Below are 131823 nucleotides of genomic sequence, written 5' to 3' on the forward strand. Positions count from 1 at the left end.
GGTCTATTTCTTGCCGAAAGAAATACTACTGAAAATTGGGACAATGACAATCTACACACCCAATCCACAATCCAACGATAGTGCATCCTAATCCAGCACCTCGGCTAGCTGCGACGTCATCGATAATGACTTATTTCAATTCAACTGATAATATGGCTATTGACTTTCAGAAATCAGATGAATTATTGATGGATTTTATTGTAATTTAAAGTCATATATGTTGCTTGTTAGTCTTCAGGGAATAAAATTCAACATTCCAAATTTTACTAAAACTCACTTATAATCCTACACACAAAAAAGGGGTTTAAAACCTACAATGTGGGTTATAGGTTAGCAGTTCAAAATCTAGTCATCTTTTGCGTATAAAAGCTTATTTCTGAAGGTCATCTAGCCTATTTTCTTCAGAGGTTCTTGGCAACACTGTTGGTCACCGTATCTTTGATAGGTCGTCATTTTAAAGTCTCTCCGTATTTTGGATCAAACAATTATGGCAACCCTACAATAATGTTAGTCACAGCTAAACCTTACTTTAAACTTAAATTTGGAATATTTCCGCTTTTATTTAAAAGAACAATATTTACAACGAAAAGATCGGTATTGTTGAGAGTGGTTCACACTATAAGGTCTTGGCTTTCAATTACAATACCGATCAGAGTTAAAAATAACTTTACACAAACACAATTCGAACTCTGTGCTCACAAGTGTTAACTATCAAAATTAATTATAGATGTCAGCTGTGAAAAAAAAGGGTTAAGTCACAGAAAATGTTGCTTAACACACTCTATCCTGCCGTCTTGGAATTCAAAGAAGTTCGTGTAGAGCGGAAGCCCGTAGATAGCCCGAAAATGTAAGGGGGCTCGGTAGAAGTTAGGGGGTCCTATTCAACCATATTATAGTTCATTTGCAAGCCTATCCTGAAAAATTTAGGGAGCAGTCAAAATTTAGGGGAACCTAGCCTCCCTAGACTCCCCGTGGATAAGGCCCTGGTACAGCAGGATAAGTACCAATGAAGGACGTAACACATTTTATCCTGCAGACTAAGGACCAATACCTGGAGACATAATGTTATAACTTGGCTTAGAGATGGAATGTGACTTACCCTCTTAAAGTCACACGTAGCTCTTTGAATTTTCAACCTGGTTACAATGGTAACTCATTTTGCCACTTTTTGAACTTAACACACTGTACGCAGCAAACACATATATGTTTCCAATTTCCACGAAAATTCCCTGTTACTCATTCCGAATAATTAATGTCAAAAAAATCCCACAAAATGGGATTTTCCCCACAGGTTGGCATAACTGAGTTTAGATTCACAGTGTTATTTTGCTGATTTTTGTTTTCCATTATCATCAAGTTTTCTTTCTTTCCTTCTTTCTGTATCACTTTTTCTTCCTGTAATGAAACTATTGTTTCAACCGTACAAATAGATAAAAGTTTAGTAATCTATAAACATACTTTATCATATATCAGAAGATTATATGTAGTTTGTCACGGTGAAGTTTGCCATGAATTCATTTTGGTGTTGTTTGCCACGGTATTGTTCTCTTTGATTTATCTTATAATCGTGAAGATTTATACAAAATCAATCCATAACCTGAGGGTTGCCAGATGATTATATTATAACAATGAAATCTGTTATATTTATAAACAGAATACATACAATACAATGATCTCAAGCACATTATTGCGTTATTGCACTTTCGACTGTTAACGCCACAGTTAAATTTATCCAGTCACTCGAGGTAATAATTTGTGTGCTTAAAAACTCGTCAAATGCATTTTCAAAATTAATATGACAGGTACAATTTGTGTATGTTCGAATGTGTAGAGTCGTTTTGACGTATGACTAGCGTCACACTAAAAGCCTGACTACTGCAGGAAACATGTTAGTCGAGCTCTTAAGTATGGCACTAATCATTCGTCAAAACGACTTTACATAAGGTCCATTGAATCTAGGCCTATCATCAGAACCACCCATTAAGTATGGGGTTGCAATCTCGACAAATAGGGGCCCTGACCTTTGAGAGGGGGCGTGATTAAGTTTTTTTGTTCCCTTAATATTGCATAACTTTCCTAGAGATTAAATTAAACAAAATTAGATTTAAATATATGTGTGGATTTAGCAATCTTTTAAACACCTTTGGTGAGAGGAAGGAATTTAGTCTATCGGTAATATAAGACTTTTGTATTCTTACTTGGCTATTTTCTAGCCCACAGAGATTATTACCAATATAATTAAAATACACGGGAGACCAATCCCTTCATAGATTTCCTGAAACAAGACAGAGCGTGCACGAATTGGAGTGGATTTGAGTTAAATGTGCCGTTCAGCAGTAGACTATATCGTCACATGAGAACCAGAGCAGCGTAACTCCAAAAATGCGGTTTTCGTTTTTCTTTATGTTTGAACATAATTTTGAAAGCCCCACTTGGTGTAAATGGAACGTAACGCCATCTATTTTCCTTGTCTATCATCTGTTGTAATGTTGCTCAATTACCATCTTATTAAAAACATATCTTTCTAAGAAAATAGTATTATTGTCCTTTCCCCTGTAAACCTACGAAAATGGAGTTACGCTCCTCTGGATCTCATGCAACGATATGATACTTGAACTTACAGCTTAACATGGAATACGAACCTTATGAGTTTCCGTCGTTAATCGAACTCGGGCCTCCCATTCCTACGTTATCCACATAACCACAAGAGAGCTCACGTACGAATTGAGAAAATGAAACCTATAGCAAAAGTAAGCGGGCAGATTATATTTCTACTTTGAACCATTAATTCTTTCGGATGTTTGAAGAGAAAATTTAGACCATATAAAGGTAAGAAGTTTCGAAAGATAACTCATTTTCAAGAAGTAACCAAAGAAGAAGAATTTAAAAATTGCTTTTGGATGTAATCGTACACAGAATCATATCTCGGGCAGACTCTCGGTGTGCACAGGGCCGGCGCTAGCAATTTTGCAGCCCTGGGCGGTACTATCACATGCCGCCCCTTTAATTCGCAAACCTTATTTTGACAGAAGACGTTCAAGTGTCACAAAAAAAGATACCCCGTTTAAAAGCATGTATGAAATGGAAAAGTAAACAAAAAAGTGAACTACTTCTCTCGAATGCTTACGTAATATTTGAGGGGCCACGGTGGCTCAGTGGAAGAGTGTTCAGATGTGGTCCGTGGTTCGATCTCAGCTCGCGCCAAGTGAATTTTGTGATGGACAAACATCGTGTGCATGGGTCCTCGGGGTTCTCCCGTTTCCTACCACTTTCTTCATCCCACCATTTTCATAATTTCTCATCACTGTCTGCTTTAACCTAGTCGGCATAATCGTGGGACGTAAAACTCAAAGATTTTTTTTTTTTTAAATTTTGCTTACATACTCCATACATAACACAATATTTAGTATGCTCGATTTCGCTGTTTACCTGTGATGTACAGCAGCGCATACAGAAAGTAAAATAAAAATTCTTTAGTCACGGCTAAGAATTTTAATTTTTAAGCTTATTTTATATCAAAAGGTGTTTCCAATAGAGTATATTTCTAGAGCATAAAGATAATTGAGTGAATCAGATATTACGGCAAAACTAAGTGATTATACTTTAATTGAAAGAAATTTCTTGCTTTGATACGAACAAATTCCATGATCACATTCGCTTAGTCCAATGTTTCAGCCAATTCGTGTTCTATTGATATCGCTAGACCACACAAGCGTGTTTTAAACGTGCAAGAACGTAGATAGTTTTTAATAAACTTAAGTTTCGAGAAACTTCCTTCTCCACTTGCCACTGTTACCGATAAGGTTAACAGAATTTTAAGTCATGGGAGCAAAGTCATGTTCCTTAATTAATTTTAGAGTCTCTTTTGGTGACCTTTCAGGCTTAATTATAGTGGATAACCCTTTCAGTTGGTCTTTCAAATCATTGAGATTAATATCTTTCGATTAGGAGGTGTGTTAAAATGCTGGCAAGTTTAGTCATTTTTAAGACAAAAGTTCAGGTGCATATCTTTTAAGATTACTTATATCGTAAAGAAAGTCGAAATACTCGCTGTGATGTTTAAGTTGCTCAAACCTTTCTCTTAAAGCTGACATAATCACGTCTAGAACTTTGTAATAAAAATCGATCTTGTATCTTGTTTGTGGATCTTCAATAGCTTCATCCTCTGCCTCCGTATTGAAACTATCTCTTCTTTCGACTTCGAGCTTGCATTGTATTATCTATCCGTGGATCATCCCAGTTTAATACTGATGCCAACTCTATCGCATCAACTATGTAAGATTGAAACTTTGCATCATTTCTTCTCCTCTCAAAGTACTCAAATACATTTTCAAGAAACCCGACTACATCCAGCACATGACAATAAATGCTTTGGAGACTTTTGCTTACTGTGTTTATGTGCAGTAAAAAGTCATACCAGATAACGAGTGAGCAAAGGAAAGTAGCCACGCAGCTGGTTTGCTATTCACAGAGCATCGTGGGTGACCATTCTATTTAAACTATTGTAGTTACTTACTTGAAGTAAGGCATCAGAAACCTCCCCTATTTGATATCTAACACGTAAGTTGAGTCAGAGCATCAATTCGGCTCTCCCTCCTTGTGGTGCTTAATGGTTTTAAAATGAGACTGCTAATGTGTTCCTTTAGTATGGCCCAACATTGAACTATACAAAAACTGAAACGGTGTACTGAGGTGCTGTGGCTGCATCGTTAACGACAAGGTTTAATGAATGACTACTGCAAGGAACATAGAAGGCTCGGGAATATATTTCTAAAATTCTCTTCTGAATACTTGAATGTTTGCCTTTCATATTGGAACCGTTGTCATATCCTTGGTCCCTCATGTCTTCGATAGGAATATTCATTTCCTTTAGATGTTTATTATTAGTACTTCTGTCAGTCCTAGGCCAGCAGTCTGTTACCGGTACGAAACCAACGGGTTTTCAATCAATTTGTAAATTAGTTAAAAACTCGCTACTAGAACCTAAATGTCTCTAGATGCTGTAGGCTAAACGCCCTGTCTCAAGTGGAAGTGTGCCTTTTGCATTTTTAGAGTGGAGCGTTAGAACATTGCTGAACAGAAAAAATATAAAAGACACCTTGAAAATCTTACCCACCCTAGCTGAAAATCTTCGCCGCTGCAAGGGAAGTATTGATACCTGTGGCTAGTAGTTCGATAATTGAAAATGAGGGGAATGCTGTGAATTTCCTGAGTAAGTAATTTCCTGAATGTGAGTGAAGTAAGTTCAATTACATTCTTAGGTGAATATAGTTTTATGTTCCATTTGTGGGCCTATTACGAAGTTATGTTTTGATAGTATTCTTTTATTTTTCAAATTTTGCTGCCCTGGGCAGTGTCACGGCTCGACCCCCCTCGCGCCGGCCCTAGGTGTGCAGAAATGAGAAATATTTGCGCAACTTTTCAAACATTTCAGAGTTAACATTTTAAATGACAGTGATCCAATTAAGAAATTAATTACAGTCTATTCTGATGACATGAGTTATAATTCTTCAAATAGAAACAAACGCTTAACTCAGTGTTTGTGTGAAGCTACTTTCTCGGACCTTCTCAATGAAATGTATAAATTAGAGTTACAACATTTGTGTTTCCTGAACTTTGCAAAGCGCTCAAAATTTTCCTTACCCTGCTAATGACTGTTATTTTAAATGAGAGTAAATTATCTTTACATCATTTGAGATCACATACCATTTGAGATCAAAGAGTTCAACCTTAAAGGTCTTTTTTCTCGTGACCTCATGCAAGGATATACCGTATTTAGAAATATTTTCATTCAATTCAGCGTCGTCCAATTAATTTTAAAAGCGTAATTAGACATTTATCCAAGTGTAGGCATTTCTTACTTGTGGCATTACCGTTAGTTCTTTAGGGCAAAAGAAACTAAATCATCTCTCTCTCTCTCTCTCTCTCTCTCTATATATATATATATATATATATATATATATATATATATATATATATATATATATATAATCATCATGGATGACGTGCAAATTACATAAAGGCAGAAGACAATGTATAGGAGATGGGAGTCGCTTAGCAGTATGAACCAAATGTGATCTGGTATTATAATCATTACTTTATTCCATGCTTCTGGATACATAAATTCTACTTCGTGTATGTTATTTCTAAAGAAAGCGGGATATTAGAAACGAATTAGAAACAGCAGAAGACTTAAGTTAACATATATATTTGTGTTACAGTTGTACATTTTGTAACTTTTCCTATTCTTGTGACTGCCTGTATTTATAGCTGTATACATTTCTTAAGTGTATAAGAGCAAATTTGGCTCAGTGGTAAAGTGTGCGTCTCGCGTGAAATGGGCTTTGTGCTAGGCAAACCGTGAGCGTCAGTTTTCTCAGGGTTCTGCTGTTTTCTCCCACTTTCTTCATCACATTATATTTTCACTCTCATCATCATCATATCCTTTAGCTTACGCAACATAACCGTGGAACGTAAAACTGAAATATTTAATTTCACTAGTTGAACCTGCGATCTTTACACAGCGCATCATTCATATATGAGCAAGAATCTCCTTGTTATTCCTCACATCTGTACATGTCCCTTTGCAGACACAAGTGAAAGAAGTCTTGGTAAAAATCGGCAAGAGATACCCTAAGGGGGAGATTTTTTCGTTTCCTTTTTAATATCTCGTACCGTTTGCAAGATTTGAGCCTACTTCCGGTTACAGTTTTTAATTCATGTATGATCTGTGTTTTCTTTCTTCTTGCATGTAGTATGTAATAAGCAAATGCATAAACTAAGTAACTCTATGGCCTATGGAACCCGGAGGTTTAATGCCGCGTTCACAAAAGTTCTCCTCTGACTTCTATCCTTAGCCAGTCGGATCCAGTTTCTACTTTGTATTTCTATTTCTGCGAAATTTATCTTAATATTGTCCTCCCATCTGCACCTAGGTCTTCCTAATGGTCGTTTTTCGGTTGGTCTTCCAGTTAAGATTTTGGAAGCGTTCGTTTATTCTTCCATCCTGGCTACATGACCTGCCCACCTGAGCCTCCTAGATTTGATGACCCTAACAGTGTTGGATAAACCGTATAAATTATGCAGTTCCTCGTTATGAAGATTCCGCCATTACCTATTCCCGTTTTTCTTGGGTCCGAATATTTGTCTCGGGATCTTGTTCTCAAATACTTTCAATCTATGTTCTTCGTTCCGAGTAAAGACCATATTTCGCAACCATACAGAACAACAGGCATGATTATCGTTTTCTACATTTTAAAATAAGCTAATACATTACATCTATAATCAATTATAATGTCAGTGATATATGGTGTTCATTGGGCAAAACACTCCAAACAATAAATATTCAACTTAGATTGGAGAAATGGTTATCCTTCGTTTTTCAATATAATTTGGCCATGAAACAAACGCCTGAGATATATGCAACCCCTATATACAATTATATGGTGTTGGAATGTGTAATAGGTAGGATATGATGCTTTATTTTTTTCTTTTTTAATTTCAACGCTTCCAATGTACCCGTAAAAATGTAATAAATAAATAATGGCCATGTTTTTTTTTGTTTTTTTTTTTAATATTGAGTTAGAACTGGACAATCTACGCAAAATTTGCAATCGATCAGTGAAAACATCATCTTTCTAGAGCCTGTAGTTTCCGAGATCTCGCTGTCGAAAGGATTTGCCACCAACATATAAACGTCCACAAAGGTATAGTTTAAAAAACTCCAGAGATGGAAGAACAATTCATTTGCATTTATTTCGAAGAAGGTTTAATAAAATGCAACGGTTTTGAACAATAATTTAAAAGGATTAACTTTGTGGAAAAGATTTCTTTAAGTAATTTATTAAAGTACACCTTTTTTAAAAATATTTGTCTTTGTTATAAACGTGAAATCATAAATAAACGTAAATCAAAGGTTTGAAAGCTGAAGTTATAAGTTGGAACTCTGTCGCTCTTAATTATATACTGAGATACGAAGCTGTAGTGCGCGTCACGCGAGTGCCTGTGCTCCTGACATCTTTTCGTGTTTTCGTGAAAATATAAACTGTTATTCCCCACATCTTAAATAAACATTGAAATAAACATTTATTACAGTGTTTGCGAACATTTAAGTGCTGTGACGAACTCTAGTGACTGTGAAAGGGCGGTGCAGTGTGCATGTTGCATGCGTAGCTAGCAGTAGAGTTGGTAGTTAGCAACAAAGCACGGCAGCACTATAACCGCCATTTCGACGAACAAGAACAGTTTTGTTCAGCAAGTTGCGTGGCCCCGAGACGACAGAAACCAAGAACCTGCTTCTGATTGGTCGGAGAGACGCAGGTGCGAGAGCCAATCAGAAGCCAGCATTCGCTAGCAGCACACAAAAGAGCAGGACCATCGTCAACTAGCTCAGTTGCCCGCTGGAGCGGGAGCCCGGCTCATAGGCTGGGGAAAAATAAAAATTAGGTCCTGTTCCCATAAATAATAAAAGATCCCAGCAATACGGCTAAAAGAAAAACTGGCCGCTGGGAGCTCGTCCAATACGTTCCTAGACAGCGTTTAGACGTCAGCCAAGAAATGAAACAAAACACTCAGGTCGCCCCCCCCCCCCAAGAAGCAGTGATCTACATACCAACCAAGTGCCTCCCGTCAGGAAACCACCCGCAGGACCGGAAACAAGCCTTGCGAAACAACTAAAAGCTATGAGTTTTAGTAACTTAGGCTCTGTTCAACGCCGCAGAACAACCCGTCAGGCTAAATTGGTTCCTATGAGTCTCGAGGAACTCCACGCCCTCACGGCTCAAACCACTTCTACCCCTCACATGAACGAAACAGCTGACAGTGCAACCATCCACGCGGATGCCCCCCAGATCCAAGATCAGTCCATCGAGATGGCAGGGTCCAGTGATGAAGAATACGACCCTACCGATAGCGCAGGAGAGTTCCAACACCCCAAGAAGAAAGCGAAAAGAAGACCAGAAAGTAGCATTACGCCACCTGTTGAATTCAGGAACTCTTTCTCGGCGCTGGACACCACCAACGACCCATCCAACGCTGGGGGTGGTCAAACACCCACCGAATATGAAGAAGAAAATCCGGAGGACACCGTCCGCAGCAGGAAGATACCCCCCCTCTTCATATATGACGTCCAGAAAAGACATACTTTCATAAAAACGCTAACCGCAAACTGCAAGGATCCCTACAAAATTCTGCAACCGAGTGCATACATAAAAATCCACTGCACCACCTGGCGCGACTTTGAAATGATGGAAGCCTTCTGCATCCAGACCGGACAATCATTTGCCACAGAACTTCCGAAACAAACACGCCCAATCAAAGTAGTCATCCGGAAGATGCCACTCGACACTCCAACGGCTGACATACTACAGGACTTGAAGGACCAGGGGTTCACCCCAACCAATGTGGTCCAGATGAGGGGACGCAGTGACCCGTCTGGCAACAGGCCCCTGTTTCCGCTATTCCTTGTTACTTTACCCAAGGACCCAACGAACAACAAGATTTACGATCTCAAGTACCTTCTTAGTTACAGAGTGGCAGTGGAACCCTACAAGGGTCAGTCAATTCTCCAATGCTACCGATGCCAACGAGTAGGGCACACCACGCAAACATGCAGGGCGACCCCTCGCTGCATCAAATGCGAAGAATCCCATCTCTCCACGGAATGTCCGAAGAAAACGAGGGACACTCCGGCAAAATGTTGTAACTGCGGAGGCGAACACCCCGCCAACTACATGGGCTGTCCCATGCTCAAGGCGGCCAAAGCCAAGAGGAAACAGCCAACCCAACCACCAGCTAAGTCGGACCCTCCCTCAAAATCTGATACCAGCCGCAGAAGAAACAACGCTACATCTTACGCAGGAGCAGTCACGCCGGAAGACAAGAACAACACCAACAAGAAAACCAGGAGGCCCCCCAACCAAGAAACAAAGAAAAATCAAACAACCCAGGACAACTCCCAATCCAGAGAAGAAGACACCGAGGACAAACGCACTGAACCATCATTGGCAGACACATTCAAAGAGATCCGAGAACTCTTCTCGGGCCTCAATCTTCGTTCAATGCTAGAAAAGCTGCGAGTAGGACTCCGGAAGGTGAAAGAAACGACAGACCCACTAAGCAAAATCACCATCATGTTTGAGGTAGTCGCGTCCATCCTTGACGATGGCACCGACTAAAAGAAGAATCAACAGACAAGTCAAAGTGCTGCACTGGAACGCAGAAGGAATCCAAAAGAAGAAGAACAACCTGGAGGACTTTCTCCGCAGAGAAGAAGTGGACATAGCCCTATTGTCAGAGACCCACCTAAAACCACACCTTACCCTAAAAATCCGCAACTACTCCACCATCCGTACCGACCGTCCCGACCGACCCCTTGGAGGAACAGCAATTCTAATCAAAGACAGTATCCCGTACGACCCTCTCCCTCTACCACCTCTACAATCCCTGGAAGCTACAGGGATCACTCTCCACTCAGCTAATGGACCGATAATAATAATAGCAGCCTACAAGCCTCACAACAACAACCTCAACGCAACAGATCTGCAAGCCCTGCGACAGCTAGGACACCGGATTCTACTAGGGGGAGACCTCAACAGTAAACATCCGGCGTGGAACTCCAATGTGTCAAACGCAAACGGAAGGATCCTCCACCACGCTCTCACCACCATAGACTTCACTCCCACGGCTCCAACGGAACCCACGCATTATCCCAGAAACGGCGGGATGCCTGATGTACTGGACATGGTACTGACAGCGAACCTGGCAATCCTAGGTGTACCTCAGGTTATCCACGGCCTCGACTCGGATCATCTACCCGTTCTACAAACGATCGCAATCAGCTACCACTTCACAACTCGAACCCTTCCAACTCTGCGCACAACAGACTGGGACCACTACAGATCCTTGCTCAGCGACATGTTAGATCCACGCCGGATAATTGAAACAACGGAAGACATAGAGGCCACCACTGCGTCCCTGACCGCAGCCATCAACTCAGCCATAGCCATCGCCTCAACCACCTCAACAACGACTCATCCATCACACCAGACCACTCCAGAAGAACGACGCACCTCAGCCTTGATCCACTTGAAGCGTTGGGCCCGGAAGCAGTGGCAACGTACCAGAATTCCCCAGTTCAAAACACTTTGGAACCACCTAGTATCCAGAGTCAGGAAAAGGCTCCTTCGAATCAAAATCAGAAACTGGAACCTCCACCTCCAGGAGCTAGATGCACCCAGCAGGCAATTCTGGAAGTTAGTGAAAAACATCACAAGACCAGAAGCAAACTCCAGAACACTCACACTTCAAACTCCACAAGGAACAATACACGAACCGGAAGAACAGGCAGAACTTTTCGCCCAGACCCTGGAAACCACCTTCCAGATCAACGCTACCAACACGCCAGCAACCACCACTGCAGCAGTACATAGATCCTACCACCTCTCCCGAATAGAAGACCCACCTCCTCCAGAAGCCCTCACAACACCGCGGGAGATACAAGCAATCATCAAGAGGATCAATGCACACCGGGCTCCAGGTCAAGACCGAGTGACGCCGCAAGCACTGAAGCACCTCCCGAGAAAGGCCCTGGTCCTACTCTGTAAGTTGTGCAACGCCATTATGAGAACCGGACACTACCCAGAAGCCTGGAAAGAAGCAAAAGTCATAATGCTGGCCAAACCAGGAAAGAAAAGATCAAACCCGGCCAACTACCGCCCTATCAGCCTGCTCTCGCATACCAGCAAGGTGTTTGAAAGAGTACTGCAGAGCAGACTTCAGCAATTCATAGAAGATCATGACATCATCCCGGACCACCAGTTCGGCTTCAGGAAAGGACACTGCGCGGATCAGCAGCTGGTACGGGTGGTAGAGAAGATATGTGACAGATTCAACGAGGGAGGCCACACCTTGGGGCTTTTTCTCGACATAGAAAAAGCATTCGACAAGGTGTGGCACGAAGGCCTCTTTCACAAGATGATGCTCCAGGGCACTCCGCACTACCTTCTGAGAATCATCAAATCCTTTCTTCAAGGAAGAACCTTTCGTGTTGCCCATGGAGGACACCTAACACCCTCCAGACCTATCCTAGCAGGAGTCCCCCAAGGATCCTGCCTATCCCCAACCCTCTACGCCATGTACACGGCGGACATTCCCACAACCCCCAACACAGCGGTAGCAACATTCGCAGACGACACGGCAATCTTTGCCAGCCATGGAAACATCAGATACGCTGAACTATACCTCAGACGACACGCCGAACTTCTCCACCGATGGTCTGAAGAGTGGAAGATCAAAGTCAGCGAACAGAAGACCTCAGTAGTAAACTTCACAAGAAACAGAAGAAGGGTTCACGTCAGGATCACCATGGCTGGAACACCCCTCCAGAACCGAGATGATGCCAAATACCTCGGAATAATACTGGACAGGAAACTTACATTTGCTCACCACATACATTCCATCGCCAAGAAAGCCAGTCAACGCCATCAAGCCTTGCTACCGCTACTCCTCTCCCCATCCCTCACCCTGAAAACCAAACGCCATATATATCAGATGAGCATTCGTCCCATCCTGATGTATGCCCACCCTGCATGGCAACACGCAGCAAAAACGCACCTCAGCCAACTACAAGTCATCCAGAACAGAGTAGCCAGGGCTATCACTGGACACTCGAGAGACACTCGCCTCGAGCAAATACATGAAGATTTGGAACTCCCATTTCTACATGACTACAGAATTCACAGATCAGCCAACTTCTGGAGGACAATCAGAGCCTCACCACACCAACACATAGCCACCATAGGAACGGCCAACCCAAGAAGACGAACTTACAAGATGCCGCACCCCTAAAACGCACAACCACTAAACTGACATAGGAACAGCAAAAGAGGAGCGCGACAGTTGCGTCCTCTCTCACAACAAATACGCACGCAAAACAAACGACAGTCAACAACACAAATGGAAGGCAAGGGCCCAAGCCCGGTACTTAAATCAACCACAAAAACCGCCAAGAAATCTCTGCTCTGCTCTGCTCTGCTCTGCTCTGCTCTTAATTGCTATTGTAACATTTTAATAACATTTTAAGTATATTAAATCCAGTTCTTTAGTTGCGTAGCATAACGGAAAACAGAACATTATATAATAAGTTAGAAGGTGATAATAAGAACTCCGTTAAAAGAGAAAATATAGTTATATCAATTTACTAAGCTATTATGATATTTTATTTTTTTTATTTTTTTATTTACTTATTTATTTATTTATTTATTTTTATTTTTTTGAGCGTAATGTTCTCTATCAGCAGTGAGTTTAATGAGACCTCTCTCGTCCCAAAGGGAGGAAAGACCCAATGAGACCTCGAAAACACTTACCATTTATTCCAGGGAATCAAAAACAGAGGTGCCTGGCAATCCTTCCTTTTACTCCAGTTGTGTGTGAATCTTCGGAATAATGAGATTGATAAGATCGGAATGCAAATATTGTGTCAAACGACACCGTGGCAAACAACACACCACCCATTTAGAATTGGTTTGTGATCGCAAAGCCAATGGTTTTAGCGTGTTATAAAGGAAATGTTTCCGCATGCGGCCCTGCAATTGTTTGTTACTGCAAGCGTACATATGCTTTAACTATTCAACACATGCCATATAATATAATACTACAAACTTGTCCTATTTCTGTGGCGTCTTATGTGAAAGATCCTAGACGTCAGGTCAGAAAACGTCATGGTATTGCATAAACCCGTGAATACATAATTCGCGTGTTATATTCCAACAATATACATATATTCTTTATGATTACGGACAGTTCTAAGAATCTCAACAAGTTTTGTGAAACAAAACAGAAGAAAAAAAGCTAACAAACAAACACACTTTAGCACTCGTCTCTAAAGTTAAATAAATAGAAAGCGGCATCCGACACTCGGCACTTTCACTTCTCGCAGCTTAAGTTTAAGGAAGTTACAGTCAGTTACCAATGATTCAGCCACTTAAGAATTACAAGCAACATTGTTATGTAGCATCGTTTTTCTATATTTTTTTTCTTCTTGCAGCGCCTGCTTCCAGGCAAATATTTATTATTATTCTTTTTTTCCTTTCTTTTTACAAGAAAATAAAACAATTACTCTGTAAGAAAATCTGTACATGGTCTCTTGGTGGGAGGGAAATATCATGTAACTGTCTTAATAACGTCATTTTCTTGATATTATGGATGCTCAAGGTCATCCAAAAGAGTTCTTTTTTTCTCTTTCTTTCTCTATGTTGGTTTCTCTCGGCCACGGATCCTTCTCGCATTGCACAAACTAGTTGCTTGGTTTCCATGACTCTCAAAGGATACTTCCAGTAGTCTGATCGTGTTACAAGGTGAAACCATTGCAAAGCTGTACGACAAGTGGAACAGGTCTACCTCGTGAGATCATAGTGAGATCTACTTATATTTGTTTGCGTATTATTATTATTTTTTTATTGTGTGCAATATTGACACACTAGAACAAACGTTTATCTTAAGTGGTTCCGTTCGTATCTTTTTAGAAAGGACAGGATGCTGTTCAATGGAGTATTTCTTTCGATAATTCTAGCGTTTCTTCAGATTGTCATAGCTGACGATCCGAAAGCCTGTAAGTAAACAACATTCTCCATAAGATTATAGTTGTTTATGTTTATTTGTCAGTGGCGTATTTACGATTTTGTTTCGGGGGTGCATTGCTAACTTTATTCCTGGAAATGTTAAAATTATGCAAGGTATTTCTTTTACTTTAAAATAGTAAATAAATTTTCATCGGTGGGAAAGTGAATGATTGTCAAATTATTATTTTTTGTAATCTTCTGCTGGGAATCGAACCCGGGAAGCGGTATCCACTAAACCAGCGGGGGAGGAAGGTAATAGTGTGTTAGTATGATAGATAAACAAAACGAGAATTATTCATAATTCACATTTTAATATTCACTAAAGATGAACAGTAGTTGTTACTTAAATATTTTCCTGATCTGGTAACCTGGCTAGTATAGTCGGGTAATCTAAAACAGTGATGCCCAAATGATGGTCCGCAGGCCAAACCCGACCCGTGAATAAGAATTTAAAGATATTTTTAAATCAATGGATAACAACAATAAAGTAGCTGGCTATTATACGTATCTAAATTCGGAACTTGAAACTTTAAATTTTGAAGATAGTTCTTTAGTTTTTGAGTTACCAAGAACATTCTGCAAGATAAAGTCATTGCAGTGGGCCGATTTTTTTTAGAAATATGCAACTTTGTTGAGTTGCCTTGAAACTTTCGTAGCACATGGTATATTTGGTGTAGAAATATGAAACAAAAGCAGGATTCACAGAATAGTGTAAAGATTCAGAACTTTATGACTTATTTATATTACATTCACCAAACCGTCGCCTTAATGGGTGGGGCACAGGGAAATGGAAAATACCCCGAAGTAGGGTTAATATTTTCTCCTGGTTCGGAGTGTATTATTAATTCGCCAGTTAGATGGCAGTATCAAGACGGGTTTGTCTCGTGTTTAAATTCAGATTGGGATATGTTTTTTTGTGTTTGCTTGCCCTCTCACCAATCAGTTCATCGGAATCATCTATTCCTTTAGCGTAAGGTATATTTACGAGAGGAAGGCAACCAAAGTCCAAAGTTGTGGATCTAGTCTGGAACCGGGGAGCTAGGTCACCTCGGTTTTTCAGTGATAAAATAATTTAAGATATTACTAATAAATCTTTTGAAAGTTTATAGTAAATCCATGATGTGCCTATCATAGTCTGAGTTCTGGTTCCCTCCTCCACAAAGATTTAATATCTAGAACCACCACTGCAAGCCGAGGCAGAGGGCGGCAGGAGAGGATCAGGAATGAAAGGCTTTTTTCTAGCACATGTGGTATGAGACATTGCTGCATCGTTCACATTACTGATCCTCAGTTTTTGCCGTCTTCTAGTCAATATATGGCCGTCCTAAATGTCAGAAATGTGAGTTGGTCAGACAGACTCATAGCTACGGGGTCGTTGGAGGAAACTGACACCACCTGCGATCAGATTCATAAATAAACAGTCAAGAAATGTTAGGTGAACTTAAAAAATTATCTTGATTCCATATCTTAATATTATATCTACGGGTCTGTGGTTAGAGTGACGGTAGTTCATAACACGTTGACACGTGTCAGTGGATGGTGAGGTTAAATTTACATTGAAGTTGTACCACCCGATCGTGACGTAATGTCACATGGCATTTAGTCCACTTTGACACACAATTTATTGATAAAAAAAGTTATTTACTTACGCTACGAAATATCGCTGAACGAGTGAAGGGGGTTAGAAGCCCCGCAGAACAAGTTTTATTCCACCTTTATCACAATTCACAGAACCATGGGGCATTACGTCATGATCGCGTAGTGCAACTTCAATGTAAATCTAATCGCACCCTGTCTGTAGGAGTAACCAATTGATTTGAGCCATGGGTTTGAGTCTAATTTCGAGTTCAGGCCCGCAACCAGAGGGGGGCTGGGAGGCCAGACCCCCCTAAACTTTTCGTTTCCCCTTTAGACCTCAATACCAAATGGTATTATTCATACAAAAAACAATTTGTAGGAGAATTTTTAATGACTGGGCCCCCCTAACATATTCATGGTCCCCCAAAACCTCTGAGACTGGTTGCAGGCCTGTTCGAGGGTGAACGTTTTCTGACATCTTCAGAGACTCTGCGTTCACGTCCCTGTAGTTCAAAAGACCAGGAATATTAACTTAATGAAATCAATCAACTTAGCTCTTTTTAGAGCTGATTATTTTTTTTATGATTAAAAGAAATCTTCGTATTTCGAAAAATCAAAAAATAAATCGGCTGATGGTAAGATATCCGATTAATATAACTTAGTATCGATCTAAGGTACCAAATGTTCTAAACTGCAGCATTCAATCATAAAGTAACACGATAAACCACATGCTCATTGAAATGGATGTTGGGACTGAGCTGCTCTTGACTCTGCTGCAATTAGTTCCTGCTTCGATCTCAGGTAATATGTGGGAAACATATCAGTGAGTTGTAAAGGAGTTTTCCCAGTTTCCCTCCACTTTCTCATTCTATCCTTTTTCCATTGTCACTATTAGCACTTCTGTTCGTTTGTTTTAGTTTAGTGAACATTATCGTGAAACATTAAAATTATGGACTCCGTTTCATTTTTAAAAGAAAGCAGTGTTCCTGTTCGTAAGAAACTTATGAATGAACTAACAAGTAAATGTTAGAGTAGGGGAGGAAATGACAGAGGAGACTTTAAGTGGAAGGGAAGTTCGACAGGAATGCTGTCTCTCGCCAACATTATTTAATATCTATCTAAAGGGATACTGTATCTCGCCGACGTTATTCAATATCTATCTAAAGGGATACTGTATCTCGCGAACGTTATTCAATATCTATCTAAAGGGATACTGTATCTCGCCAACGTTATTCAATATCTATCTAAAGGGATACTGTATCTCGCCAACGTTTTTCAATATCTATCTAAAGGGATACTGTATCTCGCCAACGTTATTCAATATCTATCTAAAGGGATACTGTATCTCGCCAACGTTATTCAATATCTATTTAAAGGGTTACTGTATCTCGCCAACGTTATTCAATATCTATCTAAAGGGATACTGTCTCTCGCCAACATTATTTAATATCTATCTAGAAGAGATAGTGAAAAAGAGCCTACATAATGAAGACAGCATTTCGATAGAAGATAGAATAATTAGTTGTATTCGGTTTGCAGATGACATGGCGCCTGTTGCAGAATCTGAAAAGAAAATCAATAGGATGTTAGAAAACTTGACGAAGGGGTGTGAAGAATATGGGATGAAAATAAACTTTAAAAAACAAAAGCCATGGTAATTGGAACGAAGCGGTCAGTGTTAAATAGACCTATAGAAGTAGAAGGGAAGAAAATAGAAAAGGTGTCTAGTATACCTGGGTAGTATTATTAGTGATGATATGAAGTGCGAAAGTGATTAAAAGGAAGCAAGGGAATGGCGAAAGAAGTGTGTAGGAAAAAGAAAAGTCTATTTTGTAGGACCTTGAATAAAGAGTTGAGAAAATGACTTACTAAATACTTGGAGTAGAATATTACACTGAATGGATCAGAAACACGGACATTATGTAAAAATGGTGAAAAACGAATGGGAGTTTTTGAAATGTAGGGTATGGACAAGAATGGAGAGAATTAGCTGGGTTGTGCGGAAAACGAATGAGAGGATGTTAGAAAGGGGGGAGGAGAAAAACGCAATTTTAAATCTTAAGAAGAGGAAGAGAAATTGGTTGAAACATTGGCTAAGAACAAACTGTATCATGTGGGACGTGTTAGATGGTATGATGGGAGGAATAAGAGGGAGAGGACAAAAAGGCTACAATTGATGGACGGTATCGAAATAAAAAATAAATCGTAATTGAAGACGAAGAGGATAGCAGAAGAGCCTGGAGCTTCTCAAGCGAGGGAAATGACCTACCAATAATGGCAGAATACCTACGATGATGACTATTATAGTTCCTGTAGCAAAATTCTATTAACTTCACTAATATTCTTTATGAACTGCTAAATGTAACATATCCCTAGCTAGTCTGTTTATACTACCACTTCTATTTATTTGCTTACTATTTCAGTTTCACATGCTACGATTACCCACTTGGGACTAAATAATGGTGGCTATACCAGTTGAACGATGAACGATGATAATAAAATGGAAAATGAAACAATAATCAATAATTCTTAGCAGGATTCGAAATCACGACAGTTCGCCAGCCTAACCTCTTAGGTGCCTAGTAATTATAGCCTGTATGCTGCTATTCACGTAACACAATGAAAGAGGCAGATTAAGTACCCTGTTTATAGCATATACCATCTTAGGATATGTATGTAATGATTCTACAATGTATTTTGTTATAGCATTTATAATGCGTACGTATATTTTACGAGGGGCGAACAAAAAGTAAGGTTACAAAACCTGCAGTGAAACGTGTAGGTATTATTTCATACAGCCACTAGATACTGCATATATTAGGTTGTTTCGACATCGAATAACTGAGCAAACTTTTTCGTGAGACCAGTTTGCCAAACGAGTCGGTATTTGTGTTTACTTACAACTAGCACCGTAGGTGAATTGTGGCTGAAACTCTGCACAGTTGCCAACTCCATGTATTAAAAGTACTGCACAGTCCTTATTTCTCTATAACAGACGAAATTCCAGAAATATCAGCCTTGTAATCTTAGTTTCTGATTCTCCCTTAGGAATACCTTTGAACTTCATAAATGCAAAAGATATAGAAATGGTTCCTAACTATCCAGCACCGATAATTTAATCTTACTGGCAGTGTATGAGATGTTTTACGGTCACGATTGCGTAGATGGTAAAGCATATAACTTCCACCTGTGCAACTCGGGTTCGGTAACCGGTGACAATTATTTCTTGTTCCAATTTTGTTCAAGAAATTTTTTCCAGGGCGACAGGGGGACAAGGTCGTAGGTGCTGCCCACTACCTAATTTATATGTCTAAATCTAATTACTGTGAAATCTGACTTTTGCCTTAGTCCTTGCATCTCATATGACTTCTGTCGTATAAAAGGGAACTCAGGCATTACCTTAACGTTATCTTATATTAGCTGAAATATACGTTTTTCTCATGGGAAAAGTAGATTTATAGAAAATATTTGAGTCTCTTCCCCCAATGTGACACACATTTCAACGAAATTGCACTGATGGGACCCATAAAAGTGATCCCCTTATCATACCACTCCTCTACCCTTCTCACTTTATGATGATGGGGACAAAACTTAAACTTAAACGGCATCTGGAGTGTCATTATTCTTCTAAGCGACCAGGAAAACTATGGATTGGATACTAATATCAGTCGTTTAGGATTAATTTTGTATGTCATTCTCTTTCCGTCTCCTACCCTTCTCATCCCATGGAATGTGAATTTGGATTTAAATGGCAACGGAAGTGTCACTATTTCTCTCAGTGACACTGAAACCTGTGGATTCTACATGAATATTGGTCGTTTTGTTTATTATTTTTGCATATCATCCTCTCACGTTTTTCCTTCGTTACGAACATGTAAGTAACAAAAATCTAAGGACATGATCCAGTTATGTAACAAACTAATAAACATCGGCACAGTGGTCTAGGAGAAGCTAGTCGTGAAACATCGTTGCACTAATTTTGTTTATATAAAAGATATGTTCTACAGCAGTCAGTTCTCCTTAAGCATTTTTTCTGACTTTCTAATATAATGGAGTAGGTATAAGAAATATTAGTTGACATATGCAAATACTGTATCAATCTATGTTTTATTCCTACAATAATACTAGTTCTTCATCTATCCCTCAATTATAGCCCCTTTTTCGGTTCTTTTTTAACCGTAGAAAGGAATTGAACTAAAACTTCCGTTTTGTTTACTTAGCTATATTAAGGTTGTTTTAAAGGGACAAGTTTCACAATGAGCCCTTTCTCATTCCCTAATTCATCCATCATCATCCACTTGCCTTAATCATCGTCTCCTTTAGCCTATTCATAGGACTTTAAACTGCGATATTTAAAAAAAAAATCATTTTTTTTTTACAGGTTCTCTTACTATTTAACGGTTTTATTACACGAATTCCCAAGTATCCATGGGAACTTTAAAATAAACTTACACTATGTATCGTGATATCATTGAAAACGCAAACCTTTAAAACAGTCGTTTTCAACTAAAAGCTTTGTGTTGTTACAGTTTATTGCTTTTTTTTTTTTTTTTTTTTTTTTAGTAAATCACACAAAAAGTAGAAGAGGCAGGAAGTCTGTCGTTGTATTGTAAAAAGACAGTGGTAATAGGTAAAACAATAATATCGATAGTCTACTATCGATGGTTTTGTAGGCTTACTATTCATGGATCAAGGATTACACGTACAATGCTAAGAAATTTGCTTGTTTCATTCGCCTACCTCGCTCCGTTCCTCCTTTGCTCATTGTGTATTCTTATCTTCTCACACATATTTTCTACTTTCAGCGTTTTTATTATTTTCTACTTTTTAGCGCTTTTACTATTTTCTACTTTTTAGAGCTTTTATTATTTTCTGCTTTTAGTGCTTTTATTATTTTCTACTTCCTAGCGCTTTTATTATTTTCTAAATTTAAGCACTTTTGTTGAAGTCAGCTAATATAGTTTTTTTCTTTTTAAGATTATATTAGAACTCTAAACTATTACTATTTTTCTAAAATCGTATTCCTGAAAATCTACGCATGAGGATTTCCTCTTAATTATGACATTTTGTTTAGCTCGATTGAATCTATTGATCGTTATAACTCACATTTTGGACACTTTTTCCCACTATTATCATATTAAGAACACTTGATTGCAATATTGAAGGCGCTATATGCTCATTTTTGATGTGTGGGCTTCGGTGGTTCGATTCTAGCTCGTGTCAAGTAAACTTTGTGGTGGACAAACACCGAATGTGGGTTTTTTTCGTGGTTCTTTCCCTTTTTCTTCCTTACTTTCTTAATTCCACCATTTCATTTATTATTATCATCATCATCGCCGATTACCCTCGCCTCGGATCATATTCGTGATACGTTAAATTAAAATACAAGGTGATCGCAGTGTTACTTTACGTTTCTGTTCTTATAGGTTTACTGAGGAAGACACTGAAAAGAGTTTTACTGGAAGAACACGAAGAAAAATCTTGTGAGTTTATCACTGACAAGGTTTGATTCTCATCAGTAAAATGAGGTTAAAAATTACAGGAAAAGTGAATTTGGATGACCGTTTCAGGGTTTGACCTTCTTCAAAGTTGTACAATATGCGAATGACAGAAATTATGGGGTAATAAATATTTTCAGACTTTGAATAGTGTCATCCGGAAAGTGGTACCCGTTTGTGCAATAAAGACACAGTAGTACATATTAACAAATATACACATTTTTAATGGAAAGAGCATACCTTACACTACTTCTCCACATAATCACCAAGCAAATTGAGGCATTTGTCATACCGTGTGACGAGTTTTTGTATTCCAGCTTCATAGTCCTCCGCCGCCAGCGTATTGAAATACGTAGTCACGCCTCGTTTAAGTTCTTCATCGCTGTCAAATCTATTTTCCGTCAGAAAGTCTTTAAGCTTCGTAAAGAGATGAAAATCCGAAGGGGCCAAGTCCGGGCTATACGGTGGATGGTAGGATTCCCACTTGAATTGCTGCAGAAATTGTTGTGTTTTCGCAGTTGCATGGGACCTGGCATTGTCATGAAGGAGAATGACGCCTGTACACAACAGACCTCGCCGTCGATTTTGTATTGCCCGCCGTAATTTCTTTAATGTTTCACAATACACATTAGCATTAATTGTGTCTCCACGGGCCATAAAATCAATGAGCAGTTCAACTCGTCGATCCCAGAATATGATTGCCATGAGTTTCCTGGTGGACGGAACTGTCTTGAATTTTTTTTTTTTTTTTTTTTTTTTGGTTGGTGAATGAGCGTGATGCCACTCCATGGAATGTCGTTTACTCTCAGGTGATGCCAGAGAACCCATGTTTCGTCCCCTGTAATGATGCGATTCAGGAAAGAGTCACCTTCATCGGAATAACGTCTCAGAAACCGTCAGTGCTGCAGCCATACGCTTGGTTTTGTGCTCATCTGTAAGCATGCGAGGGACCCGCCATGCACAGATTTTTGAATAATGCAGATGGTCTTTGACAATTTCATGAACAATTGTTCGAGACACATTAGGAAAATGTTCACAGAGTTCATCAATTGTGACGCGCCGATCGTTTCTCAAGCATTCGTCTACTGACCTCAACAGTTCGTCTGTAATGACAGATGGTCTCCCTGAACGCTCCTCGTCGTGTATACTCCCCCTCCCCAGGTTGGAGTTGTAACACCAGCGCCGAACAGACGAGTCGTCCATCACAATGTCTCCATACACCTCCTTTAATTGGCGATGAATTTCAGAAGGTCGAACGTTTCGTGCATTAAGAAATTTAATCACGGCCCTCACTTCACAACTGGCTTGGTTCTCAATTCGTTTAATTATTATAAACGAGCACAGACACAACACAGGTACTGCTAGCGTCACGCAACTTCGCACAGAGCAGGCAGACAAGCCACTGACGCGGTCTGATCTTGCCCAGCGGCTCCCCGAGTCGTCAGCGCTTCATGCGGCGCAAATGGGTACCACTTTCCGGATAGCCCTCGTAGATAATGATAAAATGTAAAGATAAATCCAAATAATTTCATATACAAGTAAGCAATAAGTAAGGAAATTTGATACCATACTATATACTATGCAAGATATTAGCAAACATTGCTACAACTTTAGAACAACTTACATTTTTAAGAGATCTACGAATCTAGTATTTAGGCTTTCTAAATTTGTTTTACAGTTATGCAGTATTATTGGACTGGATTGATATTAGTTATTGGATTAGTTGCTGGAAATTAGTTATTACTGGATTGATACTGTACCATTTCAGTTCAAACATGTTATTTAATCCTTGTATACTTAACGTTTTTAAATTTGGAGTTTAGTGTCCTTTACCGTACCGCAATAAATAAGAATGTGAAAGCAAACACCTGTATCATGATAGAAACGATTTACGGATGCTAGTTGGGAAAGAGCAAGGGAAAAAAATGAAATCTTTGAGTTTTACGTCCCACGGTTATGCCGGTTAGGCTAAAGGAGACGGCGATGATGAGTAATGAATGAAATGGTGGAATGAAGAAAGTGGGAGGAAACGGGAGAGCCCCGAGAAAACCCACGCACACGGTGTAAAGAGCAAGGGAATTACCAAGACATTCCAAAGACATCATTGATCTTCAGTATACACTTTTCGTGTTATCGTTCTCACAAAGAAACACTACACCATTTGTTAAACAAAATTAGGCTACAGCAGTCGGTGGTGTAGTGGTAACTTGCCAGACTTCCAAATGGAAAATCTTGGTTCAATTCCCCATCAGGTAGTATGATTTTTTTCGGAGTAAATAATGGCTGCAAACACAGATTCATCTTTTGATGCAGAACTTACAAGGCAATACTTGCGATAGTTCGAGTAAACATTGTGTGCGCTCTACATTATAAACTGCAATGATAAGTATGTTTCATATCTAAATTCGTCCCGCCTCTCTCTCTTTCTTGACGTTTCCTTATCCTGTCTTTGCATCTTTCACTTTTCTCTCTCTCCCTCACACACACACACTCACTTCATGTTCCAAATTTAAAACGGAGCAAGAGCCCGATATAACTGGTCTGGAGAATCTAATTAACTGGAAACTTCGGCATCGTGTTTTTCGTGCTCTGGGGATAACATCTCCAGTCCTGGTCATCTCTGACAGAAATACTGGTTAAACGCAAGGTAACAAGTAAAATCTCTTTTTTTATTCTCTGGGTTACCGAGTCTGAGTCATATTACCGGGTCACTACGGATTCGAATCCTCGACTCAGTGGTGGTCTATAACCTAACCAACATCATCCGACTGACACGATGATCCGTTTGAGCTCTTAGCGTGTTCATTCTTTCTGTGAAAATTACGTTATATCCGGAAGAGATAAAATCAATGCTGGATGTTCGGAACAGATAAATCTTCGGAGAGGACTAGAAAATGGTAACCTCTTTGGTTAATTGAAAACAAAATTTTATTTATACTAGTTAGATACAAAATTTGTTCCCATCCTATAACTCAATGTGTTTTATTCATGTTGAAATTTGAAACATCTGTGACGAACATAAACTTTTCCTTTCGAGCATTTGTAACTTTTCATTACGATACAGTTTGGACTTTTAATATAGGGTATTTCTGATAGAAATTTAGCAGTGAAATAGCACTGTTCATTATCTCTTTCTTTTTTTCTTTTCGCTTCGGTTTTTCTTTTTTCTTTCTTTCTTTCTTTCTTTTTTTTGATCAGTTTGCATTAGTAGTCTGAAATGGAGGATATGACTACTGGGTATATTAGGATGTATTTTGGATCAGTAAGTCCTATGAACACTACCGAATCTGCAATCAAACCAAGCGGAAACAAAGCATGTGTGTTAAAGTTTTGACATTATCCTAGATGTGTCTCGGAGATCTACAGTTCTACTTCAAATTGAGTATGCTATCCATTATGAAAGTGACATAGTGAATGTTTAAAGCATCCTCAATATATTCGAATAGTTCTGAAAAATTTGTAGAAACAAACGTTATTTCTATATTACTGTTGGATTTCTGGAAACGGAACTTTATAATGTTAGGTTCTTTTCATACTACGTTTGAATTCCACAGTTTTATCTTTTCTTCCTTTACTTCTTTTTCTTCTCTCTCTTTCTCTTTCTCTCTCTCTCTCTCTCTCTCTCTGCCTCATTTCTGAATCTCTGTGTAATAGACATTCATTAGTTTCAATTTTTCATTGTGAATGTTTCAGTTTATCCCTATATCAACTTATGAATCTAGTTTTGTCTCGGTTTTGCTATTTAATTTTATAGAAACTAATACATGTATAGTTTGAAATAAGAATTGCTCTCATGTTGTTAGCTAATTTTAGTATGGGAAAAAGAAAGGATGAGAGAGAGGGGGTCTCTTTACCTGACACGATTATGGGATAAGAAGGTGAATATTGAAGGTGAATATTGGGTGGCCTAACTGCACGGCGTTAGCTGTCGCAATTTTTTTGATGCGCAGTGTACCATGATTATGACCTTTAGACTAAAGGAGATGATGACTAAGGCAAGTGAATGGTGATGGAGAAATTTGTAGAATAAGAATGCGGAAGGAATCGGAACTAACCCGAGAAAACTTACAGACACTATGTTGTCTTCCACAAAAGAAAACTTGAGGAGCATATAATCTACCTCATTACATTTGACTGTAGTCCCTGCTCCAAAGGTTAAAAAGTTAAGAAAAACATCGTTGGCTGGCGAACTTAAAAAGAGAGGTTTTAGTTAGAAACTGCAGAAACTGAGGTAGATAGTCGCCTTCTCTATTGGTGATATTCCACGGCCAATGACACAATACTGCACTGATGTAGCGTTATTCTAGCATGGCGTCAAGAGGAGCAAAAGTTCACACACGGAAGTCATAATTTTTTTAAAAATGGATTTTCATTATTACTTCCTTTCCTTGTAACACGTTCGCGTGTATTATAAGAAACAAACAGTATTTAAGGTTTATGTAATACATGTTTTATGTATAATTAATGTTCTTTCTACTAATGAGATGGTATTGCAGAATAGTTAGACAACATAATTTCGTTCTATCAGCGTCTAAAATTAGCAATGTTAGTAACGTTCAACGAAAATAAAAACTCCAAAGATAACACATATACCAATGTATAGATCTAATTGGACTGAACAAAATCTTATGGGTGAATGTAAATCATTATAAGTAATTAATGAGGACATCGAAAAAAAGACTTTAAAAAAAGTTTACGTTGATATTGTGCGATAACTAACGATAGAGCGAAAGCAGTAAAAGAGTAGAGAGAAGTAACTTTCTGTAATCGATTAAGAACACATTTCATTTCTATTCTCAAGTCTCTATTAAACCCGAAAGTCATAGAGATCCACTACAACCTTCGGTTTTAATAGTGATCTCTCTCTCTCTGCATATATATATATATATATATATATATATATATATATATATATATATATATATATATAAAGAGATACTGAGAAGCTGTTTTTTGGAACCAAATTGGCGTATTTAATGATAGATACCCTCCACTCTCTTAAACCTATATTCAAACCGAAAGTGCAAAGAATCAACTTCTTCCGTTTTTAATATTATTTGCAATAGAGGAAAATGGTAATATACATATCGGAAAGCTGTTCTCTCCAGTCAATTACGCGCCCCAACAATATTCCACTCTAGTCTCTCTGAAACCGATTGCGGCAGAAATCTACTACCATTTTGGGTTTCAATATTGGCAAAATAGTATCAAGCCATGCAAGCCAAACTCATTCACGTGCTGTACACGTGGCACTGCTACTTGATAATGGGAAAAGGATTGGAATATGGCATTATATTATTTGATTGAATATGGCATAACACAGTTTGAGATTACTCAAGCTCTCGGGAGAAGATAAGCTCTAGACTTTTACGCGACTTCGACACCTGCGGAAGTGATTTAGTCAGCATAAAGCTTCAGCCACTTTTATCTCCTTTCCGAAAACCATTTCAAAACTTCAAAAACGTATTGGGATTAGGGAAGAAAAAGAAAAATTTCACGCAATTACTGGAATCGAATACGGGCTAACCAGTCTGGTAGGCAGATCTTTTATGACTATACCAACACGGATATATGATTTCTTAATGCTTACTATTAAGTAATCCACCACATGGTTCGCTATTTTACAAACAAACAATAGTAAAAGGTGTCCAGAACATTTAACGATTCTAACGTAAGCACTGAAAGTAACACCATTTTGAAATGATTTGTACTAGAGTTGAAAATAAAACGAGAGCCCTTCGGACGTAGAAATATGTCTGTTTGTGTACGTTAGTTCTAATTAGTGGTCTAGCGGCAAAAGCTTGCGCCTCTGATGCACTCCCGGATCTATTTTCCGTGGAAGAGTATTGAACACACTACAGTTTAGGTTCCACCTTAAAGAGCAGATCCACGTCCCAAATATCCTCGTAGCTGAAAAGTGTTGGTAAATTTCAACAGATAAAAAAAAACTTTCCGGCGAAATTAAAATACCGCTAATTTTACAGTAATTATGTGATATCTTCAAATAGATAAAAGATAATCGAAATGTAGAACAAAAGCGCCCTAGACAATATCATTTCACGTGAGATACCATTATCACGACTCACATATCTGCTTTCGATTTCCAGCCATTTAGAAAATTGGCATTTATTTTCGCGTTTCTAAACGGTTGAAAGCGGAAAGCCAGTAGGTGACTTGTGATAACGGTACCTCACGCAAAATAATATTGAATAAGGCGCTCTTGTTCCACATTTCAATTATCTTTTATCTATTTGAAGATATCACATTATTACTGTAAAATTAGCTGTATTTTAATTTCGCCGGGATGAGGCCTCTTAATGTTGCGATCGCTTGGAATATCTTCATATGTATATATGCCGTATCTGTTAAGTCGTGAACTACAGTATGCCATAACTTTGCTCTGTACTATGATTGATACGTCCATATAATTCATGTATGGCCTGTTAACAAATTTGCATATTATATAATATAATACATTAACTATATGGACATATCAATCATAGTGCATAGCAAAGTTAGGGCATACTGTAATTCACGACTTAACAGAAACGGCATAAGATATCTTTTTCACTGAATGAAGTATGAAATATTTGGGAGGGGAGCATGAAAAGAAATAGTTTGTACGACGCTAGTAAATAATAATAACTGTAAACTAGCTCATGTTTCAGAAGCATTGTGCTTTCCGTATGAATTCTTTCTATTTACTTGAAGTATTAAAACTTGATTTTAGCAATTTTGTTTTTACAACGCTAAAATTTAAGCAGAATCAATGTGTAGGACTACCTCTTGAAACAGTTACATAATAATAACGAATTTAAACAACAAATTATGCAATTAAAGAATCTGCTGGAAAAGCTAAGAAATTGACTTAGCATACGGAATTGTAACATCGAATAATTATATGTGTAAACTAGTTATTAATTTATATACATTTAATATGGAGTGTGACTATTAAGAATTTTAGTGACATCACAGCTTGTTATTAATAAAATGATCTGATTCTTTTTTGTTGACTTGTCATTCATTCTAGAAGTTTGCGTCATTCAATGTAATTCTTCAATTCATTGAGGGTGAAATTGTGGCTCAATGGTAAAGCGCTTATCTCTGGTGTGTGTGGTTCCTAGTTCGATCCCGGGCCAAGTAGGTTTGAGGTGAACAACATTGTCAGAACCTTTTCCTCTTATCCTCCCACATTCTCATTCCATTAATTCGTCCATCATCATTCACTTGCCTTAGTCACCCGTTTTCTTTAGGCTGAAGGGCATAATCGTGGGACGTTACACTGAAAGATTTCAAAGTCGTTGAAATAACATATTACCTAATTAAAAAAAATTGAACTCAATAAAAAGTTTTTATTTTATAGGTTTTTATTAAAAACCTTAAAATTATTCATGTTCAACAGGAAAGAAATGCCCAAAAGGTGAAACGTATACGTTGATAAATTTCGTTAAGCTGAACAAAATGATCTGTGTGAATGTAAATTCTCATGCGCGGTTTTCGAAAGAACTTGAGAATAAACAATACAATTTGTAAAACTAAAAATTGATGCTGTACGAGACACCATGCTACTTATTGAGATGAAACTGATATTGAATAATACAGTCACAAAGTTCTTCATTATGGTACTACCAACACGTAGTATGGTTAACGAGATGTAGGCTAAATTTTTTTATTAACTTTTTAAAAATTTTTTGTTTGACTAAAATATCTTCCAAATATAACGTATACAACTTTAGTCGGTAGATTTTATCGAAGCGAACTTAGAAAATACTACTGAGAGTAAATTATGGTGTGTAGTTTTCGAGGAAATTAGAAAAACTAATTGTTACGCTATCGGCTGGAAGGACATTGCTATTTATTTATGTTTGAATATGTATATTGAGAAAAGCTGAAATATCGAAGCTGGAAGATATTTGAAGTGTGGTGTTGGCGCAGAATACTGCGCATATCATGCACCGAAAGGAAAAGGAATTAAGACTACTACAGGAAGCTACGACAAATCATGAAGATAATAGGAAAAAGAAGAAACAGCATTTTTGGCCATCTTATTCGACACTCCGATTGGATCACTGTGCTAATAGAGTTAAAGGCAGAGGGAAAATCAGGAAGAAGAAGAACAAGGATCAAATATCTAGATGCAGTTACGAAGAAGAAGCCTTATCGAAGTGTAAAACAGCTCTACCAAGGGAGAGAAAAGTTTTAAAATTTCCATGTTGCCCACCAACCTATGGTTGAGGTGAACAACAAGAAGAATATGTAACAAAATACACTAACTCATTCCTTTTTGCTTTGCGCACACCTGTATGAAAAGCTCTGATTTTGTTACATTCACGTACACTCATGTGACTTTATTACCTTTGCGCACATCCACATACAAAGTTCTGATTTTATTACCTAGGGGTACATTCACATGAAAAGTTCTGATTTTATTATCTTAACAACATCCATATCAAATTCTGTTATTATATTATGTTTGTGCACACTCATACGTAAAATTCTTATTTTATTATCTTTGCGCACATCCATAGTATACAAAAAGTTCGGATTTTATTACCTTTGCGGACATCCGTATGAAAAGTTCTCATTTTATTACTTTTGCGCACATCCATATGGAAAATTCTGATTGTGTTACCTTTGCGCACACTCTTAGAGAAGTTCTGGCTACGCCTATGAGTAACATTAATAACTTATCTAGGTTTCTCTAAAAATGATAACAAAATAACAAATATAAAATGCAATTACAACGGCTTTAACAAGTTTAGTTTAGAAATCAGATTAGATTGACAATTTAAATAGACATTTATTACCTAATAACAATGATAGTGGCGAAACGATTAATGTTTGTACTGTACGATGAAAATAAACACCTTAAAAGTATAGAAATATAGAATAATATATAGGCTAGAGGTCAGTGCTATCAGTTATATTTTATGTGAATTAAAAAAGAGTATAATCACAAGCAAATAAACCCGATTTCTATGAAATATTTAAAATTTAAAATTATACTACATATCAAGTGGAGTTTGTTCAAAGCCAGTTATATAAAATTAGTTTTATCATGAGAACAACAGTACCTATCCGCCATGTCAAGTTGAAAATTCAAAGTACAGGATAGATGGGTTTGAGATACTTAATTCTATTTATAATTCTTGTGAGTACTTGCTTATTGTAATTCTTCTGAAAGTGATTTGACAATTCTCGAAACATAGTATTATTTAACAGACTATGTCTAAACAGAATACCAAGTGAATAAATTACGTGGGATTTTTGAACTAATTATTTGAGATGAGAGAAAAGGGGAATTTTCACCGAAATTGACAGCATATATGGGACTTTTCAGTATATTTATAATCCACGTCCCCAAAAATTCTCTACGACTGAGAAGTAGACATAATGAGTCATCCATATGTGACAGTGTTGTCAACTTTTTCTAAGTCTGAAGTCTTTTCTTTGTTATCAGCAAAGTCCATGCTAGTAAAGAATGACTTAATCATGTGTGATTCTTAAACACTAAGTAGGAAGAAACAAAATTTGTACTCTGGTATTTGAAGAAAGAAGAAAACAAAATAATGAACGAATGAAAGAAAGCAAAATATCGGTAGCGTGTTGTTTGCCACGGTGTTGTTTGCCGTGACTCGATTTTGGTATAGTTTGCTACGATTTTGCCACAGTCTTTGCATTGGAATCTTATCAGATCTGATTATCGTAAAGATACACACACTTGGAGTGAAAGGAAGGTTTGCCAGACACTTCCAGGCACGAGAGAGGTCTCATTAACTCGCTGCTGAAAGCAAATATTAAGCCCCAAACAAATGAACACATAACAATATTAATATCACAATAGCTTACTAAATTGATAACCCTATAATTGCATTTTCTCTTTTAACGGATTTCTTAATATCATCTCCTGTTACATAATATTATGTTTTTTCGTTATGTTACGCGACTAAAGAACTGAATTTTATATATTTAAGAAGAATAAAATGAAATAGGCCTATTCCAGTTTTACGTCCCCGATTATACCGTGTAACCTAAAGGATATGGTGATGAAAATCAATTTAAAAATTGGTGTATTAAGAAAGTGGGAGGAAACAGAAGAACCTAGAGAAAATTAACACACACGCTGTTCGCCTACCATAAAACCACTTCGTGCGAGCTGGAATCTAACCAGAGACCCCAAGCACCAGAGATAAATGGTTTACCACTGAGTCACCTTTGCCCCTACATGCTGAAGAAATGTCCCAAACAAAAATCGGAAACTGAGTTCGTAAATTTTTCTTTTGCTTTCTTATTCTTTAGGAAGACTATTATGTGGAATGTTACTTTCGGCTTCTGTATTTGACTTCTAGAGTTTGTAGCCTCAGAAGTGTTGTTCGGTTCGGATATGGCATCTAGTAGAAGAAATGAGGTCCACCACATATTTATGTTTACTACTACTACCACTACTACTACTACTACTACTACTACTACTAATAATAATAATAATAATAATAATAATAATAATAATAATAATAATAATAATAATAATAATAATAATAATAATAATAATAATAATAATAATGTTTGAAATATGTTTCTTGGGAACAAACAGCATTACAGCCACAAGTGCCCCCCCTTCCCAAAAAAAGGGTTTTACAAGCATAGGACGCATGCAAGTAGAATTAACAAAATACAACTGATCATACAATAATAAGTGAAATGGCTAAAACATGCAGTATCTAGGGGAGAGTAGCCAAAATCACGCCACTTTTTATATTTAAATGGTTTTAATTCGAAACTTTTGAAGAAATTTAAAATGATTTTTTGATCGTATTGAACTCTTTCATAGTTTTCCAATTCTTTTGCAGTGATTTCATAACGATATATTATCATTCTCATGATAAAAATAATGATAGTTTAGAAGCCTGCGATTGGTGTGATTTACGCAACAGGTTTCCCAAATCGCACTATGTGAAGCCAAAATCGCACCGCCATTTGAATATATACAAATTTAACAGTAATGCATATGGGTAAAACAAATTATCATTTCCATGGAATATCGCATTATTTTATTTCTGTTATATTAAGATGAGGTATAATACATCTTCAAAGAGAAAAAGTACTGCAATGTAAATAACCGAACACAGAAATAACACCTTAGAAATAGGCTAAGTAGAAATGCAACCAACAAGCAAAACAAATTAATATTTCTATGATTGTTCACATTCTTTTATCCGTGTTATTAATACGAGGAAGAACATATCTATCTATATATATAAAAGAGAACGCACAAAATCCTTTGTCCGCTCATCACGCTAATACGGCTGAACCGATTTCTTTCATTTTTGGGGGGTTGTTAGGATTTGGACCCTAGATGGTTTTTATCATATCACTTTAATTTTCAATTACCAGTGTCTTGAGATAATTGACCAATCAGGTGTCAATACGTACAAAAAATCCTTTGTCCGCTCATCACGCTAATACGGCTGAACCGATTTCTTTCATTTTTGGGGGGTTGTTAGGATGTGGACCCTAGATGGTTTTTATCATATCACTTTAATTTTCAATTACCAGTGTCTTCAGATAATTGACCATTCAGGTGTCCATACGTACAAATCCTTTGTTATTAGTTCATCATAGGTATAAAAATAAACGTATTTATATGCAACCCGCATGACCCTGTGACTCGGCGGGTTAACATAACTGACAGGCGCTATAAATCACTTGAAAGCGAAAAAGTAAAAATTATCTAAGTAACAAAGTTTATTGCGTTCCGGGGTGACCGCAGCGAAGCGGGGTGAACGCTGCTAGTCATTAATGAAAAAAATATCCATATTGTTTATCCAATGTTGTTCATAATCCTATGAAACATAAAGTATCTACATTTATGGAAAACAGGCAGCTAGACCTTATGTACACAAAAATCACATTGGGATGCACGTCATCTCCTGAAACACCCGCACAAGACTCATGTATCCAGACTTTACACAAAACAGTCTGTGCCATATCTTCCGCAGTGGCTCAGTGGTAGAGCGTTCACCTCTGCTGCATGGGGTCTCTTGTTCAAACCATACTCCCGCGAAGTGAACTTTGTGGTGGACAAACACCGTGTGCGTGGGTTTTCTCGGGGTTCTCCCGTTTCTTCCCACTTTTTTCATTCCGCCATTTCATTCATTTCTCATAATCACCGTTTCCTTTAGCCTAACCGGCATAACCGTGGGACATAAAAAATCAAAGATTTTAAATAAAGATAAATGTGATTTTCTTCGAATTTTACATACATTTTCAAATTTCGAAAAAATATATTCATCTTTACTAAAGTACCGTAGATGTGAATAATACTGCTAATAACAAAACTGTATCCTAGTCATTTTTCCGAGAAGAACAAGTAGAATAACATCTAAATTTATGATAAAACTTCAAGATAGACAAAATGGACGAAATTCAGGGAACAGAATCTTAGGTACAGCCTAATAAAAGGTAATTTTGTTTCTTTAACTGTCAGGCATTTAAAATATTATCTGTAATTCTTCACTTTATTGAAATAGCAATTCTTTCTAAATACTAAAAACCCAATAAAACATATAAGATTGTTATAGTACGTGCGTAAGTATATATTTCACATTTTGATCTTTACTAAAGAAAATCTTGATCAATTTTTCACAACTAAATTTAATAAATATTTATTCAACAATCAAAATAAAAGACTGCTATATGCTACATCATGAAGACGAACATTAAAAAAAAATCAAATAACATTACAGTTATTTTTCGTAATTAAAATGAATGGTCTTACAGTAATATGCTAAATATATTAAAAATGTTTTAAATGTATAATAAATAGGAGTACCCGGAACTTTTCATACAGATGGGTGGGTGTGAAAGAAATCAAAGCCAACCTGCTCTTTTATTTAATTTTTTTTTCTATTGGGTTTTCAGTATTAAAAAAAAACTTATTTCAGCAAACTGAAAAATTACAGACAAGATTTTAGAACATATGACAATTGAAGGGAAAAAATAATTATATAGTGTGTGCACTGGTACATCCAATATATACTCCTATGATTCTATATCTTGGATTTTGTGCGTCTCGTTAGAATTTTCCTGGATTTCAATAGCTTGGGTTTTGTCCTGGCATTCGTTATTACAGTCATTTACATGAGTTTCGATATACATAAAAATATGCTAGCAATGCTGCATATTTTCGGTGCTGCATTTCCTTTAAAAACTCCTCCTGGCATAAAATTCGCTGTCTCCAATATTATGCAAAATGGGAATTAGGTAAAACGGTAGGTTATTATTATTATTATTATTATTATTATTATTAATTATTATTATTATTAATTATTATTATATACACTTTATTAAATGGAAAATAAAACTCCTATTATTATTTCTAACAATTGTTGTTTTCAATGCAAGAACGTATATAATATATTAAATATGTTATTAAAACAAAACTATACTTCCACAGATTAAAAAAAAAGTTCTTATTTCACGAAAACCATTTATTTATCTCAGATTTATAGACACCATATTTTAAAATATTTCCTAAGAGTATGAAACAACAGCAACCAAATACGGTATAGAAAACCTCAATAAAAACAAATGTAAACAGAAGATTACATTTCAAACTCATGAAATGGAGATGACATTTTCTCTCATGACTACAAACGCGTAGCAGTATCATTCTAAATTTTTAAAAACTATGCTTAAATATGAATATATCTCAATAGAATCAGCCTATACAAACACATTAAAACATAAATTAATAAGCAATCGAGTGCTCACTAATGTCGAACGACCAAAAGTATAAATCCACTAAAATGGTTTATGGTCAGTCAGAAATTGAAAATTCAAATATATGATAATTTATATTTTGAGAATAAACAAAAACACACCTAAAATTCCCTTGGAGAGAAATGGTTAATGAATATTCTGAATCAGTGTTTCTTCCAGACATGTTTTTAGAGGGGCACTGCCTCTCAGGAGCTCTAAGAATGCCCCAAGGAGGAGACCAAAATAATACGTCTATAATATAATAATAAACAGAATAATACCAGCAGTGCGCCCCCTGGAACATTTTTCTGAAAGAAACACTGTTTGGAACTAGGTTTACGGAATAGGAACAGTAACCCAATAACGTGTTTGGGACTGTTTGTATTGTATGTATTCTGTTTATAAATGTAATAGATTTGATTGTTACCTAGGTATAATATAGTCATCTGGCAACCCTCAACTTATCAATCGATTTTGTATAAATCTTCACGATTATAATATAAGATAAATCAGAGAAAACAATACCGTGGCAAACAACACCAAAATCGAGTCGGGGTAAACTACATCGTGGCAAACAACACCTAATCCAAATATCAGAGAAAGAAACAATTAATTTTCAAACGTTCCGCAAGAAATGTATGGAGAACAAAGCTTTTGTAGCATCATTGGGCTCAGTTTAAGGTGACGGTACAAAGGTCTGATTAAGTCACTGCATTTCTGACAACAAAATAAAATATTTTTGTTTTCGATCAAGGAAAATAGTTATTCACGAACTATTTTATAAATGTAGGAGATCGAAATTTATTGATAATTCATCCTGAAATTGAAAAAAAGAACAATAATACACATCATAACAAGATTTATTTCTATATATTATTATTATTATTATTATTATTATTATTATTATTATTATTATTATTATTATTATTATTATTATTATTATCATCAGTAGTAGTAGTAGTAGTAGTAGTAGCAGCAGCAGCAGCAGTAGTAACAATAATAATAGTACAACGTGGGAAATTCAGATGCAAAATGGATTTTTTTGCCTTTAGAGATGGGATTTTATAGGATTTCACGTTGGCTTCACTGGTAGTATTCATGAAGTAGCAGTGTCGTGGGCACACCTGCAAAAAGTGTTTAGTTAAAATATTGAAAGTCGGTGAATAGGGATGCGCTCGAGTCGAGTGGAGACAGAATTTTCCTGACAAAATTCGAGTTGAGACACAGCTCTTCCAATAGAAAAATATATATTTTTCGAGTCGAGACATCACTTTTACAGCACATTTTCGAGACGAGACAGTCTCAAATCTTGTCTCGTGCGCATCCCTATAGGTGAATAGTTCGCAACCAGCAAGACATTTTAATTATAGTTTGGTTGCATATTAGCTAGGGGAAATTACTCTATAAGAAAACCCTATAGGAATTCATGGAGGAATATCTTCGGACAAACTGTATGAATTCCTTCCATCAACCAAATCCATTTCTGACATTTTTCCCTCTACGTCTTGGCCAAAATTGGTGATGATCCATGAAGTAGTTCCTGAGGTTTTTTTTTGTCTCGCTGACTGACAGACGGAGTAATAAAAAGGCCCTATACAGGGTGTTTCAAAACAACACCTACTACGTTTGGGAGGTGATTCCTGACACCAAGATAAGACAAAAAGTATAGACCAACCTGGGTGCACAAATGCTTCCTTTCGGAGTTATAAGCTGCCGAAAAAATGAGAAAATGTACTTTGAAGGTCCATAGCTCAAGTACTATGGGACCTACCGTAATCGAGTCAAAACTTCAGTTAGAAACTAGTATGTGCCCTATGCAAATATCCATGTTTCAGAATCCTGCAGTATTTCCGAAACAACTTTCATAGAGGTAGTTGGCGAGTACTTCAAATTATATGCCCGAGCCAAGCTTCTTCTACAAAAATTCCTGCGTGCGTACCTCAGGATTCTGAAACATGGATTTTTGGGTAGGGCCCATATTAGCTCCTAAGTGAAGTCTTGATCCGACTACGGTAGTTCCCATAGTTTTGGAGCTACGGAGCTTTTAAAGTACATTTTTTCATGTTTTCGGCAGCCTGTAACTCCGAAAGGAAGCATTTGTGCACCCAGGTTGGTCTATACTTTTTGTCTTATCTTGGTGTCAGGAATCACCTCCCAAACGTTGTTGGTGTTGTTTTGAAACACCCTCTATATAAAGAAATTTCCAGTAAACTGTACTTTTTAAAAAATCATTCCATTCGTGGTTTGTATTCGGGATAGTTCGATGTGGCCCCGTGTCATACGGAGGTTCTATGAAGTAGCAGCACGTTCCAGGTACCTATTTTATTAGACAAGATGCTGTTTCGCCTCGAAAAGATGATGTAAAAATGACATTTCCCACTTCGAGAAATATATCTGTTTGTGTTGGATGATCTCTGTCTTGTATTTCGTCATGAAAATTATGTTGGGGAATACTACATCTTATAAAGGCTGAATGCAGGCCCATATTTACGCACGAGCCATCACCGCCTGGACCCAATGCAAAAATTTTCCTTAGCGGCATATTGTGAAAAGTTGATATTGAAGAATGGTATGCGTAGAAAAGAGGCTGTCCATGAGAGAACTCTAAGGAAAATTTGTACCTTGTGAGAACTGTTGATATCACAGCGCAACACACTTGTATCGTCTTGCTTAAACGTAACTGAGTACGAATAAATAAATGGAAATGCAAAACTTTCTCTAATCCTGGGGCTTAAAATACTTAAATTCAGGCCTGGCTGAATGAAACTCACAGTTGCTTTAGAGCGAGGATAGAGCAAACAATAAATATCAGGTTCACTAGCCATTGGGACTACATGACAATGACTCATCAAATTATACTATATTACTGCTATAAAATTCTATAGTGCTGCCAAAATGTCTTGAGCCGTGGCAAAAATGCAAACTAAAGCTCACACCCACGACTTGACCCAATAAGAGTTCAGCTGTTGCTAAGCGAGAGAGCCTTATCGAAAGGGAGTAGAAATCCTTCAGCCGATAGCAGCGCTTGGAACGGAAGACTAGGTGTCAAGTCAATGTGGTATATTCATAGTTTGTGGATCCTTGAATAAAGAGTTGAGATAAAGGCTAATAAAAATGTTCCGTCTGGAGTAAGTTACTCTAGGGAGCAGGTACGTGGAGATTATACAGAAGTGATGAAAGAAGGCTGCAGGCTTTCGAAATGTGTGTGTGTGTGAAGAAGAAAAGGATTAGGATTTAGATTTCAGTGCTTTCCGCACCGACGGCCCTCGTCACGTAAAAGGGGTGGAGTCTCTCGACCATCACACTACCCGGGGAAGTGGGAAAGAAAGCAAGGAATGGATAAGGTAGGAAGTAGCCTGACCTTGAGGTGAGATACAATCCCAGCATTTGCTTGAAGTGAATGAGAAAAATCTAAGAAAAACTTTACTCAGGATGCCTTGGCTAAAAGCGCTTTTACATCTTTCTGTCCGAGTGCCCCCATCTGGACTCTAGCCTGGGACCGTTTGCACCAAAGGCGAGACTGTTAGTAACTACGCTACGCAGGATCACCTGTGGAGAAGAATAGAGCGACTTAGCTGGGAAGAAGGAAAAATGAACGAGGAAGTGTAACGAATAGTAGAAGAGAAAAGAACAACTTAAATATAAATAAGGGGAGGAAATGCTTGGGGCATTGGTTGGAAAGAAATTGCATCATGAGCGATTTGATAGAAGGCATGGTGGCAGGAAAAAGAGGGAGGAGCAAAAGAGTTTACAGTTGATGGACGATATTAAAATAAAATAATTCCTATGATTAGACAAAGATGTTAACTGAAGACTGTGGTGCATGGAAGTTCCTCCGTATGCTGCAAGTGGCTTATCAACAATGGCAGAATATTTATTATTATGATGAGTGCTGGTAAAATTATTCCAATATTTTTTTTTACTGTTATTTGAACATTAGTTTATCCAAATATTCGTTTTCTATATTCCAATAATATTTTTTCAATAACGAAATTTTATTCCAACATTCGAATATTTGAAATATTCATTATTCGAATTTTAACATCACTATATATATTATACCTATAAAACAAAACTGAATTTGCGAGCCGTGGTTATTCTTTTGCAATGCAAGAAAAAATCTCTTCCCCAAAAGCTGCACACAGTACTGTTCAGTGGTCGTATATCGTTTTGGTACAGAGTCAGCTAGAATGCCCTTTATCCCAAAATATGGCCTAGAGAACTTTTTTCGTTTGAAGGAACCGTGGGAATTTTTTGGGTTGAGGTGAAAAGGAATTTTTCCACTGTTCCGTTTCGTTTTGGGATTGAAATAAACAATAAACATTTTCATAATGATTACGGAGTCAAACAATTTTTCCTTGCCATCACTGTTTCTTGAAAGCAGGCCGCTTGCAATTGTCTTGTGGGACGTCATCTTCATCTCGTCCAACTGTCTACAAACGGAACATGAACAGATCGTCCTCAGCTTCCATTGGTGAGTCAGTATGCCTTCCATGACGCCATAACCAGAACCTTATTTTGTTGCAAATGTTTCCTACGGTTCGCTGCCTTTCCTCCATTGTTAGGTTCTTAACACGACCAATATTTTCAGAGGTTGTCACACAAATTGGGCGTCCAGTCCTTGAAAAAATTATAATACCTAGAAGTGCATTGTTCCCATACACATCCTTCAGCTGCCATTGGTAATCCATAATCTTTTCAATGATGTAGACAACAAATTATGACAACTCGTTGCTCCTTTAGAGTAAAATCCATATCACACCAGTATTAAAAAACTGCTTCAACGACGCATCTGAAAAAAATACTGATTTGAAATTTTAAATTTGGTACAGTTATACGTTAAAGTCCCTTGCAGTTATACTAAAATCCTCTCACGCGTTTCAGACCTAAATTAAAATTGCACGTACTTGTGATACGTACCTCGTATATCTAGCACGAAAAAAAATATTCTGCTAATACTTACAAACTCGATTACAAAATTAGATCTAAATTCCTACAGTAGATGATAACTTATGTATTATCAAGCTTTACAAGCAAAGAAGGATGTGTCCGTAGGCGGGAAGCAGCATTTCCCTCGGATATAAAATTAAATTTAATTAATGGTTTCCATTGTCTGAAGGATAATGATATCAATTAATAGATAAAGTATATCTGTAGGACACCTAAATGTGATACTTGTTTAAGTGGTTCTAAGTGCTGAAAACATAATACTAAAATTATTCTTTATAAATATAATGTTTTTGTTCGTGTGAAATTTATCCATCAGCATGTCGCCTAGGTTTCTCCTCCACAGAAATTTTGTGGTAATCTACAATTCTTGGAACACAATGTCTTTAATTGAAATGAAATCCGTATGTCCCACTGTTATCCGGCTAGGTTAAAGGAGAGAATGAATATGGGAAATGACTCAAGTGGTGGAATGAAGAAAGTGGATGGAAACGGAACCCCCAGAAAACCCACGGATACGGTGTTTGTCCTCCACAAAGTTCACTTGACGCGAGGTGGGATCGAACCAAGAGAACCCCATGCACCAGAGATGAACGTTCTACCACTGATCCACCGAGGCTCCACGCCATGTCTTAGGCATTGCTTTTTCCTTACCACTACGGACATCAACACAAGAAATCTACCGTCTCACATCTATACCAATACGTTTACTACATGTGTACAGTCTTCGCTCTCGTTACATTCAAAGCCCTATAGCACATTCTCTTCATTCTCTTCTCCATGAACTCTTATAAGGTAGATTCACGAAGTGTCCCCTCAGGATTCATGTAAAATTGATTCAAATGCAAAGTTCTCCGTGGCCCAATGTGTGTTGCAGTAATTTTAGTGGCTCAAACTGGTAATTTGCATATTTATGAACCTTCATGTATACGGAATTCTAAAATATTGGTCTAAACAAATCGGAGAGGCGACATTTAAGACGATTCCGTATCAGACACAAGTTTTTCTACCAAGCTACACACAGGCTTGTTGCTTAGTTAGGACCAATCTGTACGGCCGCATATAGACTATAATCATGCGTGTCCTCCGTCGACACTACGGGATACAGAAAATCACGTTTATATACTTTGATAAACATTAATGGTGTGGTTGTCTACGGATACTACACTGTTCAGAAAATGTGCACGGCAACACTAATTTTCTATGGTTGCCCTTCACCTTCTGTGGCAGAAACAGTGGCGTATTTTGTGGGCCAGCGGATTTCCTGGTGGTAGACCTAGAACAAGGTTTCTCAACCTGGGATCGCGACCCCTATGGGGGTCGCGAAGATAAACGGAAGACATAAATATATTTAGAAGCTATATTTAGAAGAAGAACAACAAAAAATAGGTCTACTAAACATTTTCAACAGATGCAGAGTTGTTTAAAAATCAGTTTAAATGAAAGAGGTACGATATGAAACTAATGAGAATTGCATATTGAACTACCAGAAAAATACAAATGCAGCAAAACCTGCATATTGAAATACAATTAAAATTGAAAGCTAATGAGATACCTGAGGATGGTTTGATTTTACTAGTGCTATAAGGGCCTGGTTCGTATTTTAGGTTAATCTTCTAAATAACTCAACGCGTTTTATCACTTTCTTAATTGACTTTCAATATTTGACCATGATGAGTATATATAATTAAATTTTCTGCACATATAATAAAATATATATAGACTTTCATACACACTTCTTTACTCGTTAAGATGTTTACGTATATGTACAATTATTTATATCGTTGCTATAGTAACAACAACTCATATTTTTGCTACCGATTACAAAATAATAATCTCGAAATCTCTACGTGTCTTTCTTTTTCGTTATACATTATATTGCTCATATAATTCGCCTCTGATCCCTTTCTGTAAAATAGGCACAGATTGCCAATGATACATACAACGTTATCGTTGTAGTGCGGCAATATCCGGTTTAATTTTCTTCAGACATTATCAAGTCATTTAAAATATTCAATAACTTTTTTTTAGCAGGTGTCCAAGTTTTCTAACCAAAATTAGAAATTATTTTATTTTTTTAATATATATCCAAAATTAAGGGAGTTATAAAGTTTTTTAAAATTTTCAAACGGCCTTCAATTTTCAAACAGTATAATGGATCGGATTCGATATTTGTAATAACAATGAACTAACCAAATTTGGTTTTAATCCATTCACTTTTAGTGAAATTACTGTATCCACTACATACGAGAAATGGATTCTACTATTATAGAAATGGATGGATATCGTGAGATCTCCGCAATAGGTATATTAAAAATCCCACACAAGTTTATTACAAACCAGAAATTATAAGGGGTCGCTGGCAAGAGGATGTGATAAAATGGGGATCGTGATAGGAATTAGGTTGAGAACCACTGCCCTAGAATATTACAAAATAAAGTATGCTTTAGTATCATCTATCAAGGATACAAGTTTCTGAGAATTTTATATCCACCAACTTCTTTGCACGCAGTCTGTCTCGCTTCTTAAAAAAATCATTGATTTCGCAACGTAGCACATTCTTCTTTGCTCCACCTCGAACCACAACGTACGATCGGGCTGTCAGGTAGCACCAGTTGCCTATAGAGCAATCGGTTTCTTGGACGTGCCCGAAGGGTAAAGGAAAATTATACGAGTAATGACCGCACTCTTAAAGGGGTCGCTGAGAATTGTCTCGAACATCTTGAGCCTCGTTCCGTAGCGATTTGCGTCAACGCAAAGCAAATTTTGTTTAACAGTATTTTGCGATAATAGGCATAGCTGTTATAATTACCTATTGTATTATTTGCCAAGGCTCTTATAGATTTAGGCTCCTTCGTTGGCTAATCACCTATTTTAGGGTTCTTTATTACTCTTACAACTTCCATTTACCCTGATGAGTAGAGTTACAACGTATTCAAAGCAAAATGTAGGAACATTTCACGCAGCACATGAAGGTAGAAATGTACGATCCTTTCTTCATAATAACTAATGCGATAAAAGTGTTTCTACGCGTAATTAAGAGCCAATCATATTTACGTACTTGATAGGAAGAAAGTATTTTCCAAGGATTTCTCTTATTTTGAAGACTGTATAATAACATTAAAACTAAACACTAATAATAATAATAATAATAATAATAATAATAATAATAATAATAATAATAATAATAATAATAATAATAAGTAGTAGTAGTAGTAGTAATAGTAGTCGTAGTAGTATTTTATAGTAATCAACATAATCTTTATTACTTCTTCTTTACATCTCATTTATCTCACTCAAATAAAAAAATAAACATTAAGAAAGTTTTCCGTTCAACTCTGGATTTATTTTCTTTTTTCTTTTTTCTTTTTTCTTTTAATACCAACTAGCAATCTCGCACGTCCTACGCAAGCGCAGGACACTAATGTTCTTTGAATGATTCAATTTTTATAAATTAATCTCCCCTTTCCCTACGTTCTACCGACAAAGTGAAAAAATTTTTAAAAAAACTTCCAGGCTCGAACGTCATGTATGTTGAAAATTTGATCGACATCTGTCAGGTGACTCAAGAGTTATTAAGTTATTTTTATATATCTCTCCTCTCCCCTCTTCCTACCCTAAGTTCTACGGTCAAAGGGATATGACAAAACGATCCCAGGTCCGAACTTCATCTATGTTGATAATTTGATTAAGATCGGTTCGGTAGTTTAAGCGTGATGAAGTCACAGAGACAGTCACTTTTTTTTTTTTTTTTACATATATGTATGCCCCCTTCCCCTCCCCTACATTGTGCCGTCAAAGTAAAATGACGAAAACATCCCAGGTCCGAATCTTGTCTATGTTGAAAGTTTGATCGAGATGGGCCGGGTGGTTCAAGAGTTATTAGGTTTTATTCATTTTCGTATATTTACCCTCCTCCCCTTCCATAAGTTCTACCATCTAAATGAAATAATAATAAAATTTCCATTTTCAAACTTCATCTATGTTGAAAATTTGATTGAGATCGATCGGGTGGTTCAAGAGTTATTAACTCACGAACATGGTCACTTCTATTTTTATATTTATTGATTTTTGTATATCTAGCCCTCCTCCCCAAACCCCTATGTTATTCCGTCAAAGTGAAATGGTAAAATCCATCCCAGGCACGAACGTCATCTATGCTTGAAAATTTGATCGAGATTGGTCGTTTGGTTCAAGAGTTATTAAGTTTTATTTTTTATAATTCCCCCTGCCTCCCCCACCCCTAAGTTCTACTGTCAAAGTGAACAGCTAAAACCATTCCCAGGCCAGAATTACATTTACGTCAAAAATTTGATCGAGATCGGTCGGGTGGTTCAAGAGATTAAGAGTCACAAACATGGTCACTTTCAATTTGGATCTGAAGTTTTTGTTCACAGACACCGCTATTAATATATAGATTCTGTACAAGTGAAAGAAGATAATAATTCATGGGAAAAACATGGTGGGAATTCTTTCAACATGTTTAAGGTCAAAAGAAAACTATACTTCACTTAATGATGTTTACTTTATTGTTTCATATACTATCATTAACATAACAATAACGAGGAAAATGGGTTATAGTCGTATGAATTGTATTCTCATGAGTACAGAAAAAAATAAGACAGTAAATCAATTACGCAAGACATCATTGTGGCATCTTTGGTTGTTAAAAAAAAAAAAAAAAAAAAAAAAGTGGTCAATTGTGTTATGTGAGAAGTGGATCTATAACTTAACGTAGAATTCGAACAACATGAGCTTCCACCGGGAATCAAACCGAGGTCTCTCGTGCCGAAAACACATTAACCATGGGCATGAGAGAGCTCATAAAACGTTTGAGCTCATAAACTCTGAAGACACGTGTAGATGCTCATAAAATCTTTTGACTCTGAAGGCATGTGTAGATGCTTTTTGAAAAATGAAATGAAATCTTTAAGTTTTACGTCCAACACTTATGCCGACTGGGCTAATGGAGACAGTGATAATGAGAAATGAATGAAATGGTGGAATGAAGAAAGTGGGAGCAAACGGAAGAACCCCGAGAAAACCCACGCATACTTTTTAGATGCTTAAAGTAACAAATTTATTCTAGAGACCTTTCATACAAACAGTGGTCTACACGAAGAGGAGGTTCCAAACTTTAATTCCCCCTCCAACGAAATATGAAAAAAAAAAAAAAAAAACAATATGTATACAAAAATGGCACGGGTCTTGAAGCGCGTATTTAGTTGTATTGAGTTCGTAATAAGCAAAGTAGTTTTAACATGCAGTTATTAAAATTAAATAATAATGTTATTTAAAAAGTAGTTCACAGAATACGGTACCAAAACATGATACATAATCAAATGCAGTTGAGTTCATTTCCCTAGTCGCTGCCTTAACTTAAATTTTGGGGAAAATCTTATTCTGGAAACACTGCAATTTATATGAATGCCAACATTGACAATTCTTCAGGTTTATATTTTATGTTGTAAAATAACCTTATCTATGATTGTGATAAGCTGCATTTGATTATCTCCTTTCACTTACGAAAAACAAGCAAAAGAAAAATGGTAAATTTTGTATTATTTTTAGTATGATTGGCTCACGTTTAAAATTTTGGTATTGATAATGGTATGGCTTCTGGGCGAAGTGAACATATTTACATATTGAAATAAACGAACAGACGGACAGAGGGACAAGCATTTAAAAGTCCATTTGGGGCGAGGACATGTAGATACCATGAAGCGTGTAAATCCGTAGAAATTTCTAATTTGATTTTTATTTTCACGATCAACTATACTTTCTTTTTTATCATCGCTAGAAGTAGTAAAACGAATGCTTTTCCAGGTAAACTTAACTGGATGACAAACCTAGATGGTGCGTAGATTCAGCTGCCATAATGAGTGCACCTGGTATTCCCATAGCTTATTTTAGAGTACACTGTAGCAAAGAGCAAAATCAAATATTTTCTCTGGCGATAGTGCTATGTTTGATTCCCGCAGAGAGTACACAGGACATAAACCCAAATGGTGCTTAGGATACCATCTTAAGACGAAAAGTTTCGTCTTTTATAATATCAGCACTAAAGCACCTTTTCAAGACATTATTGCTATGATCATATCGAGAACTGAGCGTTCACTATCAAGCAATATTGAAGTCAGTGATGCCAATTGAAGGGAAATTTCCCTTGGCGCAGGGAAATTTTGAGTAAATTTTGGAGAAAAGGGAAAAAGGGAAATTTCTTGTAATCTCTCAATATTGCAGGGAAATTTGAACCTCTCTTCAATCATTTATAGATTAAATGTATTTACGTATCTGATTAATCTCATTAAAATTCAGTATAAATTCAACGTCGTATTTGTTCCAAACATAATCAGTTGCACATATTTCATATAAATTCTCACAAGTTATCTTGCTTTGCATTCGTTAATATTTATCAACATTATACATCGATCAACATATTCAGTTAAATTCGAAACATTACAACAATGTTTATTTAAAATCTTTTATCAAAATTCATCTTCCCATTGTTGAATTAAATGCAATGCAATAAGATGAAATATTTCTCAATGAAATTATCACTCCAACTATTATAACAGTTTGGTTTTCCCAATCAGAAGATGTTTTTCCCAACCAGAAAATTGATTGTGAAGAGGATTAATCGATATAAGGGAAGAAAATCTGCGTGTCGTGAATATAAATATGTATATATGGGCGAATACTGGGTCATCAATGAGGTGTGTTTGTGTAAGTTTACAAATTTTCTGGTAACTGTGCGCACAGATTTATAAATTCTTAAGAATTACGCATCTCTAAACTTTGATTTAGTTTGTATTGTGCTTACGAACATCCCTCGTGTACAGCCAAAGAGTTTTCTTTGTAACTGTTCGTATACATTTCAGTAAATATGGGAGTGCTTTTCTTAAGTAAGTACATACCAAATATATACTTAATATTTTCTTTGTACCTTAGGTTACATTAATATTAAAATCTATCATAATATCTAGGATAAAAATTAAATTTACATAACATTTATTTTATATTTTTATGATTTATTTAGGTCGTCCGTCCTGACCGAGGTATTAATAGGGTTTTTCCTCAGTCATACCAGGCAAATGCAGATATTGCACCTTTAACATAGATCCTAGCCTACACCTTTCCATATTCTTCCCCCTCCTCTATCGCGACGCCTTAGATACCTAAACAACAAATCAAGTTCAAATTCTGCGTAAGCTCAAAGGAAGACTGTCAGGTATCTGCTTGTGTGGCGTTATAAGATTGGGGTGAGGGGGTGGAAGCGAAAACGATTAAAAATACATTTACTAAATACAGTGCTTGAACGGTTTGGATGAAGGGAAATTTTGTCCGGAAAAGGGAAATTCTGAAGCTTGTGAAGGGAAAACGGCTCTGAAGGAATTGGCATCACTGATTGAAGTTCCAACACCGAAGACGTCCCCAAATAATAATTCGTCCTCTGAATGCATCTTACAAACTTATCAAAGATCTTCAATTTCTGAAGGATTTAAACCTTACGAAGAGAGTACACACGCGACGCACCTAGATGCAAAAGCTGAAAGCCGCCCCCAGATGTGTTCAACAAATTCACCATTCTCACGGATTTCTTCTCTGAACTATTACCAAGGAGTCAAGAAATCTTTTCAGCATTCCATCACTTCACTCCTTGTTATAAGATGCATTTTTCTTAATTGTTCTGAAATTTTGTAATTTTATATTGTACGCAGCCAAATAAATAAATAAATAAATCCTGTTACCCATCTCAAAATGAAACTAAAAATGAATAGATATGGCCCAAGAGAAGGTATCACCTTCTGCGGTCCGCCCATCTTCAAATGAGAATGAAATTGCACATTTTAAAAAATAAAAAAGCCCAATGTTAGCAAAAAGTTCAATCAAGCAAAAGAACTTTTGCCCAACGTTAGCAAAAAATTCAATGTTAGCCAATGTTAGCAAAAGCCCAATGTTAGCAAAAATTCAATGTTAGCAAAAGCCCAATGTTAGCAAAAAAAATAAAAAATAAAAAAAAAGCCCAATGTCATCAAAAAGTTCAATCAAGCAAAAGAACTATTTGATTTTCTTTTGGAAGCTTTTTCTTTCAAATTTAATTTTATTTAAAGTTCTCAATGAATTGACATTTTGACATATTTGAAGTCAGTTGTGTTACTGTTCAAATATTATTAAGTAAATTCTCCAATATGTTGTACTCAGTACGATCTGCATTTGTCTATTTTTTTTTTTTTTTCAGTACGTGTCTGTTTGTTTCACAATAACTTTCGTAACATTTATAAAATATGTTAATGAAAATTCAAATGCACTTTCTTTAAAAGATTTTTCAAATATATCTTCTTGCTACTTGGGGCTGAAAGTGATTAAGAATAAAGGGATAATTCTAACTCTACCTTGAAAGTTTAGCTACGAAATATTTCACGTGATAAATAACTTTTGTAAACATAAATTGATTTGAATGTGAGTTATATTTTCTATGAAGTTTAACAGTTATACCTACAGTTTTCGAAGAAGCATATGCATGTGATATACGGAAAACTGTTAGATGTCAGACATCCTGCAACAGCATGATGCAACACCTAAGGGCAGTGCCTATGTAGCATACGGATAACGTATGCTCCGTACCAGTCTTGGGAAGTAACGTAACGCAAGTAAGCGTTACTTGTAACGCATTACTTTTTAAGTAACATTTCCTAGTAACGCGTTACATTTTTTCAAAGTAACTGTAACGGTAACGCGTTACAAATTTTTAAGTAACGTACCTAGTTTGCGTTACTGTTTTCGCGTTACATTTCGGATGAATAACTACAATATGACTCAGCCTCAGTCAAATCACGTGCAAGCACCTGGAACATTTTGTCGTAAATTTTGGCAGCTCCAAATCAATACATTAAGCTGAAGATGATGGTGGACAGGATTTAAAAGTAAAGTGGTGCCCAGGCGGGAAATATTTATCAACAACTAGGGTGTCATAATTAGCGACATACAGTAACGAGTTAATACGAATAAACTGTGTTCTGATGAGCAGATATTGGAGTTCTTTCAGATCAGTTTGCGTATCTTAAGAGTCACGTTGATTATAGAGTTTGGAACAACTAGCTTTAAAAAGCATGTATCGATTTTAGTTACTGGCAAGTTTTGATTTACCCCCAGTTCATGTGTTCTCATTTTATTAGTTGTAGTGTAATGTTTCTGTATATTCTGTATTTGTAATTTTACATAACAACATTATTGTTATTATATAATTAGTTTAGCAGAATAATAATAAGCAACTATTTTTTCTAACGTATAGTTATGGGCACAAGTCAAGCTAAAACTCAAGTAGAATTCAAGTCGAGTTTCGAGTCGATCAAAGGTAATATTCTCGAGTCGAGTTCCGAGCCGATTCACTATTTTTGGCATCGAGTTTGAAAAATGGCTCGCTCGTTTTAACTCGCTTTGAAATCATGGCCTGATTAAACTGGAAGCGAAAGCCATAAGAAATGTAAGCTAAGCAGTAATATGGGATACTTTTAGTGTTGCTCACGAGAGGGCACACTGCTCGCATCTCGTCTCGTCTTGATAGCGAGATACCAAGATATTTTCTATAGCAAGTTCAGCTTGGCTCGGCTCGACTAAGCCGATATGGCTCAAGCCGGCTCGCTTGGAGTGAATCATCGGCTCGAGCTGGCTTGGTTGCGATGAGCCATCTGCTCGGTTCGGCTCAACTGAGCAAAAGGCTCTAGCCGACTCAGTTGGGTGAGCTGTTGGCTCCGTGGCTCGTCTCACTTCTCGGTTTGGGTCGATAGTGAATGAGCTGTGAGCCGAGCTGCTCGAGTCGTTGATTATTCTAAACCCGGGCCGAGCAGTTTTGAAGATATTTGACCAGTACCCTATAACTTTTAACAATGTTTGGCTCGACCTGGCTCGACCTAGACCCTCAACCCAAATTCAGAAGCTCGTGAAGAGTGTCCTTGATTCCTAGACTTCATGACTACCGTGGTTGGCAATCAACTACTTTTTTATTTAGTTTTTAAATACAAACCGCGTATCTTTCATGTTTATACACAGTGTTGTTATAATAAATAATAATAATAATAATAATAATAATAATAATAATAATAATAATAATAATAATAATAATAATAATAATAATTCACACCGGATTTTGCTCGACTAGATTCGAAACTCGATCCGAATTCGAATTGACTTGGAGGAAATTTTTCGAGCCGAGTTCTCGGGTGAAGCTCAAAGATGTCTGTTCTTAGTCGAATCGAGTTTCAAAGAAAATTCTCTCGAACTCGCTCGTGCCCATCCTTACGAGTAATGCAGTATGGCATTTTAGTCTATGTTACACATTATATGGAAATGTTCATATAGCTGTCAAGTAAACGTTTGTCCTTGCATTTACAAAAAGCGATTCAGAACGTGCAATAATAATAATAATAATAATAATAATAATAATAATAATAATAATAATAATAATAATAATAATAATAATAATAATAATAATAATAATAATAATAATAATAGGGTATAATAATAATAACAGCGGCAGTAATAGTAGTACGGAAAATTGAAGTAATAAGATTTTTGACATATTCAAAGTTTCGGACCTAAAAGTAACGCGTTACTTTCGAAGTAAAGTAACAGTTACTTTTTTGGGGCAAGTAACGCGTTAGTAACGCGTTACATTTTAAGAGAAAGTAAAGTAACTTGTAACGCGTTACATTTTTACAAGTAACTTACCCAACACTGCTCCGTACTGTTTTCTATAGTAGGCAAGAGGATACCGTATATTTGTACAATATACCGCTGTCCGGAGAACGGATTTTTCTCTGTACATAGTAGGGATTAGAAAGAAACTCAGTGTACATACACAACAAGCAAAACAACTACCCATTTTCTTCCGTTCCTTGGATATTCAATGAGTCTCAAAATACAAAGTAGATTTTTCGTGTTTTATCTAGTCTACAGAGCAATTTTTGATGTAAAGAATAGACATAAATTTGAGATTAGAATAGAGACAAGCCAAGACGAGAATTCTTTTATAATACCTCTCATCTCGTCTCGAATTAGAAAATGTTCTCGTCTCGTGGACACTACTAATCACATTTGAGTAAATTTGAAGAAAAATTGCAGTTGAATCCAAGGGCGCCGATTTCACTGTAACTTTGGGGGGAAGGCCCATTTAGATGTGTGTTTGGTTGCAGACAAGGGTCAAATAAGGGATATATGAGGATTTTAAGACTAATTGAATTCAAGTTATGCCAAATATTGTATATTCATAAGAAATACATATAACAATAAAAAGCATATAAAATTACATATTCATAAAAATACATAGGAGCCCACATGAGGATTAGGGGGGCCCGAGTCCCCTTCGCTCCAACGGCGCCGATTTTTTGGAAATTTAGGGGGCCCCATTCAGATACAGAAAGCATATATGAGGATTTTAAGACAAATTGCATTCAAATTATGCAAAATATTGTATATTCATAAATAAAATGCGGAGGCCCACTTAAGCTTTGGGGGGTCCCGGGACCCCAGGATCGGCGCCCTTGCTTGGCTCCCCCAGGATGCTCGACCTAAGTTGAATCAAACTGTTAAAATATCCGTTCATTAAAACAAAAATGCTTTACCATATAAATCAATCAAATGAGAAACCTAGATGGCACATATATTCAAGTGCAGGTAGGTTTATTCTGGTGACTTCCAAATCTTATTTTGAATTTCTTGTAGCTAAGGCGTAAAAACAAATATTTTTCCTAAGGTTGGAACTATTTGTTTAGTATAAGGATGATATCTAGGATGTAAACCCGAATTAATGGTTGAATACACATATTTTGTTAACAAGTATGATCATGCAAACACGACTACCTGAATTGTCAAATATTTTGTATTTATCATGTACATTGACAAGCTTTTAGCAATCAATACATTTTTTTAAACATTCGTGTCTGTTTGTTTAGCAATAACTCGTAAAATTTATCAAATATTAAAGAAAATTTGAGTGTGCTTTCTTTGAAGGCGTTCCAAACAGTTCAGCTTCTTGGGATTGAAAGTAATAAGGGAGTAATTTTAACCACCACTTTCAAGCTTACGAAAACTTGATATAATAATAATAATAATAATAATAATAATAATAATAATAATAATAATAATAATAATAATAATAATAATAATAATAATAATAATAATAATAATAATAATAATAATAATAGCATTTCTAAGAATTATTCTATTTTGACAAAATGTAACAAAATATTGCAGTATGTGTCAGGTTTGATAGTCATTCCAATTATTTTCGGGAAAAGGGGTGGAGAGTGTAATAGGCCAAAATTACAAGAGTAAAATTTCTTCCCACCTTAAAAATGAAGTTGAGAGGCCGCGGTGGCTCAGTGGTAAAGCGTTCACTTCTGGTGCATGGGGTCCTTGGTTTGATCCTAGTTCGCGCTAAGTGAGGTTTGTGGTGGACAAACACCGTGTCCATGGGTTTTCTCGGGATTCTCCCGTTTTCTCTCACTTTCTTCATTCCACCATTTCATTCATTTATCATCATCACTGTCTCCAGTAGCCTGACCAGCATAACCCTGAGATGTAGAACTTAAATATTTGATTTCATTTCATTTTTAAAAATGCGGTTGACAATAAATATCCTAAATTACGCCTGTTGCTTGCCTTCAAGGTAAGAGCAAACGGATAAATTCACACTTTTAGAAAAAAAATCGGATTATCTTTTTAAAAAGTAGCAGTACCACGTGTACCATGCGAAGAAGTTTGGTTTGTGTAGTGTGATATCTTCTCAATTAATACTGGAACCGGAAATAATAGTATATTTCTACCATTTCCGGTTTCAGTAGAGAGATTGGAGTGGAGATAAGATATATTCTTGGGAGGTTTAACTGTTTGCAGGAAACTGTTTCTCGCTATTTGTTGTATTTTTTTAACTAATCATGATCAACGTTAAAACCGGAAACTGTTGAATTTTTTACCACTTCCGGTTTGAATACACAGTTGAGATAAAATATAGTATATATTCCTATAACAATAAATCGATTCCAAAATCAATATTAAAACCGGAAATTGTAGTGGATTTGTATCATTTTCGGTTTTTAGTAAAGAGTTAAGGATAGAGCGAAGTACATTTTTGAAACACTATATTAATTACAGGAAACCACTTCTCGTTATCAATTCCCGTTTTCTTTCATCGCGAAAATCGAAAATAGTTGAATAATCTCTATAAACAAACTGGATTTCTAATTTTTGATGCTCTACACCCTGGGAAAAATTGTGATTCATCGAATAGTTCTTAAAATTTTGTGTCTCATGGACGGACACACGGAAAGACATAAAAAGTATATAAAGGAATTTTCTGTAAACTCTTTAAAAATGTAGAAGATTGAATACTGAATAAAATATAATAATACGAATTTTACTAGCTATTTCCACTATGCTTTGAAATAAGTAAACCCAGTATTAGCTATGCACTGCAAGGGTACCCTGAGAGGGTCATGACTTAAACTGTTATGTTGAAATATTAGGAGGGAAAGAAAATTTAGATTTGAAAGTGGTGGCAACTTAAAAAAAAAGTCCGTAAACACACAACACTGAAGCAGGTGCTTTTCATTATTTATATAATGAGTTTCAACACTCGTTTGTAAACAAAAAAAATTCTCACATTTTAAAATGCTGAAAGGTTAGTCTAATTAGTACACATTTTCAAAAAGTAAAACATAAACTAAACTTTGAAACAAGAATAAATAACATTTTCATTAGTTAAAATTCTTTGGAAGAAAACGAAGTGCCTTTATCATTTTCAAGCTCTTTTTAGTTCCAGTTCTACATTTTCCAATTTAGAAATAATACCAGTAATAGGGTAGTAACCCTTTATTTAAAAATGATATTCTATTTACTTCCACTTAGAAAACTTATACTAGTACCCTAATAACAGTAGATTTATGATTTGTACTTCATTATATTTTAATGATTCGTGGGTTCGCATAGAATCACTCAATGTTTCATCACGATACATTAATTTGGAGAAATCCGGGAAAATGCGAAAAATGTCCTAGATTGTGTTTAATTTTATTTATTTATTTATTTTTGGCAGCAATCTAGACGATTCTGAGAAGCCCCAATGTGAAATGTATCCAAACATAACAGTATTATAGTTTTGACTATGGTTCTGCTAAGTTTTGGTTGGTAGGTGTGAAGCTTGGAAAAATGTTTAAAATATATTGCGACACCATAGATTCATGGTTTGAACGTTACTGTGTTTACAATTTTACCGGTTTTGGAACTGTATCGTATGTGTATATAAACCGATCCATAAGTTTTGGGAAAATTCGGAAAAAATTCCGAAATTGAGGAGTATGATGCAATAAGGGCATAAGTCTGAAACATGCAGTTGGAGAAAAACGATTTGAGTAGTGTTTTTTTTTTTTTTTCTTACATAAAACAATGTAATATGCAGCATTTTATTCCGATATTGAATTGAAATGTTACCAGGAGGCTAAACAAGCATGGCAAAAGCCACAAATGCGTTTGAAGCAAAAAGGAGATAAACTCGCTTATGCCCTTAGTACACCAAACTCCTCAATTTTTTTCTTTTAAAAGCTATAAAAAAAATTATGTCGGAACTCCAGTTACAGGTACCCATATGAAAAGTACTCGGAAATATTATGCATGTTCTAAATTAGGATATTTATTTTTTTTTAAATCGGGAATTTTCCCGGTCTTCTCCTGGATTCATGGATCATGCGTAGGGTGCTTTTCGAAAATATACATCATTGTGATAATGACGTACAGAACATTATCTGTGTATATAACTTAACTAGGATGCGACTAGGAGGTTATTAAGTGCACTTTTTATATTTCAAAATATCGCTTCTCAAAAAAAAAAAAAAAAAACTATCTTCACAGCTATTAATTATCCTTCAATTAAACTTGACAGAAATATAGACAAAAACATGTAGTTTATTTTATATAGCCTCTTCACACTGGAAACCGGATAGGGAAGCTCATATAATTAAAAGATATATTTTTCTGGGGAATTTCTAGAATTTTTCCAAATTGCTCCAGAATCATGGATCATTATGTATCATTATGGAGTGATTATATCGAAACCACTATTTATTGCAATCATAATGATCTACTAACCTTGAATTAAAAAAATGAAAATGAAATCTTTGAGTTTTACGTCCCACGGTTATGCCGGTTAGGTTAAAGGAGACGGTGATGATGAGTAATGAATTAAAATGGTGGAATGAAGAAAGTGGGAGAAAACGGGAGAACCCCGAGAAAACCCATGCACACGGTGTTTGTCCACCACAAAGTTCACTTTGTGGGAGCAGGGTTTGAACCCGAGACCCCTAGCACCAGAGGTGAACGCTCTACCAATGAGCCACCGCGGCCCCAACCTTGAATTAAGTTAATTAGAGCGAAAGTCTAAAATTTCCTTTTGAGAGTACGTGATTTTCGAAGGCTTAATACTATTATTAACAGTATTTTTAAATTGGAGGATGCAGGACAAAAATTAAGTTCAAATTCATTTTTAGGAGCTCAAAAATTGTAAGGAACACTTAGTTTCATGCACAAGATTTTTCAAAATTGAATTTATGGACAATTGTAATTACAAGACTTAGAGTAATATTTTTTCTATCTTCGTAGATCAGATTATATTTTAAGTTTGCTTCTGTGGCACAAAACCTTGCAATGTTCGTGTTACCGATCGTCTATTAAACCTTTTGATGTCGATAGACATGAGGAAGAAAATGTTCGTTTTTAAAATGTTATTTTATTTTATTTTATTTTATTTTATTTTATTTTATTTTATCTCAGAAGTCAATGAGATGTAAGTTAGCTAGAAATATTTCTCATGCTATTCTAGTCTCTAAGAGTTAATGGGGCCCACCTCTACGTCGTTGGAGTGGAGCTACCCTGCATTTGCAAGTTAGCAGCCTGGACCAATGTGATTGTATCGAAGGCCAATGACTCCCCTCCTGACATCGAAGTTGGGACCATGAAGTTCAGAAAGCGCACGTATTATCGACTTAGGTACTAAGGGATACTCGAAAAACAAAAACACAAACAAACAATGAAATGAAAAAGGAAAATCCTTCTAAAAGTTCAGAAAAAGTGAGCTTCCTTTCATAGTTTGCAATTATGGTACACTTTTAAATTATGTCAACTCAGATCTGGAACTCGAAGTAGTACATCAAATAACCTTTGATTACAATAGACAGACAGGATCAAAGATCGAACCTGTACTTCGGACGCTGATTCCATATCAAAAAGCCATTACTTGCTGTTTCTTATTATGTTTGCTTCATGGAGAGCAACATTGAAATTAGCAACGTAGTTGTTAATTTCTACCATTTCTGGTTTTGGTAGAGAAATGTGTATGAAGATAGTATCTCTAGGAAAAGGAAAAAAGAATTAGACTCTATTAATGTTTTATGTGGATCTATTGTTTGAAGTGAGAATGGTAGTTGAATCTGTACTTTACGTAAAAATGGTACCTGTTTGAACTAATTTTGATTATGAAATAATTTATCAGTATGATGTGAAAGTCGATTACACTATTTTTGCTATACAAGTATCTTCATCTTGTAGTTTGTATTAGGTTAGCTCTTCTGTTACCTTGTTATATTGTACATGTAATCTCTTGGATACAGTTCGGTCAGGTCTATTTACGTAAAGGAGAGGGGGGAGTGTTGGAATGAGGCTACAAACCTACGGACACACAACGTTACGGAATGCTGAGCTGACACATGCCTCTATATAAAATATTTTTGCTAGGATAGATACTGAGTAAACACATGGAGAATCGGAATCAGGTCAGGATGGATTACTACTCATGGAATCTTGCATGTTTTCTCATGTAGTGGAGTCATATGTTAATATGATTATATGGGAATTAGTTGGAGCACGATTAGAATCAAATACGCATATAGGGTCTATGGAATGTAGAAGCAGGCCCGTAACCAGCCACAAAGGTTTGGGAGGCCAAGTCATCAAAAATTCTCTTACAAATATCTAAATTGTGTTTTTTTGTATTAATAACAGAATTTTGTATTGAGGTCTGGAGGGGCCACGAAAAGTTTAGGGGGGAAGGCCCCTCCTAGCCCCCCTCTAATTGTGGGCCTGGGTGGAAGTAGAGAATAATAAATTATCTTTTCAGTAAATGCTGTGTTGATGTTTAGTTCTGTACAGATGCTTAAGCCTAACTCAGAGCTTAGAAGCGTATTCTTATGAATGTGGAGGTACTCAATTGTGAATAATAGGAGTAATTTGTGGCACAGTTGCAGATTATGTAATCCCTCTCCAAACCTAAGAGTAGCTTAGGCTTAGTCTAACTTTAAGGTGAAATTTCAACAGATCTTTTTTTCAAGATGGTCAATCGATTCAAAAAAGAAAAAAACTGTTTGGTGCCATCTATTACCGTATTTTCTTTGACCAGCGTTGAAACCGGAAATGGTTTATTTATTCCATTTCTATAAGACTGGTTCTCGTGTCTCTTACTATTTTAGCTCTATGGCGATCAGCGTTGAAACGCGAAATGGTTGATTTGTATGACTGTTCGTTTTAGTAGAGAAACGTATAAGAAGTTGATATGTACACATTTTTTCGGATGCTGAATCAATTCCAAACAATCGCGGCCAGTGGCGTAGGGAAGGGGGGAGGAGGGGCTGCCCCCCCAAAGAGATCCGACGATGTACTTTGGTACTTTGATGTTTGTATTTTTTTTTTTTTACATATTTTTATGTTTATATATTTTTTGTTTGCAATTTTTCTATATGTACCTATAACAACACTTGTCCCCCCCCCCCCAAACACACATCCTGGCTTCGCTACTGATCGCGGCGTTTTATGACGATCAACCATGGTTCTAAAAGTGGTTAATTTGTACCATTTGCAGTTTGAATAGAGGTTTAACGAACGAAATAAATTCTTTTCTGTGACGCTGAATCGATTACACGGAACCTTTTCAAATTTTACCATTTTTGCTGATGTCTGTCAAGGAGACAGACATAATAGCTTTATAAGACTTCCGATACTTATGCGTAACATAGTGTAAAAGTGTAAAAATGTTTCTAGCTTTATCATTATTGTTCTGTAGTATTTCATCTTGTTGTTCTAGGTGCGTTTAATACAGTATCTCAATGTATATAAGCCCTAATAGCACGTAGGAGATGTGTAAGACCTGATTAAGCTTATCAGAATGGTTAAATATCACAATCATGTTTAGGGTAATGTTTTCGTTCGCACATGTAGCACGTCAATTAAGAGTTAGTTTGTTAATTGAGCACATTTTTCATGATAATGTCACATTAGGCACATTACATGTCTCAACGTATGTTAAATAACAGTCTTAACAGTTGTGCTTGCCAATTATATTTAAATTCTATATGTTATGAATTACGAAATCAATTTGTTCTGTTTGTGTCAACGTCCAGTTTCATAACTGCGTTTAATTTGTAGCTTCCAGCTTAGAAGGAGAGATGTATTTTTCTAACCTGAATATGATTATCAAGATGTCAAGGCTGACCAGAAGACTGACCTGTAACATAATATACTAGCAATTATGTATATTCGAAGTCGTTACTGTAATAGTTCCTGATGTGCAGGATGTGAAAGTGTAAACAAACATTAGGGTCTGTAGGCCTGTGGGTTAACTTCAGAGTAATGATATAGCAGTTTGCAAATATATGATGCTTTAGTTGCGGTTACTACTGGTTTTATCTGCACAGAATACATTGTAGAACTGCAACCAATGGAGTACATAACGGGGCTGGGTTTGAACTATATATAGGATGTGGCGGGTATTTGGGAACAAAGCAATAAATAACATCTGTAGCAATAAATAACATACATTGGAGAGAGATTTATTTACCTTTTAACGTGTTGTACAGGTGATCACATCCACAATGGAAGAAATCACTCAATGAAACTGCCATCGGCCACAGTAACCTTTCTACACACTGTCCAAACCATCTGCGGGTAGCAATGAGACGAGTCATGGGAATATTCGCCATTGCAGCAAAACAGCTGCCCTGAGAACCGCAACGGTATGTTGTGGATGTTTATTAGAGACCCTCTGAATGACGTACCAGACATAACAGTCCATTCGGTTAACATCTGAGGAGCTGAGGACCCACATATTAGGAGTGATAAGGTCATGAAAATTGTCAGCGAGCCATTCTTGTATGGTTTTGGGTTACATTAGGATGAAGCGGAGTTATGTTAAAAATATACGGACTTAAGAGTCTTCATCCCAGCGAAATTAAAATATCGCTAATTTTACAGTAATTATGTGATATCTTCAAATAGATAAAAGATAATCGAAATGTGGAACAAGAGCGCCCTAGACAATATTATTTTACACGAGAAACTGTTATCACGACTCACTTATCTGGTTTGATTTCGAACCATTTTGAAAATCGGCATTTATTTTCGCGTTTCTAAACAGCTGAAAACGGAAAGCCACTAGGTGACTTTTGATAACGGTACCTCATGCAAAATAATATTGTCTAGGGCGCTCTTGTTCCATATTTCAATTATCTTTTATCTATATGAAGATATTACATAATTACTGTAAAATTAGCGGCATTTTAATTTCGCCGGGATGAAGGCTCTTAACGAGCTACAGCCTTTCAACGTATTCAACGCCTCAATGTAAGCAACGGTTAACTCTGGCATCTTGACGAAAGAAATGTGAAGGAATCACGTGGACTTTACTGCTCATGACCCTCAGAACTATCACTGAGGCTGGAAATCTGCTGTGCATGAATGGTCGAGGTCAGTCGTTGCTTGTACACAACCACCGGCCTTTTCTTCGGCTTTCATTCTGGTCATAGAGTTTTTCTTATTGGAGCAAAATCAGAGCGTTCTGGTCCCTTGTGGATGTTTAATCTTGTTCAGGAGCGTTTGGCTTTGGTCAGTTAGTTCGCCATAGTTCTCTTGGACAAGAATTGTCCTTTGCGCATCACGTGTGACCTGTAACGATTCACACGTCTTATTGTAGATTCGTCAATCTGTAGCCCTCGGGTATGTGCCCGCATGGACTTCCTAGAATCCTTATTCATGGAAGTTTAGACAGAATGGCGTTCTGATGATGTGCGAGTGTCGACAGTATCGTTTTCCGTGGGAACGATGGCCACACCACCCCATCCGCGACAACCCCTAGTTTTCTGCAAACTTTGAAGATAATTGACCGGGCAAAATTCACGAATGCAGCAATCTCTGAATCAGAGTGACCTATAGCTAAGGAGATGATGACAGTATGCCTCTTAATTTATTGGGTTCTTTTATGTTTACTTGCAAAAGAAAGGATTTGTAACTATGACGCTTACTATGTTACCTATAAAGTATGTTCTTAGATATCTGCCGCACCCTGTATATATATATATATATACAAAATTCCTGAAACGATATGAGCTTGGGAGCTTCAACCACTCTCCTAATGAAACTCTGTCTACGCTACTGGCTGTAGCTAAGATGTTTGTCACTCAGAGCAAAAAACAATATTTCGACAGACTCTCTACTGTCATGTGCAGAGAGGTGAAACAAGAACTTCAATAACAAAAGAAAATATTTTGAAGTAAGTACAGGGCCTATATAGCAAAGATAAAATCTCGATATTTCTGGTAAAACAGAAACATCTTGCAAAACATCAACCACGTTGGCCAGTCTCTGGATCCGCTGATTATGGAGTATGAACGGTGATGAATTACTAGTATCTAACTTCATTATCTTTACTCATTTTTTTTTTTTTTTTTAATTTAGACACTTTTGAATAAAATTATAATCTTCCATGTATATGCATACACAGGATGAGATTTTTAGCTTGAGACTGCAAAATATCTGGAGAAATACGAACGGAGAAAAATGTTTGAAATAAAGATTTAATATTTTGTAGGGAGAAATTCAACTGGACAAAATTAGCGCCCATTGCCCCTGGGGGTGAGGCGGTTGCAAATTTGAAACTTAAATTGATGCCCTCGCTTTTTAATACAAATTCGAATCCAACAATGTAAAATAACTAAATTTTATTCCATACATATTTCTCGATTTGTGATTTATGACGCTGTAATCAGTAAAAATTATTTTTCTAAGGTTTCTTCTATTAAGAGCCTCCATATACCACTTTGTTTCGATAAACATTACCAACGTTTATTTTTCAGTACGTTGATCTTTCTAACGGTATATTTGCATTTTCTAAAAGATCTTTCATTCCATTTAATCTTCATTCGGATTCCACTGCGCGTATGAGCATTATTTTCTGCATTAAAAGTATTTTATACTGTCTAATGCAGCCTTTCACTATCTGTATCGCAAGATACTTATGTATCGCGCAGCTCTTTGGATATGCCGCGAAATTTTAGAAGTAAACAAAAATTTTATCTAAGTTTTATATGACTCATTTTATTTTTGCTATAAAATATTTTAATAAATTTAAGTTAACTTTAAGACAGATTGTACCAATTAGTACCCTACAACGACAGCAACATGGTTCATTTCTGATGTAATCTAAAGCAACATAACATAATGTGTATCCTAACGTCATAGGCTCACAGTAAAGCATACCATAAGTAAAAAAGAGTTGGAAACCATTTTCCTAAGGAATGGATGAATGCAGTGTTTCTTCCAGACAGTTTTTTTTTTTGGGGGGGGGGCACTGTTCCCTCTTGAGCTCTGAGAATATCCCCGGACGAGACCAAAATAATATGTTCATAATATAAAAATAAATAAAATAGTACCTGTGGTGCCGCCCGGAATATTACATGTGCCCCCCGGAACAATTTTTCTGAAAGAACGATTGGATGAATGGACGACCAAAAGCAGGATATATTTGATTCCTTTTTTGTTCAAATGGCCTATCAAACTTTCCTTTTCTATAAAAGTGTAATCTTTGAATTTTACCGTTTCTCGTTATGCTGTATAGGCTAAAGATGACGATGATGATGATGGGAAAGAAATGAAATGGTGGAATGAAGAAAGTGAGAAGAAACAGAAGAAACCCGAGAAAACCCACGCACACGGTGGTTGTCCAACTGAAAGCCCACGTGATCTGATATGGGATTAGATCAGAGATCCCACGCACAAGGGATTCCACGCTGTACCACTAAGCCATCGCGACCCCTTCTTTCCTATATTAATAACAATGATAATAATATATTCAGATTTATACAACAAAATTCCCTTCTAAAATGCACTTCCAAATCTCATTTTTCGGACTTCCGGTTCTTCCTTGCTCTGAAAAAGAACTGTTTTCTAGCAGATCTTCTTTATTTTTATTTATTTACTTTTTGTTGTTTGAATAAGAATGTTGTGATTATTTTTTTGACATGAAATTGAGAAGTAAATGCATTAAAACATATAAGATTTGCTTAATTACAATGATCCACACAAATTGCATTTGCCAGTGTTCCTTTTCTTCTTTGTATAATGTATGTTAATGTCTTTAGTACATAAGTGTATATACAGTTGTGGACAGCGAGAGTCACTGGTCAACACACTTTAGAGTTGTTATGAATCATGTTTGCTTAAATTTTTTCCTCCTTTTTTTTTCCTTATTCTAGAGTGTCTAATGAATCGAAAGTGGAACAGTTACGTCATTTGTGAACTGTAAAATGTTACTCACGTGTCTTTTAACTCTATTAGTAGTAGCAAAAGCCTAAATTGTTTTATATACATATAAATAAAGGTTACTTACTCAAATAAAAACCACCTTAAATATACGAAAAAGACTTATAAATGATTTTGTCTAATTCATTAAAATGATATTAAATGCTATCTCTATAGGCTAATAAATCTCATCTTAGCCTTGAAGCTACGCATAAGTGACAGTGGACTTTAGTACGTAGCTTAATGATAGATTTGGGAAACAAAATTTGTGTTCAAGTTAGGCTAATTGCGCCTTATAGAGAGTCATTCTGCCGCGTGATTAGTGTCATACTAAAGAGAATGACTAACATATGTTCCCTGCAGTAGTCAAGTCTTTAGTATGACGCTAATCTTACGTCAAAACGACTCTGCATAAGGCCTATTATCTCTTACACATGATTACTTATTAGCTACAAAAGGCCGTTTTCCTCATGTTAAGAGAATACATCTTACGGTAAATTTGACTTACTATTTATACGTAATGATATATATAATAGGTTTTGTGGCAAGCGCTTTCTTGTAATGATGAAAACATTCTCTCTTTTTTGTTTTGTTTTGTTTCTTCATAGATCATACGTAAGTGATTTAACGTAAGAAAAGATCACATACTTGCTTCTGATGTCATCAACTCTCCCAGGAATCATTAAGTTTGCGTTTTTTTTTTTAACAACGCCATAATCACGATTTTGCTTCAAGAGCGTAAGATTAATATGAGTAGCGTTTAACCGAAAAAAATGTCCAAAAATAAAATATAGAAGCATACTAATCGATATATCCCATTGTGCTGAATAGAATTATATAAGTGAGTATGAATTCTTATGCGTAGTTTACGAAAAAATCAAGAAACACGCGTTTTCTATTAATCTAGAAATTGAAAACACCATCTATTACGATGAAACTAACACTGAAATATACAGCGTACAAACTTCGTATTATGATAGTACCAAGACAACAGTGTATGGTATGCTTAATAAGATATATCCGAAATTATGTCAGCAAAATCTGATACAGTTGATAGTCTTTATTATGCTGGAAGTGTCGCGCCCTGGAACTTATAAGATTGTACTGTTCTTATCTGTATGGTACTCCGAAGATTGTACTAACTCTTGAACGAAAGCTAATTTTCGAATTCTGAATTATTATTTAATATTATTATTTCAATATACTGTTGTAGAACGATTATACCGGCCGTGTTCGGCAATTGAGTAAATCTGTTAAAATCTTCACGGATAACAAATGTAGTTAACGCTGTCGGCCCATACCACGATTCAAATCTGTAATATTCGTAACTTCTATGCAACCTGCACTGTGGCTTAGTAATGTTGGTTGCCTATGATAAGAGGATATGAAATCACGTGATTTTTCTTACGGTCTTTTAGAAATATTTATTGATTTATTATTTATGTATTATATATGACAAATGTGCATTATTAAGAATCAGGTTATATATATATATATATATATATATATATATATATATATATATATATATATATATATATATATATAAAATTTACCCTAGCAGTGAAACACACAGTCGTGACATTGATACACGTGTAATACTAGTAAATTATGTATAAAAGAGACCAAGGGTCTCTCCGTGGGTGCACCTCTGGCTCTTTCTACGTATTTACGACGAAAGTGAAATTTGAAATTAAAAAAGACAAGATAAAGTGCTAGTAAATGAAGAGAAAATAGCATTGCGGATAGATTAAGGAAATAAGGAGATCAAAAAGGGAAAAGAAAAAATATGCTGGTATATTTTTTATATTTCCACCTGGAAGCAACACTGATAACTCGAGCTACTTTAGACTAGTTCGTTTTTACACTAAAAGAACGAAAGTGTAACAGTACTCATAACCAATTTTAAATATAGGGTCACCTTAGCTCGGTAGACCACCTTTAGCAAGAAAGTGAAATAAAATATTAATCAGACACAGTACTCTTAATACTTAAGAAACTACAACGTGGTCCGGAAGTGGGCGTACCCCTAATTGGTGTTTTCTGACGGTTTTATTTTTTACCCCCATTTGTTTGTGAACATTGCTTGGCGTGTCTGGTAACATTGCTTGGCATTGTCTGGCAACATTGCTATCCATGTTCATTTGTTTTTTGCTGTTTTCTGCTTGGTAACAGTAATTTGCAGTGAAGTTGGAGTAAACAACAATGTTGTAGGAGCCATTCGAAATTTGGAGGTTTTATGCAAAATCCACCTAAGTCCGCCTTCGACTTTAAGTAATGAAACCGCTACATCTCTGGAGATGTTGAAGCTATTTGAAAATGATTTTCACTGAAACAATCTTAAAATTTGTAGCATTTAAATATTGTAGTAATGAACTTCCAGAGTGAGGTTAAGGATGTGATCAAAGTCCATATAGCGTTGAACAAAGAGATTGTGTATCTTCACCAGCTCTCTTTGCCTAGCCTCCAAGAAGTCCCGATCTGACGACACCAGACAATGCCCTCTGGGATTTCACAAAGCAACAAGTACGAAACACTCGATGTCACACAACTCAGGAATTACGACCAGCTATGGAATACGCCTTCACCGTCGTGACTCCGGAGCATCTCAGCAAAACATCTGCTAGAACTTGGCGCAGAATTCAGCTGTGTTACGACATGGATGGTGATCATACCGATGTTTATGACTCTTAAGACTCTTAAGACTTCAAGGTAACTGTGTACAGACATTTTACCATAACTAACACTATTCTGTTGAAACTAAAGGGGAGTACGCCCACTTCCGGACCGCCCTGTACAATATTATTTGTAACTTAAGGAAATGCGTAGTGTTTTAGTAGAGAGAAAAAAATCTTTGTAACACTAAAAAAAAATTATGCTTTGCGAGAACTACAGCACTTATTAAGCTGCAGCTGCTACTGAAATATATCCTCATATTAAGCTCTTTATTATGACACTATGCAAGATGACCTATGTAGTATGCATAAATGAGATAGAACCTAAAAATTATCGTCAACTCTTAAAACTTTTAACTTCTGTTTCACTAAAATATTATCCAGAGACAAGATTGTATCGCAATACAGATTGCATTCATCTGAACAAAATAACCTACAGGACGGTAGATTATTATGTGTAATTTTCGCCAAAATCGAGCGAAAAAAATTGAATTTTTGTGTCACTAAAAGTTATGTGGTTCAGCCATACTTGATAGTTGCTGCTTTGCTGGGAAACAGAGTTGCTAACCTCACGGAACAAAATTATCGACTTTTATCTTTAAAATTATCGTATTTTACAAAAAGATTATCGTATATTTGTTATGCACGTAATAATTATAGAAACAAGTGTAATACTACTAATAATAGCAATAATATGTAATAAACTTTTCTAGTACTCTTCAGTTTCGTCACTGTCCTCAGACATTTTTTAAATCCTTGTTAACACTACTCTGAAAAACAACAGTATTTCAGCCACCTCATTTATTTAAATCCTTGTTAAGACTACTCTGAAAAACAACAGTATTTCCACCCCCTCATTTTTTAAATCCTTGTTAACACTACTCTGAAAAACAACAGTATTTCCACCCCCTCATTTTTTAAAATCCTTGTTAACACTACTCTGAAAAACAACAGTATTTCAGCCACCTCATTTATTTAAATCCTTGTTAAGACTACTCTGAAAAACAACAGTATTTCCACCCCCTCATTTTTTAAATCCTTGTTAACACTACTCTGAAAAACAACAGTATTTCCACCCCCTCATTTTTTAAAATCCTTGTTAACACTACTCTGAAAAACAACAGTATTTCAGCCACCTCATTTATTTAAATCCTTGTTAAGACTACTCTGAAAAACAACAGTATTTTCACCCCCTCATTTTTTGAAAAACAACAGTATTTCCACCCCCTCATTTTTTGAAAAACAACAGTATTTCCACCCCCTCATTTTTTAAATCCTTGTTAACACTACTCTGAAAAACAACAGTATTTCCACCCCCTCATTTTTAAATCCTTGTTAACACTACTCTGAAAAGCAACAGTATTTCCATCCCCTCGTAAACATAATTGAATTTAAAGAATGGATGCAGGATTGCCATTTGTCAATATTCAAATAATTGTTGATTTATTTTTAGCGGGGATGACTTAATAACTTCAGTATAAGTGTGTGTTTTATAGCACATCTACACTGACAAAAAAATTGTAATTGGCGTACTTAAAAAGATAGGTTACATGCGTAATTCCTGTAGCTTTGGACTTAACGTACAGCAGACGTATAACTGAAAACGCGTGTTTTATAATACTTTCTGTATAAGTGTTCCATCTATACGTGCTTTCCGTATGAAACAATGTAGGCGGTCAGGATCTCACATACAAATGGATGTATATAACATACAGCTGACGAAGGTAACATAAGTATATGCATGTGATATACGGAAAACTGTTAGATGTCAGACATCCTACAACGGCATGATGTAACATCTAAGGGCAGTGTCTATGTAGCATACGGATAACGTATGCTCCGTACAGATTTCTATAGTAAGCAAGAGGATAACGTATATTTGTACAATATACGCTGTCCGGAGAACGTATTTTTCTCTGTGTACTAGGGTAACTGTCCCAATAATTGACAGTATAAGAACAGTATTTGACAAATTGCAAGTTTCTTCACCCTTTAAATGAACCTGGCTTACTGATCTTTCGTAGAGGTACGAAGGCATCCTTCCTTCATCTATATAGACCATCATAAAAATAATAGACTAATAATTATCATTTTTTACAATATGTATACGAAAAGTTGATCATTGTACCAGTAATTGACACCAAGATTTGTGAGATTCACCAGTAATTGACACCTTGTGACCCAGTAATTAACATCTCCTAATATCTTATTCTAATGAACCATATAATTTTCTACCAACTTATCAAGCTGATTTATAAGTTTCCACCTGGATAAACATGTTTATTTCTTTCGCTAATATAGCTATTATAGTACTATTTTGCACTGTCCATCGATTTTCTGTTTTCTTTGAAGAACTATTACTTAGAGGCAAATATTAACAGTGGTGTGGGATTAACAACACTGCAAAGGAAGAAAAGGTGGCAGCATTTGCTTGTACCTATTCCCGCAGTCTTGTTGCGTCGGAAAAAAAGACGACAGTGTCAATTACTGGTACACTGTCAATTATTGGGACAGTTACCCTATCTATTTACACATTCAAAAACTTTTAAAAAAAAATAGTTCTAAACTTGTCGTATATTATCTAATATAACAAGGACATTGTTGTAAATAGCGTTAAGACTTAAATTATCGTATATCACGGTAAATTACCGCATACTTGGCAAGATTGCTGGAAGAAATTATTGCAATACCAGTTGTTAAAGAGTATGAAATTCACCGTTAGAACAGAAACAACAATAAATACTGTATGATAGCTACCTGTTTTATTTTTTTAACATATGCAGTGCATAAATAAACAGCACTACAAAATAAAAATTTCCAATTAAAAGTACTGGAAACTTACAAGATGTTTTTTAACTGCAATAAAGGTTCTTTATCATGGGTTTCTTGGAACTATGTGTAGGAATCTAGCTTCAAAAATGTTATTTTGCTTAAGCAACTTCAGACGCTACTTAAGCTACACAGAAAGTGAAGTTTAACAATTAATAAAATTTTGGATTAAATCCTGTGTACTGTCATGGTCTTAGTATTATAATGAACAGTTCAATTGGGTATACTTCACTATCAGTTTGACCGTAAAAAGACTAAGATTAGGAATTAGATCTGTGGGCTTTCGGCACCCATGTCTATGTTAGCCCATCATGTATGAGGGACAACGTTCCTCGGTGATTACACTATTCAGGGAAATTGGGGAGAAAGATAGAAATGAGGAAGGAATCAGCCTGGGATTGTTATGTTATATATCATCCCGGCATTTGCCTGGTTGTAAATGTGGAAAACGTAGGAAGAACTTCACTCAAGATGGCTGATCTGAACAAGCTGTTACACTTGTTCGACCGAGTTTACCTCGTGCGAATCGAAACCGGGACCGCTCGTTTTAAAGGCAAGAGTGTTACCGACTAAATTCACGAGGCCACTTTAACTTTAATAGATAGTGTGGCTCTCGTAGAGCTTCGAAGTTTTAGGTTCAGAAACAAATTCGTTTTCTTTGATTTTATAAAAAACTAAGCATAAGGTTTTGCACACGCCCACGTGATTTTATTGGGCTTAATGAAACCTGTCGGTTGGTGTATGTCTCATATTTTGTGGGCATTTTATTTTCGTTTAGTGATAATAGTATTGTAGAAATTATTTATGTACTGTATAATTACCAAAGCACACTGGTAACTAGTAGATTGTGTATACTGCTGTTTGTGTATGTGTTACCATGTTAAGAGGCCTAATAACTGCGAAATTAAAATACTGCTAATTTTACAGTAATTATGGGATATCTTCAAATAGATAAAAGATAATAATCGAAATGTGGAACAAGAGCGCGCTAAATAATATTATTTTGCATGAGGTACCGTTAACACGAGTCACCTAGTAGCTTTCTGTTTGCAGCCATTTAGAAAGGCGAAAATAAATGCCGATTTTCTAAATGGCGGGAAATCGAAAACAGATGAGTGAGTGCTAATAACGGTAGCTCATGTAAAATAATATTGTCTACTGAGCTTTTGTTCCACTTTTAGATTATCTTTGATCTATTTGAAGATATTACACAATTACTGTAAAATTAACGGTATTTTAATTTCGCCATGGTGGGTCATTTTAAAAGTCGATGGTGGTCAAGGTAATGGTGATATTTCCAACGTCTACTTTGCTGTAACAATAACACACCCTTCAAAAAAGGACATGCTCACACAGCAAATTTCATTCAAGAGGAAAGTTTTATTCAAGGAAATCCTCGTGTAAATGTGGAGTGCGGCTGATACAGTAACAAATATGTAATAAGAAGCAAAATAAATTAGAAAATTTAAAAATAATGAAGTAAACCTTTTTTATTTATTCTTCTTTTCTAGCTGATTTCTTCAAGATATGTTCCAGAAATGATCCAGAGATCGACAATTGTGTTAAAGATGCCATAGACACCTTACGGCCACAATTAAAGAAAGGTAAACTATTTTACTGTAGTTTGGAAGAAACGTTTATATTGTTAAATTTCTTACATTTATGTAAGTTACTAATTTTAGAAGAAACATATAAGTAGTGTTGTAAATAGAAAAAAAAGAAAAAAGAAAAAAAGCATTTTTTCAGAAACGTACACTCTTCAAGAAAAAGTACTGTCTCTTGTTTTTTCTCTTTTTTTAAAAAAAAATGTTATTTGTAATGTTTCCAACGTCTATTTAAGTAAGAAGTATTTTTGTGTAATTACAATAAAATTAATTACAATTTAGGTAATTACAATAAAATGCAACATAGATTAAACGCTAGATACTGTTCGTGTACAAATATTTTACAATATACAGGGTGGTAGTTAACTTCACCGAAAAACTTTGGGAGGTGATTCCTTATATGAAATGAAAGGAAAAAGTTCTAATAAACATGGGTCGAGAAACGTCTCCTTTCTGAGTTACGAACCGCCGAAAATTCACGTTTGGAAACGCCCTGTCTTAGAAACTATAGGACCGATCCCAAGCGGTTTAAGGGATTACAAAGGAACTAACTAGTATGTATGCGCTCTATCTAAATATCCATGTTCTACCGTGGTCCGTTATCGGCAAAATGAACTGTAAAACACCGATAGCGGAGGATGGTAAAACATGGATATTTAGATAGATTGCATACTAGTTCCTGTGTAATTCTTAAACCGCTTGGGATAGGTCCTATAGTTTCTAAGCCAGGACGTTTCAAAACGTTATTTTTCGAATTTTCTGCGGTTCATAGCTCTGAAAGGAGACATTTTTCGACCTATGTTTATTAGAACTTTTTCTTTTATTTCATATAAGAAATCACCTCCCAAAGTTTTTCGCTGGATTTACCTACCATCCTGTATATATCAGTAGCATACCTACTAACAAGCTGGGTTTTCAGCAGGGTTTCATCAATATCAAGCAAGAAATAAAAGTATACATGAAATTTTTTGTCGTGAAAGCAAGCCTTTAATAAGTACGAAAATAATTTTACGTACAGTATAAAATGCAAATAACTTGTCTAAGGATAGAAATTAAAGATATTAATTTGCCTACTAGTATAGTTCTAAATATCATACATAAATATTTTTCTCGACTAAATATATGATATATACATACAAGATATGAATATAGGATGACATAATTTGAAGCAATATTTCTCATGAACATTAACTACCGTAACTAACTCTATGGCCTATGGAGCCCGGAGGTTCAATGCCGTGTTCACAAAAGCTCTCCACTGACTTCTATCCTTAGCTAACTGCATCCAATTGCTACTTTGTATTCCAATCTCTGCGAGATCCATCTTAATATTGTCCTCCCATCTGCGCCTAAGTCTTCCTAATGGTCGTTTTCCGATTGGTCTTTCAGACAAGACTTTGAAAGCGTTTTTACTTTCTTCCATTCTAGCTACACGACCCGCCCACCTAAGCCTCCTAGACTTGACGATCCTAACAGTGTTGGGTAAACCGTATAAATTATGTAGTTCCTCGTTATGAAGTTTCCGCCATTCCCCATTCCCCTTCCTCTTGGGTCCGAATATTCATCTCAGGATCTTGTTCTCAAACATGTCCCGGATTTCTCATGAACACTACTGAAACTAACTATAAGATATAAAATGGAGAGATTTTCTTTCTTCTTATGAAGTTTTTCTTTACAACAACGAGACTATTAAACATAATTTTGTACAACTCTACACATTATCAAAAACGCCATCTCTTACTTTTGAGATTGTTACTTAAATAACCCATCAGGTTAAGGGGATAAATTATTTTTAAGTGGTTACTTTTAATAAGGACTCTGATTATATAAACATACAAATTTTCTTTTTAAAATAAAGAATTTATTACGCTGTTTTCATCAATTTTACTATAAAAGTCATCTGAAGATAATACAAGAGTGTCGCTCGAAGTGTCATGTAGAATTGCGACCTATGTACAGTGTCACTTTCAGTTTCAAAACACTCGTTGATTTCTTTCGCTGTAGATGTTCTTGATGTGCTGGGAAGTGATGAGGCAACATTGCAGTTGTTGCGGAAATATTCGAACCAAGAGTTGGTTCAAAGATATCTGAGGCAATCTTACACTTACGTGCAAGTTTAAGATTGTAATTAATATAAACAAGCTTTCCATTCCTTTCATTTACTAGTCTAATCTATTTCGTCTACACGAATGCACTGCGGCATAGATCTGACTATAGATGTTTCAGATTCATATCAACTTTGGTCAGACCAGAACAAAATATGATCAGAGAAAATGTCAAGTCTGGCAAGGTATTAGCATTCTTTAAAATATTCCGATATGTTTTGTAGATCATATCTCCGGCCGTCTATTGAGGATATCTGTAAATGATCCGTAAGTAAATGACAAAGACGTAAAAGAATGTATCAAATGATTAGGGGAATATAAGGATATCTGTAAATGATCCGTAAGTAAATGACAAAGACATTAAGGAATGCATCGAAAGATTAGAGGAATATGAGGATATCCGTAAATGATACGTAAGTAAATGACAAAGACATAGAAGAATGCATCGAATTAGAGAAATATGTGGATATCCGTAAATAGTGCGTAAGTAAATGACAAAGACATAGAAGAATGCATCGAATGATTAGGGAAATATGAGGATATCTGTAAATGATCCGTAAGCAAATGACAAAAACATAGAAGAATGCATCGAATAATTAGGAAAATATGAGGATATCCGTAAATGATCCGTAAGTAAATGACAAAGACATAGAAGAATGTATCGAAGGATTAGAGAAATATGAGAATATCCATAAATGATCCGTAAGTAAATGAGAAAGACATAGAAGAATGCATCGAATGATTAGGGAAATATGAGGAAACATACAAGAAGAAAATTTAGAGGAAAGAATGAGTATTACATTAGCACTAGAAAATAACAAGAAGAGATCGGGCGGAACGTAGTCTGAAGAGAACGATATACGGACTTGTAAGAGAGTAGGGATAGACTGCGTGACCTACTTGTTGAGGAAGAAAATTAGTAAGCGAGTTGCGGCACTTAGGAACAAGTTTGGAATGTTTTATTGATGACGAAGAATGGGAAGACAATCAGGATAGATAATGTGTCCATCAAATTTGTTAAGAATATAGGGGAAAAGGATATAAAATAATTATTGTATCTTTGTAATTAAATATGTGAAAGGGAGAGCTGCTAGAATATTTTCTGACGAAAGCAATAATACAGTCAGCTGAGAAATATTACCAACAAAGATGTCGGAACAGAAGTAAGGTGAATCACGTAGAACTGGTGACCAACTTTCAGATTACGTATTCCCGAAACCAAGAAAGGCAAACATAAAATAAAACTGGGAATGGAAATAATGTAGGATTTTTTTTCAAAAGAAAAGTGTATTTTGAAACTCTTTGAATAAAGAATCAAAAATGAGGCTCAGAAAATGTTCACAAAATTTTTCATTTATCACTTTATCCAACTAGAAATATGGATTATTCGCAAATGTGACGAAAAAAGTACAAGGGTATTGAATTGAAATGTGGATGTGGAGTTGAATGGAATAGTTGGATTGAAATTTAGGCCCCTTCCATCATCGAAGCTATGTGAGACATGGGCCTATGATTTAACGTGGGATCAGTACCATATGATGTATTGAAAACCAAACCAGGCTTTCCGTGCTTTGAAGAAGAATGAAGAAGATTAGTTTGGTCGAACTGATAACGAATGAGTTAGTTTAAAAACAGTAAGGGAGAAAATAACAATATTATATGTAATTAGAAAAAAAATGAAAAACTATTGGAACATTGCGTAAGAAATTGTATTCTGAAAGATGTGACAAGTGGTACGGTGGTAGAAAAAAGAGAAAACAACACAACAATTTACAATTGATTGGCGGTATTGAAACAGGAAATTGCTACCAGAATGAAGAAGAAGAGGTTAAATGATGCTCGTGGAGGACGAAAATTCTTCAATTTACGGCAAGGGACTTTCCAGTAGTGTCAGAATATGCATGATGGTTTAGTCAGGGTGTTTATTATATGTAACGTCCTTATCTTGAGAATGAAGAAAGCTATCAACAAATGATCTTCAAGTTCAGAATCACAATACCTTATATTTTTAACGTCATGTTTTCAATGTCATGATATTCGTGACATGACGCAACCATTAATCTATTTTGGAAGTTTTAGACGATATCTCGCGAACAGAAAGCGCCATAGAAAACAACACTTTTGAATTAATCAACTGAGTACATTGTCATTACTGTATGTAAGTAGTCACCAGGTATCTGTTTTCTTTTCCAGTGGGAGAGAGTATTCGGGTGAGAATTTGCAGCAATGTATTGCTAGAATTTTTAGTGGGTATACGCTCAAAAAATGTAGCGTATACTCACACTTATACCCTCCACTCCATTCTTGACTTAAAGTAAATATACGCTGACTTATAAAAATATTAGATACGTCATATTACCATTCATTATATCTCTGGGAGTTCGACCAGAGAAATTCCTGCATTCGAGTTTACATATGACGCAAGCTAAGTTAATTGAAGATACTTGTACACCGCATCCTTTAAAAAAAAAAAAAGAAAAAGAAAAAGAAAAAGAAAAAAAGCGTTATAACATTGCAACTTGGGACACAAAGTTATGAACATGTGATGCGAACTTAAAATTGAAAAACAAAATTCAATGACTCTGTCATCATATTTTCTTTTTCTTTTTGAGAAAATCATCTTTCCTTGTGATTGTAATTGTACTATGTAATTGTATTCCTTTCACGAAAGAACGGTTACCTTTTGATCTCACATACGGTGCATTTAGCACATAAAGGAATTAAGCTCACTTTTCATCTTTTTGGACATATTCTATCTTTAAGCTCTCTACCTGAAGCTCCTGTAAGCCCAAATGTTCTAAATAACTCTTACAATATAAAACAAGAGTTAAATTTGAGATATAATTGCTTTACGAACTATATATATATATATCTTTTTCTTACAACTATGTTATTACTTAAGCGTACTGTTCAATCTTTATTTCTCTTTTCCTCGCAACTTTATAATAACTTAAGTATACCGTACAAATTTTATATCTCTTTTCCTCACAACTTTTTAATTACTTAAGTGTACCGTACAAATTTTATATCTCTTTTCCTCGCAACTTTATAATAACTTAAGTATACCGTACAAACTTTATATCTCTTTTCCTCACAACTTTATAATTACTTAAGTATACCGTACAAATTTTATATCTCTTTTCCTCTCAACTTTATAATTACTTAAGTATACCGTACAAATTTTATATCTCTTTTCCTCACGACTTTATAATTACTTAAGTATACCGTACAAATTTTATACTTCTTTTCCTCACAACTTTATAATTACTTAAGTATACCGTACAAATTTTATATCTCTTTTCCTCACAACTTTATAATTACTTAAGTATACCGTACAAATTTTATACTTCTTTTCCTCACAACTTTATAATTACTAAAGAATACCGTACAAATTTTATACCTCTTTTCCTTACAACTTTATAATTACTTAAGTATACAGTACAAATTTTATACCTCTTTTCCTCTCAACTTTTTAATTACTTAAGTATACCGTACAAACTTTATATCTCTTTTCCTCGCAATTTTCGATAATTGGACTTGATTCACGTGTCCTCTGAACGACCTATATATTTAAAATTTATTGATAAATAATGTTTCCTTTTAGATGCCATTTAGACCCATAATATTACGAACCAATCCATTACGAACAACAAAGAGACCAAGTTTGTTTCGAAATTTTTAGCATCTGGAAAGAAAGCGCTTCAATGGGCTTCTGAAACGCAAAATCCCAGCTTAATTTTAGGATACTAGAAAAAACACAAGAACTTAAGCAGTCATCCTTTTCTGAGCAATATTTCTAGAATTGCTTCAAACTGTTTCATAATGTGACCCAGAAATGATGTTTTGTTGAAATGGAAAAAACAAACTGAAATTGTGTAGCTAGGAAATGTGAAGGTTCAATTCGTGCATTAGTGCATTACGTTTACCGATTATCCGTTTCTTCAAGGTATTGCAAATTCAGCGCTTAATAAAATGATCCATACGGACACAGACAGTAGCAGAAACAAGAAATGCAGTACAAGTACGGACACAGACAGTTGCAGTACAAGAAATGCTACAGTCTCTGCAGAAGGCCATAACCTTGTGGTATATCTTCATGACCTTATTTACGGTGCAGATGTGGGTTTTTGAAAGGTTTTCATCCATGACACAAGGACAAATACGTTCTGGTAGTCCCAAGGTGGATAAGTGGCTGCTCTGACTTTTAAGTAATTGCATGATAGGATCTCACATATTGTTTCTTAAAAAAATTAAAAATACGAAAATACTGGATCATAAAGTTCTTCAAGGGTAGTTTTTTTTTTTTTAATTAAGTGTCAAGGAACAATCACAATGGCATCAGCTTTTTCTGAAAAGGAAATGCAAGTCTAAAGAAATAAAGAAAGTATTGTAACTCAAGCTTTCGTAGTATCTCATGTAGGTAATGCCTTGTATCTTTAGGCAGAACTCGACAATATAACCCCTTAAACCAATCGTCTGAAGCAATGAGAAAACCTAAACAAATAGCTAGAATTTTAAGGTAATGATTAAAACTATGGGAACCATTTTATAAAATTATTTATTAACGTCACTTTACTTATTTTGAATAACATGCTAATACGTTATTTATAGCTAATCGCATTTCATTTATTTCTTGCTAATCCAAATTAACTAACGATTTAACAAACCAACATTCGTAGATTCTTATCCAAGTAAATTAACAGTATTTGCCTTAATTAGGCTGTAAAAGATTTCTTTCTGCATAGTTTTCAAACAATTATTCAACTTTTCCGTAACTGCCTTATATAACACAAATGGAAATAACAGTATGTACAAGAACTGTATATACTGTTATTGTGCTAGTGTGCTTGTATATAAAGGCATATATTTATAAAGACAACTTATCTGACTATTTCTAACGGGATGAAAACAAAGAAAAGAAACATTGAATTGAACGAGATGAAAGTAGCCGAGATGAATCGAACTCACGGACTCAAATCTCGTGTCCGTGAATAAAATTCTTTCAGTCATATTGTCGCAATGCTGTAACACACACAGGGGCGGATCCAGGGGGGGAGATTGCCCCCCCCAAAGAGGAAGTTTTCTTATTTTTTATATATAAATAAAACCCATCCCAAAGTTTGGAGCCCTTAAAAGTAGCAGTATGACAACCCACCGCCCCCCCCAGAATTCGGTCCTGGATCCGCCCCTAAACACGCACGTAGTTATATATAGTTTTATTTATGTAAATTAGACCTTAAATGTTCGACCTTAATGTTTATTTTTTGTGTAATTTTAAAAAAATCTTTTTATTAGGATTTCCAAAGCTTAAAATCTTATCCTTGGAGCCAATGGTAGTCCCTAAGATCAAGGTAATCCAAGGAACAGGACCAGTTTCTATTGACTCAACATTCCATGATTTACATGTTGAAGGCATCACCAACTACAACTTACTTAGTGTAAGGTAAGGAGAAATGAATAAAACCTTGTTCTGTACTGTACGATGTTGCAAAAGAGCTTGTTTCTGTAGATGCTAGTATTAAGCAAGTCTTGTCTGACCACAACAAGAAACGAGTAAAGTGTATATCTGATAAAGTTTTTCGTATAAATACTAGAAAATATTCTTAGATTCTTAGAAAGGAAATGATGCTTTAGTATATTCAACTTCGTATTTTTTCATGTTGACCAATAGCTTAGTATGATCGCACATAGAAATTTGAGTAAGGAAACAGTCAAATGCAAATGAAATGAAATTTCAAATTTTACGTTTCATATCTAAAAGAAACAAATGATTAATGAAAGTGAATGATTGTTATATACAGGGTGTTTCAAAATGAATATCGGGAGTTTTAAGGTTTTGTAGTATTGATTGCAAAATAATATATCAAATGGAAGAACAACTAAATTTTGTGCGCACACATGCGCATACACTGTTTCCTCTGTCTGCCGTTAGAAAGCGCTAGTAGTAAAGATGGCGACTAGGGAGCAGAAAGGATTTTGTGTTTCACATTTTGGAAAGACTGAAACTGTAGTTACAGTGCAACCGTCTGTGTGGAAAATCTTGAGACGCTTACAAATATAGCCTTGTCGTTTGAAGTTGCTACAAGCTCTAAAGCCTACAGACTACGGTTTATGTACGTGCCAACTTTGCAAATGAAATGTTGCTCCATGACGATGAAGATTTTCTGGATCATATTGTCTTGAGTGATGAATCAGCATTTCACCTAGATGGCGATGTGAACACTCATAATGTTCACATCTGGGGGGGGGGGAGGTCAGTAAGTTTCCACGAGATGATACAGTTGCAGCGATACCCCCCTAAATTGAAGTGTTTTGTTCCATATCCCGGCGGAAAGTTTGTGAGACCTTCTCGCCTACCGATTCGATGTGTGCCATGTCACGAATAGTGCTCACATTGAACACTTGTAGCAAAAACTGTTTGAGTTGCTATTTCATTCTATGTATTATTTATAATTGTACGTTAAATGTAATAGATACAACAAGGCATGGAAACCTCGATATTCATTCTGAAACACCCTGTAGTTGATGGAACGATAGTATGGGAGAAAAATGGAAAATCTAGAAACCACAGGCATCCATAATTTGTGATTGAACCAGGAACCTCTTGTACCAGAGGTGAGAGCTCAATCACTGAGTTACGAGAAAACACAATGGCGGCTTTTAAGGTAAGTCCAATCGGTAAAAGATTAAAGCTTTATAGCGTCAAATTAACAAAAGAATACTTACCTAACGTACTAATTTTTGCATACAAGAATTAGTACAGTAGGTTAGTTGTCTTCCTTCTGCTTGAAGCAAATAAATCTTAATTTTTACCAACTTAACTTCCCTTAGACTCCGCCACTAATTACGAGAGACCCCCAGTTTCATTTCCAGTAGTGGTAATTATGTTCTTTTATATACGTTAAGCTGTAGCTCCTTGTTTTGTATAACCTGAATGCTAAAATGGGACACTCCAATAAGTCAAGATAATTTTCCATTCAGAAAAAAGTATGAATATGGTCATCTTATAATTTTTACGACTTCTAAATATTACTTAAACTCAACCTGATGATCCTTACCACTACTTAATCTTACTTAACCGTAACCTCATGATCCTTACCACTTTTAAATCTTACTTAAACGTAACCTCATGATGCTTGTGACTCTTAAATCTTACTTAACTACAACCTCATAACTCTTACAGCTTCTAAATCTCATTTAAAACTCAGCGTCATTAATTTTACGATTCCTAAATCTTACTTGATCTCAACCTCACGATTCTTACGACTTCTAAATCCTATTTAACATCAATCTCATGATCTTTATGACTCTTACATCTTATTTAACCTCAACCTCATGATCCTTACCACCCCTAAGTCTTACTTAATCTCAACCTCATAATCCTTACGACTTCTAAACCTTATTTAACATCAGTCTCATTATCTTTATGACTCCTAAATTTAATTTAAGCAAAACTTCATGATCTTTACGATTCGTAAATCTTACTTAATCTCAACCTCGTGATTCTTGCGATCCCTAAACCTTATTTAACATCAATCTCAAGATCCTTACGATTACTAAATCATACTTAACCTCAACTTCATAATCCTTACGTCTCCTAAAGCTTATTTAACATTAATCTCATAAGCTTTATTACTCCTAAATCTTATTTAACCTGAATCTTATAATCTTTACGATTCCTAAATCTTACTTAAGGTCAACCTCATGATTCTTATGACTCCTAAACCTTATTTAACATCAATCTCATGATCTTTATGACTCCTAAATCTTATTAACTTCAACCTGACAATCATTACGACTCCTTACAATAACTTCTTGCAACCTCAGGTTCTAGCTATCCATAAAACTTTATTCAGTTACAACCTCTAATGCTGACTGTGATCTGAGTGACATTGAAGTTGAATTTCACGGAGGAAAGTCTTAAATTTCTAAACTTTTAGATGCAGTTACGAGAGGTTAATGTTTTAAGGAATGGATGTAAATAAATAGCCAATGCTTCCACTTCGTAATCGGAAAGGACCGAAGTCAGCCTTCATAATGTGAAAGATTTCAGTCTGTCTTCTGCTCCACTGCTATATTTGGGCGAATTTCCAACTATTTCTCACCTTCTAGTGTCACAATAGTCAGATAAAATCTGCAAGTTTTTGTTTTCTAAAATAAAGACGAGACCCTGCAGATTTCTTTTCAAAATTGTTTTCTTTACACTTAGTTTCAGAACAATGTTTGTTGAATCATCCGGAAAACATTTTAAAAAATAATTCAAGGTGTTTTTTAAATTGTGAGACAATTCACAAGAAATTTACGTTTTCACATTTATATTTAAATCATTTTTGTAACAGTTCTTGACATTGGAGCTAAATAAAGATGCTGATCAAGGTTGATGCAAGCATAAACTGCATCTCAAGGTTAATTAATATTGTTGCAAACCACTTCAGTGTTGCCAACAACCTTTGCAGAAAATAGGCTAAATGGCCTTCAGAAATAAGCTTTTTTTTTTTCGAAAAAAAATGTTAGATTTGGACCGCTAAATTACAACGCAATTGTAGATTTTAAATCCCTTTTTTGTGTCTAGGATTATAGGTGAGTGACAGTAAAATTTGAAATGTTGAATGTTATTCGCTGAAGACTAACAAGCAACATACATGACTTTAAATTACAATAAAATCCATCAACAACTCATGCGATTTTTAAAAGTCAACAGTCATATTATCAGTTGAATTGAAATAAGTCATCATGGATGACGTCGCAACTAGCCGAGATGCTGGAACTGAATGCACCATCTTTGAATTGTAAATTGGTTGTGTTTTTGTTGGCTACCATTGTCCCAATTTTCAGTAGTATTTCTTTCGACAAGTCATAGTACTTACAAACACTTCTTATTCCTCCGTACAACCCACATGAATCATCATGATTGCATTTAGGGTAGGCAGATTTTTAAAATCAGAAAGGAGACGCTTTGACTTTTAAAAACAACCACTAAGAAAGTTGCTTTTACCGAAACATATTTGCTTTCAGATTATATCAACCAGCACATTTTAAAGAAAATGAAAAATATAATATAGAAATTAATACATTATTAAAGTAAACTAATACAAAAAGTACAACTACAAAATGATGACTAACTAGTAGACAGCAACACTAATGATACTTTTTTGTCCGTTTGAGCTGCTTCTATCAATGATTTGTTACTTAAGAACCTATTATACATTGCGACACATAAACATGTTTCAGAATCGCCATCACTGCTATCAACACTAAGCCTATTTCTAACATCCCTCCAATGTAATTTCATTCTTGAGAATATTCTTTCACATTCTGCATTACAATTCGATATGGAGAAAATGTAAGATGCTACGACGAACACTACTTAAAAGTTCGTGCATACTTTTCTTTATCAGATACAAGTTCCTATAGATTTCCAGACGAAATTATTTCCTACAGTAAACAATATTCATCATAGAATTCATCCATGTTAACATCATCAATTTTTAGCTTTCTAACAGGAAGGAGTCAAATGAAAGAATTTGCTTCGTTAAGTCATGGTACTAATAACTTATTTATTCTACCTCCATTCTGGCAATCTTGAAACTTTGTTGACTTGTTTAATTAATTAGTATCCAAACTCGAAAAGGATGACAAAAGCGAGTCCGGCTTGGGTACAAAGCCGGACATCAATTTTTATATCCAAAACCCGGACGTCTGGCAACCCTAATTGCATTGGAGTTTTCAAGCTAATTAGATATCCTATTTGTTTCCTTTAATAAACAAAAATAACCTCTGTGGGTTGAATAACCGAATAGTTTACTAGTTTATTAAATTTTTATTAGAAAACTTTCATTCTTGTAATGAAATGCGAGAATTAAAATAATTAAAAAGCAACAAACGGGGCTGTTACGGGAACGACATTGAAAATTCTTTCTGAGTCGATAAGTATTGTTAAATAGTTGTAAATCTGTTGGTGGGGAAAGAGAACAAGAATGAAAAACAAGTGTTTGTTGCGTAATAAAACACCCTCTGTTAGAAATATCAATTAATACGATAATATACTGTATAATAACAAATAGACTAATGTTTAAAAATTACACTTTATTTTCAAAGGAAAGGTATTTTTGAAATGAATTTAACGGCTAATAAAAAAAAGCCAAAAATGACAAAAGAGTTCCATAAAATACGCTATAAGTAGGGTGACCAAATCGTCGACTAGAAAAAACGGGACACCTTTTATTTCTGGATAGGTTGCTCCCCTAAATATATTTTTTAGTCTCTCCGTTCTCCCTCTCTTTTTGTATCTCTCACAAAAAGGGTAAATTTTCCTTTTAAAACCTATTGAAAAGGTTGTGGAATTATTTAGATAATAAGTAACTATCAACAGCTAACAAAAAATGAAATATTTGAAAACATTACTAAAAATTTATGAGCGCTCAAATCTATAACCGACAGGATTTATAATTACTCTCAGTATCGGATTCCAACTCCTTTTATTTGCATTTTCTTACTTTTAAACATTATTTCATTTACAACTAGTTTTCTTATTACTTTCACTTTTATAGTTCTATACTTCTGGTCACCTTTCGTAAATGGAAGTATATTACATCTTAGTCAAATCACGGAAACACAGTACTGTACTGATGACAGCGCCTCTTCCACCGCCCGATACAGAGAGTAAAAACAGGTTATATTTGTTCTCCATAAGACTTTCAGCCCTTTGCACTGTCGTCTTCGGAGTGGGGAGGCCTAGGAGGGAAGACAGTGCAACCACCACATTCAATATTGCAGACGTCGTAATGACGTTGCTTAGTAATTAGACATATTTCAATATAATCACATAGCTTAGAAAATAATAATATAAATGAGGAAATTTTAGCGATTCGAAAGGTTTTTTGTACCCAATGTACGTAAATACGGGACATTTTGGCGTCCCGGGAGAAGTTTTCTGGACACCGGGAATGGTAGTGAAAAAACGGGACAATCCCGTTTTTACGGGATGGATGGTCACCCTAGCTATAAGGCTATTTAAGGCTATAAGCATTTTGTAGATTTGTATGGCTAAATGCCTCTTCAAATAGTCTAGATTTAGCCAAAAATTGACTAAATTGGCATCACTGACCACTTCTTTTTCTTCAACCATTTCAAAACAAATGAACACTGGGAAATATGAACTTGTATTTTTATAACTGTATGAATTCTCAATACTATAACCTTTTCCCGAGTCTAACGATTATGCTTAATTGACAACTAATTTTATTTTTTACATGAATTTCTTTCAGGGCACGTCCAGAGAAGTATAAATTTGATTTTGAAATAGCTTTGCCCTATTTATATATGTACAGTGACTACGAAATTTCGGGGCAAATTCTGGTATTACCTATTGTTGGCAGCGGAGATAGCTGGAGCAACTACAGTAAGTATATGAGTACAGTTAAGTTCCATTTGAAATACGCAAAATTTAGGTCCCAGTGAGGTAATTAGAGCAATTTCCAAAGTTTAGTTACGTAATGTTCCGATGGTATTCCCAGAAGTTTCCAACCTGAGAATGGATTATCACGCCGCAGGTATATAGCCTTTCATGGCATATAATGCCATCTATGGAAGAAATAATTTATCAGTTTAAAGTGTCTGGCTGTGTCAGTTCGGTGTCAGGCAGCGTCGTTTGAATTATTCGCTGTGTGGACTGCGATCTTGATTACAAAAACAGCCATGTGGACTAGAGCGTTTATGCAGTGTGTGATCTCAGCGCGAGATTCAGCATAGTGCTTGATTCAAATACTCGTCTCTAACAAATTGAATCAGATACACAGTTCAAATTGATACATCATTTCTTCCATAGATGGCACTGCTATGAATGCATTATCACCAGTAAGTGATATTTCAGTATAAGACGGAACTTTTGCAAATACCCTCGTATCAGTGATGCCAACCTGTGGAAAAATCGCATATCGTGGGAATTTCTGATCTTATTTTCTCAGAAAGGGAAAATACGCAGCATATATGGGATTTTTCGAAATTTACGGCTTATTCATTTATATATTGTAAAAAGTGACTAACACAGAGAAATTTATTTTTTTAATATTATAACATGCGTTTAATTAGTATAACATGGGAAATTCGCACCTAAAATGGGATTTTTTGCCTCTCGACATGGGATTTCATATTGTGTCAGGTTGGCATCACTGCCAAGTATGTCCAGCCGAGGATAGCTAGCTGCCACTGCTCGAGGACACTGTAGGCTTTCCAAATACCAGCAAACAATGATAGTTTTTCATAAATGGAACTACAGGTATCACATAGTTTCTTGAGACTGCAATGAAAGTATTCCCTCTTTCTGTCAACAAAGGGCTAGGAAAAAAGTGCGCGCTCTGTCACAGTAAAAAGTAATTAAACTAATTACGGTAATTAGCAAATATCAGTGTTCAACTTAGGTGTAACCACTGTAATATGCCTTGACTTTATGCTCTATAGTAGATGTACAAATTCGTCTTATGAATTCCTTCTTTTCCCGACCTTCTGAGTTATTAAACGGTGCACGACTAGAAAGAACCTCACATTTGGACGTTTGTTTCGTCGAATGTATCATTTCTCATAATATTTCCGAATTCTAGATCAAGTACTGATAATCGAAATACCAATTTTATTCGACACCATGTATAAACGGTAAATGATATTTCGAAATTAGTTTTGGAATTTTGGAACAATACTAGCCATTTCCAAGTGCATGATATACATATAACGTCAGGGCACGCTTTTACCCTCGGAGCAGTGACTGTGTGAAACAGGTAGAGCAAATGAAGAGAGGGCCGTGATTGAGGAACGAAATAAAAGCAAGTATTAGCAGTATACAAGTAGTTATGGATTTACGAGTGGTGTACGGCGTGGATCACAATATAAAATGTTCCATTATAAAGCTTAACAACTCCGTGGAGGAAACACGTATAGTAACGATACATGACTCATTGAACTGAATAACTAAAAAAAAAAGTTTATTTTGGTTGTCTGGCCCATAAACACGTCACATCACACAATATGGGCAAACTTGTACAGCGTAGAGCAGTTGTCTTCATCGTAAGCGAGTATAGGAAAACTAAATAACCCATAACCGTGTGCAGAGAAAATTTAGTCAACATTTGTACTGCAGAGATACACCCTCCAAACCAACAATTTTGAACTTATTGAAGAGATAGAATACGGAAGGGACAATTCAAACCCCAAGGAATCACAGAAGTGGTTCACGAAGAACTGACCCTTCTTCTTCTTTTTTTAATACGACAAATGCAATAACAGCGAATTCCTACCGATATGTTGAAAATTACGAATTCTCACTATTCGCACCAAAACAAATACTGGTATAAGAAACTTGTGGTTCCTATAAGAGGTTCATAAGGCAAGACGTGAAAGCAGGTAATATTACACTTTAGACACAATAACTTTTAGCATTCAATATGAAGCTGTTCCTTCCAAGTGCACTTCACCCTAATTTCATATGACTGGTAATTCCTTCTTTAATGTTGCCATGCATGAATCTCTTCTGTTCCAGATAGATGTAGATGTAGATATTCGTTTTTTCTAGTTACGTAGTTTCATATTCAAATTGAATTATTCATTTCCTTGTGAAGTTGTCATGTATAAAACTATTTGTGACTGTCATATTATGAAGGATGTAATAATCAATTGCATCTTCAACTGATTTCTTTCTTTCTGTATCCAGTTTCTACCATATTTTCATTAATTCTTACCACCAATATTTCTATAAAATACTGCCAACAGTAGTTCTAAGCCGGGTATGACTTTGAGATATCCAAAATTTCCGTCTTTTCTAAAACTGGTAGAATGTTTTTCTCCCATTGAACTGAGATCTCTCTTGCATTAGACATTCAATACATAGTTCATCCTGAAGTGAGTTAGCACTGTAGACCTAATAGGCCTATACCTAGAGGTGGCAAAATTTTGAATAATAGTAATTTTTATTTTATCATGTAATAATACATAATCATGTACATAATTTCGTCTATTCAATATCGGAATTACTTTTATGTTTGAAATACAAGAAGCGAATATTACCATATGTGAGTGTGCTCTTATCTGAAGTTACTGCACCGCTGCCATTTCATTTTACTATATAAAGACAAGACAATACACATAGACCCATACATTGCGAGAAATACAGGATTACTACAAAGAAAGAAATAAAGAAAGAAAGAAAAGAAGCAGCTATGCATAAAACTAAGCTATCTGTGTTACCGATAGACATTTTGAGTTGTTAAGTGGACCAATTGTGGAAGTTTAGCAAGCTACTATTTACTAATGTGCTGGTACCACTGCAACTGATTGCGGTGCAAGAAGGTTTCTGAACGAAACACTTCTACAGACTTAATTACATCTGTTCCCTTGCATAATGGCCATTAAGATGCCTCTCGACTTCACACCATCCATTCGGAATGCCAATTCATTACTTTCCACATAACTTAACTTAACGTGCTCACGGGACGTGTCACAGTTCTCATATCTGTTCTCGAACATTCAGGATCACAGTTGAAATTTAAAGGATAATGGAAATATCTACGGGACTTTCCTTCGATTTCAATGAGATCAGAGTCGAATTTAGGTTTGCTGTGGCTCTAATCTATTGAAGGTAATGGGGCCCATTAAGTATCAAAATGAACGTAGGCACCATGTATGCAGAAATGAAGGAACTAGTGATATTTTAAGAAGCAGGCCCCATTACTGTACGGGGCCCCATTACTTACACCATAGGAGTCTACACAACACGAAGCATTATTGATATATATATATATATATATATATATATATATATATATATATATATATATATATATATATATATATATATATAATTTTATTTATTATCTTCCTCTTATTTTGGAAATGTGCATTAAATTTTTCCCTTTAATTTTTGGGGCCCCCAAGAGCGTGGGGACATAAGCTATAGCTTGTTTGGCTTATACGTAAATCCGGAACTGAATGGGATGTGCCTGTCACGAGACAAAATTTTGATGTTCAAAATTCATCCTGTGAATAAAGTGCAAAGAGTCCAGAAATGTCCCGCAGGAAGTCTCGTGGTTATTTGGATTTCCACAAGATATCCAGGGCACGCCCTCGGGGAAAAATGGAGTACTATTAGCCATTGGCGTTCCATGGATGTCCAAATGACTTTCTATACTTTTGTGGCTTATATATACTCTAATGCTGTTGTCATGTTGCTGTTGTATCTATGTTTCCACCTGCTCCTGACGATTTTAAAATACAGTTGGATTAGTAATCGATATTTTGCAACTAAATGAATACTAAATTAAATGTAGACCGTGTTTCGAACAGAGAATTGATTGAAAAGCATATCATTAACAAATATCTCAAGCTTCTACATTGAGTATTCACAATGTATAAAAATATATTTCTTTTGCAGCTGACGTCAGTGGAAAAGCGACTCTGATTGGTCATCCAGAGAAGCGAAATGGCAAGGAATACATGATAGTAGATGATTTCAAGTTTGACATCCAAGTGAAAAACGCAGTTATTCATATGAACAATCTTTTCAATGGCAACAAAGTTCTCGGTAAGTTATAAAAAGCAAATAAATTAATTCCTGTTTTTCTAAGTTTCTAGGTTCAGATTGTTGTTCTGCTACTTAAAAAAAAGGAAATAAATTGAAATACAAATCTCACATAAAGAGAGCTAAATTAACCTACTCGCAGTTTGTGTGAAATATTTGATTTTTACCCCTTAAAGGATCTTATCCTATCTAGTGATATAAATTATAACTCATACAATTCTTTCTTATATCCAGAATTGTGGTCTATTTTTCTTAGCATTTGGCAGATAATAAATTGACATTTACCTACTAGTAACGTGTGCAGTATTTACCATACTCCAGTTCTTTATCAAGTATGGTCGATTTCGAGGAGAAATATGAATCTCTGGAATCGGGTTTTCGAGATTCCAGATCCCAACGCGTATTATTTAAGAAGAAATAAAATAACTAATATGTCCTTATGTTTTCAAAAATATTATGACAACAACTCACTTTTAACATATCAGAAAATACAGAAAAAAAAATACAAACCCAATGTATCGAGCCATCTACCTGACTTAACATACTAATTGTGTATGTTGCTCAGTTGCACTAGGTATATATATATATATATACAGTGGCGGATCCAGGATATAATCAAGGGAGGGGCTAAACCATAATTTGCCGTTTTATCCAGTGTAAAGCAGAATTGAAGCCCATTTTATCCAGTGTAAACCTGAGTGTCAAAGGGGGGACTATAGCCCCTTAGCCCCCCTTAAATCCGCCCTTGTATATATAGGAATATCAGATGATTCTCCAAAGCAACCTAGTTGGCCACGTCCACGCTGTGAATTTACACTATTGACATTAAAAGATTTAGCAAAACAAGAATTTTAGGAAAAAATGAATCAGAAAATTGCGATCAAGCTAATGATCAGGAGCCACAAAATTTTTGATCGGTCCCTAAATCTAGTTTTCGTATTTTGTATGCAATAAGTACATCATACTGAGTTAGTTTATAGTTTTGGTTTGGCCATATTGTATGTAGTTCTCCAGATATAAGGCCTTCAAGAAAATCTTTGTTGAAATATATTGGATCTTTTGATCCAATAAGAAAAGTATACAAGACAGCCCAATGTCATACAGAAAACAAAGCAACAAGTTTCGTGACTATAAACTAGTATTACAAACAAACACACAGCGCCATTTTAAACATATTTCTTGTATGGACTTTACAACGACTCACCAAAGGTAGTCGTCAACCTGGTTCGGCTAATGATATAAGTAAATCTTGAGTGGTAATAATTGTTTACACATAAAAATATCTTCAATAATTATATACACTATTATTCTCACCTTTTCTATCGAAATTACAAGTCGATGATCGGTATTAAATGGTTTATTAGTTGATACTCTTTTAACGTATTTTCACTCAAACTGTCTTGCAAACATACATGTTGATTCAGTATCTATAAACAGCTACATAGCAACGAATTATACAATAATGTACATTTCTTACATATATTAAAAACATTCTTCTTTTGTTATTTTTAAATTAACATTATATCAAGTATAGTGCTTGAGTATGAGCACTTTCTGCCCAAGGTACAGGTAATTATTAAACGATACAAAGTATCTCGTTGTATAAAAATGTCGCCCGACGATGGGACTGAATATAAAAGTTACAAGCGAGCTGGGCTTTTTTATTTAAGAACCACTGGTCCGTTTACAATAATGATGTTACATTACTTATGTCCTTTACATTTTGATCGCCCCTCGTATATATATATCTTCATTAAGCTTCATATATATAAATACATGTATAATAAAATTTTTTATTCCATTATCATTTATCTTTTATTACAAAAACGTCGTCGCTTAATAATATAATTAATGAAGGGTGCGAAGCTAAAAATCGTAAGAGACAAATTACCTTTTAAAACATAAACCACAATGATTAGCAGTTTCAATCATTATTAAAACGGTGATGTTAAGAAAATAATATTTGATCTCTCCAGGGCGCATTATATAATAACAACATTAGCTGATGTTTCAAAATATACATTGTATCCATAAGGCATCAGAATATAGAAGAATCTTATTCGGGTAATATATAAAGTAGCGCATAAAGACAGTTGTCGAATAAATAGCTTAATAGAATGAATCTTATTCTTAACATAATCTTTGACAACAAATTCTCAACACAAATACCTATAATATAAATAACCTTTGCCTTTAATCAATTATAAATCGAATTATAATTCTTCACATTAACAAGAGAGAATTAAAATCATTTGAAAATTATCATTGGTTAATGAGAATTAAAGAAAATTAAATTAAGTAAAAATCAAAAATTAAACGTAACCTATGTTCGGACGAACAAAAGGAAGAAAATAAATCTATTTTTACACAAACATATTCATAAGAATCAGTAGCTGATATGGGTTTAACTCTTACTTCATCAACTGCAGTCAGTTTACATTCGTACTTGCATATGATTCTAATAAAGTACATTGTACTGCACAATCGTGATTAGTTTCCGCATTATTTTGTACATGAATTGCGTCATTATCTTGATTTTGATACGAAGTGACATCTCTTGAACCACGATTATGTCTATACATAGGATTTATAACATTTCTAGAATTTCGCCATGTATTTCGACTGTTTTTGTGTCTATTTTGGTTATATGGTCTAACATAAGGATTGCCACGATTAATTAGGTTAGGTGGATTCCCAACATATCTTTGCCTATTTTGCTCGTTCGGATTGCTTAAATTCACTCGATTTAGGTAGTGTTCCGTATCGTTCGCATTACGGATATTTAGATTACGAACAGGTACAAAGTGATCTGAATTGTTTTTAATTTTGCCTACTCCTGCTTGATGATTCTGAGCGTGGTATTGAGTTTCATAACATTGTACAATCATTAATAAGTGATTAAAACTCATACACTGGGTAGAAAACAGGATCTGTTGTAGTTTAAACGGTAGCAAATTTCGAATTGATGCAATTACTCTAGATTCCGATTGCAACGGATTTACGACTTTTAATTCGTTATATGTATTTACAACAAAATCAACAACAGATTTGTGCAAACGAGGATTGAATGGTTGATTTCTAATCGTGGCATCTCTGTTTGCAAGCAAAAAGTCATTTTCGTAATTTGCAATCAGCGCAGCTTTAAATTCCTCATATGTATTGACGTGATCTCGTACTGCTTTAAACCATAAAGAACATGGTGGGAGTAATAAATGAGGGATTAGTTTCATATATTGCGATTTATCTATACACATTATATTGCACTCATCCTGAAATTTTTCTAGGAAAGAGGTAGCATTTTCGTTACATTTACCACTGAACTTACTCATAGCACGTATTTCACTCATCTTTACACTTAACTTTACCTTTCTTTCACCTTTCCGTGTTCGTGTTGAGTGACAATTCCTACCTACTGCATGATGTGTAGTTCCACCATCTCTTTTACGCCCATCTGTATTCCTTGGATGAATTTCTTCCAAAATAATGTCCTCATCGGATGGGTTACTTGAAGATGAGATAATGTGAGGTCCACGTTGATCTGCTACGGGTGAACGCGAGGTCATCTCCTGTGAACAAGGGAACTCCAAATGATCATTAACCATGTTGTTGTGGTATGCGTTGTCCTTAATCTGTAGCATCCTGATTTCCTCTTGTAATGCAGATATCAACTGAGTATTCGCACGTATTTTGGTAGAATTATCCGTGACCTGAATCTTTTGTTGCCGTATAGAAGATTCTATTACTTCCAAATCCTTTTTTACACAGTTGACTTCTTGAATTGTATGGTTGTAATTATCCTGGCAATCTTCAGATACTCTTCTTAGCTTTTGATCGAACTGTGATGTAATGTCACTCACCGCCTGGATAATAGATTGTTTCGTTTCTTCGGATGTCTGCTCCAATCGTTTACTTAATTCCTCATACTGTTTACTGGAAGTCTGCTTTAAATTTTCCGACATCTGGGCTAAACTTTGTTCCAATCGTTGTTCTTGTCTCTGTAAAGCCATTAAGATTTTGTCTTCTAACGATAACATTTCGGGTACAACAGGAGCTGTATTTTGTTCTTCGTTACCACTGTCACCAGTTTCTTTCTCCATTGCCTCACCGATCATCATTTTTCTTGTGATTATTTTACCACTTCGAAGTATAGTAAAGTTCGTAGTCATGAACCTTATTACAGAAGTAAATTCACCCTTACTTTATACTTCAGGATAAGAATTTACAAAGTTCCCGGGTGAGGTAAACCAAAAATTTTACAACGACTCACCAAAGGTAGTCGTCAACCTGGTTCGGCTAATGATATAAGTAAATCTTGAGTGGTAATAATTGTTTACACATAAAAATATCTTCAATAATTATATACACTATTATTCTCACCTTTTCTATCGAAATTACAAGTCGATGATCGGTATTAAATGGTTTATTAGTTGATACTCTTTTAACGTATTTTCACTCAAACTGTCTTGCAAACATACATGTTGATTCAGTATCTATAAACAACTACATAGCAACGAATTATACAATAATGTACATTTCTTACATATATTAAAAACATTCTTCTTTTGTTATTTTTAAATTAACATTATATCAAGTATAGTGCTTGAGTATGAGCACTTTCTGCCCAAGGTACAGGTAATTATTAAACGATACAAAGTATCTCGTTGTAACTTCTACAAATTTCTGAAGGAGAGATCAACACTTTTTCAAGAAATTCAATCATAAAAGTATCTATTTCAAGAGGCAATCAATGCTTTAATCCTGATCCCTATTAAATGGTTTTAATGAAGTAACGTAGATATTAAAATTATAAAAAGGTTAATTAAGTAAAAATCTTGTCATTGTTAGAAGCTAGAGACTTCCTTCTTACTGGCTGAGTATCGACATAACAATGACGATACACTTAAGTCATGGGCGCCCCCTGGCTCACGAAAATGTATACGTAATATATCAAACCAAAATACCAGATGTAATATAGCAACCATGGAGATGTCCGCTAGAAAATTTTCTTCGGACACCTCTGAATTAAGTGAATTATGAATTTGTGTCAGTTTTCTTTTTTAATTCTGTAAATATGGGTACCATACTTTGTATAGGTATGTGAAATTTGAGAATACTCATTTTCTCATGAAAACAAACAGCAAGGAAGGGCTTTTTTTTTGGAAATCCTAAAGTAGAAAACGGGAGTTCAATTTCTTTTCACCAAGAATGGTGAACCTCATAAATTCCTCAAGTTAGGAAGATACAATTAGGTACATCAACTTACAATTTAAAAATTATTGCAAACTTTTCTTTTTTGGATCTAAAGATCCAATATATTCCAGCCAAAAATTTTCTTGTAGGTCTTATATCTGGAGAACCACATATAGTGTAGCCAAACCCAAACTATCAGTTAACTCAGTATGATGTGCTTATTCCGTAGAAAATACGAAAACACGATTTACGGCTTTTCAAAAACTTTATGTCCCTGATCCAAAAACTAATTATTGGCCAACATCGCAATCTTTTAATGCATTTTTGGGTTTCCTAAAATTATATTTTCTAAATTCCACACGTAAAGAAGAAAAAGAGAGCAATTTCTATAATATTCAAATATCCCATATTATTAATTTAAAAAATGACAAATATATAGATGTGCTTATGTTAAGGGTGTGAAAACCAATAGGTAAACTCTTAACTAAACATAATAGAACACGTGTTTTTACAAAATTCTGCTCCTAAGTGCTGGGGGAGGATTAAAGAATATTTTTATAATATTAAAATGTTCCACTATTTATTCAGAAAATAGTCTGTCCAATCCAAGGATTTACTTATGTTTGAGGAGTGAAATTTTGTAGGTAAAAATTTAACTAAATACACTTGAATACGTATTTCTGAAGTTTCGAGAGGAATTTCCTTATATCTTTTTCCTCCACATTCAAATAATTCTTATGTCTGTTCATGATGATAAAATGGCTGAACCGTTGAAAATACATTTTTGAACATACCAGTAGTTAACAGTACTGTAGAGCCAATGTAACCGGAAGAAGTGTCTCCGGCTAGAACTACTCCCGATGTAAAATACCTAGGCAAAGAAAGTATTTTCCAAGAAATCACGAATCTTTGATGAAGAAAATAATTATCCTAGGAATTTGTAATAGGAAATCAAAATGAAATAATAATAAGTGAGCATCGTTTCACAGTGTGAAACTAAGACTCTCAACTATACGAATTCAATGCTCAAACTTGAAGTAGTACATCTATTACTACTTGTTGCAGTAGAGTAATAAGATCGAAGATAAAATATGTTCCTCGGATGCCGAATCCATGTCAAGAAACCGTTACTCACTGCCCCTTACTGTTTTTGTTAAATTGTAATAAATGTTGGAACCAAAAATCGTTTATTTCAATCATTTCCGGTTTGAATAGGGGGCTAAGAGAGGAGAGAGAACCCTATTGTTGGGACACTGAATGGATTGCAGAGAACTTCATCTTGATAGCGTTTATCATTTTTGCTCTACGAAAATCAGCATAGAAACCGGAAATGATAGTAAATTTGAACCACCTTCACTTTCGGTTGAGTTTTGGAGATAGTCATGATATGTTTTCTTGAGACTTTGAATTGTTTACAGAAACTAATTTCTCTCTTCAACAATGTGTAATGGGTGTATAAGAAATTCCTTACCGGCACAGACGTACGCAGGAGGTACATACAGGCAGTTCGGAAACCCCGAAATTCCGACTTTACAGTAAATTTTGTCTAATTTCAAGGGATTTTTTAAAATTAATATAATATGTACTCATAATGAATTTGGTCTCCCCGAAACAATTTCTGCGTACGTCCCTGCTTACAGGATATAATTTATAGACATGCTCCCAACAAAAATTCTCAGCTCTGCCTTGACTTAGGTTTGGTCAAAAGTAGACAAAATATAAAGGCTTGACAGCACTGAACACGTAATGCGTCGCCAGGAAGTTGGAAGTACTGGAGACTGTTCCAAGGATCCACTTGTTTGCAATAACGTGAGCTGCTAAATACCCTGAAATATACTGTGAAATAATACATCACAACATGTAGAAGTGTAGAAATTAGCCCAGTCAGAATTTTTATTACCATAGCACAAAAACCGGTAAGATATTGCGACAAGCGGATTTTTGAAATCCATTCTGCGTTCCAACAATAGGTTGAATCCCCTTCGTTAACCCTCTGTTCAAATTGGAAGCGGCAAAAATGAGTTGTTCCCGGTTTAAACACTTAACGCTAGTGAAAAAACAGGAATCAATAATACTATTTTTCTACTGTATTCAGTACCACAAGATTATGTTTCATTTCTGACTTTATTATTCTATTGCAACTTAAAGAAATAAACATCAACTATTACTTCCGGTCAGGCCCGTATCCACGGGGGGTCTAGGGGGGCCGGGTCCCCTCTAAATTTCTACTGGTCCCCCTAAAATCCCCGATAGGCTTGTAAATGAACTATAATATGCTGATGAACTATAATATGGTTGGATCGGCCTCCCCTAACATCTATCGCTCCCCCCTACATTTTTCAGCTAGCTACCGGACTTCTTACAGTTTAAATACCTTTTTAATGTATATACGCTAGGGTAGTATTTTCATTATTCCATTTAAAAAGTACTAATAAAGCTGGTTACTTTGTTATTTCTTCTTTTGTTTTTCGAGCCTGAAGGAAATGTAGGACACGTTACGTATGTTGCCACGCCTTTCTGAGTCGAGACATAAAGATGATGACGCCATAACTTTAAAAAAATCGTTAGGCCTATGTTTATTAATTTGGCGGGCTTACTTTTGCACCTAGAAGATTGAAATTCTGCACAAAAATTCAGTGCACCCCTTATTATTTTTCAGATTTGTTTCAGATCTCTGAGTTAACACAAGGAGGAGTTCGGAGGCGCAAAACAGTAATATATATATATATATTAACAAAATATCTCTTTTTCGCGATTTTCTCGCCTCAGATGTATCATGGGGACATGTGAATGGTATCGTTTGAAAAGCTGTCCTATTCTGTAGAGAATCTGACACAAACCATGTTCCTACAGAGAGTAGGGGTATCTCAGGAAATTTTTACTTGAGATTCTGTTTTATGCGAATCTAGGGTGTTGTGGGGATATTCTTAGGACATTGGTAAATATTTTTTCCCGACCTTACTATTCAAGATAGAAGCTTGATATTTTGTACACACATTTTGAACACTCCTTGGTGTTTTTCAGTTGATTTTGAGATCTGTGCGTTAACATAGAGGGAGTCCATAGGGGCTCAAAATTTGAAAAAAAAAATAAGAAAAATCCGAATTTCTTACACAATTTCCCGCCTCAAGGAAACGATAGGGAAATACATAGTACCGTTTGAAAGACTGTTCTATACTAAAGAGACTGAGGTACTAATTATGATCCCAGGGCAAATAGGAATGGTGTTGTAGCTGCTTGACTAAAAGTCTTTCAATTATCTTTAATTAAAAAAGCCAAAAATTTAAGAGTTCTCCTTAGAGCGACAGTATAAATAGTGGTTTTTGAAATGATTCAGCATGCGAAGAACAGGTTCTACGTTTTATCTTATCTCTTTATTAAAACCCAGAAGTTATAGATGCATTATTTCGAGTACCAGTATTGAAATTGCATTGTTTGTAGGTCTACGGTATTGTCACAATGTGAAATAAAACTTACTTGTTTATTTGTAAGCAATTTATATTTCATCTGCTATATTTTTATTCTTTTTTTTTTTTTTACAATAATTAATTTATTTGTAATTTGTAGGTGACACAATGAATCGATTCCTGAGTGAAAATTGGCAGGAAGTGTACAAGGAACTGAAACCAGTAGCTGATGAAGCAGTTAGCAGTGTGTTACGAGAAGTTGCAAAGAAGGTCTTCGAATTGTTCCCTTACGAAGAACTCTTTCCTAAATAAACAAGTCATTAATTTAACAAATTTTTAGTCATTTTTGCTATCACCAGTTGCTTTTAATGTAGTGTGTCACAGTGTCATATGAGCATAGGTAATTCCTGAAGTTGCAAAAAATGAATTACTTTACCAGTATAGGAATTATGAGGCATGTTCTGCTAAATCCCGTTTAGGTCCACTTTGACAAATTTGAGGGGAGAATAAAATTTCTGATGATCATTTACTCACACACTCATGAGTTCTTTTGTATAGAGCAGGGTTTCTCAACATGGGGGCCGCGAAGATAAGCAGAAGAGATAAATATAACTACAGTCTACGGAAATAGTTTTAAATATTATTTTGAATTTTTTTTAACAACTCTCCAAGTTTTTTTTAAACCAAAATTAGAAATCACTTTTTATCACCTGATCCAAAGTTAAGGGACTTATGAAGTTTTAATTTTCAAACGGCCTCCATTTTGAAACAGTACGACGGATCGGATTCGATATTTCTAATATGAATAAACTAACCAAATTTGGTTTTAAGGAAGTTACTGTATCCACTATATGCAAGAAATGAATTCTACGATTGTAGAAATAGATGGATATCGTGAGATCTCCGCAATAGGTATATTAAAAATCCCAAGAGGAGGCTGCTGGCAAGAGGATGTGATAAAATGGGGGTCGTGATAGGAATTACGTTGAGAACCACTGATATAGAGAGATGGCTGCTTGTATAAGATCAGTACAGCATTCATTTTTCTCCTTTCGAATTTGTCAAAGTAAACTTTAGGGGATTTACCATAAAAGGCTTCATATATATCCCGTCAGTGCATCGTTACAGCCCTACAAATTGGTAATGAAAAGCTAACATTTGATGTCAGGATGGGAAGACATGTTAAACTCTACAATTTACTAACTAGCTCAAGAAAATTTTTTCTTCTTCTTCTTATGGGACAGCATGTATACGATAAGATGAAGTGGTTAACAGTCATTTTGGAAGCAAATTAGTAAATACTATGTAGTTATAGTAAGAGTGTAACATGCCTTCTCCAGCTGACATTTAACGTGCGTTTGTCGTTAACTTTGTGTAGCGGCATATCGATGTATTGACGAATTGTTCACACGTGTATAAAAGTACTTTTTTTGCTTATATGACACTGCGACACCCTATACATATATACTTACAGCATGAAATATTATATTGCCATGACATGACTTCTAGAGCACCAGCTTCTTTATTACGTTTTAGGACAATTAAATTTTCTTGCTTTGTACACAATGAGATCACAGCGATGACGTATTCTATTATCATGTTCCTGCATACAAAGACATAATTTTGTCTGTAAAATTAACTGTAAATTTCCGTTTATCTCTGATAAAGGCGATATAGCTACGTGGTCGGTGTGTTAGCTACTGAGGACCATAGCCTATAAGTTACAATTTAAATTCAAAAGGAATTAAGTATTCTATACTTCGTTGTTATTATTATTATTATTATATTGAAGTAATTGTTTCGTTCATTATTTAGCAATATTGATAAAATGATCTCTAATTCGCAGAATCAAGCTTTCAGGTTGTATCACTAGAATATAGTTTTCCCGAATATTTGCTTGTAATTCTAGGATAGAAAAGCTTATAATTTACAATATCCTTTGCATCTATTTCCCGTTTCCTTCTTTTTTTAAATAAAAGGAATGTATACTTGGAAATAATTTGTTAATGTTATTTTTTAATGATGTAAAATACACTGATGAGGTTTAATTTCAGAATAACAGCTATGTATAATGCAGAAATAGCTCACAAAAGAGAAAGTTGTGTAAAATTATCAAACAATTATTATGTCAGAGTATAACCTAAACACGTTTTAGTTTGTCACCATCACAATTTATTTCATTTTTGCTTTCATTAAATCCAGTGGCGTATTTAGGGGGGCGGCTATCGGACTCAGGCCCCCTGAAAGCCCCCTGAAATAAATTTGTTATATGCAAAACTTCATTAAAATTTGTCGGCACCCAAAAGGAAAAATATAAGTGTTTATTCGCGTGTTGGGCATAGTGCTCCCAAAACAAAATCTTAAATACGCCACTGGTTGAATCAAAATTATTACCAAAGTGCTATTGTGATTGTGTAAGAAAATATGTTGTATAAATAAATGTGTATTTAAATACAATGAGTTTGTTTTTATCATTATCATCAGCTAAAAGATTAAATAAAACCACCGTGCTCCCCCTGACGGATATCAGATGGATAGGAACAAAGTTATAACAAGGGAATGAAAATTTGACTTTTTTCAAAAGCCTTAATTAAAAAAAACTTTAATAAATACGTCATCAAATTAATTGGATGTTTTTTAATAGCTAAGAAAATCATAATGCCGTTTACAACAATATCTCAAACCAGTCTGGAGATATGGTGAGCAATGATAACGTTTGCAACACAGCTTACAATTATGTAACTCCTTGTAGAACTTGTAGTTACATCCACCAAACAATGAAATCTTTCAGTTTTATATCCCATGGTTATGCCGTGTTGGCTAAAAGAGACGGTGATGATGAGAAATGAATGAAATGGTGTAATGAAGAAAGTGGAAGGGAACGGGAGAAACCCCAGAAAACCCACACACGGTGTTTGTCTACCATAAAGTTCACTTGGCGTGAACGGAGATCGAATCAGGAATCCCATTCACCAGATGTGAATGTTCTACCACTGAGCCACCGTGGCCCCACTTCCACCAAAAAGTGTTGTTGAGATATTATACAGGGTGTTTCAAAACAACACCGACAACGTTTGGGAGGTGATTCCTGACACCAAGATAAGACGAAAAGTATAGACCAACTTGGGTGAATGAATGCTTACTTTCGGAGTTATAGGCTGTCAAAAACATAAAAAAACGAATTTTAAAGGCCTATAGCTCCAAAACTATGGGACCTACCCTAGTTGGGGTCATAACTTCACTTAAGAACTAGTGTGTGTCCTATCGAAATATCCAATTTCCAGAATCCTGCGGTACTTCTGCAACATTTTTTTATACTTCAAATTAAATGTTCGTAGCCAAACTCCTTCTATAAAAATTGTTGCGTGAGTACCTTATGATTATGTAACATGTATTTCTTGGATTGCGCGTGTATTACTTTCTAAGTGAAGTCTTGATCCGACTGCAGTAAGTCCAATAGTTTTGGAGCTATGGACCTTCAAAGTTGATTTTTTCATATTTTCGGCGGCCTTTAATTCCAAAAGGAAGCATTTGTGTACCCAGGTTGGTCTATACTTTTTGTCTTATCTTGGTGTCGGGAAACACCTCCCAAAAGTTGTCGGTGTTGTTTTGAGGCACCCTGTAGAAGCAAAGTAAGTAAAAAAAAAAAAAAAAAAAAAAAAAAAGGTTTAGAAAACTTTCCACAAATACGACAGTTTAGGCAATACATCATATTTAACATTTTTTCATATCTGCGGAATGGTTTGAGAAATTCAAATTGCTGTAAATGGCATTTTAATCTATATATTATTTGAAAATAATCTACTTAATTAGACGTGATACATATCTAAACACTTGTCAAGATAAATTCCTTTGAAGAGAGTTCTACTTTTTAAAATCCTTTGTAACTTTGTAATTGTTCGATATACGTCATATGCTGATCGTAGTATTCGGCACTTAGATACTTTGGATGTATATTACCCTGTTCGTGTCACGTGTAGAATTCTACAAAATTTTGGTTATTTTTCGGTGTTTGTGGGCAATACTGAATACTAAGTGATGCAAATATCCATTTTACATTAGAGATTTGGAATATGTTATTACCGGATGTAGTGACAGCTGAAAAAATACTACTTTATGTTGAGTTGGAAACACTGTTAATCTGTTGTACAGTATTAGAGAGTATATTAAACGATATCCCCTGTCGATATTTGCATAGTATGAAATTTGATCGTTTTATGTTTGTTAGTTCAAAGTTCCAAGGGTGTATCAAAAATGGAATGAGGCATTTCAGTTTAACGTCCCACGCTATGTCCCTTAGGCTAAGGAAGACGGATGATCAAGGCAAATAAATTATGAAAGGACTAGTGGAATGAGAATGAGGGAGGAAATGGGAGTAACCCAAGGAAAACCCCACGGACACGATGTTATCCACTACAAACTTATTTGGGTGGGAATCGAACCAGGGACCTCACGTACCAGAGGTCAGCGCTCAACCACTGATCCAAAGTGCCCTCTGACATAATGAAAAGGAAATAACATGCATTCCGGTTGATTAACTAAATGGCCAATTAACTAACTTTGGTTAATATAATACAATTATTCGCCTTATGTGAATAAGAAAGAGAGGCAATTTAGGGGAAAGCAAATCAAAGGTTTCAACTAGGACAACATTCAGAATGATCAAAATACAAAGCTGGAACGCATCCATCTCATAAATGATACAAGAAAAGAGCAGCTTTATTACTTCGTATCATTCAATAATTACCTAGTTAGATATATTTAGTTAATTAGATATGTATACCATCTATCAAGATAAATGGTCGACCCTGTAGAATATATATATATATATATATATATACAAGGTCTGTAGTTTAAGTAATGAGAGTATTTTTGTCCTGACGCGACTATACGTCAGAGAGCGCTGGGACCGGTTGGAGTCGGTAGTGGGACATTTGATCTTGAAAGCGATCCAAGCGGCAGTGGCCTCCTGCCTTTCGTTGAGGCATGATCAGGCGCGGCGTGGACGTTTGGAAAGAAGTGTGTACAAGAGCAAAATGCTGCAAAGTATTGAATAGCGTTACGGAATCAAAATTTTGTATTCGCCTTGGAAAATCTGGTGCATCAACACTGCAAATGATTCGGCAGTGAAAGTTTATCACAAGCTCAAGATTTTAGGTAGCACAAAATGTTCAAAAACAGCCAGGAGATCGTGAAGTACAAACCCCGACCTCGCCCGTCAACCTCAAGAACCGGGGACAACGAACAGTGTGCGAGAGCTTTGGTGAACTTGGACCGGGGTTTAATTGTTCGTTTTTATCACGGATGCGCTGGGAATCGACAAAATGGTTGTTCACAACATCATCGCCGAGGCTATTTGTCGCTAAGTTCGTCCCAAGTGTTTTGACGAACGAGCAAATGCAAAACCGCAAGGCTGTTTCGGAAGATCGTTTGGGACGCATTGAAGAAGTTTTTTTTGACAGTCATTAAGGGAGATGAAAGTTGGATATTCGAGTACGACCCCGAAACAAAACGGCAGAGCACCGAATCGCACACTCCGCACTCGCCTCGACAAAGGAAAAAAAAATCCTCGCATGTCCAAGTGCAGAATCAAAACGTTGCTGATTGTGTTTTTTGACGTGAAAGGTGTGGTCCACTAGGAATTTGTACCTGAAGGAAGATGGTGAATGATGCCTTCTACGTGGAAGTGTTAAAAAGATTGAAGAGACGGGTCAACCGAGTGTGACCAGAAATTGCCGCAAAAAGAAGCGCCATCATGACAATGCTCCATGTCACACCTACTTCATGGTTACAGAGTACCTGGTTACCAAATGGCATCACAACGACTCCTCAGCTTCCCAGCAGCCCCGACCTTGCCCTTGCAGAGTTTTTCCTCTTTCCCAGAGTGAGAAAAGCCCTCAAAGGACACCACTACGGAACTTCGGATGCTGTCAAAGTGGTTTGCGCGCGTGCTCTGAGGGTTGCTCCAGTTGCTGAATTTCAGGGAACGTACAATGCGTGCCAAACTCGCCTCCAGAATGTGTTGACGCTGAAGGAGCATACTTTGGACAAGTAAAGGTTTGCACTGGTAGATTTAAGAACTGGTAAATTTTAGAACCAGAGCTGGTAGATTTAAGAACTTCCGGTTTCAATATTGGACCTCGAGTTTGGAAGTATCTTGCAGTTTCACTATGTGAAAAGAAACTTTTTTTTTTTTTTTTAATTTTGAAATATGCTACTCATAATCGTGAGGAGTCTCACAGAACTCCTGGTGTCCGTCCCTTATTCTGTCGACAGGCATCAAAGCTAAACCGTTTCAAGACAACAAGAAATTGTGTTTCTTAAGGATTTTGGTTTACCAATCAAAACCCAGCCTATCAGTGTGTCAGTCCGTTCAGGAGACAAAAAACTCAAGAACTACATGCTGGATCATTATCAATTTTGACCACGATTTTGAGGGTGAGAAGTTAGGATTCAAACCGGAAGCGCTCGAAACCAACAATTTCCGGTTTTAACATTGATCGCTATAGAACAAAATCGGTAACAGATAAGGAAAAGCGGTTTCCTGCAAGTGACTAAGCGTTCCAAGAATATATTTCGTCTGCATCCTTAACTCTCTACTAAAACCGGAAGTGAGAGAAATCCACTACAGCTTCCGATTTCAATATGGTTAGTCTATATATAGAGCAGAAATGATGTAGAATCGAGAAACGTTTTCTTTTGAATTCATCTAACGTACTAAGAGTAGTTCCCTTAACTCTCGATTTAAACCGGAAATTGCAGAAATCAACCACTTCCGGTTTTAATGTTGATCACCCAAAAGTAAGTGCAGCAGTAGGTAACGAAAAACTGTTCCCAACAATCAATTAACCACTTGGAGTAACAGCTCTTTTTGTGATCCTAAGGAGCTCTTACACAATCTAGTGACGAACGCATGTTCAGCCGCGTCCAAGGGCGCCGATTTCTCTGTAAATTTGGGGGTCCCATTCAGATGCAGAAAGTATATATATGAGGATTTTAAGACAAATTGCATTCAAATTATGCAAAATATTATATATTCATAAATACAATATATAATGTATGAGCTTTGGGGGGGCCGGGCCCCCTCGGAACCCCAGAATCGGCGCCCTTGGCCGCGTCTCTAATAGATGAATCAGCTTTCCTGACCTAGTGGTAATCATGACTTTCATTCACGTGACTTCCCTCACGACGTTTGGTGAACACCGAAAATCTGTAAATACGTGCCGGGAATCGAACCAGGAACCACGCGGAAGTGCGTACAACTCTCTAATCACTAAATGTTCCAAAAATGTATTCCATTTTAATCTTTTTTACTAAAACCAGAAGTGGTAGAAACCTATTATTATGTTCAAATTCCAGTTTCAATATTATATAGTAAATCTTAAATACGGTATATTATAATAAAAAAATAGGTTGCCATGAGAATATCAATTAAGATTTTGAGTGGAAAATTGAGGGTGGGAAAGGAGTACATTATTGAGAGGAGATTAGGAAATTTAAATTTATACTTTAGCCTCAAGTCTCTTCTTAAATATACCATTGTTTCTGCGTGAGGGACGAATAGGCAGGGAGAAATGAGAATAATCGTTAATTGGAGACCAGGCCCGTGCTGGGTCACTAACGAGGGCGGTGGACAAGTCTACCAAGAGGTCGCCCATACAAACGTGAATATATATATATATATATATATATATATATATATATATATATTGTGTAACTTAATTAATATACTAAACGTCGGGAGGTGATTCCTGACACGGGAGAGATAAAACGAAAAGTACAGACCAACCTGGGTGTGGAAATGCCTCTGAGCTATGGCCACCCGAAAATTTTCGAGAAAATGCAACAGCAGCCATACTCGAGAACAAAATGTCGGATCGAAATCGTGCAAAAGGGAACGTCCATTATTTTTAGTCGTAGATTCCATTAGTGTACAATCGGATGTAGTGCAGTGGCGGTGCAAGGGTGACTCCCAAAGAAAATGGAGTATTCCTTAGAGTACTTTATCAAACGTAAATGTACACGAAACAGCTGTGAAGAATAACAGTTCACAATCTGATATTGTCAACCGTTGACCGCATTGCAAAGATGAGATTGCCGAAGCAAATTTTTCCGCGTGCGCTCAAACACACCTGAAATTTCGGAGGTGATTGCCGCAGCTATATTAACTCGAGCAACAAGTTCTTCGGCTGTCGTGGCTAGTGTTGCATACAAAAGGCGTTTCATAACCCCCAAATAAGAAATCAAGGGGCGTAAGGTATTGTGAAAGAGATGATCATAAGGCAAGTCAATCTCTCAAAATCGAACTATCTGGGAATGTTTCATTTAAGTCGGTCTGCATATACCTGTCAAAATGTGCAGGTGCACTGTCATGCTGGAATCACATATGCTGTCTTATGTTCAAGGGCACTTGTTCTAACAATTTTGGGAGAACATTAGGTAAAAATAAATTATACGTACTCCCACACAGGCAGCCCGGTAAGAAATAAGGTTCCTACCACAAAATTATCCACCATACTGCACCGCGCGCTTACACTAAATCTCTCTGCTGATCGTTCACTAGAGTTGCATGTGGATTTTACGCCCTACACATGGCTGCTGCTAGTTTGAGGACGGTCTTTGATCATTCCCAGTACGCTGTGTTCAAATTCAACTGTCCACATCATAGTGCAATTTCCTCCGATTTCATGTAGGGGAAATTGAAGAGACCCTATCTCCCGAAGGCGAGTATGGAGGCGTGGAAAAAATACAGGGAAAGTTACTCTCTTATGAGGGCGACGGTTACGATATAAACGCCTTGCCTCTGAGACATTTCCCCTTATCTTTCCATAAATGAGGTGCATATCTGCCAGTTCGTGGACAGGGTAATCTGCCATTGCAGGCATACAAATTAACAAAATTAATTTTACTTAAACACCAACATCTACAGTTTTACACGACGTGAATATCTGGACACTACACTCTACCGTCGTACACAACACTTCCTATCCTGTTATACAGCAATTCCACACGTAACATCAGAGCATCGGGCACTGTATATCACTCACAAGTTGCGTCAGATGCCTACTATAACACAGCCATGCCATACACATCAAAATTGCAATACAGCCTTCCGCGAGACACTTGCAAGTGGCATACAAGGGACGATAATTCCGGAAGTGCTGTAAAGTCTAAGCAAAAGTGCCACATTCTCTTTCATCCGTGTTGGTATTTTATCCACCTCCAAAGTACATAGAGAACGTCGAAAAAATAGTTTCCACCATTTGCTGCATGTGTTTTCTTCTACGAACAATTTTCATCTAAAACATTGTTCCAACAGTGACAAAATCAAAATACGCGTATAAGTGGGCTACACTACAACACCATTTTGGTTATATTCACAATAGGAATGTAGTTTTTCGTAGGTCAGGATTAAGGGTTTTTTTTCGAACTCCAAGAGAGGGGAAAAGCCCCTCGAAAGTATCCCTGGAAGATGATTTACCTAACGGATAAATTAAGTGTACTTTTCCAGCGCATTTCTTTGTATCATTATGCAACGTGTACAATATCTTGTGTTTCATCCATTTTTGTTGCTTCTGTGCACAGAAGTATCATATTCCACGGAATTACATATTACGAGGAGGCAATCCTTTAATGAGCTTACTTTCGCCCAATATGTGTCTGGAAAATTCCTTGTAGACTCGTTGATCACATATGATCTTTGCATTTTTGAATATTACATGTTATGTTTCTTTACATACCGCCTGACTGTCCTATGCACGATCTATTTAAACCTAATCTGGATCAAAGTTATTTTTTCCATTTTCACACACTCGTAACTTGGACAGAAAGCCGTTATGAATAGCCTACAAGATATAACTGTGATACGTTAAAGAATTATTTTCGTTTATATTATTCTCCCGAGAGTTTATTCTGTGCTGAGACGAAATAGATCAATCACACATGTGTATACTATACCTCTTTCTTTCGAATTCTAAGTGTTCTAATTTGAACTATGTACTATTTGATCTACTTTTGATTGTTGAAATCTTGTACTTGATTGTTGTTCATTGCCCTCATTCAACGTTTGATAAAATAGCCGACGGAATACTCCAGTTTCTTTGGGAGACATCTTTGCGTCGCCACTGTATACTATTGGGATCTACGACTAAAAATAATGGACATTCTCTTTTACCCGACTTCGATCCGATGTTTATTCTTGGTTATGGCTGTTCTTACATTTTTCTGACAAATTTTCGTGCGATGAAGGCGCCAAAAGGAGGCATTTTTATACCCAGTTTGGTGTATACTTTTCGTTTTATATCCGTGTCAGGAGCCACTTCCTGAAGTTTATATTAATTAAGTTACACCCTGTATATATACGGGTGCCATTTTATGTATTAAAACCCAAAGTTTGTTTAATAACGTAAATAGCTAAACTGCGAAAACTTCTTTACTAGAGAAACATTTTTAGTTCTTGTAAGTTTTTTTTGTCACACAAAGTGAAGCTAAATATATATTTAAAATCAATATAGCTACATTTTAGAAACACATTAGGCACTGATTATTCCAATATTGCTCTAAACCACACAGGAATAATCACATGACAAGGGCGCCTTATGTAAAGGGCGCACTGTACAATTCACAGGTTCTTCATTGTACAGAACTGTGCCATACAGAAAAATTAAACCGTTTATCTTTGATGTGGTTTCGCAAGGGCGCCTTTGCAAAGGGCGCATTGTATCCTTCATGAGTCATTTACCGACAGTGACAGTATGTATTCATAGCACAGAACTGTGCCATACAGAATAGTAAATGAAACCGTTTATCTTTGATGTGTTTTCGCAAGGGCGTCTTATGTAAAGATCGCACTGTACTTATCATTGGTTCTTTACCAATAATAACCGTAAGAATTTATGATTAAAAAATGTACCTTTATATATAATGTGATGTTTCGGAGGGCGCACCGGGACATGTCCCGGTGTCCCGGTGGGCCAGCACGGGCCTGTTGGAGACATCGGCAGGGGTTCTTTTATTGTTGATCTGTTAAAAAATTCAAACCTCAATTTTCTCATGCAAATCTATCAATCCTACACTTATTTATTAAAAACTAAATTACAGTATAACTAACGGTTTCGACAACTTAACGTTATCTTCATCAGAGTTAGTTTCTGATGAACATAACGTTAAGGTGGATCACTAGGTGTTCTCGGTGCTATGCTGAACGTTGCTTAAATAGTGCGACTTTGCCAGATAGTGTCGAATGTTTACTGGTGCCAGATAATAAAGGAAGTGAGGAAGTGATCATGGAATTCTTCTTGAATACTTACTGGATAAATAAGTTTTCGACTCATACCGCAACTCACAGGTAAGTTCCGCTTCTCGAACTGCAAAGCTAGAATCCAGGAATTAAAAGTACAAATTTGGCAACAACGCATTAAGGCGTTCTGCGAGAGTTTCTTCTCAAAATGTATTTCCTTAAATGTAAATTAATATCTAAATAAAATGTGAAACACAACACGAAAAACTGTCAAACAATATATATCTTTTGTAATAAGATTGTTACTTTAAAGTACTTTACACATTCAAATAAACATTTCATAAAATTGAGCACTTCTAGTAAGATCTAGCACTAAGTGCCATCTTATGTGCTCATTATAAAACGAATCAAATATTTTCTTTTATTTGTTACCTTTTTCGATATCAGAAGACACAACCAAATGAATTAGTCTCTTGTGTTGTAGCTGAAACATAACTCTATCTTATAGTACAATATTTATAATATGTAACATTTCATTGCGCAGTATTTAAGGGAATGAGCTAAAATATGTACTGACTTCCGGGTGGTGATCCACTTTAAGTTATCGAAACCGTTACACTGTAATTTAGTTTTTAAAAAAGTAAGTATATTGGTCAGAAGTGTTTATTATTCTATTTTCTCGTTGTGTACACTATGAGAAACCAAAATCCTTTACATGGTGTACACCATGACAGTACTAGTTTTGTTTTCTTTTCAATTCATCATTTCAAGAATACTTACCATATCACCCACTTTTCTTGGGAACGTCAATCAGGAGGGCAGAGTGGGCAATTGGCCCCCAAAAAATTAAGAACCACTTGCAATTTAATAAACTGTATAAGTTACTAATATTCTAATTTAAAAAAATGAAACTCATATCAATGGACAATACTTCCCCCTTTCCCTGGCTAAATCTGAAGTGACGCTACTGACTTGTCCCTTTATTGAAACTAGAAATGTTAGGCCAGGGGCGCATCCATGAGGAGGGTCCACCGGGTCCGAACCCCCACCAAACTTAGAAACTCAACATACATTTGTACACTTCCTCAACAAAAATATATTTGCTTCACAGGAAAATGATTGATGTAGTATGAAAATTTCATCTTACACTTCATCTATAATTTTTGTTATAAAAACAATCAACACTGTAAAAATTTAATTTCTTAAATTTGGGAAACCGTTTCTTATTTGTGCACCTAGACAATATTTTCTTAGAAATGAGATTTGGCAATTCTTATTCATAAGGAAAGTAACAAATATATTTTCTCGTTTTGCTTTATACAACCTCATCTACTTGTCTTCATTTCTCATTAATGAGAGTTTCAAACTCTTGTTCTAAGATATTCTCGGAGCACATGTAAGAAACGGTTTCTCAGATTTAAGAAAGCATTTTTAACAGTGTAGTTGTATCATTGTTCCTGAAAATATAGATGGAAGTATTTTACAACCATTTATCATCCGTTTGGGTGCAGGATGTAATGCCTTGTAGTATTATACCCTCCCCCAAGCTTGGAACCCTGCCAACAGCAATTTCTGGGTGCATACCAGTGTTAGGTTTAATTATTTATGGTTACAGTATTGCATTCCTTTAGTTCGGAAAATTGACATAGTTTTATAATAGGAAACGAAATATATTTATAACTGTCCGCATTTTAGTATAGCAATTCATTTTAAGAGGCTATGGAGAAGACGTGATTTGATTTGTTCAAAAGAAGTGGTATTTTCCTTACTTGTACTACAATAAATGACAAATATCACATATTGTTAAGATGGTTCTCAGCATTTTTTTTTTAAAAAAGGTAATAGTATATTCATGAAATTCACATACTTAGTACACAGCAAGGAAAAAGTTATAACTTAATTTTATCACATATCAGTAGTTCTAGCATGACTATCCAGTGTTGTCAAAATATTGACACTAGAAGTCACTAAACGACAGATAAAATATGTCATTTTGAGTGAAAAGTCGATGGAAAATTATTCGTAAGTTTCTCTGTTTATAAGTACTGTTTAAAACATTTTTCGGACGTAAATTATCTCGCAACTCATATTTTCCTCAAGATCAAACAGTATTACTATTGCAACAACGCATACCCACATACAATATCAAAGATTATTTGCACAAATTCTGTAGTTACGTCTTTATCCACAGAACGCAACATATTAAGTATTTTCGATATAGTTGATATTATTTCGAAGCAACAACACTTTTGATATAACATCATAAAGTAGGTATTAAACCTATATTGTACGATTTATTAAACACACGAAAGATAAAACTTCACAAGAGGAAAAATCTAACACCTATTTCTCTGGGTATGTCCATGGTAACTCACGTTACATAATGACGTATAATTTAAAGAATACTAACCACAAATAAACTTAAAAGCTCCGCTTTTTTTATATATAAAAAAAGGAAAGTTGTCATATTTATACAGATAATTACCAAATATCGTAATTTTATATGATACAGCAAACCTAGGAGAAAAGAAAATACTATAGTAACTAACGTTACAAATTTTTTTTCTACATTCAGAACCTGTGATTTTTCAGTACATTTTCTTTTGTGCTGGCATAGCTATGTGCATGAAATTACTATGTAAGGTAGGGACACACATAATTTAATTATGGCAAAAATATTAAATTTTTTACATTTTATGACTATTTATTTTAGTGGAATATGCACAGAGTCGGGTAACTCACGTTACATTTGTCAACGATCTTTCATTATTAAGTATAAGCAACATACATTTGTAATAACCTGATATAAGCACAATTTAATTAAGTTGAACATTGACCTTTACTTTAAGAAAAGGTTTCATGAGTTATATGAAATTTTATTTGGGATGCCGACAGAAAAAAATAAGACCCATGTAATAATAAATAAAGCTTGTATAGCATAATCAACATTAAAACTTATTAGATTAAAGGTAACCTACGGAAAAAATAAGAAAATAGTAATTCCCTAAAAAAAATAATTAATGATGCCAGCCACATACAACTATATTTTTATCAAAAGAACAACTTGACTAAAAATTATAACTATATTTCTTTCATGAATTTTTGTCCCTGTTTCCGTGGACATGCCCCTCTTTAATTCGCACTTCTACACAGCTTATTGCCTTGCTATCGACAATTACTTCTGCTTCTCAATAAAAGCTCTGCAAATATTAAGGATATTGAAAATTGGAATTGCTCTGTGTTAGAGGGCCAGGAATAACAGAAAACAAAGAGGTATTGTTGGATGAGTGCTCATGTTGTATACTTGATCAACTCGACGTTGCTACAAAGAAAGGAAAACGTATATCAAATCCGTATCGAACTATTGGTTATTGGATTTGAGTTAGACGTTCCGTTCAGTAGCGAAGCTATATGAGACATGAACCTATAGCTTAAGGTGGGACCCGATTCGAACCACATAAGCTCTCGCCGGAAATTGAACCGGTGTTTCCCACATCAAGGACGCGTATGCTATCCACATAGCTATGGAGAAGCTTTCAGTTTCGAAATAACAGTCTTTAATTACAGATTTGCAAAACAAGTAGTTCGCAGCACCAAAACTTACTAGATTTGTAAGTAGGCCTAAGTCGCTAAAACTTCATTTAAAACCATACTCATAAACACACAGAAGTCGCCAATCGAAAACTTATTTTTGGTCGTTGCCTTGGAAGTAACTAAGACAAGATTTAGTGACTTTTCCCTAAAAATTTGAAGCAATCTGTCTATCTCTTTGAATGTGTCGTTTGAATACCAAGACCCGGTGTTGGAGTTACATTCCTGGCATTTCCAGTTTTACACAGAATCGGAGTTAAATTAGGCAATCGGATAAATTTCTAAATATAGATATAAAACTGCAGAGTTGCCAAAAGGACAAGTTAAATAAACGATGTAGCGCGGGAATGGGAACAGCGTAGCGGTTTTTTCTCAATATACAGCTTATGCTATTAGTAAAACCGTAGCTCGCACGGTGAACGAAGCCATTGACATAATTAATATTCATAACTGTATGATTTGTTAGTGATCATCATCATCATAGGTATTCTGGCATTATTCTGGCACAGTCACTTGCTGCAACTGAGAAGCTTCAAATGCTCCTCGGTTTTCCGCTAACCCCTTCGACCTCAAGTACGATTTTTCTGTTTTGATATCGTCCATTAATTGTAGTCTTTGACCTCTCCCTCTTTTTCCTGCCACCATATCCTATAGTATGTACCCTCATGATACAGTTCCCTCTTAGCCAATGTCCCAACCAGTTTCTCTCCCTTTTTCTAATAATATTTCAAATTGTTCTTTCCCCCCACCATTTCTAACTCCCTCCCATTCGTTTTCAGCTCGACCCAGTAAATTATCTTCACTCGTCTTCACACCCACATTTCGAAAGCTTCCACTCGTTTTCCATCATTTTTGTGTAATGTCCATATTTCTGACCTATACAATACAATACTCCACACGAAGCATTTTATGAGTCTTTTTCTTAACTTTTTATTCAAGGTCCTACAAATTAGTATTTGCTTTTTCCTAAAGCTTCTTTCCCCATCCCTATCCTTGTTTTTATTTCACGTTCATATTTTATACCAATACTAATAATGCTAACCAGGCATTGGAAACTAGTCACCTGTTCTATTTCCTCCCCTTCTACTTTTATATTTGATACTGTCCCCTTCGTTCCAATCACCATGGCTTTTGTCTTTCTAACATTTATATTCATTCCATATTCGTCACAACTCTTCGTTAAATTTGTAATATCTTCTTCTTCTTCTTCTTCTTCTTCTTATTATTATTATTATTATTATTATTATTATTATTATTATTATTATTATTATTATTATTATTATTATTATTATTACTGTATTATATTTTCTTTTTACATGTATTGGTCTTCCGGCACTCGTCACTGTATTTAAACTTGTTAAACCACCGCTGTACTGTCCGCGTAGTCACGACTCCTTCACCAAAGACCTGGCATATCTTCCGCCCCACTGCAGCGGCGTTTGACCTCGTTTGACAAGTTTGATCTCGTACAGCATACACGTCTTTACGACGCTCTGTGAAGGTTCCATGTTAAGTCTGTCCTTACGCAAGTTCACGGTATAACTGACCTGCCACAACCAGGTAGTATTTTGGATATATCTACTAGTGGTGGGCACAAAAACCGTTTTTTCGGTTTTCGGTTTTTAGAAAACCCGAAACCGGTTTTTGAAAAATTAAAAAAAACGGTTTCGGTTTTCTTCAAAACTGGTTATCGGTTTTCTTTAAAACCGGTTATCGGTTTTTCACCTGATCCGGTTTCGGTTTTCTTCAAAACCGATTCCGTTTTTTTCCAAAATTTGTTCTATTTCTGACCCGAATGGTGTTTCGTAGTTCTCCGGAAACCGAATCCATTTCCACAGAAATAGTTTCATGTGTTTTCGAAAAGTTTTCACCGAAACCAGTTTCGGTGAAAACCAAACCGGTTTTGGAGAAAACCGAAATGTCGGTTTTCCGGGTTTCTGTTTTTATAGAAACCGGTTTTCGGTTTTTATAAAAACCGGTTTTGCCCATCCCTAATATCTACACCAACAACTGGGCTTCCTCCTATCTTCATTCGCATTTAACTCATGCTGTGAGGTCCAATTGAACACGGATCTCCATAAAAAGCGACAGAACTTTATTGGTTACCTTTATAGATAGATATTAAACAATATAGGCGAGAGACAGCATACTTGTCAAACTTTCCTTTCAATTGCACTCTCCTCTGTCATTTCCTCCCCTATTCTAAAATTTACTTGTTCATTTATATATAAGTTTCTTATGAGTCTTCGATCTTTCCATTCCAACTCAACTTATCTTTTAATATATATATATATATATATATATATATATATATATATATATATATATATATATATATATATATATATATATATATATAGAATTTCCAACATAATTTTTCCAATCCACACAGTCAAAAGTCATTTCTAGATCAATAAATACCACATACACCCTTTTTCCCTTTTCTACCAACCTTTCACTGATCATCTCTTGTGCTCTTGTGCCATGTAAAAATTCATAAACAACTTTAAAATGTCGCTCAGTGATAACACTGTCATGTGGTGTCAATAAAATTTACAAAATACAATAAAGCAGCAAATTTGCATCAAATTTGCCACAAAGATGATGTTCAGGCCTGGGATGGTTTTCATTATTTCACTTTGACGGTGCAACTTAGGGGAGGAGGAGGGGAAGATATCCTATTTAAAAAAAGACAGAAATTGACCGATATTAGTGTCGAATCCTAAGTTCCCTTGATCGCTGAGATAAACAATGACACTTCAAATGTTATTTAAATCCAAATTCAGCCCCGCAACTTGGGGAAGGGAGAGGGCAATAAAAATGATCGACAATGACAGATACTAGTGTCTAATTCATAGTTGTCGGGGTCACTCAGATGAAGAGTGAAAATTCTGATGACGTTTAAATCCAAATTCTGCCCCCAATAGTAATATTTATTTTTACTTTCATTTTTACCAAATACATAATATAAAGAGTTGAACAATTAAAGTGTCTACTTAACCTCAGCTCGAATTCAGTAATCAACGCTAGTACTAAACCAAAATTAAAATGAACTGTTTTAGTGACACAGAAGTAAATCATTCGGTAAAGGACTAGAAACGAAACAAATAAGCTGTGATTCTTTTACTTGGATAACTACTTTTCCCGATGAGGTTAACTGAACTTAATTTTTGCATGAAAATGTTTGTTGTTATCAGTAATGATGTAATTATTTTGTAATCTCCGACGCTACTACGTGGTTGTGGCAATCAAACACGCTAAAATGAATTTTTAGAATCTCAGCGCGAACTCTTGAGGGAATTCAAAGCTATTATTTTATCAATGAGATAGACTTTGTTCAAGTGTGATTGCCAGCGTCAATGAACAATGTTGCCAATAACAAGGGTTTAATAAATGTCTTTAGATGTACTAATGTTTCTCTTGCTTTGTGGTCGAATGGCCTAATGTGCGTACTTTCGCTGCACGAGGTACCGGATTTCGATTTTCTGTACGGATAACCGATACGTTCCCGAGCAATGTTTCGGATTGTAATTTATAATGTACTTTGATCTCGATCTCATATTGCTATCGGTGAAACTAAGCATTTTGTTCGGACGGACAACAGCCTCTTAATTCAGAAAATTCTAAGAATATTCTACATCTTGTTATAATAATGTCTGTATTGCCTCCTAATCCGCTTCTCCTTCCACTTCCTCGTTGTCATCTTTCAAACTCTTTAGTTTTCTCTCCCCTTGCAGTCTTTGATTCAGGGCTCCTTCTGAATTGATATCACTCATTGATTTTTTTATTTGCATTTTTCCTTCTTTATTTTCAAAAACTTGTTTTACAAAAACAAATGCTGCCATGTAACATAGATTAGACAAAATATATTACATCATAAATATATTTTAAATTATATCTATATATATAAAAGAGAACGCACAAATCCTTTGTGAACTCATCACGCTAATACGGCTGAACCAATTTCTTTCATTTTTGGGGGGTTGTTAGGATTTGGACCCTAGATGGTTTTTATCATATCACTTTAATTTTTAATTACCAGTGTCTTGAGATAATTGACCATTCAAGTGTCCATACGTACAAATCCTTTGTTATTAGTTCATCATAGGTAAAAATAAACGTATTTATATGCAACCCGCATGACCATGTGACTCGGCGGGTTAACATAAATGACAGGCGCTATAATTTTAACATTTACTGCAATTTGAAAGCGAAAAAGTAAAAATTATCTAAGTAACAAAGTTTATTGCGTTCCGGGGTGACCGCAGCGAAGCGGGGTGAACGCTGCTAGTCTATTATATAAAAGAGAACGCACAAATCCTTTGTTAGCTCATCACGCTAATACGGCTGAACCAATTTCTTTCATTTTTGGGGGGTTATTAGGATTTGGACCCTAGATGGTTTTTATCATATCACTTTAATTTTTAATTACCAGTGTCTTGAGATAATTGACCATTCAAGTTTTCATAACGTACAAATCCTTTGTTAGTTCATCATAGGTATAAAAATAAACGTATTTATATGCAACCCGCATGACCGTGTCACTCGGCGGGTTAACATAAATGACAGACGCTATAATGTTAACATTTACTGCAATTTGAAAGCGAAAAAGTAAAAATTATCTAAGTAACAAAGTTTATTGCGTTCCGGGGTGACCGCAGCGAAGCGGGGTGAACGCTGCTAGTATTTCATATGTTCTGTTGCAGCTAAATAACTACCTACAAACTTATTCTAACCATGAAAATTCAATTTTCTGTTATAGTTTCAAACACAATTTACACATGTAATTCTGAGCAATAGCGAGTATAAGCCTACTAGTTTGTTGCCAATTTACTCTTTCATCTTATAGGAACATAAATAAATTTAGTGTAATATCATATTACAATATAAAATTGTAACATGTTAAAAATCAGACATGGGTTAATTATTTATTCATTTTTTATATTTAAAGTTAATTGCAAATTCTTTTAATTTTAAATTTTAGAATAAATTCCTGTCGTTGACAGGTATTGCAGCTCAATTACACAAGTACTTCCTAACAAAAAGAAAAAAAACACCAACACACATAAATTGTTTGTATACAAACTAACTCTATGGTGTATGGAACCCATAGGTTCAATGCCGCATTCACAAAGGCTCTCCATTGAGTTCTATCCTTAGCCAACTGGGACTAGTTCCTACTTTGTATTCCTATATCTGTGAGATCCATCTGAAAATTGTCCTCTCATCTGCGCCCAGGTCTTCCTAATGGTCGTTTTCCGAATGGACTTCCTGTTAAAACTTTAAAAGCGTTCTTACTTTCTGGTTACATGACCTGCGACTAAGCCTCTTAGACTTGATAACACTAACAATGTTTGGTAAACGATATAAATTATACAGTTTCTTGTTATGAAGTTTCCGCCATTCCACATTTCCATTCGAATATTTGTCCGAATTTAGGTCCGAATATTCGTCTCAGGATCTTGTTCCCAAATACTTTCAGTCTATTTTCTTCCCTCAGAGTAAGCGACTATGTTTCGCAACCATACAGAACAACAGGCATGATTATCGTTTCAAATTTTAAGTTTCAAATTCCTCGACAGAATTCACGACGACAAAATATTTTGAATTGAATAATAAAACGAATTCACTGCTTTTAGTCGGCATTTAATTTCATCGTGAATATGGTTTTCGTCTATTAAGAGTGGTCCTATGTATTCAAAAGTATTACTTGGTCCAGTGGTGCCCCCCCCTCATGTCCATGACGCACCCCCCCTTCAATTGTCTATCCGTAGGTGTTCTTCCATGAAAAAAAAATATTTTCGATTAATTTTTACACCTCCTCAAACATATTTATATAGATTTTAACCCCCCAAATATTTGCGTCATAGCCCCCCCTTGTGGGCACCCCTGCTTGGTCAAAAGTATTATTTCATATTTTAAGCATTCATAATTTGCAGCATTACGATCCCGATAAACATCATATACAAGACATTTTTACCTAAAACACAAAAGTAGTGTATAAACATGGCCGAATCTGAGAAATATAACTGTTTTCCTGTAAGTTTGAAAAATAAAAATCTGCAAATAGATAGAAAAGAATAAGATCAACGATACGAGAAGAAAAGGCTCGTAGATGGACTTAAGCCAGCAATAACAGTCAAATTATATTTGTAGTGAAACAACATTACGTTTACCAAATACAGCACCTCTAAGATTCGTAGAAAGGACAAATTTCTATTTCTTAATATAAATTGCACTAAAAATCATAACATCTCTTACATAAATAAAGTGAAAATTCATATCAGTTCTCCTAAAGACTCTTTTATAGTTACGGTGGTATAGAATACACACAATAGGCCTACAAGCAGCAGCATAAACTACTGCAAGCCGAAGTCTTTGATCCAGCGACTGGTTTAATAATAGTACTCATAGTGTTTTTTCTGCAGTAAAACAGCTTCATATAAAGAGTTTTAGTACATTGCATTTATCTGCCATAATAAATTTTAATTCATGTTTATAAAGTATTAGTAAATTTAGAATTCAGTTTCTGTTTACCGCTACTATTACAACAACTACAACTACCGCTACTACTACTATTATTATAATATTATGTTAATAATAATAATAGGTTAATTACAATACTCACTCACAAATTTTGTAGTAGAATACGTTTCTGAGGAGAATGACGTTTTGGTGTGACGTCTTAAGTCATGAAAAATTTAAGCTGTGTTGCGAGTAGTGAAAGTTAATCTATGAGCCTTTCTGTAATCAATCATGTAATCAACAATACGGTGCATCCTGTTTGAATAGTTCATTTTCTGAACATATACAGAGTTAAGTGCGAGTGATCATTGGTTGTATTAAAGAGGATAGTTTAACATTAGACGTAAATTCGGCCTTTGAATCGGTCCAAATCCTTTCGTAAGACTCATTTGTAATCAGAAGAGACAATAGGATTCAGAAAATCTCTCTCTCTCTTTTTTTTTTTTTTTTTTAAGTACGCTCAGAGAATTTCACAATTTCAGACAGTGATCCGTGTTGGCCGGTGTCATGTGGAACCATGAGTTCTACTTTCTTTTACCTTACAAGTTGCACGGATCCACCAAACAATCCGTCTACAATTGTACGAAAAGTTTTTGAAAGTCCGTTCTCATTGTTCCTTAGGAGCTCATCAGGAAATGTTGTTCGCCAGTGAATGTTGACCTACTAGCTAATTTTTATCACCACTGGCACTACATTTTACAAGCTAACGACAAATAATGAGTTCGTTCACAATTCCGGGCCAAATTCACTCCAGAGTTTTCTCGCGACGAAGTGTGCAGAATGTCCAAGTTTGAACTTCAACAGTAAAATCACTAGCAATTTTGTGTTTTCCATTACTTTTACATGGCCCTAATAAACAATTCAGCGCCTTCTGTATGACTGGGCATTTCCAGCTGTTTTCTGAATACGTACGAATTTTGAGATATAGTTCGCATGACCTTTGCATATCCAATAGTTGCATTTGAGAGAGTTGTTTCCCATCTGAAGTAAAATCGGAGTTATGCTTGTATCATCCCAGTAGTTATGGATTACTTTTTATAGTTTGTCAAAATGTATTATAGGAAGCATCTTTATATCATACTGCAGAGTGCTACTGTTTTATTTCTAATACCTTTTGTATAAAATTGTATCTTTACTATTCAGTGTAGTGAAATTTATCACAGGCTATTATTTTCCGGAAAAAGTCTGTGAGGATTTGAGACTGAACCTAAGATTCTGGTTTTACAAGTCAACAGTTTAATGTTGGACTAGTGTCAGTTAATGCTATTTTGTTTCCTCCTTTGAGATAAGCATTGATATAAGTAGAGACCGGATGTTAGGCAAAATGCCTATTCTTTAATATTAAAGATATGATCAAAAATAACGTTTTAAAGTTTATATGGGGGGTTATAGTTTCGATTTAAGCCAATTTTATTTTGCCTATTTTGCCTATTTCGACCTTTACTGCCTAAATAATTGTTTTAGTGCCTAATATTGCCTATTCTATGCATTTTCTTCAAAATAAGCCTTCATTGGGAAAATATATAATTTACGTAACATAATACACACACATTTACTTATATTATGTGTTTGTAAACACAAGCTCGTGGTACGTTACAATATATATACAGGATGAACTTCAAAGATGTGCACATACTTCGGGAGGTGATTCGTGACATGAAAAGAAGATAAAAGTCTTCTTGAATTTCACGAATCATCATCTGAAGTATGTGCGCACCTTTGTCCCGTTCCAATTGTCAGGATTCGATTTTCGATTCCAATTTGGCACCCCTGTCACTCGAACACGACGCAGAATTCGACAACATACACCAGCACTTTTTGTCTTCTTTTCATGTCACGAATCACCTCCCGAAGTATGTGCACATCTTTCAGATTCACCAAGTATGTGCAATGCATAACATGCCTCGTTTTTGAATATACAGTAAAAGAAGATATTATTTAACAAACAAGTATGTTTCTATATTCTTTGAACATTATCTATGACTTGAAACTATTTTTTAATGATATTGAGTATTTATCTTCATTATTTCGAGTTACATTTTAGTGCCTATTTTAGTGCCTATTTTTTAAATTTTAAGTGCCTATCTGCCTGCCTATTTTCCAGATTTTTAGTGCCTAAACATCCGGTCTCTAGATATAAGAAACTCTCCTAAGACAGACTTTTTTTTTATCATAGTTTCTCCCGGATATATATTAGTTGTTTTTCATACTATTTAAATTGCTTGCGAAATGTTACCGTCTTGGCTGTTTCTGCTGAAATTACTGACACAGTCGGAGCTTGAAGACGTTTTACAAGACGAATAATTAGACTCATATAGTGAACTAAGTAAATTCATGACCAGAATGAAAGTAAAGCGATTGTGTCCTCAGTGATTTTTAAGCTCAGTATTACAGGAGCTTTGTTTTCGTCAAGTACAAAATATACAGGGGTGGGACAAAAAAAAATCTAAAACGTTTGCAAAAGTGTGAAAATCATATCTAGTATCGTGTGGGGCCTCTTTTTGCGTCCAAAACAGCTTGGATCCGACGTGGAATGGACGTATACAGCTCCTGAATCGTGGTGTGTGGAACTTTGTACCATTGTTCCACCAAAACGTGCTCCAGTTCCTTAAGGGATGCTGGTGGAGGGTAATGAGACTGAACACGCCTTTCTAACTCAGACCACAAAGGCTCAATGATGTTCAGATCTGGTGATTGTGGGACCCAAGGGAGGTGTGATAGTTCCTGATCATGCTTCTCAAACCATGATTTCAGCGTTTTTGCAGCGTGACAGAGTGCCAAATCATCTTGGTACATGCCATCACCATCACGGAACAATATCTGGGCCACGGGTAGAACCTTGGTAACCATAGGTCCTACTTTTTCATCTTACCTGTTGCACAGATCCGTCAAACACTCCTATTTCATTTTCAATAACATTAATCTTCTATGAAGTTCCCAGTGTTCCTTGAAATCTCAGGAGGGAGGCAGGAAAATATACGAAGAGGGAGATGTGAGTGCATTGACTGTATTTCAGTCACAACCTTGGAGAGGCATTTATCTAGTAAGTGCTCGAGTGTATATGCTGTACGATTCTTTGTTGCATTTCTCACAGTATTATATCTCGGCTCGGTTCTGTTTTCTGGTAATTATACGGCGGGCATGAAAGTCAACAGAATAGGTCAACTGTTGTTAATGCCTGCTTATAGAGAGATTCTAGAAATAATTCTGTGTTCAGAAGTTGCTAGCGAAACCTCAAAATATCCTCTCACTGCCGGTGTGATCATTCACCGAGATCACTGTCAGCTGCATAATTTAGTGAATTGGGTTCCTTGGCGTTGATAGAAATTAAAACATCAAAGAAGAAAAGACTTGATACCACCGAAACAAATAAGACTTGAACTGTCAACGTTTTCTCCACGAATCAGCTGATGTGTGTAGTTAAATAGGCATAAATATCACATTTAAAGTATAAGTACTAATAATAAAATCCAATCGTTCCAGTCTGTGCGTGATGCTAATTTTTAATGATAAAAAACACGCTAAAAGATGTCGCTATCTGTACTTCGATTACAAATTCAACTTGCGAATAATTGAAACTAGTGTTGTGTTGTGTAGTCTTTGAATAACATGCCTAAATAGGGCATGTATTTTGCCGTGGTTAGCGGCTAAACTGAAAATATAATATTTTTAATTAATAAATAAATTTGCTAAGTATCATATAAACAGTTACTTCTTCCAATTTGGCACAATTTTAACCTATAGTGTACAACGAGCCGAAGTCTTGGACCCAGCAACCTGTTTAATAATAATAGAAGGTTTGTTTTCTGCAGTAGAATAGTTTCATAGAGCTTATATCTGCCATAATCAATTTTCATTCATGTTCAAAAATTATTAAGTTTGCACAATTCAATTTCTGTTTACTACTACTACTACTACTACTACTACTACTACTACTACTACTACTACTAATAATAATAATAATAATAATAATAATAATAATAATAATAATAATGTGGTGTCTGGTTCGGTGTTGATGATTTATAATTAAGGTTAATCATTGGACGCTAATATTATTATAATTTGGTTAATCTGGGTTCGATGATAGCGAGCCAGACAACCAGCTACATGACTATAATTAACATATATTATTAAATAGTTTATTCTTAACTCTCGTAACAATTAGATTAATAATGGCTTAGGGCTTTGCATGGGCAGTGTGGCTACTAGCTATTTTTTATTTCGTACATAAAGTTTTGAATTTACAGTTTGAACTTAATTTAATTGACTTTAGCTGAAGCTAATGATCGTTTGGTTTGGATAACCTGCCAATTATTAAAGTATCCACCACAATAATAATAATAATAATAATAATAATAATAATAATAATAATAATAATAATAATAATAATAATAATAATAATAATAATAATAATAATAATAACTTTATTTTCAGTGCTGTGAACAGCTCATTGGCAAAAACACAACACTATGTTACAACCATTATACAATTATTTAAAACAGACCAGAAAATTTGTAGTACAGAATGAATAGTAGCAGGTTAGGGGCCCTTTATAATTAAGTGTGCAGGCGGGACATAGAGCCCGGTGGTGGGTGACCGTGGGTGGTGGGTCAGAGTGGGTCACCGTGGGTCGTGGGTCAGAGTGGGTCACGGTGGGTGGTGGGTCGTGGGTCAGAGTGGGTTATGGTTGGTGGTGGGTCAGTGGGTCGTGGGTCAAGTTTTCATTGACCCACGCCAAGGGCCTTTGTCAGAAGATTAATATATTCAAACTACAAGATTCAAACTGATTATAAGAAAAATATTAAAATAGAAACAGTGAATATTATAATATATCATTTACAGAATTATGGGAGTTAAAGCTTCATTTAACTATCGTTCAGTCAACCTTGCTTAACATCCGGTATACAAAAGATCCTGGTTACTTATTGTCACATTTCAACACAAAAGATTGGCTCTTTGAATAAAAGATTATATGATAACTAAAGATATTCTGAAGATACATAATAACAATAAAATCAAGTCCCTTGTCATAAAGTTAAAACAGTTTAATTTCTGTAAAAATTGTTCTATTGTTTCACCCAACATATTCTCATTTTAAACTGTTATATAGTAAGACACTGCCACTCTTTTCAATATTTCGCATTTTAAGTTTAGTGCTACCAATGTCAATTGATTCTTACACTATAAATCAGCACTCTTATTCGTATATTTTCCAAGCAGTAATCGCTACTATATTTTTTATCCAATACCATTTGAACAAAGTATATATCAATAAATTTCCTTCTTTCTGATTGAAGTCCTTCGTACTCATGTTAATTGTAGTCCTTTTTCATTTCATAATATAGTACTCGTATAAAATATTTCTGTACAGCTTTGATTTTGTTAACAAGTATATTATATAAACTGCTCCAAACGACTAAACATAATAATAATAATAATAATAATAATAATAATAATAATAATAATAATAATAATAATAATAAGTATTATTATTATTATTATTATTATTATTATTAAGTTTGGAGTATAGACTATGTTCACATTTAAGTTACCCAACATTCAAAGGAGATTTGCCATAGCCAGTGGATATAATAATGTAATTAAAAGACACACACACACACACACACACACACACACACAGAGAGAGAGAGAGAGAGAGAGAGAGAGAGAGAAATACGAATGATTTTTTTTTTTATTTTAAAAAGATTACAAATAACTCCTGGGAAAGAAGTCAACATTGCAAAATTTCTCAATATAACTGTAGGCTATAATAAAAGAGTCGTATAACTTAAAGAGAAATGAGAATGAACCTAACCAAATAATCCTACATCAGAAGTGTTTTTGTGCGTTTGTCTGAATATCTCAATAATTTAGAGAGAAATATTAACCACGTTAACACATTTCCATAGCTATTCTTGATTCAGTAAAGGCCCTGTCAAAGTGGAGGTCCGTGGCTCGAGTACACTCAAGCCCAATTCAAATCCAAGCCCAACAAATGACATCAATGTTGAAACCCTCATTAAATACATCCACAAAGCCAGTTGGTAGATTAATGGTAGAGCTTATCCCTCGTGTAAAGGATACCTAGTTCGACCAAAAAACCAAGAATATTTTATTCACGTAGTTCTTTCGACATTTTCTCATTTTCTCATCCGTTCTTAACTATCCTTTACCCAATCATATATTGTCTGTCTTTTTTAACCAATAAAGCGAGAATATGTGCACAGATATTCTACATGAAGGAATTAAGTTCATTATTTTGTAGGTTCACATCTTACGAGGTATTCTCCATGTAGAAAACAGACATTACTTAAATTAAAACAAAATTGATCCTTTATGATGCTAGACGTAAATTTTATGTCTGTAAAACTTTTCCCAGAGGAAAATTTGCAAAAGGCAAAGTAAATTTTTGAAAGCTGTTAAATAGATAGTAGCAATTTACATACTCTGTTTGCATATAACTTATATTCTGCAATTGTGAAAAACAAAGCTTTAATACTGAGTTTTAAAATCACTGGAGGCATGATCTTACTTTTATTCCAGTCATAAATTAACTTAGTTTACTATATCCCTTTTAAAACTTCGGGGTTTTTGAAGGAAGTAGTAGACTTTCAGTAAAATAGCTACTCCTTCAGAACTATTAATCAGAAATTGTTGGTTCGCACGTTATTTTCTTAATAAAACCATCTTTCAAATGGTATAATGCCCATGACACTGTAACGTACGTGGAAAGGGCAATTAGGAAAAAATCGAAAAAACCCTCCAAATACCCCTTTTTTGGGAGGGGGATTTTGCCTCCAAATATGGCCCCGTATGAATGTAACTGAATATAATATATCATAAAAATGTGCACAGATATTCTACATATTTTCACTAAGCACCACTCCGATATTGTTTATAATTACGAGGGGAAAAATTCCCAATCCAATACAAAATTGTTTGAGAAATAAAAATTTTTGGACAGAGCAATGTTGATTCGATTTTCGTGATTGATGTATGATTTTGTTCAGAAGGAAACTAGCTTTCAAATGGTATAAAGTCCATGGCCCTGTAACGTACGTGGAAAGGGAAATTAGCAAAAAATCGTAAAATCCCTCAAAAGTCCCTTTTTCGGTATTTTTGCAACTCTTGAACGGCTCCTGGTGAATGTACGTGCTTATAACATATCATAAAAAATGTGCGCAAGTAGGGTAATTGTCCCAATAATTGACAGTGTACCAGTAATTGACAGTCGTTTTTTTTGTTTTTTTTTCTCCGCAACAAGACTGCGGGACTAGATACTAGCAAATGCTGCCACCTGTTATTCCTTTGTGGTGTTGTCAATCCTACACTACTGTTAATATTTGTCACGAGATGGTAGTACTCCAAAGGAAGCAGAACTTCGATAGACAGAGAAATCAACTGTTTTTTCAGCCTTCTAGTAACGGTTACGCTTAAGGAAAGCTGTTTTTGTTTCCGGCACATATCAAATAGACCATAATAAAGACTGACGAGTTAAAGATCTTTTGATGTAACTGAAGGACTAATAAATCAGACTAAACCAAAACTTTTAGCTTCTTGAAAGTTAAACCAAGTTTTCAGGGGGATGTCAATTATTGGTCACAGGTTAGCTGCAATCACCAGTAATTGACACTTCTGTCAATTACTGGTGATTTGCCTAAGCTCAATGAATATCAGTAGAAATTTCTATACCGTGTATTTCAGTGAAGTTAAGTTTACTGGTAGAGTTAAAAACATTATTTCTTATAAAATCCCAGTAGTAGACAGGGGGTGTCAATTATTAGATCCAGGGGTGTCAATTACTAGGCTACTGCAGAAAAATTCTACAATTTACACACCTTTGTTATTATTGTGATTTGTCATCATTCGAAAGGTCCTGGGTTGAAACCTTTGTGATTAAGAGAGAACCGACCTTGCTTTAAAAAAAATTCTTGAAGTGGTTAGAGACCTGCACGGGCCGAATTTTTCGGCCCGAGCCCAATCCAGCCCGGCCCGGCCCGATAAGTTTTTTAAAATTCTTGGCCCAAGCCCGGTCCGGGCCCCATAAATTTTCGAAGTTTCATTTTGTAACATTTTTCACGGGCACACTTCTTCAACGTTTGCCTTTATTCTAATTATCGTTTAACGAATGTCAATAATTATTAAAGAATTGCAATTAGTTGGCCCCAGCCCGGCCCGACCTGAAGATAAATCAGTGTCTACCCGCCCAAGCCCGGCCCGGCCCAAAGAAATAATAGAGTCGGCCCGCGGGCCGGGCCGGGCTTCGGGCCTCGGGCCAGGCCCGGCCCGTGCAGGTCTCTAGAAGTGGTAAATATCCCCTTGGTACGGAGTTAAGTGGACCTAGGCCTTTTCCCTTATTTTTCTTTGTCTTTCTGAGCGTTCAATATGATTTTAAGCAAGTGTCTTTCCTGAATCTACAGTACTCTTACTTGGCACGTTGCCACTGGTAGAGTAGCCTACAGTAGCCGGTTTAAAAAAAGAAAAAATAGAAATAACATACATTTATGGATACTGTGAATGCTTTACACTGATGAAGCTAAGGAAACATTCTGCTTTGTTTCTTTTCAAATAAAATCACATCTATGGAGCAAAGTAAAACCACATCTAATAAGTCTAATGTCAACTCAGAGTGCATCTTTAGCTAGTGAATGAATGCAACGCAGCTGCAAGTTGCCCACACTTACAACTGAGAGAGTATATACATATATTCCCTCTAGATATTGGTGATAGCCCAGAGGAAAACGACAAAACAGAAGTGGCACAAGTGTTAGAAATACCGTCCGTGCCATCAAATTCGTCCCTTCAGATTCTGTCAGGTGGTGAAAACACTAACTCTTCTTTAAATGAAATCTTTAAGTTTTACGTCCGACGGTTGTGCCGGTTAGGCTAAAGGAGACAGTGATGATGAGAAATGAGTGAAATGAAGAAAGTGGGAGGAAACGGGAGAACCCCAAGAAAACCCACGAGCACGGTGTTTATCCACCACAAAGTCCACACGGCGCGAGCTGGGATTGAACCAGGGACCCCAACCACCGGAGGTGAACGCTCTACCACTGAGCCATCCCGCAAGAGAGTCTGGGAATGGACAGTGACATTCCAACCACATCACATCAACTATCAACATATAAAATTGAAAAAAACACGTGTTTATTATGATGAACAGTTTTATATCGGTTGCATTACTGCTATTGATAAAGATAGGGTTCGTCAAATTTCTTAGAGAGGTCACGGAAGACAAATTTGTGTAGCTAAAAGTCACTGATATTGATAAAGGTGGACATAAATTTCATATTTTACGGATCGATCTATCTCTAATTGGATAATGTCGTTATGCACAAGATCAAAATCTCATACCGACAGATGAAACTATCATAAAGGTTTTCCGGCATCATTAGGCCATTAATTCTTGTGTTATGCGATGCTGTTACATTAGGACCGAGGATATTTCAAATAAGATAATATTTCATTGATAGTATTAGAAAATATTTTACTTTTCAATTATGCAATTATTAGTACTTAATTTTCTTGTCATATGTCAACTGGAAACAAGACTACCGGTATGCTATGAATATTTGTATTATTTTAGTATTAACATCCGTTGTATGCAAAAATAATATCTCAAAACTGTTATAAATCAGCTTGGTAAGGTGGTAGAAAATTATGTATTTCATTGGAAGTAAGATATTAAGAGATGTCAATTACTGGGTCATGATGTGTCAATTACTGGTGATTCTCTCAAATCACAGTGTCAATTTCTGGTACAATAAACAACTTTTCGTATATATATATTTTAAAATAATAATTATCAGTCTATATTTTTTCCGGTGGTGTGTATGAATGAAGGAAGGATGCCTTCGTACCTACACGAGAGTTAAATAAGTTAGACTCATTTGAAGGGTAAAAAAATACGCAATTTGTCAAATACTGCTCTTATACTGTCAATTATTGGGACAGTTACCCTATTCTATATATTTTCCCTAAACACCAGTCCGATATTGTTTCTAGTTACAAGGGGGAAAATATTTCCTAGTCCTGTTGTAAAGCACAGAGAAAGAAAACGCAATAACGTACTGCGTCCTGAAAAGTACAGAAAGAACACATGAAAACTAAAGAATTCTTTTTCAGTAGTCCATACACACAAGAAGGCAACGTTCGTTTCTTCATTCAAAACAATGAATTATTCAATGTTCACTTCACTTCAGAACAGTGACATTTTAATTATCAAATATCTCAAGTTCTGGATAGTTGATTATGAAAGTGAAAACGCGGACATCTCAAATCAAGTGCTAAATATGACGTTCAAAAATCCATTTCAAACGGTACAGTCGTTTCGCCATAGAAAAGTGACAGTCATTTTTATACATCAGCTCGTCTAAAAGGTATTCAGCTTTTTTAACAGGAGATGGCGTTAGTGTCCAAAATCTCAGGGTATATGAGACGCAACGGATCAGATTTAACTTCATTTAACAGCTGATAGTTTTAGGTAATAGATGTGGGAAAATTGTTGAGATTCTTATAGTCAGATGTAACGTCTTGTTCTCTGAAGATGAATGAACTTTCCTACATTTTACAATTTTATTTCGATAAAGACGCAAATGCTACGCAGATCCGTGAAGAAATTTGTGCTATTTATACGTTATTAAAACTAGTGGTGGGCAAAAAACCGCTTTTTCGGTTTTTAGAAAAACCGAAACCGGTTTTTGAAAATTTTCAAAAAACCGGTTTCGGTTTTCTCCGAAACCGGTTATCGGTTTTCTCCAAAACCGGTTATCAGTTTTCTCCAAAAACGGTTTTCTCCAGTTTTTCATCTGATCCGGTTTCGATTTTCTTCAAAACCGATTTCGTTTTTTTTTTCAAAATTTGTTCTATTTTTGACCAGAATGGTGTTTCGTTGTTCTCCGGAAACCGAATCCATTTTCACAGAAATAGTTTTATGTGCTTTCAAAAAGTTTTCATCGAAACCAGTTTCGGTGAAAACCGAACCAGTTTTGGAGAAAACCGAAACCGGTTTCGATGAAAAACCGAACCGGTTTTGGAGAAAACCGAAATGTCGGTTTTTCGGGTTTCGGTTTTTATAGAAACCGGTTTTCGGTTTTTATAAAAAACCGGTTTTGCCCATCCCCAATTAAAACCAACAGCAAAAATATGGTTCAATCACTTTCGTTCTGGAAATTTCGAAGGCCAAGATGCTCCTTACTGTGGACGACCAATCACACAAAAAGTGAGTGAGAGCAAGACCGACATGTAAGCAGTCATGACATCGCCAAAATGACTTAAATATCCATCAACAATCAATGTTTAATCATTTGGAGACAGCTGACTAAAGAAAGAAACTCGAAAGTTTGGATGCCACATGGTCTCACTCAGAAAAATTTACTCGATCGAAATATATGTAAAAAAGTGACTGTGTTTGTGACTTAATAATTCTTCAACCACCTGACCTATCTCGATCAAATTTTCGACACAGATGAGGTTCGGGCCTGGGATGGGTTTTATCATTTCACATTGAAGGTGCAACTTCGGGGGAGACGTATATATATATATATATATATATACTGTATATATAGTGCGTTCCACGAATAACACTACGGCCCATCTCCTCAAGAAACCAAGGCAGGTAGAAACATGAAACCTTTTGTAACCTTCAAGGGACATGAAAGGCAACACTATGCTGATATGGTGAACCCCCCATGAGGTGCGCTTAAGGTGGTTACGTGGGGTAACTACGAAATTTTAAATAGCAACCCCCATCGTGCTGTATCTCGTTTGAAAGGTAATCACGTGTAAAGATTAATTTTAGAAACTACATGTCGCTAGCGTGTTCCTATCCAACATCACGGCCATCTGTAAAGTACAGTCGAAGTGCGTTCCACGCATTACACTAAGGCCCGTCTCCTGAAGAAACCAAAGCAGATAGAAGCATGAACCTTTTGTAACCTTGAAGGGACATAAAAGACAACATTATACTAATAAAGAAAATCCTTCATGAGGGGGCCCTAAGCGGATTACGAGGGGTAATTACGAGTACTTCGACCGTACTTACGGATGGCCGCCATGTTGGATAGGGACAGGCTAGCGAAATGTAGTTTCCAAAATTGATGTGTACACGGGCCTTAGTGTTATTCGTGGAGCGCACTGTATATATATATATATATCTATATATATATAGAGAGAGAGAGTGTGTTTGAAAACATCATCGACAACGTTTAGGAGGTGATTCCTGACGCAAAGACAAAAAGTATAGACCAATTTGAGTGCACAAATGCTTCCTTTCGGAGTTATAGGTTGCCGAAAACATGAAGAAATGAACTTTAAAGGTCCATAGCTCCAAAACTATGGAAACTACTTTAGTCGGGTCAAGACTTTATTTAGGAACTAATATGTGCCCTATCCAAATATCCTTGTTTCAGAATCCTGTGATACTTCCGCAACAGCTTTTATACAGGTATTTGGTGAGTACTTCAAATGATGGTGCCAGTAGCAAAACTCCCTTTATAAAAATTGTTATAGAAGTATGCCAGTATTCTGAAACATGTATTTTTGGATAGGGCATATACTAGTTCCTAAGTGAAGTCTTGACCAGACGATGATAGATCGTATAGTTTTGGATCCATGGCCATTTAAAGTTCATTTTTTTTTTCATGTTTTTGGCAGCCTATAACTCCGAAAGAAAGCATTTGTGCACCCAGGTTGTTCTTTACTTTTTGTCTTATCTTGTTATCAGGAATCACCTCCCAAACGTTGTCGGTGTTGTTTTGAAACACCCCACATATATATATATATATATATATATATATATATATATATATATATATATATATATATATATATGAAAATGACCATTATTAGTGTCAAATTCATAATTTTCAGTGTCACTGAGGTGAACAGTCACACTTCGAACGCCGTTTAAATCCAATTAATTTTTCTTTATATAGAATACTTATTGTTTTCTGATTTTTCATTATATTTTCTTTGTTTCTATCGATTTGAGAGCGCTTGCTCTTAAGTAAGAGTAAAATGTGACTGACTAACGGAACATATTACTATTTTTTCTCATTTTCACCCAGCGAAGCGGGTAATTATACTAGTATATTCTATATGCGAATATAGAATTCTATTAATCACAAGTGTTAAAAGTTTCAAACAAATTGAGAGAAAGATCGCGCTCTAACAAAATATACATTCGCGAAGTGTCCACTCGGGATTCGTATAATACTGATCCAAATGCAAAGCTCTCCGCGGCCTAATGTGTATTGTACTAATTTTAGCGGCCCATACCGGTAATTTGCATATTTATGGGACTTTATATATCCGAAATTCAATCATTCACTACTATAACGCTCGAACACAAAATAGCTTTTAGTTTCTTTAGATGTAACTGGACATGAATGTGAGTATTTGGAAAACAAATTGGATCAAGTACTGCTTCTCTGACTCATGTTACCCACCTCGGCCGCCATCTTGAATCCACCACATTGGCTTCAAGTTTCGGCTTTTCAAATGGGAATAGACGCAAGTGATACATCAGAATCATGTACAATTTTCTCGGAAATTCATTAGTGTAGTTAGTTTTGGCGTAGTTTGTACAATTTGCAATGTATTACATGTTAAATGTCAGGTACCTTGCGAATATTGAACCAAATAGAAAATTGCGTACGTCCCTGTGTGTATATGTAATCTTTTACATGATTTATCGTTGACGAAATATTCTCTGAATGTACGAAATGACACACAGACGTCAATGCGGAAATTGTAGGTCTTCACCCAAATCTGGCAGTATCTGGATTTTCATTAGGCATTTGGACCGTAATACAATATTTGTCAATATCAAAAACGCAAGCGTAACTGATATTACTCTGCAATGTCGATTCGCGAAGTGCCTGGAGGGATTTAACATGTAATACCTTTCAAATGGTATAAGGTACGATAAAATTCACTACTCTAGTGAATTTCCGAGAAAATTGTACATGAATTTGATGTATCACTAGCACGCCAAAACTAACTACACCAATGAATTTCCGAGAAAATTGTACATGATTCTGATGTATCACTTGCGTCTATTCCCATTTGAAAAACCGAA

General features: G+C 35.6%; 1 protein-coding gene across 1 annotated transcript; it reads left to right on the top strand.

Annotated features, from left to right (window-relative positions):
- Positions 1-14262: 14262 nt before the first annotated feature.
- On the top strand, positions 14263-97044 carry LOC145693523 (protein takeout-like). Its single transcript, XM_081769590.1, has 6 exons — positions 14263-14608; positions 70029-70121; positions 77522-77669; positions 83494-83627; positions 87645-87794; positions 96549-97044. The coding sequence occupies exons 1-6, from the start codon at positions 14533-14535 to the stop codon at positions 96698-96700; spliced, it is 753 nt and encodes a 250-aa protein (XP_081625716.1). The 5' UTR covers positions 14263-14532; the 3' UTR covers positions 96701-97044.
- The last annotated feature ends 34779 nt before the right edge of the window (positions 97045-131823 follow it).

Source organism: Thermobia domestica, chromosome 8, assembly GCF_964235325.1.
Source record: "Thermobia domestica chromosome 8, izTheDome1.hap1.1, whole genome shotgun sequence".
NCBI classification, from domain to species: Eukaryota; Metazoa; Arthropoda; class Insecta; order Zygentoma; family Lepismatidae; genus Thermobia; species Thermobia domestica.

Excerpts from the sequence above, each read along its gene's own strand:
- LOC145693523 (XM_081769590.1), top strand. The coding sequence starts at position 14,533 with ATGCTGTTCAATGGAGTATTTCTTTCGATAATTCTAGCGTTTCTTCAG. Across the intron at positions 14,609-70,028 it reads AGCTGACGATCCGAAAGCCT|CTGATTTCTTCAAGATATGT; the intron begins GTAAGTAAACAA and ends CTTCTTTTCTAG. Across the intron at positions 77,670-83,493 it reads TACAACTTACTTAGTGTAAG|GGCACGTCCAGAGAAGTATA; the intron begins GTAAGGAGAAAT and ends AATTTCTTTCAG.